At 37.0% G+C, this 144,179-nt stretch overlaps 1 pseudogene; it reads right to left on the reverse strand.

Moving 5' to 3' along the window:
- Window positions 1–22,258: 22,258 nt before the first annotated feature.
- LOC124089759 (ankyrin repeat domain-containing protein 12-like) lies at window positions 22,259–85,043 on the reverse strand (annotated as a pseudogene).
- Window positions 85,044–144,179: the final 59,136 nt, after the last annotated feature.

The following is a 144,179-nucleotide window of genomic DNA, read 5'->3' on the forward strand; positions in this document are numbered from 1 at the left end:
AGTTAGGGTTCAGGTGCTCATGGGATGGGGGGACTCACCAATCTGCAGGCCAGTGGTGGATGTCAGGAAGGTTATCAGAGGAGTGGACTACGACAGGAAGGGTTGGGCTCAGAGTTTGGGAAAGGGGTTCTGCCTTGAGCGACGGGGATCCCCGTCCCGGGTTTCGGCACCAATGTAAAGGACGATGGAAAAGCTCTGTAAACTCAACAAGCCAATACAACCGTTTACCTGTCTGATATTTTATTAGCAGGACCATAGCAGCCAGTTGCAAAAGCAAAGGGAGTTGAGAGAGAAAGAAGAGAGGGGGGAGAGAGAGAGGAGAGGGGGGAGAGAGAAGGGAGGGGGAGAGAGAGGGGAAGGGGGAGAGAGAGGGGAGGGGGAAGAGAGAGGAGAGAGAGGAGAGGGAGGAGAGAGAGTAAGAGTAAGAGAACAAACATGAACAGGGTATTGATATGTATGTGCTTAACACAGTATGAGGAGTAGCAAGGCAAGTGGGCTTTTACTTCTTCATTGGCTGAGAGTTCACGCCACTTCAGGGATTGGAGGTGTGCCATTCAAAGTCCGCGCCATTCACAGGGATTGGAGGTGATGGTTCCTGCGCCATTCAGTGCATCATGGACCTGAGCTCCCAGAAGAGAAGCACTGGGCACTATATTTACCAACACTATCCCCCTGGAGGCTTCCTCTCTATGCTTTCCCACTCTATGATCTTCCTTCAGACTACTCTGGTTTGGCTCAGGCAGGGCAAAGTTTCTTACTTTTGGTTTTGCCCCAGTTTTTTTTTTTTTTTTTTTAATATAATTTGTCTTAGTTTTTATTTATAGCTGGCTTAGAGGAAAGGATATTTCCTTAGCCTCAGGCAATTTTTCCATTTGAATAGACTTAATGGCTCTCTGAATACCTTTCAATAGTTCTTTGGGGGGCCATGGACTATGGCCCATGTAATCAAAAAGACAGATCTCTAATGCAGTTCAAGCCTTTTGTATATTCTTAAAGTATCTAGGTAATTCATTAGAAAGGCAAATTTTATGTAATTTCTTTCCAAATTTGCCCCATGTGTGTAAATTTGGTGAACCTTGGTCACAAAACCAAGGGAAAAATTCACCTACAACTTTTAAGAATTGTCCCAACTGAGTCTTTTTAATTTGCTTTCCCTTCTGATTAATTATTGTCTATAAATAGTCAAATACTATCAGTAGAAGTTAAATTCCCCATTATTAAAATTTTTAAAGCCCCTTTGCTCCAAAAACTGCCTGTACTTCCGTGACCACTTCCATGACCCTAGAAATGTCACAAACTCTGTATTTCTATAGCGGGCTCCCTAACTCAACCAAGTCAATTTACTTATGCCCCACTCCTGGGCACCACTTCTGCCATGAGACCAGCACTGGCTTAATTCAAGAAGGTTCAGTTCATAATTAATTGCTAGGGAGTTTTAAATTAAATCGACAAGACTCTCATTACCTTTAATACCAGCTCTTAGATGGCTTCTCCTAGCTCCCACCTCTAGCCACCTAATGTGGTGGCAAGTTTACAGAAGAGACTATCAAGAAAGAGAGAACCCACCAGGGAATGGGCTTTTATTGGGGAACAAAAACTTCTGGGGAAAATCTCATCCAATAAAGGTTAAGAAGGACAGGATCCCAAGGTCAGGGGTGAAGATTGGGTCTTCAGGGCAGTGGCCCAGGACACCTCTGCATAGACAAGCCTTCGGACCTGGAAAAGGGTGGGGAAGGCACTAACACAGTTGTGTCTAAGTGTCCCTCACCTGGCCAGGGAGGTAACTCAAATCGCGTGCAAGGATGGCCTCCCACATTTATGCTAGCCAGTTTGGCTTCTCTTCATGCACCTAAAAGTGGCCAGATCTGGTTTGTGCAAGAATGTGTATCAACCAGGGACTAGGGTCCTTGCCCAGGCCAGTGGAGTCCCAAGCCCTCCAAAGTGCAGTTTCATTGTAGCAGGGCTGAAGTTCCAATCTGGCATCTTCTCAAGTCACAAATATTCTTGCAGCTGTCAGTAAAAACTGAGCGCTCATGCTCTGCTCATGTTCAACTTGGTATAGGAATGAACCCCATAATCTCCCTGCACCCCACATTTCATATAATATTTTTTGTTGGAAGTTGGGTTTTTGCCCTGATAGAAAGAAAGAGAAAGCAAAGCCAGGTCCCCAGAGAGAATCCTGCCCCTCAGGCTAATTTTATTAAAAGGCCTGTGTTCCAGAGCTATATCAGAGAATTTACCTCCCATCACTGCCAGTAGTTCTTTAGAATGTGCATTGGCTATTCATGTGAATGTAAAAGTGTGTGTCCAGTGCTTCCCATGAATATTTTCTTATTATATCCACTTGTCAAATATTTGTATTTTGATAGAAGTTTTTAATATTATACTTAGATCTGTCCACATATCAATTAATTTTATGTGCTACATTTTTGTTATAAAGATGTGTTTGTGTTCCTCAAGGTGTTGTGATGACTTTCACTACCCTTGCTATGATGAAGGACCCAAGACTCACAAGTAGAATCTCATGTGTCCCTGAATGTATTTGCATATTTGTGTATATACCTATTAATGTAGTTATGTCTACTTCCAAATATACCCATACAAATATTTTTGCATGAGAACTAATAGGTGAATGCTTATCAGGTGTTCTATTTTTGGGAAGAAGATCATAAATGTATGATTGATGATCTTAAAGACATTCCCCAACACCCCAGGGCTCCTGGTTCAAAGTCTTCTGTCTGGACTATGACCTTGTGCCATGCAGAGTTCTCAACTTGAGCATATGAGATTTACGTCCCAATCATATTATGTATGTAACATCCCCCTCTCACAGCAGAGTTTTCCCTGAATTAGACACAGAGTCCATCAATCTACTTGAATAGGTGAGTCCACCACTCTTTCTTGGACCATGGATATTATGATGTAGGGCTAGAAGGGCTTTCTGAAGCACTCTGTTATTATTAGGCTTCTCAAAAAATTTAGAGAGTTCAAAGGCTCTTGGTTCACCAGGTACCTTGTATCAACAGCATCTTCAGGTATACAAGGCATTAAGGGTGTTCTTGATACATCTAGAAGTATCCAGATATGGATTCTTCAGGGGTGTAGCAGAATTTGTGGCCCTTGTTGGTTAAACAGACAGGACTCAACTTCTAGCCAGATGCCCTCTAACTCATGCACATTCACACTGCCATCAGTACAACCTGACATCTCAGTTGAAGTTGAACTCAAGTTATATTCCCTTCTCGACCCACCTTAGTTGCACCAATATCAGACTAACTAGAGTGGTCAACTACTGGGTTTCATCTTGATGGAAAGGTGTGCAAAACCATGCTGTCTCTCCAGAGACAATGATGCCTGTTGGGCAAGTTCACTGAAAATGCCCTGCCTTCAGGACTTGCAAAGCATAAAGCCTTTCTTGGGCTTTGCCAAAGAGACTCCCTTGGTGTTTCCATTACTGTTTCAGCCTATCATACATTGGAGGGGCCATTGACCCCTGACATGAATCGAGGATTAAATATATTTTAAATAAATTTTAAAAGCATATTTATATATAAATTTCATAAAATTGTATTGAACTTTTAAAAAATATTCATTTTTAGTTGTAGGTGAACACAGTACCTTTATTTTTTTAATATTTTTTATAATCTGTGAAGGAACAAACCCAGCACCTCCTGCATGCTAGGATAGTGCTCTACCACTGAGTCACAACCCCAGCCCATATTAGACTTCTTATTATTATAAAACACTCTAGACTTCTGAGTATAACTACATACCAAAAGAATGTTTTTCCTCATATGAATGTTATACATATTAATATGCCTGATGTATTCTCATGTATGTTACATAAATATATCCTTCTATGCATATATATGTAAACACATTTCAGATGGGGCTATTTTTGTGGAGGAAACTGCATTGGTCTCAGCCTAGCATTGAAGCTTCTCCCATGTAGCATTCTTAAAAAAGTCTTACTTACGTAAAATATCAAACACTTCATGCTGTACAGTAGGGTCAACATTTCCATTCACTTATAAAAATGGCTCTCAACTTATACATCAGCATTGTTAAAGCATCTCTTTTCATGAATTGAAAAGGGGATAGGCAAGGAGAGAATGTCCTGATGCAAACTACTTCCTTGTCCATGGAGATGTGCTGAAGGGGCCTTGAATAACTGAACAGCCCCAGATGTTCTCCTGTCCCTAGTTGCATGTGACATAAAGGGCCACAAGGGTCTTTTTCATGAACCCATCTGCACCTTCTTTCTGAGCCTGCCCAATTTGAAGGATTTAGAGCTGAGAAAAGGCTTGAACTTATAACTTAAAGTAACAGCTCTAAAGATGAGTTCTACTGGGGCAGTGGTGGAGACAGGGATCATCTAGCAGGTCCTCTGAATGTTTTTTTCAGCAAGAAGTGACAATGTCAGCAGGTGTAGTATAAAATGATCAGATTAGGGGTGGGTTTGTTAGCAACAAAAAGTAGGATATTGCTTCCTCAGGGTTTTGCAAATTCAGTGGACTATTTGAATAATGTAAAAATATTAGTTTTTGCCTTAAAGTCATCAGTAAAATACAGTAGAGATTAGTTCCATAAATACTTTCCATGTCACTCAGTTACAAAATTTTCAGATTGATGAGAAGTGTGATATGACATGTGTCATTGTCATTCAAGGACAATTTTGTTGAATTGAGCCAGGATGGTGACAACATATGATCCTATTCCGGAGACCCTGTATAGAGCCATGATGCCAGAGAACTAAAGCCACCTCACCTTAATGGGTGAGAGTCCTTCTCATGTAATTCCTTGTAGAGTACATTTGTTTTGTTACTTTTTTTTTTTTTAATTTTTTATTGTGGGTTGTTCAAAACATTACAAATTTCTTGACATATCATATTCCACACTTTGATTCTAGTGGGTTATGAACTCCCACCTTCACCCCATACACAGATTGCAGATTCACATCAGTTACACATCCATTGATTTACAAATTGCCATACTAGTGTCTGTTGTGCTCCGCTGCCTTTCCCATCATCCACCCTCCCCCCTCCCCACCTCTCCCCTCCCCTCCCCTCCCCTCCTCTCTCTCTACCCCCTCCACTGTATAACCCTGAGGGTCTCCTTCCATTACCGTGCAATTTACCTTCTCTCTCCCTTTCCCTCCCACCTCTCATCCCTGTTAAATGTTAATCTTCTTCTCCTGTTCTTCGTCCCTACTCTGTTCTTAGTTACTTTCCTTATATCAAAGAAGACATTTGGCATTTGTTTTTTAGGGATTGGCTAGCTTCACTTAGCATAATCTGCTCTAATGCCATCCATTTCCCTGTAAATTCTATGATTTTGTCATTTTTTAATGCAGAGTAATACTCCATTGTGTATAAATGCCACATTTTTTTTTATCCATTCATCTATTGAAGGGCATCTAGGTTGGTTTGTTTTGTTACTTTTTAAAAACAAATCACCTAAATCCAGGTGTAATTAATGGAAATTAAAATTCAGCAAGTTATGGGGTATAATTAAATGAATTTTGAAAATACATTTCTATGTACAGTACAGTCAATTACCACCACCAAATTCAGATATTGAAATACAGAGTATTTCTATCACTTGAAAATATTTTCTTGTAGCCCTTTGCACTAAATCCTCTCTTCCCAATTCTTTGTGAACAAACACTTCTCTGCTTTCTGTTTCCATACTTTTGCCTCATCTAAAACTTCATAAGAATTAATACACACTTTATGTATTCCATTTTTTATTGTTTTTTTTTTACATAGCATAATACTTTTGATACTTTTGAATATAATATGGATTGATTTATTTTTTATCAATGAATAGTGTTACATTGTGTGCTATATATTATCATTTGTTGAGGATTTTGGGGGTCTTTTCCAGTCTAGTACTATTATATATAATGCACTATAAACCTTTAATTATAGGTCTTTGTGTTGTTATGTTTTCATTTATCTTGTTTAGTAAGACCTAGAAAGATTTTACCATTCTTATGGCAAGTACTATTAACTTATGTTATGGTTTGAATCTGAGGTATCCTCCCAAAACTTCAAAGATGAGTGCAGGAATGTGTAGAGAAGAAATGAATAGATTATGTGAACTGTGACATAATCAGGGAATTAACCCATTTGCTGGATTAATCATTTGGATGAATTAGTGAGTGATAACCATAAGCAAGTGGGATATGGCTGGAGGAAGTAGGCCATTGGGACATGCTGCTAGTGATTTTATTTTGTTCCTGGCTTCTAAGTCTCTCTTGCTCTGCTTCTTGACTGCCATGAACTGAATAGCTTTCCTCTACCTTCTGCCATGATGTTCTTCCTCATCTTAAGCACAGAAGCATGGAGATCTGACCATGGCAGGACTTCTGAAACCATGTTACCAAAGTAAACTATTCCTCCTCCTTGTTATTCTTGTCAGGCTACAGGGACTAATAGATGACTATGACATGCCATTTCATGCCTCTTTGAAATAACGTTTTTGGTTGCTCCATATATTTCCTGACATTTTTTATTGTAATAGTTGAACATTATAATATTTTCAGAAGTTGTCTCTTGTGTTGTAATTTGCACTTCCCTGATGTCTGATAAGGATAAAGTTTCCTTTGCTGTTTCCGAATCAATTTATTTTATAAAAATGTTCTTCAGATCCTTAGCCCATCTGTTTTCCTGTGTCTTTTCTCTTTCTCTAATACCTCAGTTGAAAGTATTTTTTAAAAAATAAAATCTCAATAAAAGACTTTTTCTAAATATATGTTGTGATTAATGTAATTTTGGAGTTCTGATTGAGTACACTTGTTGAAGCTACAAAAAATAAAAGGAATTTCTTTAAATTAGTTTGGCCCTTGAGCTCAGATTAGCCATTTTTAATACCAAAATGCTTAAAAACATTCTGATATATTCTGATATAAGTTTTGGTTAATTGTTACCAGTATATTTGGAAATTTATGAAGAATGGGAAAGAAACCAAAACATAGATGCCAAAGTAGGTCACATTTTTAAAGAGTTATAATCTTCAGTCTTGTAATCTAATAATACTAATCACTATGATCTAGTAATACTAATCCGTATAAATTCGGAGTTGGAATGCCAAAAGTCAATCATTCATTTACATGTTGAGAAGCTTATAGTATTCCAATAAAGCAACATGATTTTTTAAAAGAGCAAGTTATATCAAATTAACCATATTTTTTTGTTGTTGTTTTAAAATATTATTAAATTAATCACATAATTCACAAAAAGTAAATCCATGTTTTGGAAAATTTATTTACAAATATATGATTGGCTTTTATATTTGATTAACACTGTATCTTTTGAGGGAAAAGAGTTTTACTTTTTAAAAAAGCAAAATTTATCATGTTTATCTTTTATATTCCAAGGCCTCCTCCTTTTAATATAATTTCTTTTACCAAGACCACTAAGATTTTTCTCTGATTTTTTTCTAGAATCCTTTAATTGATTTATGTTTTCTAGTTAGGTCTTTGACTTTTTGGTTAATCTCTATATTGTTTGAAGTCTGGGGTGTTTAATTTATTGCAGTTAAAGAACTAATATTAACAGCACCAATTGTTTTACCAAGTGTCCTTTCTTTCCCCCATTGAGTTGCCTTTAATACCATGTTGAACACCATATATTCATGGACTTATTTTTGAATGCTATGCTGCTGTATTGATCTTTGTATCTATCTTGATGCAAATAGGACATTATTTTGATTAATCTATCTATGTACTAATTTTGACATCAGGAAAGTCAAGGCCTCAAAATTTCTTTTTTTTTTTTTTTTTTTTTGCTATTTATTTAACTTAATTTATTTAAATGTATTGATATTTTATCCTTTACCTTGGTTACCTGACTTTTTACTTCTACCACATTATAAAGACTGCTTCAAATGTTTTGAGTATTAAATAGTATCATATTTAAGTTAAAATATTTTTGTGTGTTCTTTTGTAGTCTCTGTGTATTTTAATTTCTTTTTCTTTCTTTAACTGACCCAGGCTTAAGATGGAAAAATTAAATTCTTCACCATTTAGGTCATAGGTTGTAAGTAGCTGCTGTTTGTCAAATTGAGAATCTTTTTTCCCTCTTCTTTTGTACTATTGAATTTATGTCATTTCTTCCTCAAAATTTATAATAGAATTTACGACAGAAGCAATTTGTCAGTATTTTTTCCTCAAAATAACTTCATTGATATTTTACCTTTACTTTTTATAACCTAGTGCATTTTAATATATTGGCAGAGTTCTGGAACAATCAACAGTACCTAATTTTAGAATATTTTCATCACCCTTCAAAGAAACCCTGTGTGCATTAGCAGACATTTCCCAATGCTGCACCTAGAGTCCTTAACAAACATTAATAAATTTCTCCATAGTTTTGCCTATTTTAGAATCCCTGTAAATTGACCCATATCATCATTAGACTTTTATGTGTCAATTCTTTTAATTACCTTCAGGTTCCATTTTTATTGTGATATGTATCAGTACATGAACACAGTACATATATTCATGGCCAAATAATATTCAGTTATTTCTACATATTAGGTTTTGTTTGTCCATTTATCAACTGACAGACATTTGGGTTGTTTCTATTTTGACCATTATGAGAATTTCTCCTATGATGAATTTGTGTAAACATTTCAACTCTTCTAGATATATACTTAGAATGGAATTATTGAACAATGTGGTAATTTAAAAATTCTTTTTTATTTGTAGATGGAAATCATACCATTATACTTTTTATTTTTATGTTGTGCTTTGGACCAAACTCAGTGCCTCATATGTGTGAAGCAAGCAGTCTGCCACTGAGGCACAATCCAAGCCCAATATGGTAATTTTTAATGGCTTTTTCTGTTCAACATTTGAGCAACTGCCAAACCCCTTTCCAAAGTAGTGGTGCCATTTTCCAACTCTACCAGTAATAAATAAGGGCTTGAGTTTTTCCACATTCATGTTTACATTTTTTATTCTCTGACTTTTTAGTTTGGATGTAGTTGTAAATGTTATTTCCTTAATGACTAATGTTGAGCTTTTTTGTGCGTGCTTTGTATATTGTGTGCATTCCTTGAGAAATGTCTACTCACATCTTATTGGGTTATTTTCTTTTTGTTTTGACTTTTAAAATTATTTCTATAATCTGGTTATAAGTTTCTTATCAGATAAATTATTAAAAATATTCTCTGGATTGACTTTTCACTTTGATGATTGTGTTCTTTGAAGCACAGAAGGTTTTTTTTTTAAATATAATATCCACTTGACCCATTTTTCTTTTGTCATTAGTTTTGTAATATCCAAGAAAACGTTTGTTAACCTGAAGTCATGAAGGTTTATGTCTATATTTGCTTCTAAAAATTTTCTAATTGTCTACATGCTCAACATGTAGGTCTGTTACTCATTATGAGTTAACTTTTGTGCAACTTCATTCATTCACATGTGTGAACACACAAGTGTTCCAGCACTGTATATTGATAAAACCATACTTTCCTCACTAAATTATGACATTTATGTCCAAAATCATTTGTTCATAAATCTAAGCATTTACTTATGGGCCCTCAATTGTAACTCACTATTCTATGGTCTATACTTAGGCCCATACAACATTATCTTAATTACAATTGTTTTAAGTAGGTTTTGAAATTGGGAACTGTGAGCTCTGCACCTTTGCTCATTATCAGCTTTTCTGATGTGTTAGGCTGGGTTCTCTAGAGGAACAGACACAACAGGATGTAGGGTTATAAATAGGGAATTTATTAGATTGGCTAGCACAACCAGAAGCTGGATAGTCCACAATGGCCTTCTGCAAGCTGGAGAGCTGAAGTAACCAACTTGAAAATGGTTTTGTCTACTTGAGTTAAATAATAGCTGTACAGTCCAAGATGCTAAAGAATCAGAACTACAGGGATCAACCCCAGTCTGACACCAAAGTCCTCTGGAAATTCCCTGAAGAATGACTGGCAAAGTCCTCTTTGAAAGGTCCATCTGGTGCTGCTTCCTTGTTCTTCCTACTTTTATTCCACCCAAGTCTCCAGTTTAATGGACAGTGAGCCCACACTTAGGTAGGGTCTCTATTTTAGTTCACTATCCCACATGCCAATCATTCCTAGACATCCTCATTGACATACCCAGAAGCCTCTTAATCTTTGTATCTCTTAATCTAATCAAGTTGACAATTCTAATTAGCTATTTCATCTGGCTACCTTGCATTTACATATTGATTTTAGGAATGATTCATTTGTTTCTGTAAAATTACAGCAGGAAAGCTAGGATTTTGAATTTGGATTGGAAATGAATCCATACATCATTTTGGGGAGGACTGCTGTCTAACATTTTTCAAGCCATTTGTATCCTTTATTTTTTTTTTGTTCTATATGAGCCTTTTAATATAAAGAAAACAATATTAATGTTACAGTGTAAATGCCTTGTTGTCTATATTTCTTTAATTATTTATATGACTTCATCACTTTTAGCTACGTCATCAAGTGAAAAAACACATAGAATTGGTACTTTTTTTAAGAGAGAAAGAGAGAGAGAGAGAGAGAGAGAGAGAGAGAGAGAGAGAGAGAGAGAGAGACAGAGGTTTTTAATGTTTATTTTTTGGTTTTCGGTGGACACCACATCTTTATTTTATTTTTATGTGGTGCTGAGTATTGAACCCAGTGCCCCATGCATGCCAGGCAACGCTTTACTGCTTGAACCACATCCACAGCCTGGTACATTCTTTTAATGAATTGTCCTATGTTGCATTACAAATGTTTTTCTTGCTTTGCAAATCTTTATTTTCCTGAATTTTATTTTGACAGTATATGGTCTTTTTGTGCATATAACATTTTGTTTTTATGTTTTATATCTAACCTATCTATATCCTACATTCCTAGTAGTGTTCTGAGGAAAAAATATAGAGTTGTTTTCCTCTTTTTCTTTTTAATTAAATTTGACAACACTTATGTTTTATTTGAAATGTTTAAGACATTTATATTTCTGGTTGAATTTGCCAAATTTGCCTGCCATACTGCTATTTGCTTTCTATATTTTTAATCTCTTCTTTATTCTGTATTTTTTTGTCACTCCCATTGCTAAGATTAGTTATTTATTTTGAATGACTCCATTTTAATCTAAATTATTAATTTATTTTAGATATATGTCTTCCTTTTTAATATAACTTTATTTTATTAATTTATTTTTATGTGATACAGGATCAAATCCAAGGCCTTAAACATGGGAGGTGAACACTCTACCATTGAGCCATAACACCACCCCTCTCTTCATTTTTAAAAAAAACTGGTTGTAAAATATACATCTCTAGCTTATCACACTCACATTCTATTTTATCATTTCAGCCATACTGTGGGAATCTTCTAAGACCATCCTTTGAGCTATTATTTCCATTAACCTTATTAGTATATTTGATATAATCCTACCACATAAAATATCATTTACATTTTAAAAAATAAACATTTCTACATAGAGAAAAATGTGTTTCATATTTACCTGTTCAAGTACAATTCTCTTTATATCATTGTACACTTTTAATTCTAGTTACACATATTTGGTCATAATGAACAATGGCCCTAATGGGCTAAAATGAATCTGAATCTGATGTACCAACATAAGACAATTCCCAGTTTTGTGTACTTCAGTTAAATAAGAATGTGGCTGTGGAACCTCACTGTCACTTGTGTTACACTGATATTCTGACAAGTACTTGTCAAATTCCACATATTCCACAATAATGGACACTAACCACATTGTTTCAAAATGAAGAAGGTGAACTTTGTACTGAAATGGGAGAAAGTTTCTAATTCCTTATCTGCGAATTATGTGACTAATTGTCTCCTGGAACCTCCCTGACACTTTACCTTTGACAGATTCTGGAATTTTTTTTTCCAAATTATGCATTTTGGAGAGGTCCTGCCACATGTATTTTGCTGGTGCTTCTGTAAACCATTTTCAAGTTGCATATATGTGACCATAACGAGCTCTGGTATTTAAAGTGGTGACATCAAGAATGCAAAATTTGTACTTTAAAACTAGGCAATTCTCTATGACAAAGTGACAATTTCCAAGTCCCTTTGGATGAATTAAGTGAAGATGCTTCTGTGGAACAGCCCTACCATTTATTTGTATTGCTCTTGTAATCTGTTTTCAAATTGCTCATAAGCAATCATTATGAGCAATGGACCCAATCCACCAATATGAAGAGTGTAAAGATGGTATTGCAACATGAGAAAATTCCTAAGCCTCCTTTTTGAATGAAGCTTGAAAATTCCTCTGGAACTTCCCAGCCACCTGAAGTTCACTACTGCTCTTATGAGCCCTTTCAAAGTTGCATATTTGCAAAAGGAGCACTAGTTCTAAAGGGCCAAAATGGAGAATGTGAACCGGATACTGCCACAAAGGTCAGTTCCCAGTGCATTCCCAAATAAATAAGTTTGATTTTGCCTCTGGAATTTGCCTGACATTACTCCTTCCATGTTGCTCTTTCAAGATGTTTTCAAATTTGCAAGTATTTGAATATAGTGAGCAATAGAGATAATTGTCTAAAATAAAAAATGTGAAATGAAACTGTAGCAATGGACAATCCACAGTGGCACCTTAGAGAATTAAATTTGATCCTGCCTCGTAAACTTTTCTGCTAATATCATTTTACTCCTGCACCTACAAGCTGATTTCTTATTACATATATTTGGTCATCATGAACATGGACTCTATTGACCCATTTGAAGAATGTGGAACCAGTGCACAAATGGAGAAAATTCTCTAATCCCCTTTTGTGAATTAAGTCTGAAACTTCATAAGGAATCCCATTGCCACTAGCATAGTGCTATTGTTCCCATCATCCATTTTCAAGTTATACATTCAGCAATAATGAACACTGACCCTAAAGGGCCAATATGAAGAATATGAAACTTATGCTGTAATGATGAGCAGTTTCCTATGTCTTTCCTTTAAATTAAGTGAGAACTTACCTCTGGAATCACCTTACCGCTTGCATTTCACTGCTACACTTACAAGTCATTTTGAAAAATTTATTTATTTATTCTAATTTGTTATACATGACAGCAGAATGCATTCCAACTCATAGTACACTTATAGAGCACAAGTTTTCATTTATTTTGTTGTACACAAAGTAGAGTCACACCATTCATATCTTCATACATGTACTTGGGGTAGTAAGACATCTTTTTAATTGCACAGCTATGGCCATAATGAACACTGAAACTAATGGTCCAGAATGAAGAATGTCAACACAGTACAACAACCAGTATTAATTCCCAATGGCCTCTTTGTGAATTAACTTTGATACTGCCTATTGACACTCCCAACCAGTACTGCTTTACTCCTGCTCTAGCAAGATGTTTTCATATTGCCCATATTAAGCCATAATGAGCACTGGCCTTAATGATTCAATATGAAAAATGAGAACCTGGTACAATAAAGGGAGATAATTCTCTAAACACCCTTGTAAATGAAGTTTGAAACTTCTTCTGGAGACTACATGCCACTTGCATGTTAATGCTGCTTTTATAAGCAATTTTCAAGTTGCACATATTTGGGCATAATGACCATTCATGCTAATGGGCTAATATGAACAATTTGAATATGGTTCTTTACTAAGGGACAGTTTCTGATTCCCTTTGTGTAAGTTAAGTGAGAACCTACATCCCAAGTGGCCCTTCAACTTACATTTCATTGGGGCTACTATAAATTGTATTTAAATTGAATATATTTAGCCATAAAGAGCTCCAGCCTAATGGTCTGATATAAAGAATGTGCATTTTGTGCTCTAACAGTGAATATTTCCCAGTGCCCTTTATGTAAATAAAGTGAGATCATTCCTCTATATCTGCCTTCAGACATGATTTTGCGGTTTCCTCTTTAAATATTTTTTAAATTGCATATAATTTGCCAAGAAGAACACTGGCCCTAATGTGCTAATAAGAACAATGTTGTTGGGAGCCACAGCCAAAGGGGCCACAGCAAACTTTCAGCTGCCAGCAAACTTCCAGCTGCCAGCTGATGATTGGCTCACAGTGGCCCCAGCAAATTTCTAACTGTCAACTGATTGGCTCCTCATTGGGCTGTTTCCCTGCCATTTCAGACCATGGAGCTGCTCGTTGGGGGACTTTCTTTGGCTCCGCCCATGCGACCCAGCCAATCAGCCTCAAGAGCAGGAGGAGTGGGAGTGTTTGAGAGACTTCTGGGAAGCCAGTGGTGGCAGTTGGGCTCTGAAGGAATTCCTGAAGAGCTGTGGTGTGGCGTGTGTGTTCTAAAAATAAAGTTCGTTTCTGCTTGACAAGTGGCTCCTGAATTGTGCCCAGCCAGACTGAGGCATTTGGTGGCCCATATGGGGAAACGACTGAGGGTAAGTGATAAGGTCAACTGCTCACACCTGAGGGCAGGGCAATAGGATGGGTAGCCATTTTAAGATTCTTCTTTTGTTTTGATTCACTTTTGTTTTAAGTTGCCTGTCCCTGGAGATGTGTAAGGTGGAAGAAAACCTGCCCACATCTGAGTAACAGATAGGGAGAAAGGACAGATGGACATTTCAGGAGGATAGAAAGGCTGTTATAATGATGTTTTGTTGTTCCAATTTTGTTTCACTCTATTTCAGTTTTAATTTGGTGTTATCTTGTTGGGTTGTATTATAGTCTGAGTAGGAATATTCAAGTAAAAGAGAAGGTCTCTCAAGCTAGTCAGACAGAGAAAAAAATTCAAGTAAAAAAAGAAGGTCTCTCAAACTAGTCAGACAGAGGATGAAAGTTTAGAGCAGAAAAACCCATCAGGGAAAAAGTTACAACAGGAGACTGCTACTAACTCCTTTCTATCACCAGAGGACATAAGTGTCCAACCAACAGCGACACCTCCATATGCTGGGAGGCCCTTAACACCCACAGATGATAGATGGGATCCTGAGACAAGACCTCAAATATTAACATGTCCTGTATTTGAGCAGGCAGGAGGGCAGCGAATTCACCATGCTTTAGATTTCAAAACAGTGAAGCAGCTAAAAGAGGCTGTAACAACCTATGGTCCTCAAGCACTCTTCACTTTAAGCATGGTCGAATCCATTACCAACTTGATCATGATGCCAGCAGATTGGGCTACTATGTGAAAAGCTGTGCTAAATGGAGGACAATACCTGTTATGAAAGGTTGCTAATGAGGAATTTTGCATGGAGATGGCTAGGCAAAATGCAGCAGCTGGTTATCCTCAAAGAAATCTAGATAACTTTGTTAGGAAAAGGACCTTATGAGGGCCACTTGCAACAAATTGCATATGATCCTGCTATATATTTGTAAGTTGCTGCAGATTCAGTTACGGCATAGAAGACTTTACAAGGACATGCAGACTTACAAGGTCAATTATCTAAGGTAATATAAGGAGCTAATGAACCTTATGCTGAATTTGTAGATAGTATTTTTCAAACAGTTACCAGAGTTTTGGGGGATACAGAGCAAGCAATGCCACTGAGCAAGCAAACAGATGGTGTAAGGAGGCCATTAGACCATAGAAACATGGAGATTTAAATACATATATTAAATTATGTAGAGACATTAATGAACAAGGGAAAATCTTGGCAGCTGCAGTACAACAGGTTTTACATGCCAGGCCAAAAACATTCTACAATTGTGAACAAAGAGGACGTTTTAAAAGCAATTGCCCCATAGGAGGAGGGTTTAACAAAACTAGGTATCAAAGGAGTAGAATACAGGTATTTGCTGATGATGCCATAGAGGGAGACAATGGGCTGATGAATGCCGTTCTCAAACCACCATAAGGGTACTCCATTATCAAAAAACGAAAAAGGACCAGGTGTTTATCCACGATATCATGGAGAAAGGCATCAGGCTTTATTACCAAAAAATGGACAGGGGGGCCCAATGCTCTGGGGCCCAAGACCACAAATATACAGAGCATTGGAGGAACCCAGCAACCCCATCAGGGTAGTGCTCAGGACATATTGTCAATTGAATCCCTCACTAGACAAACCAGAGGAAGCACAGGATTGGACATCTGTGCCTCTGCCAGAACAGTACTAACTCCAGAGATGTGAGTTCAAATCATTCCCACAGGGGTAAAAGGACCTCTTCACAAAGGAACTTTAGGCTTATTATTGGGACACAGTTCTTCTACACTAAAAGGACTTATGATAAGTCCTGGGGTAATTGATCCCTATTATGAAGGTGAAATAAAAATTATAGCCAGTTCTCCAAAGGTTAGATCAGTAATTTCACCAGGATATAGAATAGCACAGTTACTAATAATACCCAGCCTACATGATAAATTTTCCATTCATAATGTAATAAGAGGTTCCAGGGGATTAGGCTCCACAGGTGTAGATTGGGCTATGCTTTCTTTAAATTTAGATTCTTGCCCCATGCTAAAACTAAATATTCAAGGACATGAATTTATTGGGCTACTGGATACAGTTGCAAACCTTAGCATCATCTCTCGTCAAGAATGGCCAAAACATTGGCCATTACAACAAGCCACTCAAATTCTTTGAGGCCTAGGAGTGGGCACTACTCCCCACAGAATTGCAATGGTATTAGATTGGAAGGATCCTGAAGGATATGAAGGAATTATACAGCCATAGGTATTGGATCATCTTCCAGTAAATTTATGGGGATGATATGTCCTAGATCAATTAGGACTAACATTAACAAATAACATCAATCCAAATGTGCCCACTATTATGGCTAGACAAGGTTTTAGGAAAGGAAGATTAGGAGAACAAGTACAACGTATAGTAGCACCAATACAAATAGATCAAGGAACAGTCAGACATGGATTGGATTTTCAGGAGGAGTCACTGAGACTATAAAAATTACTTGGAAATCAGAAAGACCAGTATGGGTTCCTCAGTGGCCCCTGACTAAAGAAAACATACAAGCAGCCCATGACCTGGTCAAACAACAATTAGCTGAAGGACATATAAACCTTGTGTATCTCCCCATAATACTCTAAATTTTGTCATCAAAATGAAATCTGGTAAATGGAGATTATTGCAAGATTTATGAGCCATTAATAATGAGATTGTTATTATGGGTCCTGCCCAATCAGGGATTCCTCAATTGTCTGATTTGCCAAAAACCTGGTATGTTTCAGTTATAGATATTAGAGTTTGTTTGTTTATTTTTTTCAATTCCAATTCATCCTGAGGATAGTCCACGTTTTGCATTTACTATCCCTGGACTCAATCATGACGGTCCTGATCAGAGATATGAATGGAAAGTACTCCCTCGAGGGATGGCTAACAACCCAACTATGTGTCAAATTTGTTAACAAAGTAATCCAGCCACATAGAAATAAAAATCCTGAACTACAAATATTTCACAATATGGATGATGTATTATTAGCACCCAAAGATTAAAACACATTGCTAGAATGTTATGCAACACTTACAAACTTATTAAAATATTATAATTTAGAGATAGCAATAGATAAAGTACAATTAAATTTTCCAATTAATTATTTAGGATTTCTATTATCCTCAACTATGGTCTGTCCACCAAAAATTCCAAGAAGTGTAGATCAACTCAAATCACTTAATGACTTTCAAAAGTTTTAGGAGACATAAATTGAATAAGGCCTTATCTAGGCAAACCAACAGGAGAGGTGGGACTTTTATTTGATATCCTAAGAGGTTCATCAGACCCAAATTCACACTGAATGTTAATGGCTGAAGCAAGAAAGGCATTAAAAATCATTGAAACATATATGGAGAATATGCATTTGGATAGAATTGATATAAGTTTGACTTTATTATTTATTGTACTACCAACAAAAATATTCCTACAGGAGTATTTTGGCAAGGATGTCCATTTTTATGGATACATTTATCTTATTCTCCTAACACTATTCTTACTAGGAATCCTGAGGCTGTAGGACAATTGATACTCAAAGTAATAAAAGCAGCAAAGGGAGTGTTTGGAATTTCTCCCAATAAAATTATTACTCCATGTACTATGGATCAAATTGATGAGTTAGCTAATGTGTTAAATACTTGGGCAATAATCATGTGCAAATCTAATGTTTCATTTGATAACAACTTACCATCTAATCCTTTATTGTCTTTTTGGTCATTAAGTCCTGTAATTTTTTCCAAAAATGACAAGAAAAACATCTATCATTAATGCTCCAAATATATTCACTGATGGGTCAAATAATGGTACAGCAGCAATAGTTACACCTGATCAAATTTTACATTTTTAGTACCCAAACAATCAGCTCAAAAAGTGGAGCTTAATGCAATATTACAAGATTTTGTGATGTTTAAAGATTCTGTATTTAATTTATTTTCCGATAGTCAGTATATAGTTAATGCTATAGTATCCCTTGAAGATGCTGGTACGATTTCCCCTTCCTCTACTGTTTTCTCTTTTCTTTCCAATATACAAAGTCTAATCTGGGACAGAATAGATCCATTCTTTATAGGACATATCAGGGCACATACAGGATTACCTGGAGCCCTTATTTGGGCAATGATGTAGCAGATAAAACTACACATGACATACCTATTTTCTCTACACTAGAAGAAGCTACAAATTTTCATAAAAAGTTCCATGTCAATGTTAATACTTTACAAAAACATTTTAAAATATCTAAGGAACAAGCTAGACATATAATAAAACAATGTCAATATTTTGTGACCTTTTTACAAGTTAATCTTGGAGTCAATCCTAGAGGACTGATACCTAACCATATTTGGCAGATGGATGTCACACACTTGCCAGAATTTGGAAAATTAAAATATTTGCATGTTACAGTTGATACTTCTTCTGGATTTTTGATGTGCTTCTTCATGCTGGAGAAAAAAGTAAAGATACTAAAGCTCATTGATTACAAAATTTTGCCACTGTGGGCGTTCCAAAACAGTTGAAACAGATAATGCCCCTGGTTACAGTTCTACCTCTTTTAAACAATTTTGCTCATCATTTGAAATTACTCATATAACAGGAATCCCATAGAATCCACAGGGAAAAGGCATGGTTGAAAGAGTACATGAAACTATTAAAATGTACTTATTAAAGCAAAAAGAGGGAATTGGGAAGGGGTATATATTCCCCAAAGATAAACTTAAAATAAACCTTTTTACTCTAAACTTTTAAAATTTGGATTCATCAGCACTTAGTGCTGCAGAAAGCATATGTGTCCAAAAATGTACATAAACCCAAGGTACTTTGGAAGGATATTCTAACAGGACAATGGAAAGGTCCTGACCCAGTGATTTTCTGGAGTCGGGAGTCTGTTTGTGTGTTTCCATAGGGAGAACAGCAGCCAATTTGGATTCCAGAGAGACTAACTAAAGGGATTTCTACAGAGCAAATGAAGATGACTTAGCTCAAATCCATAAAAGCTGATATCCAAAACTCCACTTTGGCTATCCTTATATCTGCGACAGAACCAGGATGCTTTTTTCAATATCTATTTTATTATTACCCTTTCCCATATCATGAAGTTCTATTTTGGATTCCAGAGAGATTAACTAAGGTTCTGACCCAGGGATTGTCTGGAGTTGGGGGGTCTGTTTGTGTGTTTCCACAGGGAAAACAACATCCGATTTGGATTCCAGAGAGATTAACTAAAGTGATTTCTACAGACCAGAAAAAGATGATTTGGCTCAAATCCATAACAGCTGATATCCAAAACTCCAGTTTGGCTATCCTTATACCTGCGACAGAACCAGGATGCTTTTTTCAATATCTATTTTATTATTACCCTTTCCCATATCATGAAGTTCTATTTTGTATTTTGAGCTCATACAGACCTAGGTTAATGTTTTGCTGATCAGTTGTATTTTTTGACTATAGAGTTTTTAAACATTGCAATGGAGATTTCACCTGTAAAATGTTATAAGTCCTTTACTATTATGTTATGTGTGTATGTATTATATTATGTGTGCACACTTGTATTTTATGTTGTATGTTTGTATGTACATATGTCCATATATCATATATAATGAGCACTCATGAAAAAATGGATCCAAATTTTTTTTTTATTCAAGTGATTTAAATGGTTTAATTTAAATAGGGTAAACATCTATTGAGGATTTTTTAAATATGTGAAAATAAAAGGAGGTTAACAGATCTGTTTGTTTACTTTCACCTTTCCTTTTCATTATATTTAATAATTCTGTTCAAGATAATGTAAATTTTTCAGAAAACTGTTTTCTTTTTGTGCCTTCTGGAATATTACATATTTTTTTCTTTAGCCATTATTGACAGAATTCCTATCTTCATCCCAGTGCTGATGAAGATAAAGATAAATACAATCTACAGCTTCTGCAATAGCTATGACTGAACTGCTTGCAGAACTTGCCTGGACTATGTATCACTTGTATGCATTGTGAATCACTTGTATGCATTGTGAACTATCTGTTGGTGCAGCAACTTGTGGTAGTGTTGGGGTATTTTTGCTGATGGTGTTATCAGTGGTACAATTTTTCCAAAAGGTGCCGTCAATTGGCTTGGTGTATCTTCCTGTCTTCTGCTTGTTATGGTCATTCAGCTAAAATGTGGGGTCCAACAGAGGTGAAGCAAAGAACTTCACCCCCCCACACACTGGTACAAATACCTATCTACAGGTGTGGCTGTATGCTGGACCGGTAGTCAATGACGAGTAAGATCCAATTGCAATGGTACCAACCTAAGACAGGAGGCTGATGCCTTGAGGTCAGCTTATCAGATGATGGGTAAGACCATATGGATTATTGGACAACCTAAGGCAGACAAGGTCCCTAAGCCACATGCTTGTTGTTTAAACAAAGAAGGGGAGATGTTAAGAGCCACAGCTGAAGGGGCCCCAGTGTAAGTTAATGCCCTTTGTGTAAGTTAAGTGAAAACCTACATCCCAAGTGGCCCTTCAACATGCATTTCACTGGGGCTCCTACAAATTGTTTTCAAATTGAATATATTTAGCCATAAAGAGCTCCAGCCTAATGGTCTGATATGAAGAATGTGCATATTGTGCTCTAACAGTGAATATTTCCCAGTGCCCTTTATGTAAATTAAGTGAGATTTTTCATCTATATCTGCCTTCAGACATGAGTTTTGTAGTTTCTCCTTTAAGTGTTTTTAAATTGCATATAATTTGCCAAGAAGAACACTGGCCTTAATGTGCTAATATGAAGAATGTAAACCTGTTACTGCAACAGGAGACAATTCTCTAAGGACCCTTTGTGAATTGTGTTTAAGATTTCCTATGTAACTACCATTGCAGTGGGACTACTCAAATTCTACAAATTGCACATGTAAGGCCATTTTCAAATTATACATGCATGGCCATAATAAACACTGGCCCTAATGGACAGAAATGAAGAATATGAACCACATACTGCAATAAGGGTCATTTTTTCAATATCCCCTTTGAGAATTAAATTTGATCCTACATTGGAACCTCTTGTAATTTAGTATGGTTTCACCTATAAGTATGGTTGCTCCTATAAGCTATTTTCACATTGCACATATTCAGTGTTTTAGTCATTTTTTTCACTTCTGTGACCAAAAGACCTAACAAGAAAAATTTTTCAGGAGGAAAAGTTTATTTGTCTGATAGAGTCTTATAGGTCTCAGTTCATAGATGGCAAACTCCATTGCTGTGCCCAAGGTAAGGCAGAACATCACAGTGGAGTTATCAGGAAGCAGAGAGACTAATCCTGTCTCACCAGCAACAAAACATGTGCTTTAAAGTCATTTTCCCAATGACCTACCTCTTCCATCCACACCATACCCCTCTGAAGTTACAATACAGTTAATTTCTATCAGGGAATTAATGTACTGATTAAGTTAAGACTGCCATACCCAATAATTTTACCTCTCAACTTTCTTGTATTTTTTTCATATTCAGCTTTTTAGAGACACCTCATGTCTAAACCATAACATTTGGCCAAAATGAGTACTTGCCATAATGGTCCAAGTTGAACAATCTGAATGTGGAGTTACAACAACAAGGGATAATTTCCATTTTAGTCAGCTTTTTCACTGCTATGACTAAAGGGTCTCACCAGAAGAATTTTAGGTGAGGAAAAGTTTATTTGTCTGATCATGGTTTCACAGGTTATAGGCCATAGGCAGCAAGCTCCATTCCTCTGTGTTCCAACGGAGGCAGGATCAACATGGCAGCAGAGTGGAAGAGGGAAGCAGCACCCTGGTGATCAGAAAGCAGAGAGAGAGAAAATCTCCACTCTCCCGATACAAAATATATACTCCATTGCCACTCCCACAATGAACCACTCCCTCCAACCACTTGAATTTCCACTCAGTAACCATAATTTATTTCTTCTGATACTGTTTGGAATTGTTTTGTATATTCACAAATGAACGATGGCATGCTACATCTTTGAACTTCTACAATAGATCCCCCCTCATTTATAACTATTTTAACATGTTCTAAAAAAGATGAACTGAGATGGGATGCTGCAAATATATTAGCATATTGTGGTTTAATCCATTCTGGCAGTTTAGCAAGGCTTTCCAATTCCCTTTAGTGAAGGCCTGGAGATTTGGCAATTGGCAAAAATGGTAACTGGGAAAATGATATTTGGGACTTGGAACCCTATAACATAAAGTCAGAGTCATATTCAACCAGAGGCCTTGGAATTTTCATGGTAGTATGGCAGGAATCTTCTGAATTAGCAACAGAAATCATGATACAGATCTAGAGCTGAGACGGGGCTTTTCACTTTCTAATCTAGGAGACCTATTTAAACTACTGTCTGAAACAAAAGATGAATTCCCTAAAGCAATTACATATTTTTTTTTTATGTCAACAGACTGTGATCTATGAGTTATAGTATCTTTAGACTGTTTCTCCTTGGTATAAGCATCAACCAGTTCTGAACACTTTGACCTAGTAAGCTCCTTGTTTTTCGATTCAACTAGGGCATGTTTTGCATTTTCTTTATCTTTCACTTTAACTTCTAAATAATTTTGATTTCTTAATTGTTTCTCTTCTTTTTGCTTAATTTTTTTCCTTATTTTTTTTTTTTTTTTGTGCCACTGTTCTATTTCTAGGTCTTTAAGGCTAAGCATTTGTTCAAAACTTGTCTGCATAAAATCATCATTCACTAACCTGTTTTCTTTAATAAGTTTTTTAAGAGAGAGGAAGAGAGAGAGAGAGAGAGAGAGAGAGAGAGAGAGAGAGAGAGAGAAAGAGAGTTTTAATATTTATTTTTTCGTTTTTTGGCAGAGACAACATCTTTGTTTTTGTATGTGGTGCTGAGGATTGACGCCTGGCTGCACACATGCCAGGCAAGCGTGCTACCGCTTGAGGCACATGCCCAGCCCCAAAACTCTTTTCTTTAGATTGGATATATTTTGATGCTCGAGAAGACTTATATTTAGACTTATCTGTTTCAGATTTTATTTTGAATAAACTATTTAGTTGATTTTTTTCTTTATGTTTGTCTCATTCTTTGTTTATATCTATCTATCTCTTTTTTATCTTATTATTTTCCATCTGGATTTTCGAAGGTTCATCTTTTGTTTTTTTCTTTGAGGGATGAAGTTTTCTCATGTTGTGCTTTACTACTACCGTCTACTGTACTTGACTTTTTCTCTCCCATTAAGTGTTTAGAATTAGCTGTATTTATACTTTCTTTGTCTATAGACTTTGCCTTTTTATCTACTTCCCTGTCTTTGTGTTTACTTCTGCCTTTTTCTGATTTAGTATACTCATTGTTATATGATTATTTATAACTTTTCTCCAAGTGTTTTTCTTTGCTTTCTGCTAAATGCCTCTTTTTCAGTTTTTTGAGAGAATGAATCTTTTTTTTTAAATAGATGGACACAACACAATGCCTTTATTTTTATGTGGTGCTGAGAATCGAACCCGGGTACCACCCATGCTGGGCAAGGGCTCTGCCGCTGAGCTACAAATCGCAGCCCCTGTCATGAGTTTTTTTTTTTTTTTTAGTAGTAGTACTATTCTTAATCTTCTCACCTTCTTTGTAGCATTTTTCTGTGTAATGTGATTATAGCTTGTTCCTTTCTTTTATTCTTTCAACACAGTCACTAAAATCTAATTTGTCTTTTTCTGACTTTTGCTCATATTTTATCTTCTTTTGTTTTTCAAATATTTTTCTTTCAGTGTTTTTAACATCTTACACTTTATTTGTAAATCCTTTCTCAGATTTCTTCTTACTTTTCTTCATGTGCTTTTCTTGTTTATCAATGTCCATTTCATTTTCTATGTTAGTCCTACTCATCCCTTATTTACACTTAATTGTGAAGAGCTGAATTATTTCTTTATCAGTAGGTTTTTTCTCTTTCTTCTTTTATATCTTTTATCTTGTTTTCCTTGAAAGATTTCTCACTTTTCTTCTTTAATCTTTTCCCTTTCTTTTTTAAAGTTCCTCTGTTTTGAGGTATGCTTTTCCTTTTTTGGTTTATCATCTTTTATGTTTTTTTTTCCAATTTTGATTTTTTTCTAATGATAAGAACTCATGCTCCATATTTAAAAACAGATCTTGAATGTCATCTCTTTTTTTAAAAAAAAATTCTCTTTCCAAAATTCTCTATCAAATTCTGCACTCCTCTGCATTTCCTTAGTGCCATCCTTATTTTTTAATATTTTCCATTTTCACCTTCAATTTCTTTTCTGTGTTTTTCTTTTCCCCCATCTTTGTTTAATTTTTTTTCCAGTATTTTACCCTCTTTATTCATTTTTTTTTCAGTGTGCAATCAGAATTCTCAAATGTTTGACTATGATCTTTATCCTTCATTTGGTATTTAATTTTTCACCAAATTCTAAGTAAAAATCTTTCTGATGTTTGCTTTTATCCTTATGCTCCTAAGATTTTACACAGCAACTCTCAGGCAAGAATTCAGATTCTATATTTTCATACCAAACAAGACTCAGACTATAATGACAATTCAGAGCTTCATGTTTTGGTATGTTCTTGGTTTAGTGGTGTTGACTATGTTTCACTCAATCCACAAGAATGTTTGGGAGATTTACCAGTGAAAATATGAAATAAATATAATGAGGTATCATCTTTTGGACTAAAAGATTTCCTGAAATTCACCTCTTCTCTGGTCTTTTCTTAAAAATCTAGTGCAGTGTAACTGTCAATTTTGTTACTGTGGAATTTAGGTTTTCCTCTTTTTCTTTATTTAGCTCTTGGTTTTCTTATTTTTGTTCTGTTTTTTTAAATTTTCTTTTGATTTTGCCTTTCTGCTTATATTCATATTCCTTTTGGTTTGTACATCAGAATTTGGTGTTTCAGGGATAGAACATGCAGTAGAAACCTGTTTGTTCTGAAAAACTTCATCAGTACTTTCAGTACTAAATACAACCCTAGACAACTTTTTTTTTTTTACTTTTAAGTGATTAAAATAGATTGTTTTGTAAATAAAGTACTCTAAAATAAATTAATTTGCAAATAAACTAATCTTTTCTGCTTCAGATTCATTTTCTTTTTGTTGTTCTTTCCTACGAATCTGTCTGTCATCAATCATTTTAATCTAATTTCTTCATCATCATGGTCTTTGAACTCATACCGATCTAGGGCAGATGGAAGAGGTAATTTAGTGGGAAGAATCTGTTCACTTTCACAGAGGAGAGAGTCCCCTTCTGTTTCAGATTCAATAAGATCATCAACACTAGACGGATTGACAGATTGAGCCTCTGTAGAATCTAGAATAAGAAAAGTAAAGTCTTGTTGGTCAAAGTACAATTATGAGAAAAATAAGATAGAGGGGGAAACATAGCTTATATAGTAAATATTTTAAATAACTCAGATAACACACTTTCAGATTTACATGAACATCATGCAATAAAAGTATGCAAGAACTTTGGTACAGTATTGTAGAACTGTTTATAGAGAATGTCCTTTATGATGTTTTCCTTTTGACCTTTCTACAAGTATATGTTAAATTCAAAATATATAAAAATGCATAAAAACCAGAGAACTCTGTACTCAGGGCAATTGTTAACTACCAAAATGATAAAAATAAAAATCTGCACACATCTTTTCTGGAGAAAGAACAATTAACTTATATAAACCTTTTGAATATGAAAAAGTAAGAACTATCAAAGGGTTTAAGTAAGTAGACAAGATAAATTATTTTGTGTGTGTCAAAGCACTTGTCAATAAAAATGTAAATGATCACATGATTCGAATGAAGAACAATATTTTATAAGTAAAGGTTAAGTTTCCTCCCAGTGCTGGTGATTGAACCCAGGGCCTTGTGTATGCAAGGTAAGCTCTACCACTGAACTACACATGCAGCCATAGGAAAATGGATTTAATCATACCAAAGACATGATTCTTGAGGAAAACAAATTGTGAAAAACTAAAAGAAATAACCTCCAGTTACATAATCAAGATTGTAATGGATAAATTAGATAGCTATATCATTTGAGAAGAGGTACTCTGTTCCTTAATTTGTTATCTACAATTTTGACAGTTACTAATAAACCATTTAGTTCAACAGGATAAATAGTGGGCTAAGATCTTATGTATCTTTAATTACTTGAGAGCTTAATTTTATGAAATTACATCTAGCCTATTGTATAAATATAGCCAAAGCCTTGCTAGATTCTATTTAATTATAATTTATTTAACAAAAAAGAATGACTGTCTTCCCAGGTTGGCATCTTTCTTACCTCAAATGTATTCATGGATTGAAACTGAAAAGAGAACTTAAGACTCATAAGGGAAAAGAAAACTGAGACCTCTGATAGTGGGAAGTTCCCTAAACTCATCACAATAATAATTAAACACTTAATTTACTGATATTTTGTGTATGTGTTCTGGGAATAGAACTGAGGGCCTCACACATGCCACTGAGCTGTATCTCTAGCTCCTGGCTTAATAGTTAACAATACACAAAATTACACCTTGTATATATTAAGCTTCCTGTAAGTAATCTAGTTTCTAAACATTCTCTTCAAAGGAAAATTCAAATTCTAGAAACATTTTTGAGTGAACATAAGGTACCAAGCACTGTATTAGGATCTCTGAGAGATCACAATATTTCTTTTGAGGACATAGTAACATTCTCACACATACCATTATAAAGTATCATTCAATGATGTGTTTACTCTCTATGTACTCATCTATATGGTATAAAAGATTTTGGAATTGGAACTCTGCATACATTTAAAATGCTATTTTCAGTCATCAATTGGTGCAATCATTCTGAAAAGCAGTTTGGAGATTCCTCAGAAAACTCTGAATGGAACCACCATATGACCAAGTTGGACCTGGAGACCATCATGCTAAGCGAAATAAGCCAATTGCAAAAAAAACAAAGGCCAAATTTTCTCTCTGGTAAGCAGATGCTAATGCACAACATGGAGAGCAGGTTTAGGGAAGTATAAGAAGTACTTTGTATTAGAAAAAGGAGAACAAAGGGAAGGGAGGAAAAATAGGAATATGAAAGACAGAAGCATGAATTAGACAAGGCTTTCCTGTGTTCATATATGAAGATATAACCAGTGTAACTCTACATTATGTGTAACCATAAGAATGGGAGGTTTTACTCAAAGTATGTATGATATGTCAAAATACATTTCACTGTCATGTATAACAAAAATAATTTAAAAATGCTATTTGCAGTCATTAAAATTGCAATATGCACTATGAAGTCATAGAACTTTGTCCAACTAATTTGAACATCTATTTAGGGGCTGTATTTATATTGGTCCTTGAGAAAATGAATCAAAGAATATATATGTGAACATCTTATTTATAATCTGATCTTGAGAACATTCCTCCCCTTGCAATTTTCAATATTTAGTTTTTCATGGTTTCTATTCACCTTATTTCTCACTAGATTATTAGCTTTTCTGGAAATTGTGTTCCCTTTTTATTGTTTCATAAAACACAACATAAAATGCTCTACTTTAGACTCAGTCTTGGGTAAGTATTTATCAAGCTCCACTAGGCTGAACGCTAGGTGCTGAGGGAAGGTAAAATGAAAAGATCACAGTCCTTGCCTCAAGAAGCAAGTGTACTTTTATGTGCAACAGCACAATAATTGGTAATATGGCAATAGATATTATGCTCTCAAGAATGAGCTGCTCAGGAGGAATGGAGAATGAATGAAGTTTTCTCAGAAGTAGTACTGAAATATGCACAGGAATTCCAGGTAAGATTTAAAGGCATGAAAACAACCATGATGTAAACAAGCAGCTGAAATCATAGCAGGTACCATTCCCCTCTTGCAATAGTTCGTGGACAATTTGACCCTTTTTTTTTTTTTTTTTTTTTTTTGCTATTTTAATAGCTGCATATTACAGTTAATATGTAATCACTTAAACTAATTCCTCTATTGAGGCTACATTTAGGTTGCTACCCATGACTTGATATAACAGATATTCAACAATGAAAAGAATTTTAGGGTATACTGTTACTTGGAAATAGCAGAATATCAATATTTGCAGGTATGTAGGAAAAAAGGAACAAGAGAAACATATTGAAATAGTATCTGCAGGAAACTACTTGGAAGGATTGTGACTTTTCTCCTTTAGGCTATTCTACATTTTCCACATTCCTAGCACAATAGATCTATCACTTTTATTATTAGGAAAAATATTTTTGAAAAACGCACAGCTATAAAATGGTCCCACTAACTTTTTTGATTATTGGTTTGGCTTTTTTTCCCATGTATATGTTCTTATTTTCCTGTTATGTCACTTTGTAATTCCCTCAGCTCTTTTCATCTGATCTTTTTATATCTATACATACCAAAACAGCTCAATTATAGAGTACATATGTCAAAATACTTCATTTAACATATCATAGTATTTGAATTTTTGAATATATGCATTAAAGTTTAAACAGAAATTCCCTTAAGGGACACATACATGTATACATGTACACACTGAGAGATACATTGTTTGCCTTTTATGTTCTTGATTCATCAATTGAATGCATGTTATTCAGTGTAAATATCCTGACTCCCTCCTTCTAATGGTTCTTTTAAAAATATATGCCCTGTTTTAAAGAAAAACTATAAATTCTAAAATTAACAAGTTAGAAATTTCCCTGGTTGAGTGAACTCAATCTGACTTGGAGTACCAAGTAACACTCTGACAGTTCCTATGCACCATCTGTGATGATCTTATACTGCTTGCAGAGGCAGAATCTGATCACCAGACTCTGAACATCAGCAAAGACCATCACCTCCATGATGCCCTTTCACTTGCGGAATAGGCTGAAATCCTTTTCCAACCTTAAATATTCCTCAATTTTTAAAATCTACTTTAACCAATGAGAAATATAGATGAACCCAGGTACTGGATTGTAGTGGAGCAGTAGTTTTTCAAACAAACAAACAAAAAATTGTCCTTCTCTTCTTAGTAAATGGCTGCTTAAGTGAGAAAATCATCTGTCTCCAAATCCTCAGATTCCTATAGTCAAAAATGGTCATGGTCATTATTATACTAAGTTACCATTTGGTCACACTTTTAAAAAGTCTCTAACACCTATTTAATCACTATATCTGAACTTGTACTTAAAATAGCTTATAAAGATACTTTTAACAAGAGGCTGGAGATATAGCTGGGTGGTAGAATGCTTGCCTAGCAGAGGTAAGGCCCTAAGTTAGCGTTATTTGTAAAAATAAATAAAGTAACAAAAAAAGGACCTTTAAAATTTTTTAATGTATATCATATATCAATTTACTCTCAACAATCCAATAATCATGTTTGGGAAACTAGGAAAGATAGTGAGAAATAATCAACTGTTATAATGTTTCATTAAAATTTTGTTAAACAATTTCTTTCCTATGAAAAATAATAATTAAGCTCCATTTATTACTTAGCAAATATACTTAAGTATATTTGAAAGTTGCTCTTTTATATCTTATGACAATTTTAGATACCTGTGAGTAAGGCTGGTGTCATTTAAAGAATGGATAATGTTATAGGAGTTCCCAATTATTCTTAGGCTTGACTGAATCTACCATGAATTTTCATAATTTCTTGCATATGAAAATCCAAATGTGACCAATTTGGGGAGATCACAATATACATAGTAAGTCTATCCCCTTGAAATCTCTCTAAAATAACAGGAAGAGAGGTTTTGATAGGATTTTGAAACCCTCTGCATTGTACATTACACATTTATAGGAATTTAATTTTTCTATTAACATTCACATACATTTCAGGAGGGTGTGATTTTGACACAAAACTAAATATACCATGATGCTAAAAGTACAGTAAAGTCCAAATCTCTACCTCCCATATTTCCTCTGACATTCAGCCAACCAAGTGTCTGGATTCCTTTCAACCACCTCAAATTCAAGATTAAAAACATTAACTCATTGTTTTCCTTCCACAACTACTTCCACTTGCTGCTTAAGCTAGTCTTCCCTACCTGAGAAATACAAACAAGAAAGTTACTCAAATTAAAAAATCCCAGAGGAAGTTTTTTTTTTTTTATTAAAATATTATTTTATTTATTTTATTTTTTTATTTTTCCAGAGTCATTTTCAACTGTCTCATTTCCTCAACTTCCAAATTCAACCACTCAGTTTTAATCTCTGTAATATCTTTGAAATCAATGTTTTCTTTATCCCCACTGCCACTGTTGCAGCTCAGGTTTTCACCAGTTCTTGCCTAGGTTAATAGTTGCCTTAAAACACAATGTGGCCAGCACATATTACATCTTGTCTTATTTGAGGGCTCCACAAGTTAGTATAAATCTTCCCAAGACTGCCACCTTTACTACTACTAAGTTGTAACTAAGAGCCCTGAGATAAGAGAAGAAATCAGCAATGCATCAGCCATAGAGTAAATGATGGCTGAAAACTATATAAAATTACATAATGAATAAATTTGTGTTTGATATTTTATGTTGTTCTGTATTCTAAACAAACAATATCTAATCTTTACAGTAGCTATTATAATTCCATTTTAATTTAAGAGACAAGTAACAGAACCATTATTGTACAAGCTCACCTATTATAGGATGTAACCCAGGGTATCTGACTTCATAGTATGTTCTACATTGCCCCCCATGTTTCATTACTTCTTTCTATACTAGGATAGTTTTTCATCTTCCTCAAATTTCAGTGCATATATATGGATTCTCAATCAGTTGCTTCTCATTATCTTTCATCTGCTTAATCATGATTAGGGAGACAGCCTGTTTAAAGATTTTATACTAAAGAAGGGTTGAATCCCCAGTATAAAACACTACAAAACAAAAAAGAGAATCAAGGGCTGAAGTTGTGGCTCATTGGTAGAGTGCTTACCAAGCATGTGTGAGGCACTGAGTTCAATTCTCAGCACTACATATAAATAAATAAGATAAAGCCCACTGACAAATTTTTAAAATTTAAAAAAAAAATAGAGAGTCAAGAAATCATCTAGGGGATAAATTAAGTGGAATGTGATAGATATCATTATTCAAAGTACATGTATGAAGACACAAATTGGTGTCAGCATACTTTATTTACAATCAGAGATATGAAAAAAATTGTGCTGTATATGTGTAATAAGAATTTTAATGCATTCCTCTGTCATTTATTTATTTTTTTAAAAAAATGAATAAAAATAAAAATGTAGGTTGAGATGAAAATATCAAATACAAATTCATTCACTATGTAATTCTGTGTTGTTTTCAGGTCACAACTACAACATTCATTCTAAACTCATTATTCTAAACTCAGTAATTAGAAGAGGTGGCCAACATTTCAGATATGTCATGATTTCCTTTGGAAGTACAGATACATTTGATTAGCTTCACAAGCTACCTTCAACTTCCACACAACCTGCCCTTTCACAAATTATAAACTGAAATGCCTATTTTCCTTAATTGAGCTTGTGAACTATCTACTACAGGGGTGGAGGGTAAATAAAGAGAGAAATAAAAGAGAAGGGGATAGTAAAAATGTAAGACTTTCATTTGCCAACTATAATATTGGCAAATTATATTAACACCCTGCCTAGGAAAAAAGGTCTATTAGAAAATTATGTAACATACACTTCTGCCAAACATAATGAATTATATGACAATTAAAAAAAAAAAAACTAAATCTAATCCCATAACTTTTCATATGTGTTTAACTTTGAACTAACTACTCGAGCTGACTCCAGGCACTTATTTCATTTATCACAAAGATAAAATGCAGGCAGTGGAAACCACCAGACATGATAAATGTAAGTAGATATGACCGTTTTCCCCATGGGATAAAGCAGTGAGGGGAAACAAGAAATAGAGTGAATCAAAAACATTAAATTGATATTCAATTTTCTATGTATTAGTTTTGGTGAAATTCACACATATACACAGATAGTTCCTCCCAGTGGTGGCCTCCTTTGTATATGCTAGGTAAGTGCTCTACCACTAAGCTATGCTCCTAGCTCCAATTTATATTTTTATATATGAAGTAGTAGTCAAACAACCACTTGTGTAAAATATCTTTTAGTATTCATTGAAAAGGAGAGAGTAGAAATGATAATGAAAAGAGAGAGATAAAGGGGTAGGGGGTAATAAAAATGTAAGACTTTCACTTGCCAACTACAATTTAATGCTAGTATATAATGATTTTACAAATATTTTTATAATTAAATAAAAACTTTTATTTAAAATTAGCCTTGGTAAAATGAACACTGTATTTATACAATTTCTATTAATTGTCTCACTTACCTGTCCATATTACATGCTCAGAATGCTTCTATTTAACAAGTTAATGCCAATAATAAATCTGTCAAGACCATAAAGCTACTATGTAACAAAGCAAACTCTCCAAAGCCAAGTTTCTCTGATATTGGTACACACAACCATCATCCTGCATGATTAACTGTACAAATGTCCACTAAAATGAGATTTCCATAAGCAGTCAAATATCTTCTATCTTAATTTCACAATATAGCATACTTATTATAATCAATTTACATGTAAAGTGCTTTGGGGAAAAGTCCTACAAATTAATCATACCCATCTGAGATTGAATTTCAAATATGAACTTGGTATTTGTTTATCATTATCTTGATTTTGAAATGTTCACAACTCAGATATAAATGAGTTGGTTTACCTGAATGCATATTTACATACAGACAAAAATAACTCATTCGTCACTATTAACAATTGTTAAAGGAAAATTCATGCCTTGAATACTTTAAGTAACTTAAACTAGGGAATCTGGATGAAAATTTCCATTTCTATAATGATAAACACAAATGAAATTTTAAGTTTGAGAATATTAAAGCTGAAAACACTATAATTACAACTATTTCCTTTTAAATAAATGTCTAATGTGATAGCTTATCACCATTTTTAAATATAATATGTATTAGCTGCTAATGCTCAGTCAAGTTTTCATGTATTCATGTATTAACTCATTGAACTATTACCATACTTCCACAAGGTATCTACTGTGATCCTTATTTTATAGATATGGAACCTGCACACACACAGGCTAACTGATTTGCTCAAGATCAAAGAATTGGGGATCAAACCTAGACAGTCCAGGAGTGCTAAAATATGAGCTCTTACAGTTAATATAGCTATTTTTAAAAAGCAGAGTGGGAAAATGCCCCAGTCCGGCTGGGCACAAAATACCGGGAGGTGAAGAGCCACTTGTAGGTTCAAACAGGAACTATGTTATTGCCCAAACCCAATGGGAACTCAATGGGAACTCCTCAGGAACTCCGCGAGAACTCAATGGGAACCTAACGGGAACTCCGCGAGAACTCAAAAGTAGCGGGCACCCGAGGTAGCAGGAGCTGCCTTATTGCCGAACAGCAGAATTTTATATACACAACTGAATACATAAATTGTTTCAATTTAGCATCCTCCAGTTACAGCAATCAGTCATTATCTTAATAATTATACACAACTTAATTATCATCATCTTAAAGGCTCACTGGTGTTACTTCTCAACCACTTCTCCTGGCAAAATGCCAGGCACCATCTTGACTTTGTTGTGGCTCGCAACACCTCCCCACTTCTGTTTAATTAAACAACAAGTATATGGCTTAGGAACAATGCCTGTTTTAGGTTGCCCAATACTACACATGGTCTTACCTGTCATTGGATGATCTGACCTCAAATTGTCAGCCTCCTGTCTTAGGTTGGTACCATTGCAATTGGATCTTCCCCATCTTTGACTACCAGCCCAACACATTCAGTCATACTTGTGGATAACGACCATCACAAGCAGAAGGGAGGAGGATACAAAATGCCACGACACCAAGCCAATTGATGACTCCTTTTGGAAAAAATGCACCAACGATGACACCATCAGCAAAGATACACTAGCACTACCACAATTCACTGCACCAACAGATAGTTCACAATGCATACAAGTGATACATAGTCCAGGCAAGTTCTGCAAGTAGTTCAAAGCAGAGGAATCCATTAATATGTACATTTCCTCCCAAAGTAAACTGACTCCTTGATTGAGAATCACTTGTTGAGTTACATTATTCATTGATGCATCAGTTTACACAGTTTGTTGTGATAGCTATCGCAGAAGCTGTATTTTGGTTTTATCTTTGTCATCATTGGCACTGGGATGAAGATAGGAATTCTGGCAATGATGGCCAAAAAAAAATTATGTAACATTCCAGCATGAACTAAAAAAAAGGAATTTTCTAAACAATTTAGTATCCTGAATAGAATTAGATATAATGAAAAGAAAAGGTGAAAGTAAACAAACATCTGTTAACCTCCCTTTTTGTTCACATTTTTAAAAAATCCTCAACAGCTGTTTATTCAATTTAAATTAAACCATTTAAATAACATGAATAAAAAAAATTGGATCCATTCTTTTCATGAGCTCTCCTCATATATGATATATGGCCATACGCACATACAGACATACAACACAAAACACAAGTGTGCACTCATAATACAATACATACAACACATAACATAATAGTAAAGGCCTTGTAGCTTTATACAGGTGAAATCTCCATTGCAATGTTTAAAAACTCCACATTAAAAAAAATAGAACTGATCAGAAAAACATTAACCTAGGTCTGTAGGAGCTCAAAAAATAAAATAGAACTTCATGATGTAGGAAAGGGCAATAATAAAATCGATATTGAGAAAAGCATCCTGGTTACCACCTGGGTTTCACTCTTCTTTAGATATCCCATCCTTCTTCCTGTAACTTGCATATGAGTCTCAAGGTATGCCCACAAGCAAGCCCCAAGGTTTTTATTGCATTTGAAATAGGCCTTAATGGTGTTCATTATTCATTAGCCTCCAGGTATGGGAGAACCACTGTCGCAGACATAAGGATAGCTAGAACTGAAGTTCTGGATATCAGCTTTTATGGATTTGAGCTAAGTCATCTTCATTTGGTCTGTAGAAATCCCTTTAGTTAGGCTCTCTGGAATCCAAATCGGCTGCTACTCTCCCTATGGAAACACACAAACAGACTCCCGACTAAAGAAAATCACTGGGTCAGTGGTAGGCCCCTGTCTTAGGTTGTCCAATACTGCATATGGTCCTTACCCATCATTGGATGAGCTGCCCTCCAGGTGGCAACCTCCTGTCTTAGTTTCGTACCACTGCAATTAGATCTTACCTGTCATTGTGTACTTTATAGCTCACCTGGCGACTATAAAACTTTTCCTTTGGCCTGTTAGGTTGTCCAGTACCGCATATGGTCCTTACCCGTCATCGGATAAGCTGACCTCAAGGTGTCAGCCTCCTGTCTTAGGTTGGTACCATTGCAATTGGATCTTATCCATCATTGGCCTCAGGAGATGATTGAGGGGAGGGACTTGCTATGGGTCTTCTGTTTGTGTGAGTCTCTGGTATTGTATCTGAACAGTCATGAGTTGAATTGATTCTATCCTACTTTTAATAAATTGAATGGCCTCATTAGCAATGCAGGGCCCAAAGGTAAAAAGTAGAAGCAGCAAGAGAATGGGCCCAAGGAAAAGTAAGTGGTAGGGCAACCACCCATATAGCCCCATCCAGAGGAAGTTGGCTTGTTATTCTTTTCTCCACTTCTAGAGGTCTTCTTGTAGCAGTTTTACTTTATTTTGGACTCTTCCAGATCAGTTGGCTTAAAAGCAGTACTCTTCCTGTAAGAAAAGACATAATCCTCCCTTCTCGGAAGTTAAGTGGTCAAGTCCCCTGCGATTTTGTAAAACCATTGCAGCCAGGGAGTCTAATTGTGCTTGGAGTTCCAAGATAGTACTTGCTACAGCTTGTAAGTCATCAATCAGTTGTTGGGATAGAGAGCCACAGCCGAAGGGGCCCCAGCCGAAGGGGCCCCAGCAAACTTCCAGCTGCCAGCAAACTTCCAGCTGCCGGCTGATGATTGGCTCACAGCGGCCGCAGCAACATCTAGCTGATTGGCTCCTCTGCGGTGATGCTCATTGGGCTGTTTCCTTGCCCTTTCAGACCACGGAGCTGCTCATTGGGGGACTTTTTGTCTCCGCCCATGTGACCCAGCCAATCGGCCTCAAGAGCAGGAGGATTGTGGGAGGTGGAGAGAGAGGCTTGGGTTGGGGAGAGAGGCTTGTGGAAAGCCAGTGGTGGCACTTGGGGCTCTGAGGGTTTTTCCTGAGAGGCTGTTTTGTTTGGCGTGTGTGGTTCTAAAAATAAAGTTAGTTTCTTTTGACAAGTGGCTCCTGATTGTGCCCAGCCAGACTGCGGCAATCTTATAAAAGTGGAAAGCGGTCCCTAACCCTGCTATGCTGGTTCCAGCCCCAGTAACTACTCCGAGGCTCAAGATCAGGGGTAAAGCTTGGATAGCTCTGTCAGTTTTTCCCCCAATGTGTTCTAATGCAGGGACAGGAAGGCTCTGATTATTATGAACAATTGTAACATCAGGCAACACAATGGCTGGAGCGCAGAGTCCAGTCCAACTTTGTGGGAGAAAGCTTAGAGCTTCTCCACCACACATGAAAACTGTACCATTAGGAGGGCAGAGTTGGGTACCATTGATGGTATTATTGTGTTGGCAGAAGGAGTAATGTATCTGGCCAACATCTATGTTACTTGAATTATCAGGAAAAGGATCAGATCTAAAACATGTGACTGGAGGAGAAAAAGGAGACAAATAGACTCCAGACCTCAGGGGCAGGAATAGGCAATAGGTCTCAGTCTGTAAGGAGTTAATAAGAATAGCAGTGGCCTGTAATGGACCTGGTTTTAAGCAAAGACAGCAATCCTCTGCTAAATTGGGATTTGTCGTATTAAGCAGCGAGAGAGTGGCTTGTAAGATAGATTGTGTTTCAGGGTCAATAAGTAATTCTCCCCAAATTGCTGGGAGAACTAGAGGGTGGTAAACGGGGGCACCCTGGAGTTCAATTATTTTTTCCATAGTTTTCTTCACCACGTAATCTCAGGCTAGGTCTTGTACCCCACCGCCATCTGACATTCCTATGTGCATTTGGAAAGTCCAGCAATAGGTCTTGGAAGGGGAGTCCTTTAGCCAGGGACATGGAATGGCTCTTATGTTGGAGTTTGGCTGGCCTGACCAGTATCTGGTTGATTTTCATTGGCATAAGCTTGCCTGATCATAGCAAGAGGCAGAGCCATAGATATAGTTCTTGAAGACCCCTGAGTGTGAGCAATCCTGTGGGCAATTTGGGGGATCATTTGTAGCTGGAGTAACAGAGGTAACCTTTGGTGCCTGCCAGCAAATATTGGATAAGGCCTCTAGGGGACATCCTGCCTGTTTTCCCTGTATGAGGGTAACTGCTATTCTTCCATTTGAACATGTCTTCAGAGTAGCATAGCAATTAGAGGGAGGAACAGATGGTAGGATAGCACAAGCTGTACAGGGGTTGCCCTGGATGCTTTGTAAAAGGGCTTTAACTTGATGTGGATCACCGAATCCAGTGTTGATCATCAGAACACTTCTAAGAAGCAGCAAAATTAATATTGTAAAATTCATCTTGGGTCCTGAAAAAGAGAAGAGAGAAGAATATCCTCAGAAAGCAGAGGGCCTTCTGGGTTTCCATTAGTCTCATTTGGTCCCCTGCTATGGGGGGACAATATTTGAGGTCCCTTGCAGGGACCCAAATAGGCTTTTGTTCAGTAGTGGGAAAAACACAGCCGAATCCTCGTCCAGCTGTAATAAGGGGATCTGGGCCCCTCCATTCCCCTGTAAGGGGATCCCTCCATTCCCCTGTAAGGGGATCCCTCCATCGGAGTTGGATCATTCGATATGGGACAGTTGTTGTCCAATGTTTTTGAAAAGGTGAGAAATGTTCACCTTTGGGCAAATTTAAAATATTGAGAGTAAACAGGGCCATATTCAGCTGATCATGGGGGGGAGTGTTCCCCTTTTTGTTTTATTAGTTGAGACTTTAGAAGATGATTATGTCTTTCCACAATTGCTCGTACCTGAGGATTATGAGGGATTCCAGTGATGTGGGCAATGTGCCATTGTTGAAGGAATTCCTTGAAGGTTTTGCTAATGAAGCATGGACCATTATCAGTTTTTACTTGATCCGGAAGGCCAAGAGTTGCAAAACATTGTAACAAATGATTTATGGCATGTTTAGCTTTTTTGCCTGCATGGGCAGTAGCCCAACATGCATGAGAGAAAGTGTCCACTGTTAGGAAGATATACTTTAGTTTTCCAAAAGAGGGAAAATGTGTGACATCACTTTGCCAGAGATTATTGGGTCTAAGACCTTGGGAATTTACCCCGCTGGTCTGGATTGGGGGACCTGCAAGAAGGGACGACATGATTTGAAGTCCTAATAATTTTCTTTAAATCTTTGATGGGAATTTGAGGGAACCAATAATGTAATCCCCTCCAATTAAGGTGAGTAAGCTGATGAAAAGAAGTGGCTTCCTGGAAAGAATAACAGTTGGAGGTGGAAGCCAATGAAACAGCGAGGGCATTTCCCCTATTTAAAAAGCCAGGTAGACACTGATGTCCCCTTAAGTGTTGGAAAAAAATAGGTTTTGTTCTTTGTTTTAGAAAGTTTCTGGCCTGAATCATTAGGGGGGTAATGGGATTATGATCGAGCTTAATATGGGTATCTATAAGGTTATTTAGTAGATTAACTACATAGAGGCTATTTGAAAACAAATTGAAAGAACCCTGGACCTCAGATAGAGCCACGTAGAGATCCTTAAATTGGGCGGACCCCTGTATCTCATGTGAGAGGGCAAGGGTTGGAGGAGCTTCACAATTTCCTGGGGGGAACAGAACTATGGAGTCTCCCTTTTTGCCTCCATCTGTGAAAATTGAAAGAAAGGTAGGACCGGCCTCAGAAAGAATAATCTTTGGCAGTTGCCACGCTATTTGACAAAAGGAACTCATCCATTTGTGGGGGCCATAGTGACAGTCTATCATCCCTGGGAAACCTTCTATGGCTAATGCCAACATAGCTTGTTTCTTTGTAGCCAAAAGAAGTCATTAATTCTAAAGGTAACAATGAGAGAATGGGGGTTCACATCCAAAGAGCCGAACAGAGAGATCTCGCCCCTTGATGACACAATTGGCCATTTGGCCTACCATAGAATATACTCGAGATGCCCCTCCCACCAAAAGATGGATCCAATGAATAGGGTCTCCCTTCTGGGCTAAAAGAGCAGTGAGAAGTGTTTCTCTTGCAAGAATATAGAGGACCAGGGGTATGGAAGGTTCATATGTTTTTAAAATAGCCTCATCAATAGCTAGTTGGATTTTGGGAAGAATTTCCTTATGTTTAGAGGTCAAGGTCACCACTATGGAAATATCAAGGCCTTTTAACAGGTAAAAGAGGAGTGAAAGTGTGGCGGTAGTAATAGGGATCCAAGGTCTCATCCAGTTGATCTCTCCAAGTAATTTTTGTAGTTGGGGAAGGGAATAGGTATCTTCGATGCATAGTTGTGGTTTTGTAGGAGATGCAACATCAAGGGTCAGGCATGTGCCTAAAATTTTAAAAGGGGCTACCTTTTGTACCTTATCAGGGGCAATTTTAAAGTTGTGGTCCTTTAAGAGGTGTGTGCACTTTTGATAAAAGTGCTCCAGTCATTGGGTATTAGTACTCCCAATTATAATGTCATATATATATATATATATATATATATATATATATATATATATATATATATATATATATATATCAACTTCTTTTGTAAGGTGGGACAGAAGTTTGGACATGTAGTCTTGACAAATTGGGGGGCTATTGGCCATACCTTGAGGCAATACAGTCCATTCGTAGCGTAAGTCAGGTCCCTTATAATTAAGGGAGGGAATGGAAAAGGCGAATTTTTCAGTGTCCTCAGGATGTAAGGGTATAGAAAAGAAACAATATTTGATATCTATGATCATCAAGTGGTAGTTATTTGGGATAGCAGGCACCCAGGGCACTCCCCATTGTGGGGTCCCAAAGGGTAGCATTCTCTCATTGATTTTCCTGAGATCATGAAGAAACCTCCATTTACCATTAGCCTTTTTATCACAAAAACAGGAGAGTTCCATGGGCTCACCGACCACTGGAGATGTCCTAATTGAAGTTGCTGTTCAACTAGATGATCTAACTGTTGGAGTTTTAGGGAAGGAAGTGGCCACCTCTCAACCCATACAGGGGGCCCCTGAATCCAATTTATCTTAAGGGCCCAAGGATAGGCAGTGGCCTTTAGGATTGGGGGTAGGGTCAAACGTTTGGTAGACCTTGTCTAATCTTCTCAAAAGTTAGGTCATCCCTATAATTAGGATGGCAATTTCGACATTGTTGGAACTGTTGCTGGTATTCCTCTTCTTGCAACACATCATAAAAAGCCTTATGATAAGTAGCAATATAGGCTTCTGCTTCTCCTAGGACATCTTGGCCCAAAAGATTGGCAGTTAACCCCAGAGCCACAAGGGAGTGGATTTCACCCATATTTCCATCAGGATCCACCCATGGCACCCAACCAGCAGTTTTTTGGAAGTGGGTAGTTCCACCAACGCCCAGTAAAGGCAGGCCAGCAACAAGTTTCCATTGTGGGGGAACTTGCTCTTTCCTATGGACTGTACTATCTGCTCTAGTGTCAATAAGGCATTTAAACGCTTTGCCCCCAATAGTGAGTGTAATTTTTGGTGGCACCCTGGGGAAAAGAGGGACAGTACAGTGAGTTTGTGTGGGGTGTTTCCCCTTGTTTAACGGGGCTTGGGGGCACCCCATTTGGAGTTCATAGGTCTACCCTGGTTGTCTGTTCTAGATTTACAATCTTTAGCCCAGTGAAGGCCCTTGTGGCATCTGGGGCAAGGAGTGGTGAGGGTAGAGAAAGGTGGAGTCCTGTCAAATCGTGCAGGCCTCCTGGTCTTCTTTGGGCATTCTCATTTAAAATGTCCCTCTTGACCACACCCAAAACAGGTGCGGCCTTTTCCAGGAAATGCTTGCTGAAGGGTGCAGACTAGAACCTCTGTGTCCTCCTTATGGGAGGCCTGTAGCATAGCTACCATAGTCTTGATTTGGTGAGAATGGGTTCCTATATCCTGGGTGGCTATGACCCACCATTCCAAGACTGATCCTTCAACCCTGCAGAAGCTAGTTTATGTTCCTGGTTCATTCCTTCCCATACCATCATTTTTATAAAGTGATCCTAATTTCCCCTGGTGGGAGTTTTCTTTTAAAATTTCCCTCTACCCTACTAATGAAGGATGAGAGGTCCTCGCTAGGCTTTTGATTAACCCCAGTGAGAGGGGATTCAGAGTGACCATCCTCAAGCTTCCTCCAGGCTGCCAAGCCAAGGGCTCGGATCTGATCCTTATTAAGAGGGTGAATGGCAGGTTGCTGGAGCCCAGACACATTTTGTTCTGTGGTCCCAGCGAGCATCCCCATAATAATGGGTATAGCAGGGTTGGCATGTTGGTTTCTTTCAGCCTGTTATTGACATTCCTCTTTATAATAAGTACATAATTTAATGTAAAGAGGTCCTGGAAGAACTGCTCGGGCCAAGGCCCTCCAGTCAGCGGCAGTGCACGGGTGATGTACAAGGCCTTGTAATATGGTCTCTGTCCATGGGGCATTGGGGCCATCCTCAAGGACAGCCTTTTTTAACTCCTTAGATCCTCTGGTTCCCCATGGGTACCAGGACGCAGGGCAATTGACTCCCGAGTTAATATTAACAGGAAATACTTGATATGGCTCTAGGCCAGGTGGTGCCTTAGGTTCCACCCTCCCCAAGTCAGGGTACAGTGGAGGAAGAGTGGAATGCAAATCACCAGGGGTACAGGTTGATGACTTGAAGGGATTCTGAGAAAACTCAGAACTAGGCAATGGAGGATAAAGAGGATTTTTCTGTCTAGGGGGCCATGGAGTGGCATCAAAAGAGTTTAGAGGTACTGTGTTTTGGCTTCCTTTGGGCTCCTTATTTTCCTTTTTGCTTTCCTGACTGGCTTCAGCTGAAGGTGTACAGTTAGGTCCCTCAAGGGGAGGAGATGTTGTTCTGGGTGCCTCCCATAGTTTTGGGCTCTTTGCCTCCAGTTTGGGACGTGGCCTAATGGGCCATCGAGGGAAACAACCCTTGAGAGCAGACAGGGTTGGATAAACTCCAAGAGGAGAAATTTCACCCTGATTAACCTGGGCTTTTCGGATCAGTTGTTCAACTCTGTCCCAGGTCTCCCAGTCAAATAAATTACTCTCTGGTAACCAGGGAGCGGCTTTAACTAAGTCTCCCAGGTCTTGCTTGCCTGAGTGTCAGAAATTTCGAGACCTCTACTCTTAAGGAGGACTCGGAGGGAAGGAAGGGAGGGATCATTTTTCGAAGAAGCCTGCCCCATTTTTGGTGGGGGTACACTCACCTTTTGCCCGATTGCTCATCAGTGAAGTTCCCTTCCTCACAAGGGGCACCAGCTGTCGGACCCACCCTCCGACAGAGGTTGAGGAGAATCACTAGATAAGCTAGTGAGTGTTTCCCGGCTGAGCAAGAGGGTAAGTGTTGCGACCTGGCCCACACCCAGCCTGGCAAAAATCACACTGAGTTGGGAGTTGAGTCAGCAGAGATGGCACAGCAACTAAGTTTATTGTGGAGAGAGAGGACTTATATAGAGAGAGGAGAAGGGGGCAGGGCAAAGGCAGGGGCCAATCAGAGATCGGAGAGTCCCCTAAGTTGGGGTAGCCTAGTCATCCCAGTTACAGAAACAAAGCCCCGTTAACCTAGTTACAGAAACAATACCCCATTAGGTATGTGTGCCCCTGTTGCTGGGAAGTTATTCTTTGTGTTTGCAGAAGCCATATCTTGGGGGCGTTCAGGCACATATACGGAAGCCATTTCTCAAGCTCTAACTGTCACTTACATGGAGAATCACAAAACCAGAATCACAAGTCTGGGGATTTCCCAACAGTGTTTTTTCTTCCTCTTTCCCCAGCAACTGCACTTCCGTGGTCAGCAGAGGTCCAAAGAGTGTATGCTCAGTCTTCTGAACATAAGATTCCTAAGCAGGTATTTTGACATATTGATAATAAAGGGATATATAAATCGGTGCTTGCTATTATTCAACAATTTCAGAATTGTTTATCTAGGAAGTTACTAACAACCTGGTATATAGATTCTAGGGTTATAAATGAACAGTGTTTTATGGAACTAAAACATCAAACCTGTATTACATCCTAACAAATACACTGAAAGTGATTAAAATATACCATTTGGAAAGGAACAAAAAGAAAGGGTATTTGCATTTTAACTTTACATAAAAAGTAGAGAAATCTTTAGTATGTCAATATGCAAACTACTCTATAAAATGCTCTATTGAGTCTAGAGTCTAATGATCAAATATGTTCACACACATAACACCCTAAGTAACCTCTTCCTATAATCCCTATAATTCTAATTACAGGTTTGCTTGGAGCTGGGTACCCAGGTGCACACCCGTAATCCCAGCGGCTCTAGGAGGCTGAGGCAGGAGGATCACAAGTTCAAAGCCAGCCTGAGAAAATTCAAGGTGCTAAGCAACTAAATGTGACCCCGTCTCTAAATGAAATACAAAATAGGGCTGGAGATATGGATCAATGGCTGAGTGCCCATGAGTTCAATCTTTGGCACCTTCCCCCCCAAAAAAAAAAGGTTTGCTATAATACTTCCTAAGGTGATCTTCTAGGAAGAAGATCTTATAAACAGAACTTACTTATAAACAGTTAACATCACATAAGCCACTCAGTTAAAAATTCTGGTATAATATGATTTAAATATTCAGGTTATTTTTGGACCTCTTGATACATTAAATGATACAATTTCCATATAAGCATGTGCTAATATTTGTATTTTCATAGTGTCTGAAATATGAAACTGAGGATGTTTCACAAATTATGACAATGTATTTGTGGTAAAATAGTATGATTTACTATTTTAACATGGACAAAATGAGGATTCAAAAATACTGGTTGTTCTGTATATTTTATGACACACAAATGCACTTAGTGAACACCAGTGGGTAATAATATATCACTGTTTTTGCAGGTCTCCTATCTCAAAACCAAAAACAAAATAAAAAACAGCTTATTTATTTATTATGATGAAACATTTTTTAAGTGAGGAAAGTTTATAGTAGCAGTTGCTTAAGAAACAAGGCCAGATTGTTGGCAAAGATCAGAAAAAGAAGAATAGCCCGTATGACAATCATTGGCATTTCATGTTTGTACAATGGACATTGTTTTAAAATAAGAAAACCAGTGTCTGGAAAAGTTGCTAACAAAACCTCTACTTTGGCAATTAGTAAGTATCAGAAATTATGGGGGGGGGCATTATATGACAGAGAGTTACCCAATTTTCCATTATCATAATTATGGTTTATGAGTGAGATCAGGCTCTCTAACTATGAATTCTCAGCATGGTAGCATAAGCAATTATTGGTAACAAACATTTTTATTAGATAGAATTTGCAATAGGAAGGTAATGTGGAATCCGACTATGGGAAAAGACTAAAGGGAAAATGACTACAGAATTATGCAAATTTAAAAGATCCGCACATTTTATACAAATAGGCTATATTAACCAGGGCATGTGTTCCTGTAACACCTTGATGTCTGATATACATGACATAAAACTACTGCTCCAAGTGTGGTCCATGGAGTGAGGTCATCTGTAATTTACTTATTACTGATCCCTCACAAAAGGGTGCTTGTGCTACAAGTAGAAATTAAGCATGTCATTAAGCACACTGTTCATTTTAGCTGACTATTCGTTTTAGCTGATATTTTTCCACAACACTTTTTTTTTCTTTTTTGATGAAGAAAGTACTATGTTGATTTACAGTTTGTCATGAGCTCCTTATCTTAAAGACTAGTAAAAACTAGATTATAGAATGGCTACTCTGAATAGAACTGACTATAAAGCACAATGCCTAATGGAACAAAACATTTGTGGAGTGCTATGCTATTTAGATAACATCCTTCCATTTACTCCAAATGTTTTAACTTTGCAGCACTCAAAGTGCATCTGTCACATAGACGACATAACATAGCAGATACATAACAATGCTGTAAGTCTATCCACTTATAAATATCAATGGGCAGTTAAAGTAATTCGTTTCTTTCTTTCTTTTTTTTTTTGTTGTTGTAAAAGGAAACAATATCTTTATTTATTTATTTTTATGTGGTGCCAAGAATTGAACCCAGTACCTCATGCATGCGAGACAAGTGCTCTACACCTGAGCTAAAACCCAAGGCCTTAAAGTAATTCTTGCTTAAATACTAGTAATTCTGAATTTAGAGTGAAAGAAGTTTGATAAAGTTAAGTCTAATAAGGACTTCCTTTAAACTAAACTTTCATTATTTTCATGAGTCATTTTTAGCAACCCCAAAATTTTTGTATGATACTTACTGATAATTTCTGCATCATTTCTTGAGGGGTTTGATTAGGCAAAAATTCAGGCATAGTCACCAGGTAAAAAGTAAATATTTGGAAGATCAACAGATAGCTGATGAGCACAGATAATCATTAAGATCAGTGAAAATCCAAAATGTTCTAAAATATGTGTTCTGCTTTAATTAAACACATAAGTTCAAATAAAATACATTTCTTGAGGGAAAATATTGTTATAGCACTTCTTTCTATGGAAATGTTTATAAAAGCTGTATGCTTTTCACAGTGCTACTTTTCTGAAAAGACCAAATTAAAAGGTCATAGGTACAATAAATAGAATAAATATGCCATGTAAAAATGTTCTAGGTTTTAATCTTATTTTCTTACTTTCTCATGGAAGAAAACGCAATTTTATTTTTATCTCTAAGGCAACAAATCCAAAATTTATTAAATTGTACTATGGACATTCTACAAGCAAATCTAATATTAAAAATATTTATTTATTTATTTTCATTTCTTACATGACAATAGTGGAATGTATTACAATCATAATTATCCATTCATCATTACACAAAATACATGTATAAAGATGTGAATTTGGTGTCAACATACCTTATATACAAACAGAGATATGATAAATTGTGGTATAAAGGTGTATTTAGAATTGTAATGCAAAAAAATAAACAAGAGAGCTCATGTATAATGGCATAATTTGATGTGAACATACTTTATATACAGAGTTCAAAAAATTGTGCTGTGAATGGAAAATGCAATTTCAGATAATATAATCCTGATTCCACATAACACAAAAAATGTTAACATTTATTTTCTTTCTTTTTAAGTTTAATGATAGCTACAAACTTTTAACAAATATAGCACTATTTTGGCCTCAAACTGTAAGTACTAATGGTTATGTACACACTATCTACAGCCCTGAGATATTCATAGTATGCTGGGAAAACTGCTGCAGATTCCAAGTAATACTATATTTCTGTCAATTTTACCTTACATTTTTGACAACTTCATGTTTTACATGTATTGGACAGTAACACTCAGTACTTAAGAAGGCAACATAATTTAATCTCAGGTTTGAATTATATGTCCTTTATTACTACAAAATTATCATCTTTCTGCCATGGATTCTTCCCTAACATTCTTATCTAATATTAAGTATGGTAATTCTTGCATTTTCAATTGCAAAAGCATTTGTAACTGATATTTATTCAATCACAATAGAATAAGTCATTATTATAATCTTCCCTATTTTAAACACAATTTTACAAAAAATTTAGTGTCATCTCTTCTAAAAGGTTTTAACTTGATACTTAAATTCTATTTTTTCTTATGTGATCTCATATCTATAGGGAATTCGATATCTATAGCTATTATTTAAATATCTCTATGAGGTAAATGCTCACTGCTGAATCTCTTATTTCTGAAAATCTTTATTCTATTTATCATAATTTGGCACAATCTGCCTATTCAGTTGGGAGTATATTTACAACTAAATTTTGTTCAGCAAGGCAATAAAGATGTACTATTCAGAAGGTAGGTTCTTTTAGTTGTCCTATCAGGTGAAAACTAAAGTTGTGTTGTAACATATAAAATAAAAAGTAGAAATTCTGTGCTTCCAATTGTAGATGATTTTCTATTGCTTTCTCAAGGGAGATGCAATTCAGTAAGACATCTAATTGTTTACAGTAATTCTTTAAGATTTTATGAGGATATGGCCATAGATTTAAAGAATTCTAATTTTATTAGGGAGGAGGAACTGGGGATTGAACTTAGGGATACTAGACCACTGTGCCATATCCCAGTCCCCTTTTGAATTTTATTTTGAGTCAGGGTCTCACTGAGTTGCTTAGTACCTCACTTTTGCTGAGGCTGGCTTTGAAATCTCCATCCTCATGTCTCAGCCTCCTGAGCTGCTTGGACTACAGATGTGCACCACAGTGCCTGGCTTAGAATTCTTTTTCATTGATCTTTTTCTTAAATATGACTGAACCTTTTCTGTTTATGCACAGATTTTCTTCAACAAAATTAAAAACAATGTTAAATTCTTTTGGATATTTCTTTTTTAAAACCATTTGTAAGGAGATTGCCCCTACCCTACAATAATATCCAGAGTGAAGGACTCATTAATGCCAGAAAAAGACAGGATTTCATTAGTGGGACCATCATACAGAAGACTGAAAAGACGTCATGGGAGCAGGTATGCATGGGGAGAACATCTACAATATGATTGAATGTAATAAAAGAATAGTTTAGTAATTTGTGGGAGAAAATAAAGAAAAAGGGTGAAAAGCACTATGATGCCTATCATAAAAGGTATGTTTAGCAAAAACCTAGATTACTAACTACATCATTCTTAGCTAAGATTCTGGTAAGAGCTGGCAAGAATTATTCTACAGTATTTAAACTTTATATATTAAAATATTAATCCAGAATGAGCCACTAAGTGCTAAACAATTGAATATAAATGATCTAAAAGCAACCAGTATAACTTTTATCATCATCAGACACAGGCATCTGTCATTTTTAGTGATAACTCCAATTCTTTTGTTTCTGCTACAACACTGGGCACTCCCCATGGTTATTAGCTTGAAATGGGTTTCCACCATGATGAAGCAACAGTTTCACTATCTTTAACATTATGTGGTAGGAAGATTTAGTCTCTTCAAAGTTAATATTATTTTGATCATTCTCTTGATAACATAGTGTTCTTCTCAGTGTTATTTCTACTCTGCATCCATTATTTGCATCCTATTCTATATCATTATTTTCTTCACCTCCATTTTCACTGAAACCTGCTTCCATATAATGATTGGCATCTACTAAAATAATCTTCCAACTTTAAATTTAAATAGGACCAATTTTATTGCTCAATTTCATTGTTTTCTTCCTGTTTTACTGTAAAATCAGCAAGTATTTAACTATCTATTAGTAAGTACTATCTTAGGTTTGGATAAATAGCAGCAAGCTTCATAGCCTCTTGATTTGTGCATTTTAGTAGAAATCACAAAGGAACTATTTCCCTTCTGTTTAAAGCTAATACTACTATGAATGTATTGATGTCCTAATTGTCCTTTCTTCCTTATCTCCCAGGAATCTCATCTGCCATTCACCCACAGGACTTACTTAGAATTAATGAAGCTTAAATTTCAAGGCCTTTAGCTTTTATAGGACCTTAAACTCCCTACATCTGATTTTGTATTCTTTACTTTATTTTTTTTTTCTCAAAAGGGACCTCTTATTCCCATCAACATATAAAAACTTCAGGAACCATAAAACCAGAATCTACCCAATTAGTCATCATTTCTTTTCTATTCATTTGTATACTATTCCTTTTGATATTTTTGAACCCCTTTTAGTTGGCTTCTATGTAGAAGACAATCTTTTCAGTTCATATCTATTCCACCTTAAAAAAATTATAGCAAGGAAGAAATAAAACATAGACAAAGAAAAAACTGAGTTCAAACCTATATTCCCAATCCTAGATGTTTGGGAGTCTGAGGCAACAGAATGGCAAATTTAAGGTCAACTTGGGAAACTAACCAAGATTTTGTGTCAAAGTAAAATAGTGATTGGTGGTGTATCTCAAGGGTAAAGAATTTACCTAAGATGTACAAGGACCTAGATTAGATCCTTAGTACCACAAAAAAGAAAAAATGAAAAGAAAGCAAGAAACAAACCAAAACAACAACAAAATCCAAAATTCACCCTAAGGCCATATTTTTTCCCTTCTAGCTGAATCTTTCTTTAGTCAAATTCCTGAAAAGATGTTTACCCTTGCAAAGTTCACTTTTAAAAATAGCTCTTAACTCTTCTACCTGCATGCATCAAGTCCTGTGAAGAACCTGTCCTGGTCTACTTTTTCAAGCTTTGATATACATCCCTTCTTAGGGTTCTCACCTACACTGACAGAATGTGATCATTATACAATGCACTCATTCATTTTCATTCTCTTGCTCTCTTAACTCTAAACCAAATATTCAAATGCTCATTGGATGTTTCAATATAAATCAACAAGTTTCAAATGAACTTCATTAAAATTTCTACCATTAACCTTTCCATTCTTAGCAACTGGCACTGAAAACTACCCATTAACCACAGAGTTGGAAAACTGTTATCAAGTGTGCCTCCTTACCATCTCTTCTTTTTTTTTTTGATCTTTTACTTCCACTGACATTGATGTGTTCTATGTGACACAAACCTACATTACAATTTATTAATATATATTTTCTCCTTATTCTATACTTCCTATCTTCACATGAACTTAGGTCTTAAATATATTTCTCTCTGTATGCTCAACACTTAACTAAGGTGTTTTTGTGTATTTAGAAAATATATCTTCTGAAAGAATCTTTAAACAAATAACACGAACAGATGAGTATTAACTACATTTTGCATTAAAAGAATGATTTAAAGATAGTATAAATCAAGAATTTGAAACAAATTATATAAGAATAAAGATTTGCAATGAATGAAATGAAAAAAAAATTTCTTAACTACTTTGTAGAAAATTTGAAATGTAAGATTGTATAAAGATAACAATTTACTTGTGAATCCAAAGGCTAATATTTTATTTATGTTTATTTTTATTTAATTACAAATATTTTAAAACATCAACTAGCTTTCCAAAGTTGCTACTGAAGGACGATTCTTCCTGATCCTTAGCTCCATCTGGGAAACACCTACCAAGGTAGAAGTGGTGAAGTCATCTGGCTATATAAGATTGGGGAGGGGCTATAAAGTAAAACAAACAAACAAAACAAAAAAACAAACAAAAAAAAAACTTTGATTCAATCATCTTGTTTGCAGTCCAAACAAGGAATTCCACAGGATAGTGGTGTAATCAATTCCTGAGCTTCAATTTCTCTGTAATTATGTGCCATAATGGCTTTGTTTCAATGTTCTTACCTCTCCTAAATCAGAGGTAGACAAATTATGGCCCATGGGTCCAACAGTTTTTATATTTTTAAAGATTTGTTAAAAGAGTAAAAAGGAAGAGTGGAAAAAAGATGCAAATTTTAAAATTTGCCCATTATAGTAAAAGTCAGACAACCCTTGTACTAGGTTAGCAACTGTATATATATATCTAATTTCCACCTTCTAAAATCTTGGTCTTCCATTTCTTCTCTTTATCCTTGTGTGTCCATATCTTTTAAAATCTCACTTAGGAAAGACATTTGAAAAGGTTAAATGAAGTTAAAAAGTCCTTTAATCATTATAAGTAACACTGTAGTGAACGTTTTAATGATGTAAAATATTTTGCATTTTATGGGTTTATTTTCTTAGAAAAGAGCCCTAGGATGAGAAACCAGCAAAAAGGATCTTTACATTGCTTCCTGTTCATCAGGAAGTGATTGATGAATATTGAGTACATGTCTATGATGAGTCAGATATAGATTCAAGCATGATGCACAAATTCTAAAAACCAATATTTTGCACATCATTTTCATATGCAGGTACTTATTCTAAAATGGACTTAAAGGAAATAAAAGTTATTATAATAGGCAACAAACTAGAAGTAGGTAAAAATGATAAGACAAAAAATGATACAAATCTAAAACAAATGGAACTAATGTTACTATAAAATTATGTATTGTGAAGTACAAATCACAAGTAATAGGTCAAGGAATAGGTTGTTTAGAAGTTAGGTTAATCTTCTCTTATTCTAAATAATTTAGACCTTGCTACAAAACAGCTATATTTTTTGCTTCTTCTACATTAGGAATGTTTTATGGATGGTTGAATTTATCATGGCTATCAATGAGTAAAAGAAATCCAGTTCTTTAGAGAGAGACTCGTAGGACCTAATGCATCTATATGCAGAAGTGAGAGATTTTGATTGCTCTTTATTCTCTATTCCCTATGCTCAAGTCAAAGAACAATAAAAACATAGTTTGTTGCTAGGAGGAAAAGCAAACATCTTTTGAAAACAGCATGCCAGTCTTGCTCAGAAAGAGTCTGGAAACAATGTTTCAATCTGTTTTAGTACATGAGCCAAAGGTCAGCTTCTACAAATATTTTACAGCTATGTGCATATTTAGAAACTTATACTGGTGTAAACAAATATGTCTCATTCACAAGACATAATTCTTTCAAATTACACTTGTAAATCAAGAAATATTTATATACCATGTTTAAAAGAAAGTTATTAATTTATGATGACTATCAATAATGCATTTTTTAAATTCTAAAATATGGTATTAGCGAGAAAACACATCTCTTCTGATAAATTCAGAGGAAAGCGCAATGCCTCCTATAATTTGTCAGGCCTTAAGAACTAAGCCTTTGCCCTTCTGCCTATCCTCAGTTATCTATCTATCCAGGTATCTATGCCAAATTTATTATTTCATTTGCAACACACATTTCCAGAATCAGTAACAGAAAACACCAAATGCCTGTCTGAATGGTACTCACAGACTAGCACAGGAACATGACAATAGATAAGTAAAGAGGAAGAAAAAAGTGCTATCCATAGGTATGTACAAATTGTTGATGCATCAGGAAGGAAAGAATGGTTCAATAGAACACAAGAGCAGTTTAGAGAAAATAGTAAGGATTACATTTTCCTATTATTAAAACTTAATGAGTAACATGGAAAATTATATTGTAAAATTATAAATGAGAAACATAGCATTTTTAATCTAAATTTTAGTTCCTAAAATATATGGGTATATTTAAAATAACATTACAGGTAAATTTTGAAAAAAAAAAGATAATCCCAAATCTGACTGTGAATTAGTAGTTAGAAAAAATAAGGGAAAATAAAATACACATAAGTTGGTCAAGCAATGAATGAAATATGACCAAGATCATACAACTAAGAACTAAGCTAAATTTTACTGTGACATAATCTATGATAGAATTACACATTATTGATTTCTTCTATCATACTTACATCTCTGTGTCCACTACTAACAGACTCATGGTGTGGCATGTCATCATATAATCCTTGTGTGTTAACATCTGGTCTAGCTGTTATAAGTGTCTTAGCAACACCATTATTTCGAACATTGCAAGCTTCGTTCAGTGGTGTCCAACCTAAAGTTAGAATAATAAATAATAATTAAACATACACCAGTTCAAGATATATACAAATTTATAAGAAACATTTACTACCATTACTGATTATGGATATGAAAAGTAAAAAAAAAAATAATTATTATAATAACAATTAAGTTACTATCATCAATTTTTAGTGACAGACTCTTTATTGTAGTGTAAACTAATACAGGATCTTATTTTGGTGGGCAATCTGCCATTACAATTTCAATTCTACTGAAACAGTCCCAAGTTACTCACAACTATGTTTTTATAATAGTGTTGACTATTGTACTATTATGCAGCTGTTAAAAATGAAGTAAATTTACCTATATGTACTGAGTGAATTTACCTGTAATTACAGGCAGGCTGCAGAATGGCAGATGGAATAATAATACTTTTTTTAAAGCCTATAAGAAAGTAAATGTTCATATTTACATATGATCATGAAAATGCAGTGAAAGAATAACCTACAAATTATTAATAACATTTCTGTGGAAGACAAAAAATGTAGAAGTGAAACAGTAGTGTAAGATGTGAAATTAAGGAGAATTTCTATATTATTCTCTGTCAACATCTATTATTTGAATTCTTCATAGTAAATATATATTAGCATATTATTTGAATATAGGTGAAAATATTGCCACTCTCTTACAATCGTCATGATCAGGTTAATGTTTCTCAAAGAATTATGAATGAATTAACTGCTTTGAAATATTATGTACTCAAATTTACTTTGGATAGAACTTAAATTTAATAAAGAATTATGGAGTTGGGGCTGGGGTGGTGGCTCAGCTGTAGAGCGCTCGCCTAGCCCATGTCAGGCCTTGAGTTTGATCCTTAGCACCACAAATAATTAAATAAAATAAATAAAGGCATTGTGTCCAAGTACAACTAAAAATAATTTTAAAAAATATACAGTAATGTCAACTAAAATATAAGTTTAATATGCAAAACTGTAATTATTGACAACTAATACAGCAGAACAAGGTTTTATGCACATACTCCAAAAGTTTTGTAAAAAAATATATTATCAGAACCCTTCCATTTCAGCAATTTTTTTTAAATGAATAACACTGTAACCAAGATCTATTTCAATATTAGTTCCCAAATATGAGTCTTGAGTTTAATCTTACCTGTAAAATCTTTCATGTTCACATTGGTCTCTAAATTTATTAATTCTTTGACTTATTTCACATCTCCTCAAATAGCTGCCATGTGTAAAGGAGATTCACTATGCTCATTTCTTTTGTTAGCTTTAACTTATTGACAAGATGAAGAACTGGGAGTTCTCTTTTGGGCTGTTATTATTTGCGATGGATAGTTTGGTGTGGACCTATAAGAAAGAATTTCACAAAAGTCCTTGGCTAAATACTGTATATACTTATTAAAAGGTTCTCAATGATAATGTGTCTATTTCTGAAACTTTCTAACATCACAAAACTTGACTTGAATGATACATTAATAACTTCACACAAATATATAGAGTAAAATTTCCTTTAGGAATATCAAAGATAAAAGTTGATTAGAAGCCTTTTATTCTGTCAATTTATAAAACTGGTTTAAAATGATAATAATAAGTATCAAGTATATACCTTAAATATATCTGCTTAATGAATAATTCAAAGAACTGGAAACAAACGGTATTTTTCCTGGGTACTTTATACTATTAGTCTAATAATACCTAGATAAAATTAAATTGAAGACCAGAGTTTATACCTCTGACCCCAAAACATTGGAGTTTTCTACTGATGATGTGTGCAAATTAAGTTAGAGATGATAGTAGTGTGAAAATAAAGCCAAAGATCTGAATTAAGGGCAAATGGAAAAAGTCTCATAGATATTAGACTCTGCTTTGATCCCCAACTTGTGACTTTTGTTCTCACTTTTATGTCAAAATCTGAAAAGTTAAACTAGAATATGCCCAAAGCTACACTCTCTCTTTTTAGAACCACAGGGAAGGAAGAATGGGGTAATGTTTTCTCAATTAAAGATATGACAATATTAATTAATTCTGAAATTTTATAGGTATTTAAAAGAGTTAATGCACCAAGAAAAAACAATCTTGGAAAATAATTTTCTATTATCATTCTTGCAAACTGACTTAGAGTTCTTAAAGCAATATCAATAAAAAATTAAAAATTTATACTTTGGATTTTAAAGTATGTTGTTCCCAGTAACATTTTCCTATGTATTTCTAGAATGTATTTCCATAAGAGTAAGAATTTCTTCTCTCTTATTCATCAACCTGTCTCTCAACTTTTTAGAAGACTTTGTTACATATTCTAATTCAAGAAAAAGTTGCTAAATGAATAAATTTTATTATACTCTTTATAGTAAAATGATTAAGACAGTTATCTTGTTGGTTTCCTTAAAAGCTAAAGGACTTAATTAATGGATAATCAAACCTAAACTCCAAGAACCTCTGTTTGTTGACACAGCTTATCAAGCTTTCTACTCCAGTTATGTACATATTAATAATCAAAACTGACAAGGAATTATCCTGAAATGAAAAGGGCCAATGGCACAACAATGGTATAGTATAATTTTATGTATAGTGGAAAAAAATAAAACAAAAAAATATATGTCTATATGTTTATGCCTAAAAAATTCCCTCGAAATATAGATAAGAGACTCTGAAGAATGGCGCCTCTCAAAGAGAGTTACTGGAGATATATATGACTTCTACCTTTTTTTTTTAAGTAATAATTCTTTAATATTCTAAGAACAAAATTTTATGGTGTAAGAAAGCCATTTTTCTTTTTACAAAATGAAAGTCTTTGTAATTCAACATTTTACAGAAACATTTCAAGTTGTAGCAGTATCTAATAATTTGGCCACTATTCTGCCCCAGTTAGTGGCACAAAAGTTTAGAAAATCCAAAATCACACTATTTGGAAAGGCACAAGGACCTACAATATTTGTAGGAATAAAAGATATTAGGTATGCTTATGCTTTTATTTAAATCAGGATATTAGAAACAGCAATAATTTAACCATAGTGTCCTCAGCTGTTTTTTTTTTTTTCCCCTTCAAAGGCAGCATAGGACAAGTTCACTTGAAAAACTTTCTTTTTCAATACATTTTAACAGTCTTAAATAAACATGCCTTAAATTTGACACCAAATTTTTTTCTAGATTCTTTTCCCATATCAGTCATAGAGAAGCATGAACTAATACAACTACCAATTTATCAGCAGGGTAGCAGTGGAATGAAAGCCTAGAAAATATTTTTGTAGAATCTGGGATAAATCTTCAGTAAGATAAAAGCATGATATTGCCATGAAGTTCCCATGTTGTTAACTTATTTCTAAATGATTCATTTTATTTAGCATTTATCTATTTATGCACAGTAAGGGTAAAAATTCCTACTCTTATTTTTTATTAATTTAAAAAAAAATGACAGTGGAATGCATTGCAATTCTTATTAAACATATACAGCACAATTTTTTTTAATATTTTTGGTTGGATATAAAGGATGTTGACACCAATTTGTGTCTTTATACTTGTACTTTGTATAATGATGTCTACCAAATTCCACCATCCTTGTAACCCCCTGCCCCCTCCTTTTCCCTCCTACCACTCCACCTTATCTGGAATTAATCTATTTCTCTATGCTCCCCCTCCCTACTCCACTATGAGTCAGAGAAAACATTTGCCATTTGTATTTTTGGGATTGGCTGACTTCACTTAGCTTTATTTTCTCCAATGCCATCCATTTACCTGCAAATGCCATGCTTTTATTCTCTTTGCCGAGCAAAATTCCATTGTGTATATATGCCACATTTTTTTTTTTGTCCATTCAACCACTGAAGGGCATCTAGGTTGGCTCCACAGTTTAGCTATTGTGAATTGTGGTGCTATAAACATTGATGTGGCTGTGTCCCTGTAGTATTCTGATGTTACATCCTTTGGGTATAGACTGAGGAGAAGGATAGCTGGGTCAAACTGTGGTTCCATTCCAAGATTTCCAAGGAATCTCCATATTGCTTTCCATATTAACTGCACCATTTTGGAGTCCCACCAGCAGTGTATGAATGTACCTTTTTCCCTACATTCTCACCAACACTTATTGTTGTTTGTCTTCATAAGAGCCACCATTCAGAAGGGAGTAAGATGATATCTTAGAGTAGTTTTGATTTGCATATCTCTAATTGCTAGAGATGATTAACATTTTTTTGTATATGTGTTGATTAATTATATATCCATTTCTGAGAAGTGTGTGTCCAGGGCCTTGGCTCATTTATTATTGGGTGTTGAAAGCCACAGCCGAAGGGGCCCCAGCAAACTTCCAGCTGCCAGAAAACTTCCAGCTGCCAGCTGATAATTGGCTCACAGAGGACCCAGCAAACTTCTAGCTGCCAACTGATTGACTCCTATGCAGTGATGCTCATTAGGCTGTTTCCCCACCCTTTCAGACCACGGAGCTGCTGATTGGGGGACTTTTTTTGGCTCCGCCCATGTGACCAAGCCAATCGGCCTCAAGAGCAGGAGGAGTGGGAGTGTTTGAGAGGCTTGTGGGAAGCCAGTGGTGGCAGTTTGGCTCTGAGAGAATTCCTGAAGAGCTCGTGTGATGTGGCCTGTGTGTTCTAAAAATAAAGTTCATTTCTGCTTGACAAGTGGCTCCAGAATTGTGCCCAGCCAGACTGCGGCATTTGGTGGTCCGCAAGGGGAACACTGAGGGTAAGTGATAAGGTAAACTGCTCGCCCCTGAGGGCAGGGCAATAGGATGGGTAGCCATTTTAAGACTCTTCTTTTGTTTTGCTTCACTTTTGTTTTATGTTGCCTGTCCCTGGAGATGTGTAAGATGGAAGAAAAACCACTCACATCTGAGGAACAGATAGAGAGAAAGGACGGATGGACATTTCAGGAGGATAGAAAGGCTATTATAATGATTTTTTGTTGTTTCAATTTTGTTTCACTCTGTTTCAGTTTTGTTTGGTGTTATCTTGTTAAGTTGTATTATAGTCATAGTAGAAATATTCAAGTAAAAGAGAAGGTCTTTAGAGCTAGTCAGACAGAGAAAAAAATTCAAGTAAAGAAGAAGACCTCTCAAACTAGTCAGACAGAGGAAAAAATTCAAGTAAAAAAGAGAAGATAAGTAAGAGTTAGTAAGACAGAGGAAGAAAGTTTATAGCAGAAGAACCTAGGAGAGGCCATAGAAGTGAAACAGCTCTGGACCAACAGGATTGAGAGGCGCCCAGGAGCCGCCTTACAGGGATTGCTGTTCACACATTGAGGGCAAATCTCAGCCCAGAGGGCACAGCTTTGCCTACGGGAATAGAAGAAAATGGATCTATAAGACCTAATTTTATTTCTTATTTTATTTTATTTTTTCTCTCCCTTTTTCCCTCTTTCTCGCCCCTTCCAAGTTTTATTGTTCTTTCCATTCTCCTCTATGCTATCTAACTCCCCCTCCTTCTTTCTTTTCAAGAGCACCTTCCTTCCCCTTCCCCCCAACTTTCATCCCAAGCATTACGTCCTCCATTTCGTGTAACTGTCTAAATGCAAACAGGTGAATGTTTCGAGGCTGTCTATAGTGCTCCTAAATACCTAGCTACTACCAACACCCTGATCCAATTGACGGTTAGTATCCCCCTTCAGTAGAGCAATCTTCTAAAGTAGCCAAGACATACTAACCCTTATACCTTCATAACACCTAACCTGAAGTCCTAAGAACAAAAAACAAATCACTATATGCATACAAAATCTGGAAGCCCTTTATAAATTGAATGAATCAGCTCTAAAGTACAATAAAGCCCAACATCTATAGGCATAATCTCCCACCACAAAGGAGAGACAACAGAGATAAACAAAGCCAAAACAAATGTATAGGAGAAAGCAGTTACAAAGCAGTCAAACAGAGCTGGAAAGTAACGTGAACAATATGAAAAAACCAGGGAAAAAAGGAGTACAGATAATGCAGGACAACTTAAATCTACAGGAGGACCTAGAAGCATCAGAAACATGGACAGGGAAAGAAATCAAGGCATACCTAACTCAGATGGAATGGAATTTTAGAGAAGACATGAGACAGCAAATCCAAGAATTGAAAGTATATTTTGAAAACCAACAAAACAAACAAATTCAAACTGCAAAGAACAAGATTTACCAAGAGATAGAGATCTTAAAAAAAAAAACAAACAGTGATTTTAGAAATGCAAGAAACCATAAACCAGATTAAAAATGCTAATGAGAATATTACAAATAGACTAGATCAAGTAGAAGTCAGAACATCAGATAATGAAGATAAAATTTATCAACTTGAAAAGAATATAGTCAATACTGAAAAGATGCTTAAATCTCATGAGCAATCTATCCAAGAGATATGGGATCTCATCAAAAAACCAAATTTGAGAGTCATTGGGATAGAAGAAGGCACAGAGTTTCAAGCCAAAGGAATGGACAACATACTGAATGAAATAATCCTAGAAAACTTCCCAGAGATGAAACATGGAATGGATTGCCAAATCCTGGAAGCCTACAGGACCCCAAACATCCAAAACTGTAATAGGCCAACTCCAAGACATATAATTATGAAGATAGCCAACATACAGAACAAGGAGAGAATATTAAAAGCTATGAGGGAAAGGAGGCAGATTACATTCAGGGGTAAACCAATTAGGTTAACGGCTGATTTTTCATCACAGACTTTGAAAGCGAGAAGATCCTGGAACAATGTATTTCAAATGCTGAAAAATAATGGATTCCAACCAAGAATACTGTATCCAGCAAAATTAAGCTTCAGATTTGACAATGAAATTAAAATCTTTCACGATAAACAAAAGCTAAAAGATTTCGCAGCCAGAAAACCAGCACTGCAAAGCATTTTGGGCAAAATTCTACAAGAAGAGGAATGGAAAAACAGTGCCCAAAACCAACAGCGGGAGGTATCTCAGTAAAGGGCGAGGAAAACAACCAAAAAGTAAAAACTAGCCAAACTAAAATAAATAAATAAATAAACATGACTGGAAGTACAAATCATATTTCAATTGTAACCTTAAATGTTAATGGACTAAACTCACCAATCAAGAGACACAGGCTGGTAACCTGGATCAAAAAAACAAATCCAACAATATGCTGCCTTCAGGAGACTCATATGATAGGAAAAGACATACACAGGCTGAAAGTGAAAGGTTGGGAAAAATCATATCACTCACATGGCCCTCGGAAGCAAGCAGGAGTGGCCATACACATATCGAATAAAATCAACTTCAAACCTAAGTTAATCAAAAGGGATAAAGAAGGACACTGTATCCTGTTAAAAGGAACTATTCACCAACAAGACATAGCAATTATCAATTTATATGCACCAAATAATGGTGCAGCAACGTTCATAAAACAAACTCTCCTCAAGTTCAAGAGTCAAATTGACCACAACACAATAATTATGGGTGACTTCAACACACCGCTCTCGCCATTAGACATATCCTCCAGACAAAAGCTGAATAAAGAAACTATAGAACTCAATGACACAATCAATAACCTAGACTTAACCAACATATATAGAATATATCAACCATCATCAAGTGCATACACGTTCTTCTCAGCAGCACATGGATCTTACTCAAAGATAGATCATATATTATGCCATAGGGCAACTCATAGTAAATATAAAGGAGTGGAGATAATACCATGCACCATATCTGATCATAATGGAATGAAACTGGAAATCAATGAAAAAAGAAGGAAGGAAAAATCCTGCATCACATGGAAAACAAACAATATGTTACTGAATGATCAATGGGTCACAGAAGACATAAAGGAGGAAATCAAAAAATTCTTAGAGATAAACGACAATTCACACACAACATACCAGAATCTGTGGGACACAATGAAAGCAGTTTTAAGAGGGAAATTCATTTCCTGGAGTTCATTCCTCAAAAAAAAGTAAAAACCAACAAATAAATGATCTCACACTACATCTCAAAACCCTAGAAAAGGAAGAGAAAAACAATAGCAAATATAGCAGAAGACAAGAAATAATACTAATAGGGCATTATGTAAAAATGTGGATGTGTAACCGATGTGATTCTGCAATCTGTATTTTGGGGTAAAATTGGGAGTTCATAACCAACTTGAATCTAATGTATGAAATATGGTATGTCAAGAGCTTTATAATGTTTTGAACAACCAATAAAAAAAAATAAAATAAAATAAAATCAGAACGGAAATCAACGAAATTGAAACAAAAAAAAAAACATTGAAAAAATTGATAAAACTAAAAGTTGTTTCTTTGAAAAAATAAATAAGATCGACAGAACCTTAGCCATGCTAACCAAGAGAAGAAGAGAGAAAACTCAAATCACTAACATACGGGATGAAAAAGGCAATATCACAACAGACACTACAGAAATACAGAAGATAATTAGAAAGTATTTTGAAACCCTATATTCTAATAAAATAGAAGACAGTGAAGACATCGATAAATTTCTTAAGTCATATGAGCTGCCCAGATTGAGTCAGGAAGACACACACAATTTAAACAGACCAATAACAAAGGAAGAAATAGAAGAAGCCATGAAAAGACTACCAACTAAGAAAAGCCCTGGACCAGATGGGTATACAGCGGAGTTTTACAAAACCTTCAAAGAAGAATTAATACCAATACTTTTCAAGCTATTTCAAGAAATAGAAAAAGAAGGAGCTCTTCCAAATTCATTCTATGAGGCCAACATCACCCTGATCCCGAAACCAGACAAAGACACTTCAAAGAAAGAAAACTACAGACCAATATCTCTAATGAACATAGATGCAAAATTCTCAATAAAATCCTGGTGAATCAAATACAAAAGCATATCAAAAAAATTGTGCACCATGATCAAGTAGGATTCATCCCTGGGATGCAAGGTTGGTTCAATATATGGAAATCAATAAATATTATTCACCACATCAATAGACTTAAAGATAAGAACCATATGATCATCTCGGTAGATGCAGAAAAAGCATTCGACAAAGTACAGCATCCTTTTATGTTCAAAACACCAGAAAAACTGGGGATAACAGGAACTTACCTCAACATTGTAAAAGCTATATATGCTAAAACTCAGGCTAGGATCATTCTAAATGGAGAAAAACTGAAGGCACTCCCGCTAACATCTGGAACAAGACAGGGATGCCCTCTCTCACCACTTCTATTTAATTTAGTCCGTGAAATACTAGCCAGAGCAATTAGACAGACAAAAGAAATTAAAGGCATAAAAATAGGAAAAGAAGAACTTAAAATATCACTATTTGCGGACAATATGATCCTATACTTAGAAGACCCAAAAGGGTCTACAAAGAAACTACTAGAACTAATAAATGAATTCAGCAAAGTGGCAGGATATAAAATCAACATGCATAAATCAAAGGCATTCCTGTATATCAGCAACAAAACTTCTGAAATGGAAATGAGGAAAACCACCCCATTCACAATATCCTCAAAAAATAAAATAAAATACTTGGGAATCAACCTAACAAAAGAGGTGAAAGATTTATACAATGAAAACTACAGAACCCTAAAGAGAGAGATGGAAGAAGATCTTAGAAGATGGAAAAATGCACCCTGTTCATGGATAGGCAGAACCAACATCATCAAAATGGCGATATTACCCAAAGTTCTCTACAGGTTCAACGCAATGCCAATCAAAATCCCAATGGCATTTCTGGTAGAAATAGATAAAGCTTTCATGAAATTCATATGGAAAAACAAAAGACCCAGAATAGCAAAAGCAATTCTAAGCAGGAAGTGTGAATCGGGAGATATAGCGATACCAGATTTCAAACTGTACTACAGAGCAATAGTAACAAAAACAGCATGGTACTGGTACCAAAACAGGCAGGTGGACCAATGGTACAGAATAGAGGACACAGAGACCAATCCACAAAATTCCAACCTTCTTATATTTGATAAAGGCGCTAAAAGCATGCAATGGAGAAAGTATAGCATCTTCAACAAATGGTGCTGGGAAAACTGGAAATCCATATGCAACAAAATGAAGCTGAACCCCTTTCTCTCGCCATGCACAGAAGTTAATTCAAAATGGATCAAGGAGCTAGATATCAAATCAGAGACTCTGCACCTGATAGAAGAAAAAGTTGGCTCTGATCTACACATTGTGGGGTCGGGTTCCAAATTCCTTAATAGGACGCCCATAGCCCACGAGTTAAATACAAGAATAAACAAATGGGACTTACTTAAACTAATTTTTTTTTTTCTCAGCAAGAGAAACAATAAGAAAGGTAAATAGGGAACCTACATCCTGGGAACAAATTTTTACTCCTCACACTTCAGATAGAGCCCTAATATCCAGAATATACAAAGAACTCAAAAAATTAAACAACACGATAACAAACAACCCTATCAACAAATGGGCCAAGGACCTGAACAGACACTTCTCAGAGGAGGACATACAATCTATCAATAAGTACATGAAAAAATGCTCACCATCTCTAGCAGTCAGAGAAATGCAAATCAAACCACCCTAAGATACCATCTCACTCCAGTAAGATTGGCAGCCATTATGAAGTCAAACAACAACAAGTGCTGGCGAGGATGTGGGGAAAAGGGTACACTTGTACATTGCTGGTGGAACTGCAAACTGGTGTGGCCAATATGGAAAGCAGTATGGAGATTCCTGGGAAAGCTGGGAATGGAACCACCATTTGACCCAGCTATCACCCTTCTCGGTCTATTCCCTGAGGACCTTAAAAGAGCATACTATAGGGATACTGCCACATCAATGATCATGTCAGCACAATTCACAATATCTAGACTTTGGAATTAACCTAGATGCCCTTCAATAGATTAATGGATTAAAAAACTGTGGCATTTATACACAATGGAGTATTACTCAGCACTAAAAAATGACAAAATCATGGATTTTGCAGGGAAATGGATGGCATTAGAGCAGATTATGCTAAGTGAAGCTAGCCAATCCTTAAAAAACAAATGCCAAATGTCTTCTTTGATATAAAGAGAGCAACTAAGATCAGAACAGGGAAGAAGAGCATGAGGAAAAGATTAACATTAAACAGAGACGAGTGGGGGGAGAGAAAGGGAGAGAGAAGGGAAACTATGGAAATGGAAGGAGACTCTCATTGTTACACAAAATTACATATAAGAGTTTGTGAGGGGAAAGGGGAAAAAAAAGGGAGAGAATTAAACAACATCAGGTGGGGTAGAGAGGGAAGATGAGAGGGAAGGGGAGGGGGGATAGTAGGGGATAGGAAAGGTAGCAGAATACAACAGTCATTAATATGGTATTATGTAAAAATGTGGATGTGTAACTGATGTGATTCTGCAACTTGTATTTGGGGTAAAAAATGGGAGTTCATAACCCACTTGAATCAAATGTATGGAAGATGATATGTCATGAGCTTTGTAATGTTTTGAACAACCAATAATATATATATATATATATATATATATATATATATATATATATATATATATATATATATATATATATATATATATATACTACAGTTACAGTAAAAAAAAATGGTATTGGCCAAAAATAGACATGTAGACCCATGGTACAAGACACAGAGACAAACCTATATAAATTCAGTTACCTACACAAAGGCACCAAAAACATACATTGGAGTAAAGATTGTCTCTTCAACAAATCGTGCTGGGAAACCTGGAAATCCATGAGTGACAAAAATGAAAATAAAACCCTATCTCAGCCTGCACCAACTCAACTCAAAATGGATCAAGGACCTAATAATTAGACAAGAGACCCTGTGCCTAATAGAAGAAAAAGTAGGCCCAAATATTCAAAAGGTTGGCTTAAGACTTGACTACCTTAATAATACTCCTAAAGCACAAGAAATAAAACCAACAACCAATAAATAGTAAGAATTCAAACTAAAATGCTTCTTCTCAACAACCAGTAATGTAAAGAGAGTGCATACAGAATGAGAGAAAATCTTTACCACACAGACATCAGATAGAGCACTAATCTCCAGGATATATAAACAACTCAAAAACCTTAACATCAAAAGAACAAATAAACCAATCAATAAGTAGGATAAAAAGCTAAACAGACATTTCACAGAATATATACAATTGTTCAACAAATGTATATAAAAAGTTCAACATCTTTAGCAATTAGAGAAATGCAAATCAAAACTACTTTAATTTCATGTCTTTTCAGTCAGAATGGCAATTATCAAGAATACAGGCAAAAATAAGTGTTGATGAGGATATATGAGAAAAGGTACACTCATACTCTGCTGGTGAGACTGCAAATTTGTGCAATTGCTATGGAAAGCTACATTAAGATTCCTTAGAAAACTTAGAATGGAACCATCATTCAAACCAGCTATCTGACGCCTCAGTTTATACCTAAAGGTTTGAAAGTCAGCATATTACAGTGATGCATACATATCAGTATTTATAGCAGATCAATTCACAGAACTAAAGTATGAAACCAAACTGTATGCCGTTCAACAGATGAATGGATAAAAAAATGTGGTAAATATACACAATGAAACATTACTCAACCTTAAAGGAGAATGAAATTATGGCATTTGCAGGTAAATGGATGGAGTTGGATAATATCATGCTAGGTGAAATAAGCCAACCCCCCCCAAAAAAAAAAAAAAAAACAAAGGCAGAATATTTTCTCGATAAACAGATGCTGATTCATAAATTAGGGAAAGGGGACTAGGAAAGATTGGAGGAACTTTGGAAAAAGGGAAGTGAAGGTAAAGAGGGCACATGGTGATGTAAACGATGGTGGAATGAGATGGACTACACACACACACACACACACACACACACACATCTCTGTGATTATACTACAAGTGTAAAAGAAAAAGGTTTCTGAATCTCTAGAAAAGCCAGTGCAACTTAAAAAGAACTAAACACATAATTTATTCATTGCTACAAGAAAGAATAGACTTTGAGGTTTAAAAATGTCATGACTGAGAGCAATTTCTAATTCAAACTAAAAAGCAATGAAATGCACAGAAGGAGATCTACTTACTACAGTTGAACACTAAAAAATTGAGTATTTACCAAAACTATGCTAGCACACGGTGTTTCAAAATTGTCAGAATATTTTCATAGTTTCTAGAGTTAAGATAATTTTAGTATTGATTATTAAAGATTGCTAGAAAGATATCAATAAGATACAATCTCTGCACAGCAAACCTGTAATCCCTGTGGCTCAGGATACTAAGGCAGGAGGATCACGAGTTTAAAGCCTGCCTCAGCAAAAGCAAGGTGCTAAGCAACTCAGTTAGACCCTATCTCTAATTTTTTAAAAGACAAAATAAGGCTGGGATATGGTTCAATGCTCAGTGGTTGAGTGCCCCTGTGTTCAATCCTCAGTACCTGCCTCCCCAAAAAAGTCTTTGCACATAAGCTCAAAATGGAACACTGACTTTCTAAAAGTAAAGCAAAAACATTTTTAAGAAAGTTTATTAACATTTCACACAAGAACAGAACACCTGTGGCAAATATATTGAAGCTGACATTAATTTAAAAAATACTAATTAATAGTTTTTAAGTTTAATTCAGGGCTAAAGCACAACCTGGAAACTTATTAGAAAGTAGTAATATTAGATAGTGGTTCTCACCTATTATGAATAATTTGAATTGACTGATTTCAAATTTTGAAATACAAAAATTCTATGAATAGCAATTAAGCAGTGAGCCTCTTTTTTATAATACACACTTCAATTCTTTCTGAATTTAAAATGCCTAAAGTTCTTTTGTGTGTTTAATCAGTTCACAAAAATAATTTTGTTCTAAATCTACTATATCCTAGTGGATACTTATTATCTGAGAAAAATTTCATCTTTTTAAGAGAGTAAAGAAGAATTTTTTTTGTCTTTCTGGTGAGAAACACATTTCCATGGCAGATGAATTTCTGCCCCTGAAATGATAAATCTAACATACAAATATTTCTCTATACATTGAGGTATCAAAAAGAGTGATACATATAAAAAGAAAAATCACAGTATGAAAATAAGTAATATTTTACCATAAAATAACAAATTATTTTACCTGTGTCTGAATTTCATTCTTCATTTTGTGATGGGATAATGGTAGAAGAAACATGGATGATTCCTCCTTCATCTCCTTGCTGACATCACTTTGGTCAATTTTTGGAGTTTTTCTGTAAGATGCAATCTTGTCTTTATTAAAAGATCAAGTATGAATAAAGTAATATCAACATTATATAAACACACTGTATTTCAAAACTACTCTTTAAGGAAATGTTCAAACATACAAAATTGGGTATTCCAAAACATCATTGTATTCAATATACTCATGACCCAGATTCAACATGTTTTCTAACTTCTTTCATATCCTCCTGCTTTTTGTTTAATAAAAGAGCTTTAAAATAATAATAAAATATCCTGAATATAACAAATATATCAAACTGAACTCAACATGTATCAAATTAATAAACATACAACACTGAAAACAGAATTCTGGACTGAATTAAATAGACTTGTGTTATAATACATATATTCTTGGCCTATTATATCCTTGAGTTCATCATATGTAGATTAAACCAACCTCAGGGAAAAAAAAATGAAGAGAAAATTACATCTCTATTAAACCTGCAAATTTTTGTCATTATTATCTAAACAATAGAATAATAACTATTTATATAGAACTTAATATTGTATTAAGTGTGATTAAATAATCATCAGGCAATTTAAAGCTAATGGAAATAATATATATAGGATATCTGTGTGGAGTCTTGGAACAAATCCCCTAAGATAAATGGCCACCCAATCATCTATACCAATTCTTAGGGGATGCTGGACTATCAGCATCACCTAGGAACTTATTAGAAATGGAAATTCTCTGGCTCTATCCCAGACTTACTGAATTATAATGGCTAGGGACAAGGATCAATTTTAATATTCCTCCCAGTTTGAGAATCACTGCTTTTAATCAATAAAGAAGTAAATATGGAGATCAAAGGACTAGAGGAAGGGTTCACACTTTCCAGCTGTCTCAGGGCTTGGGATTCAGCAAGATAGGTGATAGAATTCACTGAAATTCAAATCGGATAGTAAGAGATTACTTACAGAGACCCAGAATTTCAGGTGTTTTGGACAGAGGAAAAAAATGAGTACACTGGTGCCAAGTAGCCAGGAGCAGTGCTGCCATTTCACCACAGAGGAGAGGCATAACACAAAGTAGAGAAAAATACAGTGGAAAAATTTGGCATAAGGCAAACTATAGAACAGACTGAATTTAGCTGAACCAGAAGATTAACACAAGATGGTGTTTGAATAGTGCTCTATGTTTCTCAAGTGGCAAGTGAAGAGCTGCAGCATGGAGCCATCTTGAACAGGTCATGATGCAGCTTGTTACTGCAGAAGCCCAGGAAATTATAGCAAAGATTGCCATACCCTTGGGAAGGACCAACTGTGCTGCCTATGGTGTACCTAGCAGAATGCAATGGAAACAAGCACAGAGAAGACTATACCTAGGGTTATTCAGGTTAGTGATATAGAGGGGAATGCAAAATGCTTCCCTTTGAGTCTTGCTGGTCCAGAAACTTAATGGGCAAGCACAAATACACAGACTCTAAGCCTGGAAAGGCAGTGCATGTGTGGAAAGTGTAGTGATACTGTGATGGTTTGGTTATAAATAGATTTCTCAGGACATCCCTGAGATGGAGACGCCCAGAAGAGATCAGCATCCTCCTAGTCCTAGAGATGCCTTCACTCTCTCAGGAGCAGATACCATCCCAACAAATTTTACAAGGGTTATGATCAGAGCTAAAACTTAGCTGCTAGAACTTTCTATTTAGAACCCAGCATCAGCCCCACACAGGGAGGATATCAACCTAGTCTGTTCGCATGAAAAACTGCAACGGACAATACATTCTATCCTACTGGTAATCAGGGAAGCTGAAGGTTATTTCAACCCAGTTTGTGTTCCATGTAACTCCAGCTGGAAGCTTGACAAGCAACATTAAAAAACTAGCAAAGATTTAAAATTCCTCAGTTCTTGTTATAAGCAGTGCCAAGGCAAAGAAGAAATAGAAAGAAAAGCAGTCTGGCATAAGCAATGAACATCCATCCTTGTTGTTGACAGTTTTGACCATTTTGGTGGAAACAATCCTATTTTTTTCCCCTTTGGTTTTCTCACTGTGCTGATTGATTAGTTCATGAATAAACACACATACATATTCTTTTTTTTTAATTTTGTTTTACTTTTTCTTTCTTCTCTCTCTAATAGTCAAATTGTCTTGTTCTCTATTAGCCCCTACCATCTTTCTCTTTTTACATTTTTGGGTATGTCTTTTGCTCTCCTACCCCATTTTCTTTTTTCCTAATGAATTATAATTTTACTATATTTTAGACTTCTTTAGTTTATATAATTTCTGCCAAAACAGTTCACTTTATCACAATTATTGGTACTCTGGATGGTGGAGCTGATGTCTGCCATTTATTTTAATGCTAGACCTAGTTCTTCATCATTACTGCTATTGCTATTAATGGCACATCCTGCCATTCTTGTTGTTGTAGTAGTGTTATAGATGTCATAGGAGGCAAGAGATATTTATTTTAATGTTGCTTATTATTCACTTTGTGTGTGTGTGTGTGTGTGTGTGTGTGTGTGTGTAGTTAGCATTCTATATTGGCCCTATGAGTTCACAGGGTAGAGACATTCCTGGTGAACTAAATCCAGTTAAGAGACAGCACACCTTGCTCCACACACAAAATACCCTTGGCTCAAGCTTCAAAGTCCTTTAACACACAGAATAAATACAAAAGCCCCAAACCAGCAACCAGGTCACAAGTAAAAAAGGCTATAGGAAGGTGAGCTCAGATCCCACTAATGGAAATCTGTTTCTATAACAAAAATAGAGAGAGGCTACAACACTGCATCTCATACTGTTGCACAGCTGAATTACATCAGTAGGTCTGTACTTGTAAACTGAGAGCCACTGGAGGTTGAAACTCATACTTTAAGATAAGCACATGTGTCAATGCTAAAATATACCAAAATCACATGGCTTATCACAACAGATACTCAATAAAGGACCTCTTTGTATTAGAGGAAGAGGACTTCTTTTCAATAGATATACAAGTACACACACAAAATTTATAACCACCCAACTAAGAAATACTGAGGATGAAATTCCAGATGGTATCTATAAAAATTGATTATTGAAATGATTAATAATTTAAAAAACTATCTAAGGAGCAAATTAAGAGAGGAAACACAGGCAAAAGGCCATTTCTAAAGATAGCAAAACTCATGGAAATGAAATACATAATAAATCAAATAAATTTACCTGAAAGTATCACCAATAGCAAAGTAGCAGGATATAAGATCAATATACAACAATCAATACCTTTCCTATACACCAGTAATCAATCTGCTGAAGAAAAAATTAGACAAACAATTTCATTCACAATAGCCTAAAAATACGATCAAATACTTAGACATAAATCTCACTAAGGAAGTTAAAGACCTGTGTAAAGAAAAGTACAGAACACTGAGGAAGGAAACTAAAGAAGACCTTAGGAGATAAAAAGACCTCCCACGTATTCCTTAGGCAGAATTAATATTGTCAAAATGCATGTATGACCAAAAGCAACTGACAGATTCAATATGATTCCCATTAAATTACCACTGACATTGTCCACAGAACCCAGGAAAAGAGTCCTAAAATTCATATGAAAGAATATAAGACATAAAATAGCCAAAGAAATACTAATCAATAAGAGTGATGATATAGAGCCAGACACATCACCAGTTCAAAGCCAGCCTCAGCAAAATAGAGGTGCTAAGCAACTCAGTGAGACCCTGTGTCCCAATAAAATACAAAATAGCATTGGTAACTTGGCTCAGTGGTCAAGTGCCCCTGAATTCAATCCAGGTACCCTCCCACCTCAAAAAAAAAAGTGATGATAGAGGCATCACAATACATGATCTCAAATGATAGCACAAAGTGAGAGTAACAAAACCAGCATGATACTGGCATAAAAACAGACATGAAGACCAATGGATCAGAAAACACAAGAGACAAATCCACATCAATTCAGTCATCTGATCCTTGAAAAAAGTGCTTAAAAATTGTAGAAAAGTTTACCTTTGTAACAAATGGTACCAAGAAACTGGATATCCATTTGAAGAATGAAATGATGTACATTCCACTCATGCAGGACAAAGATGAACTCAGTGCTTCAAAGACCTGAGAATTAAACCAGAACACTGCAAGTGCTAGGAGAAAACATAGTGTCAACACTCCCAATATATAGATATAGGCATCAGATGGCTTAGTAAGACTCCTGACTCTCAAGGAACAAAACTGAGATTTCAGTAAGTGGGATAGCATGAATTAAAAAGCTTCTGCATAGCAAAGGAAACAAAGGCATGAGGAAAGAGCCTACAGAATGGGAGAAAATATCTTCTAGTCACTCTTGTTATAGGGGATTAATATCCATAACATAAACCAATCAATAATATATGGGCAAACAAGCTAAATTAACATATCTCAGAAGAAATACAAATGGCCAACAAATGCATGAGAAAAATGTCATCATCTTGCAGTCAGAGAAATGCAAATCAAAACCACACTGAGATTTCACTTCACCGCAGTTAGAATGGCAATCAACAGGAGTACAAATAACAATTATTGTTAAGAATGGGAAAAGGTATAGCTGTGCAGTGTTGGTACAATTGCAAATTGGTACAATCACTTTGGAAAGCAGTATGGAGAATCTTCAAAAGTCTAGGAGTGGGATCCACCCATGGGACCTAATATACCACTATCTGGTTCTTTATCCAAAAGAACTAAAATCAGCATACTATAGTGATACACACATAACAATGTTTATAGCAGCACAATTCATAATAGCCAAGTTTCAAACCAGACCACATGCCTATGAAGAGATGAACAGATAAAATGTGGTATACATACACAGAGTAGTTTTACTCAGCCATAAAGAGTGAAATTATGTAATTTGCTGGTAAATGGATGGACCTGGAGAACATCGCACTAAGTGAAATACTCCACACTCAGAAAACTGAGGGTAGAATATTTCCTCTTGTGGAGAAGCTAGAGAAAGAGAACCAATCTCAGAGAAATAGAAGGGAATCCAACAGAGTAGAGAAAGGCAATCTTGAAGATGGGAGGAGGGAAGGAGGGAAGAAGGACGATCTCTGCTTTCAGTCACTTTTAGGTATTTTTTTTTTTTTTACTAGATAGGCTATGTCCATGTGCCACTATACCACAGTGAATTCTGCTTATGTATATAATTTGTAAGTGCTAATTAAAATAATAACAACAATTAGAGGAGTATCAGTAGAGTAGAGCAAGCAGATGAGGGGAGGAGGAAAGGAATTAAGGGAGAGAAAGGAAACATACTAAAGAAAAAGGCTGATCAAATGATGTGCATGTACAAATATGGCATAATGAATTCCACTATTATAATTCACCATAAAAAGATTAAATATTAAAAATGAATGAAAGTCCTCATTAACCTTAGGACAGATATTTTATATTAGATATTAAACTAAGTTCAAAGACATGAGCAACACATGATTTTTAAAAATATTTGAACAAAAGTTTTAAGAAAAGTAAATATATTTGGATGGAAGAGACTACCACACTTGTTACATCAGAGAAACAAAAGTAAATTTCTAATTCAACTTGGAACAAGAAAATATATTGAATAAAAATTTTATGTACCGACCCACTCAGGTCAAGTATCGTGTTCTCCTGCTCTACAGCTAAAAACCACCATCCAAACAGTACAATGCATCTAAGCTATGAACACTCTGTTGTGAAAAGTAACCAAAAGATTATCAATAAAAGCAAAGGTTATCCTAAAAGAACAACAGAATAAACAAACTTGTGGCATTTTTAATGTGAAAATGAGAGAAGAGGAAAAAGGTATTACACTTAAATACAACTTCAGAGTGGATATTAAAGTTTCAAAACCATGTTGCTTTTTCTTCATACTACTTAAAAACTGAAGGCTGGAAAAACTGATAATTTTCTTAGAAAACCTGCATGAATAAAAACTGACTTATGAATTGAATAGAAATCCTGTACTCCAAAGTTTCATTTGTTAATGGCTTGGGTCCCCAATCAGCAATGTGCAGAGGTGGGACTTTTGGGAAGTGATTAACTATGACCTCAGCAATGGGTTTCTCCACTGATGGATCCACGACAGAACGGACTATTGGAAGGTGATGAAATTTGTGGTTGAAAGGAGTGGGGCCTTGAGAACATTCCCTTGGGGACTATATTGCTGCAGTATGGCTGGGCACAAAATCACGAGCCACTCAAGCAGGAACAAACTTTATTTCTGAAACTCCTGCCAATGCCATGCACACTCCTGGGAAATATACTGAACCGCACATGCAGCGTTCTCCCGGGCCACACTACACCACCAGGAAAATCCCTCATCTGGAAATCCCTCCTACCACATTTCCCCAACCAATGGGAACTCTCTGGGAGTCCCGCTAGAGCTCCAAAGTAGCAGGCCGAGGCAGACAGCAGGGGTCTAATAATATCAAATTGAATGCAGATCTTAACATAATCATATCATCTCAATGGCTTGCTGGTGTCACCTTTCAACCACAAATGCCATGCGTCATTCCTATTTGGCTATGGCTCTCAGCATCTTCTCCTCCTTTCTGTTTAATTAAGTAACAAGCAATGTGGCTTAGGGACCATGCCTGTTATTTTGTCCAATACAACATATGGTCCTTACCCATCATCGGATGAGCTGACCTCTAGGCGCCAGCCTCCTGTCTTAGGTTGGTACCACTGCAATTGGATCATACCCATCACTGACTACCGGTCCAGCATACAGCCATACTTGTGGATAGGCCTATGCACCAGTGGGAGGGTGAGGTTCATTGCCTCACCTCTGTTGGCCCCAAAATTTTAGACCATCACTAGTAGAAGGGAGGAGGATACAGAAATGCCATGATACCAAGCCAATTGACAGCTCCTTTGGAAAAAATATATCACTGGTGAAACCATCAGCAAATATATGCCAGCACTACCACAATTCATTGCACCAACAGATAGTTCACGATGCATACAAGTGATACATAGTCCAGGCAAGTTCTGTAAGCAGTTCAAAGTGGAGGAATCTATCAATATGTCCATTTCATCCCAAAATAAATAGACTCCTTGATTGAGCATTACTTGTTGAGTTATTATTCATTGATGTATCAGTTTATACAGTTTATTGTGATAGGTATCCAAGAAGCTGTAGTTTGGTTTTATCTTTGTCTTCACCGGCACTGGGATTAAGGCAGGAATTCTGACAATGATGGCTAAAAAAAAAATCATGTAACATTCCAGCAGGCACTAAGAAAACAATTTTCTGAACAATTTATATTATTCTGAACAGAATTATTAAATATAATACAAAGGAAAGGTGAAAGTAAACAAACAGATCTGTTAACCTCCTTATTTGTACACATATTAAACAATCCTCAACAGCTGTTTACCCAATTTAAATTAAACCAAAAATCACGTGAATAAAAAAAAATGCGGACCCATTTTTTCATGAGCACTCCTCATGTATGATATATGAACATACGCACACACAGACATACAACACGAAACAGAAGTGTGTACACATAACATACAACACGTAAGACAATAGTAAAGGCCTTGTAGCTTTACATAGGTAAATTCTCCATTGCAATGTTTAAAAACTCCACAGTCAAAAAATAAAACTGCTCAGAAAAATATTAACCTAGGTATGTATGAGCTCAAAAAATAAAATAGAACTTTATGATGTGGGAAAAAACAATAATAAAATAGATATTGAATACAGCATCCTGGTTAATCACTGTCATAGATGTAAGAATAGTGAAGATGTAGCTCTGGATATCAGCTGTTATGGATTTGAGTTAAATCATCTTCTTTTTGGTCTGTAGAAATCGCTTAGGTTAGTCTCTCTGGAATCCAAATCGGCTGCTGTTCTCCCTGTGGAAACACACAAACAGAACCCCGACTCCAGACAATCACTGGGTCAGGACCTTTCCATTGTCCTGTTAGAATATCCTTCCAAAGTACCTTAAGGCTTATGTACATTTTTTGGATACATATACCTTTCCACAGCACTAAGTCCTAATGAATCCAAATTGTAAAAGCTTCGAGTAAAAAGGGTTATTTTAAGTTTATCTTTGGGGGATATGTACCCCTTTCCAATTCCCGCTTTTTGCTTTAATAAGTAAATTTTAATAGTTTGATGAGCTCTTTCGACTATGCCTTGTCTCTGGGGATTGTATGGGATTCCTGCTTTGTGAATAATGCCAAATGATGTGCAAAATTGTTTAAAAGAGGTAGAGGTATAGCCAGGACCATTATCTGTTTTTAACTGTTTTGGAACGCCCACAGTGGCAAAATTTTGTAAGCAATGAGCTATAATATCTTTAGTTTTTTTTTTTTCTCCAGCATGAAGGGAGCCCATCAAAAATGCGGATGAAATAGCAACTGTAACATGCAAATATTTTAATTTTCCAAATCCTGGCAAGTGTGTGACGTACATCTTCCAAATATGGTTAGGTATCAATCCTCTGGGATGAATCCAAGATTAACTTGTGGTAAAAATGTCACACAATTTTGACATTGTTTTATTGTATGTCTGGCTTGCTCATTAGTTATTTCAAAGCACTTTTGTAAAGTATTAGCATTGACATGAAACCTTTTATGAAAATTTATAGCTTCTTCTATTGTGGAGAAAATATGTATGTCATGTGTAGATTTATCTGCTAAATCATTTCCCAAACTAAGGGCTCCAGGCAATCCTGTATGTGCCCTGATATGTCCTATAAAGAATGGATCTTTTCTGTCCCAGATTAGACTTTGTATAGTGGAAAACAAAGAGAAAACAGAAGAGGAAGGGGAAATCCTACCAGCATCTTCAAGGGATACTATAGCATTAACTACATAAAGACTATCAGAAAACAAATTAAATACAGAATCTTTAAACATCACAAAAGCTTGTAATACTGCATTAAGCCCTACCTTTTGAGCTGATTGTTTGGGTACTAAATATGTAAAAGTTTGATCAGGGGTAACTACTAATGCTGTACCATTATTTGACCCATCAGTGAATATATTTGGAGCATTCATGATAGGTGTTTTTCTTGTCATTTTTGGAAAAACTACAGGATGCAAGGACCAAAAAGACAAAGGATTAGATGGTAAGTGATTATCAAATGAAACATTAGATTTACACATGATTATTGCCCAAGTATTTAACTCATTAGCTAACTCATCAATTTGATCCATAGTATATGGAGTAATAATTTTATTGGGAGAAATTCCAAACACTCCCTTTGCTGTTTGTATTCCTTTGAGTATTAATTGTCCTACAGCCTTAGGACACCTAGTAAGAATAGTGTTAGGAGAATAAGATAAATGTATCCACAATAATGGACCTTCTTGCCAAAATACTCCTGTAGGAATATTTTTTTGTTGGTAGTACAATAAATAATAAAGTCAAACTTATATCAATTCTATCCAAATGCATATTCTCCATATATGTTTCAATGATTTTCAATGCCTTTCTTGCTTCAGGCGTTAACATTTGAGGTGAATTTGGATCTGATGGACCTTTTAGGATATCAAATAAAGGTTTCAACTCTCCTGTTGGTATGCCTAGATAAGGCCTTATCCAATTTATGTCTCCCAATAACTTTTGAAAGTCATTAAGTGATTTGAGTTGATCTACTCGTATTTGAATTTTTGGTGGACAGACCATGGTTGAGGATAAGAGAAATCTTAAATAATTAATTGGACGATTTAATTGTATTTTATCTATTGCTATCTCTAGATTATAATTTTTAAATAAGTTTGTAAGTGTGGCATAACATTCTAGCCATGTGTTTTTATCTTTATATGCCAGTAATACATCATCCATATAGTGAAATATTTGTAGTTCAGGATTTTGATTTCTAAGTGGCTGGATTGATTTGTTAACATAAATTTGACACATAGTTGGGCTGTTAGCCATCACTTGAGGGAGTACTTTCCATTCATATCTCTAATCAGGACCTTCATGATTCAGTGCAGGGATAGTAAATGCAAAACCTGGACTATCCTCAGGATGAATTGGAATTGAGAAAAAAAAAACAATCTTTAATATCTATAGCTAAAATGTACCAGGTTTTTGGCAAAGGAGACAATTGGGGAAGCCCCGATTGAGCAGGTCCCATAATAACCATCCCATTATTAATGGCTCTTAAATCTTGCAATAATCTCCATTTACCAGATTTCTTTTTAAGGAAAAAAATGGGAGTATTATGGGGAGATATGCAAGGTTGTATATGTCCCTCCACTAATTGTTGTTTGACCAGGTCATGGGCTGCTTGTATCTTTTCTTTAGTCAGGGGCCACTGAGGAACCCATACTTGTCTTTCTGGTTTCCAAGTAATTTTGATTGTCTCAGTGGCCCCTTCTGAAAACCAATCCATGCCTATTTATTCCTTGATCTATTTGAATTGGTGCTGCTATACCTTGTTCTTGTTCTCCTAATCTTTTTTTCTTTCCTAAAACCTTGTCTAGCCCTAGTAGTGGGTGCGTTAGGATTGATGTTATTTGTTAATGTCAAACCTAATTGATCTAGCATATCTCATCCCCATAAATTTAAAGGAAGATGATCCAATACATATGGCTGCATAGTTCCTTCATATCCTTAGGATCCTTCCAATCTAATACCATTGCACTTCTATGGGGATTAGTTGCCACTGCTATGCCTGGAAGCATTTGAGTGGCTTGTTGTAATGGCCAATGTTTTGGCCATTCTTGACGAGAGATGATGCTAAGGTCATCACCTGTGTCCAGTAGTCCATAAAATTCATGTCCTTGAATATTTAGTTTTAGCGTGGGGTGGGAATCTAAATTTAAAGACAGCATAGCCCAATCTACACCTGTGGAGCCTAATCACCTGGAACCTCTTTCTATAGTACAACTGGAAAATTTATCATGCAGGCTGGGTATTATTAATAACTGTGCTATTCTATCTCCTGGTGAAAATACTGATATACCTCTGGGAGAACTAGCTATAATTTTTATTTCACCTTCATAATTGGGATCAATTACCCCAGGACTTATCATAAGTCCTTTTAGTGTAGAAGAACTGTGTCCCAATAATAAGCCTACTGTTCCTTGGGGAAGAGGTTCTTTTACTCCTGTGGGAATGATTTGAACTCCTATCTCTGGAGTTGGTACTGCTCTGGTGGAGGCGCAGATGTCCAACCCTCTGCTCCCTCTGGTTTGTCTGATGAGGGATTTAATGGACAATGTGTCCTGGGCACTACCCTGATGGTGTTGCTGGGTTCCTCCATTGCCCCGTATATTTGTGGTTGTGGGCCCCGGAGCATTGGGCCACCCAGTCGGTTTTTTTGGCAATGGAGCCTGATGCCTTTCTCCACGATATCGTGGGTAAACACTTGGTCGTTGTCCGTTTTTTGATAATGGAGTACCCTCTATGGTGGTTTGAGAATGGCATTCATTAGTGCAATGTTTCCCTCTACAGCATCGTGGGCAAATACCCGGTATTCTATTCCTTTGATACCTAGCTTTGTTAAATCCTCCTCCTATGGGGCAACTCCTTTTAAAATGTCCTGTTAGTTCACAATTGTTGCATGTTTTTGGCCTGGCATCTAAAGCTTGTTGTACTGCAACTGCCAAGATTTGCCCTTGTTCATTAATGTCTCTACATAATTTAATATATGTGTTTAAATCTTCATGTCTCCATGGTCTAATGACCTTTCTGCAGCAACGTTTTGCTTGGTCATAAACCAGTTGTTTTATTAATGCATTGCTTGTTCTGTATCCCCCAAAATTCTGGCAGCTGTTTGAATAAGCCTATCTACAAATTCAGCATAAGGTTCATTAGGCCTCTGTATTACCTTACATAATTGACCTTGTAAATCTCCATGTCCTTGTAGTGTCTTCCATTCCCTAATTGCATCCTCAGCAATTTGTGCATATATAGCAGGATCATATTCAATTTGTTGCTGTTGACACTCATAAGGTCCTTTTTCTAACAACATATCTACATTTCTTTGAGGGTAACCAGCTGCTGCATTTCGCCTAGCTGTCTCTGTGCAAAACTCCTCATTGGCAACCTTCCATAACAAATATTGTCCTCCATTTAGTACAGATTTACACATCTTAGTCCAATCTGCTGGTGTCATGTCCAAGTTGATAATGGATTCAACCATGCTTACAGTGAAGGGTGCTTGTGGTCCATAGGTTGTTACAGCCTCCTTTAATTGCCTCACTGTTTTGAAATCTAAACCACGGTGAATTTATTGCCCTCCTGCCTGCTCAAGTACAGGTCATGCTAATCTTTGAGGTCCTGCCTCAGGATTCCATCTATCAACTACCGGGGTTGAGGGCCACTCAGCTGTCTCTATAGATGGAGCTTTTGTTTGAATTATGCCCTCTGGTGATAGAACGGAGTTAGTAGCAGCCTCCTCTTGTAGCTTCCCCCCTGATAGTTGTTTGTCCTGTAAGCTTTCTTCCTTTAAATTTTCTTCCTGTATCTGACTAGCTCAAGAGACCTTCTCTACCTTCTCTTTTGCTTGATCTACCATGTTTTCTACCATAGTCTGGACCTCTAACAATTTACTTAACACTCTTTCAGTTTGTTTTTTACTAATTTCTAATCTACTATAAAGATAACACTACCCAATAAGATAACATAAAACAAAACAGAAACAGAATGAAACAAAAACAGAGCAAAAAAATTGTTGTATCAATTTTCTCTTCCTCAGGGCCGAACAACTTCAAACCTTGAGCCAACCATTTTTCCCAGTTTGCCTGAGAAATTTCTAGGGATAGGCAGCTTGAACAAAAACAAAATAAATCAAAACAAGAACACATTGTTTTTTGAAATGGTCACGCATTCTCTCGCCTTCCCTCAGGGGCAAGCAATTTTACTTACCAATGAACTTCAGGCATCCCCCATATGGGCCACAAATAGCCAAGTAGGAATGACGCATGGCATTTGTGGTTGAAAGGTGATGCCAGCAAGCCATTGAAATGATATGATTATGTTAAGATATGCATTCAATTGGATATTAGACCCCTGATGTCCACCTCAGCCTGCTACTTTGGAGCTCTAGCGGGACTCCCAGAGAGTTCCCATTGGTTGGGGAAATGTGGTAGGAGGGATTTCTGGAGGAGGAATTTTCCTGGTGGTGTAGTGTGGCCCGGGAGAACGCTGCATGTGTGGTTCGGCATATTTCCCGGGAGTGTGCGTGGCATTGGCGGGAGTTTCAGAAATAAACTTTTTTCCTGCTTGAGTGGCTCCTGATTTTTTGGCCAGCCAGACTGCAGCACTATATCTTGTCCATGGCTTCTTCCTCTCTAGCTCTCTGCTTCCCAGTCACCATGAGGTAAGTGGATTTGCTCCACCATGCCTTTCAGTCATCATAATACTACACCTCACCATGGGCACAGAAGTAATGAAGCCAGCAGACCATGAACCAAAACCTCTGAAAACAGGAGCCAACATAAATCTTTCCTCCTTTGTCTTCTCAGGTATTTTGTCACAGTAATGGAGTGCTAACTAGGAACAGACTCAAATGCCAATGTTCTGGCTACTGTTATTTCTATTAGGTGTAATAAACTTTTCTTAGTCTCTCCCCAGGAATCCTGTGTCATCTGCCAGCATCCAGAAAATTGATCAGCTTGCAAGAGGTTAAAATCTCAGGTCTCTCATGGTTTTCAATAAGGTAAATTCTATTTTCATTTTCCTTACATGTATTTTGAAACTCTTCCACAATAAATGTGTATTATATTACCTGAATAATAAAATTTCTTTATAATCCTTGAATAGACAATCAAGGTCTTAACCATACTAATGATTAAAGGATAGAACTATTTTATTCAGAAGGTTAAAATTATTAATATTCTCTCATAGTAGGAAAACTCAGGTTTTAGATTATCACATGAAGCTTTTTGTTAGATTATCTTTTATTAGTTATAAATATTGATTAAGCTATGCCTAATTTAAATGCATTTAAGAAGATAAATTTTGGTACAAAAGCATGCATCAGCAGAAGAGTTTGTAAAGGCAATTGTATTTTACTTGCTAAGCCTGTCTATTTTATAATTCCTTGTATCCATCATCATAATCCTCATTGATTATGTTTGTAACAGACAGCTTCCGTTATGGTTTAGATCTAGAGTTTCCTCCAAAGCCTCATGGATTGAAGACTTCCCAAAAGCATTCACAATCAGACGTGGGATTTTTGGGAAATGATTGGATCCTGATGGCTCCGACCTCATCAAATGATGGAATCATTGATGGAATCATATTTTATGAAATAATCAGAAGGTGTTTGAAATTGCAGGTGGTGGCACGTAGTTGAAGAAATAAGGTCACTGGAAGTGTGACATGGCATATTTCTTCTTGCTAACACCTCCCTCCTCCTTGCTCTTCTCCTCCTCTTCTCTCTCCTCCTCCTTCTCCTCCTCTTCCTCCTCCTCCTCTTCCTCCTTCCCCCTTCCTTCTTCTTTATTCCTTTTCCTTCTTCTTTCTTCTTCCTCTCTCTTTGCTGGCTATTATGAGCTACTTACTCTGCCATGCCCTTGTGGCATGCAGTGCTACCTCAAATCAGGCCCAGAATGAATGAAATCAGCAACCACAGACTAAAAAAAATATGAAACTCTGAACCAGAATAAATCTTTCCTGTTCTAGGTTTATTTCCTCAGTTATTTATCAAGGTGATGGAAGATTGACTAGCATAGCTTCTATTTTATGTGGGTATAATTTTAGAATATGATATAGATCTTGCCCCAAATCTAGAATGTTCAATAGAAATTTTAGACAGGCATATAGTTAGAACAAGTAAGCCCAGTACCTTTCCACCTTCTTGATCAAGACATACCAGTCTATAAAGAATCAGTATCCACCCCTTTCACCACCCCATTTCCTAATTTGGTAAATCACCATCCTATCTAGAATTCTGGAGTAGTTTAGTCATTTATTTTATTGTAAAAATAATGCTCTTAAAATTTATTTTAATTTATTTTTTTACCTTATTGCCCATCTCAGAGATGGCTCCTCCTAGCTCCTGCCTCCAGCCACCTAATGCGGTGATGAGGTTAACATGAGATGCCAGGGAGAGAAAGAGAGAGAGAGAGAGAGAGGGAGAGAGAGAGAGAGAGAGAGAGAACATGCCAGGGATGGAGCTTTTATTGGGGAACAAAAAATTCAGGGGAAAATTCCATCCAAAGAAGGTCGAAGGGGGAAGCATTCCAAGGTCAGGGTCAGTGTTTGGTCTTCAGGTCAGTGGTCAGGCACACCCCCACACGGACGAGCCCTCGCACCTGAGACAGGGTGGGGAAGGCTCTGGCAAAGCTTGCTTGAGCACCTCTCACCCAGCCAGGGAGGTAACTCAAATCATGTGCAAGAATGGCTTCCCACATATCCACCCCCCATTTTTTCTTTTAAAAATCAGGCAATGATTTACTCTCTGAAGTTTTTGCACTCTCGCTCTGAAGACTCACCATCCTACAATTACAACACAAAAAAGAATTAACAGCAAAGACAACAATCCAATAATGTACCAGTCTGAGTGTTTAAGAATATTTCCAGGGTTAAATCCATTTAACTCCTTCAATATTTGATTAGCCAAAAAGAAGGATACAAAAAATCAGCTCTATTACTTTGAATATCTTGGATATGGTAATGAAGTTCCAAAAGATCTAAGCTATTATTATTATTTTGCCAAATACCTTAACATATTTTAATTAAAAAGTGATGCATAGTATTTTTTATTTTTAAATTATTTCTAATTAGTTATATATGATAGTAGAATGCATTTTGACACATTGTACACAAATGGAGCACAATTCCTCATTACTCTGACTGTATGTGGTGCAGAGTCACAACAGGAGTATAATCATACTTTTATATGGGGTAATAATGTCCATCTCATTTCACCATCCTTCTAATCCCCACATCTCCTCCTTTCCCCTCACTCTCCTCTGCCCAATGCAAAGTTTCTTCATTCTACCCTACTCACCTTTTATGGAATAGCATCCACTTATCAGAGAAAACATTCCACTTTTGGTTTGGGTGGGTTTGGATTATCTCACTTAGCATGATATTTTTCAGTTCCATCTGTTTACCTACAAATGCCATAATTTCAATCTTTAAGACTGAGTAATATTCCATTGTGTACATGTACCACATTTTCTTTGTCCATTCATCTGTTGAAGAGCATCTAGATTTATTCCATAGTATAGCTATTGTGAATTGAGCTGCTATAACATTGGTGTGGCTGTGTCACTGTAGTATGCTGAGTTTAAGTCTTTGGAAATAAACCAAGGAGTGGGATACCAGGGGTCAAATGGTGGTTCCATTCCAATTTTTCAGAGGCATCTCCATATTACTTACCAGAGTAGTTGCATCAATTTTCTGTCCCACCAGCAATGTATGAATGTAGCTTTTTCCCCACATCCTCGCCAACCCTTGTTATTGCTTGTGATACATGCTAATTTAAAAGATCTAAGAAAAAATAAACCATAAAAAATAGATAACCAAATTCAATATGTACACATATAGTTTAATTATCTTGCTATTGTCTGTCCAGATTTTTGGTTGATGTTAATGACTTGTTTATTAACATTCCTGGATATGTAGATTGATTTTTTTTAAAAAAAAATGGGTAGTTTTCAACCATTTTTTGAGTAATAGTTTCTGTTCCTGTTTGTCTCCCTCTTTCTGATAGTCCTAATAAGTACATGTTGAGGTACATAATGATGTCCTATGTTTCTCTGAAGTTCTATGTATTTTTTCACTTTCTCCCTTTTTTTCACATTGTATAATTTCTATCAATCTGTCTTCAAAAGTTTTGATTGTTTCTCCTAATTGTCTATTATGGTTTAGACATGAGGTATCCCCCGAAAAGCTCATGTGTGAGACATTGTAGGAATGTTTGAAAGTGAAATGGTTAGTTTATTAGAGCAGTAACCTAATCCATTTGATAGATTAATGATTTGAATGAATTAGTGATGTTAGAGTGTGGCTGGGAGAAGTAGGTCACACAGGGTGTACCCTTGGTATTGTATTATGGCTGAATCCTTGCACTCCAGCTCTCTCTGCTTCCTGGCTGTTGTGAACTGAGCAGCTTTTCTCTGCCTTGCCCTTCTCCACTCTGTCCTGCCACATTTACTGCCAGAGTAATGGAGTTGGCTAAGCATGGACTGAATCTATGCAACTATGAGCCAAAGTAAATTTTGAAGTTTTTCTTCTTAGAAGTTTTGGTCCTAATGACAAAAAGCTGAGTACCATATGGTGTAAATATGTTAGGCCCCTCTAGTGGATTTTTTAAAATTCTTGTCAATGAAGATACATATTTTTTTAGTAGTGCTGGATATTGAACCCAGGGCCTTGCACATGTTAAGCAAGCACTCTACCAAATGAGCTATGTCTCTAGCCCCTCTCTAGTGGATTTTAAAATTTACTGATCATACTTTTTCAATCACAGTATTTTCACTTGGCTCTTCCTTTGCTTCTTTATTGATTCTATTTGATGAGACAGTGTCTGCCTGCCATCCATTACTTCATAAAGCTGAGTTTGCCTCTGCTCTTGTTCATGTATATAATGGCTGCTTTGAAGTCCTTATCTACCAAATCTGACCTGGTCCTCCTCACTGGCAGTTTCTGCTGCTTGCCTTTTTTCATATATGCTACTATTTTGCATATATGCATTACTATTTCATTTTGATGTTGTTAAAAACTGGACACTTTACTCGGCTTTAAAGAAGAATGAAATTATGGCAGTTGCTGGTAAATGGATGGAGTTGGAGAAGATCATCCTAAGTGAAATAAGCTAATCCCACAAAACCAAAGGCCAAATATTTTTTTTTATATGATGATCTTAATTTATAATAGGGAGTGGGACACTAGGGAAGACTAGATTTAGCTTAGATTAGGTACAGGGCAGTGAAGGGAGGGGAGGGAAGAAGATAAGGGCATAGAAAGCATAGTAGAATGAAGCATACATTATTACCTTGTGTACATATATGACCACATGACCAATATGATTCTACAAGATGTATAATCAGAAAAATGAGAAATTGTACCCCATCTTTGTATACAAACTACATAAATGTGTTCTACTGTCATGTATTACTAATTTTAAAAATTAGAAAATTTTTAAAAAGATTGAACATTGTAGATTTTTTGGGTGCTAGCTTTGCATACTTACTGCCTTTCCCTTCTCTATACTTGTTGCTAATAGCTTGTTTGTTTTGTAGTGTGCCTAGGCCGACTTGTGAATCTGCTCTCTCCACAGTATGAAGCATTGTTAATGTGTGGTGGTAGTGGAGGGCAGCCTTGGCCATGTGCACAGTCATCCTGTGATGTTACTAGTTTTGTCAGGGTTCCTTCTCACTGTCAGTTTCCCTTATCTCCATTGTGCTGCTTGCTTCATTTGTTGTTATTCCCTCAACATGTTCCTTTTTTTTTTAGATTCACTAATTACTCACTGATTTCTCTATTATTTTCAACAATACTCTTCAGATAAATTCTTCAGCAGTCTGATCCAATTAAATTTGGGCAGGGGTAGTTTTAGAAGCCAGTTATCAATTGGATCTGACCCCAGGAGGGCTCTTTCCCTGTTTCCCTTTGCTGAAGCAACTATCCTGTGATTCAGTTTGTGAAGGAGATATTTTCTAGAACTCTTTGAGTGGACCATATCAAATCTCCCCAAAAGAGCACCAAAGTCTCTTTTCTTATAAACTACCCATTTTGTGAAAATTGTCTAAGCCACTAGTTGCTCAGTTGGAAGTGACACTAGTCTCTGATATTCTGTTTTCTTCTCCCCTGCAAGTGAGTTACACTGAAGGCTGCCAGAGCCCTCATAGTCTCAGTCTGCCATGCTGACAAGTCACACCTCCACCGAGTGGACCAAGGGGTAGAAGGAAGGCTCCAGCTCCTTGGTCACAGTCACAAGGCATTTAGCCCCTTAAATTTAGAGTTGGAGAGGATGAGAAAAGCTGGTGGGCTACCCATCCTATACCCATACAGCATCCTGTTTGTCATTAATGAAAACATGTGAAAACATGTGTCCTCTGAGCCATACCCACTTTGTGTGGAGCTTCCTTTAAGTTGCTCTGAGTGTTGGAATGGGGAAAGTGGGTGCAAGGTCTAGCTAAATGCAAGAGACTCTCATTGTTTACACTGATATTTAATTGATTTTCTTGAATAAATATTTTATAGACCCTTTATACAAGTTTTAGAAATTAAAAAAGGAAAAAAAAAAACAAACCAAAACCAAACATAAGACTATGTGTTTCTGTCAGCTTTTGCTTATTCCCATGAGGCTGGCCCATGGAATTTCTAGCAAGTTTCTGTGTATTTATCAGTCAGTAAACAAATTGGAGTCCTCAAAATAGAGTTGGGCATTCTGCTTTTAAGAAAATATTAGAAAACAAATTCAAAATATTCTGTGCATATTATTTCCTTTATAATATTAAACATTTTTAATTCACAATTTTTAATGTTTATTTTGCCATTCCACCCTAGGAAGGTACAACCAATACTCTAGGAGCCTATTAACTCTTCTTGCTACCACATCTTGCTACTTTTATTTTGCTTCTTTCCCTTTCTCTCTTTCTCTTCCACCTTCTACTCTCCCTTGCTTGTCCTTTCTTACCTTATTGCTTCCTTCTTTTCTTTTTTCTCTTTCCTTTCTTGGTTTCTCTTTTCTTTTTCCTTCCTTCTTTATTTCATCTTTCTCTCTCTCTCTCTCCATTTTATCTCTCTTCTTCTCTTCTCCACTTCACATCTCATCCTCTTCCTGATCATCATCTTCATCTCCTTTTCCTCCTCCTCCTTATCTATCTATCTATGTATCTATCTATCTGTCTGTCTCTTTTTTTTTCACAAAATTGTCAGGGATGGCCTTGAACTCCTGGATTCAAGTGATCCAACTCAACCTCCTAAATAGCTAGGATTATAGGTACATCCACTGTGCCTGGCTTTATGCTAACAGTTTTCCCTGCCAACCTATTCTCTTTGAAAAGAGAACAGGTGGAATAATAGCTTACCTGTATGATAATGCCATTTTTTTCTTCAGAGACCCTTTTCCATAGTCCCACTCTTTATGGGAAAAGCATTGCTCATGGTGACACAAGACTTGGCATGACATTCAGGATTCCTCACACATTACCCAAACCAATTACTTATCCTAAGATTGCCTTTCAAAGTCTTGCCTCTGTGTGGTGCTTTTGTGTTTTGCTAACACAAATTTCTACCTCCCTTCTGTTAGAGAATTATTGCTTGTGGATCTTTCCCAGAACCTCCAGCACAAACTTCTTGTATCTCCCTTATAGACTGCTCCTTCTTATGGGTATTTTCAAGGTAAATTTATTATAGGTTATAACCATCTATTTAGAAATTTCTTTAGATATTATTTGAGACAAATGCTCATTCTCCCATATTTCCTTTCTCCTTATTCTTATTAAATATGCACTATGTGCCAGCACACTCTAAGAGCTCATATATATTTTCCTCCCTGAGATGTAAGTATCATTTTTAGTACAGCATCCTGTTTGTCATTAATGAAACATGTGAAGAGTGTTTTATTCTTTATTAAGTTGAACTTGCTTATTACTAATACTTACTTACACCTTATTAAAAATAATACTAACACAGAGGTGACATGAGGATATCAAGCAGTGAATGGTCACTTCAAAAAATAGAATGAGAAAGGACACCATGGCATATGACATAGTGGGATATGGGTATGGCAGCTTCCTTTTATGAAATTTGAAAAAAAAACAACTGTTTTTCTTTACACAAAGAGAGAAAAGATTTAGAGATATATACCTTAAAAGAAAGATTTGTATCTATGAAATAACTATCAATAGATTCTGGCCCTAATTTACAAAGAAAAAGTGAGTAAGATTTTTTGCTTTCCAAAGGATCTCCTTAAAGAATATTTTTAGTTTGTTGTATTTCTGGCATTAATGGAAAGGGAAGGGCTGGTGAATCATGAAGCAGGGGTTAATTAATTATATCATGACTGCCATGTTTAGTGAAATCGAGCTAAAGTCTTTCAGAATAAATTTATTCATTAATTTGAACTCAATTTTCATTTTCTCTGATCCTGTTCTGGCCATATTTTAAGCCTACTGTATCATTTTCTTTGCACAATCTGAACATGAAAATATTGAAATAAGAGAAATGTTCATGATGGAGTAGTTTTCTATTTACTTTTGGGATGAAGATTTCTAAGTTTTATCATCTTTACTCTGTTATTTTGAGTCCATATATATTTTCAGTAACTAAATAAACTAATTGCAAAAGTGGCCAAGAATAAAGAAGATGAGCTATAAGATGCTCAGAGGTCATGCATTAGTCTGCTTGGACTTCCATGACAAAATAGTGTAAACTGTGTGACTGAAACAACAAGCATTTATTTTTCACAGTTCTGAAGGCTGCAAATCCAAGATCAAGGTACTGGAAGACTGGGTTTCATGTTAGACCTCTCATTGTTGCTTGCAGAGCAGCACTTATTGTGTCCTTGCTTGGCAGATAGATGGAGAGTGAGCTCTGGTTTCTCTTCCTTAAATAAATAAATAAATAAATAAATAAATAAATAAGGCCACTGATATCATCATGGCAGCCCAATCTTCAAGAACTTATCTATAACTAATTTCCTCCCAAAGTCCCCATTTGCAAATACCAAATCTGTAAGTGTAGGGCTCTAACAAATGAATCTGAGGGAAAATGAGTGCTCGGTATACATTTCCTATATGATCTGAAGTTAATAGTGGAGCCCTTTCCCCCATCTCTGCAGGCATGTGTATTCCTACATATCAGGGAAAGGGTTATCCTCTATACCCTGAGAATCTCTGTTCAGCAGTACTCTCAGAAAATATAGTCACATGGACCATGCAGGAATATCTATTATTTTTCATTCTCCCTCCCTCCCTCCATCTTTTTATATATCAGCTGTTTTGGAAACACAATTAACCTTTTTGATATTATATAATTTAATGGAAGAATCTCAGTAGGTTGCATGCAAGGACAATTCTTGGAATAAAACAAAAATATGATAGAGAATGCTTAATTATCTTTCACACATTAAACTGATTAGTGGCAGAGCCTCAACTAGCTAAAAAATAAAGTATGCTTAGGATATGGATCTATGATATTAAACATCTACATTATTTTTTGAGAAATCCTTCATGGACAATTCTGAATGAATGCTCAGTCATTTGTATAGTTGATGGTTTCTTGTATTCAATTCAATTGAAAGCGAGTTTATTTTCACTGTAACAATGTGGGCAATAATTTCACTAGAATGTAGCATTTGACTGAAACAAGTAAAATAAATTTTATATAAAGCATCACAAAGATGGGATGAAAGAAGGGGGAGGGAAAAAAGAAAGGGGTATAAGTCAATACTGATGAAGCCTCCATAGGAAAGCTCTGTTCTTAATAAGGGGTTTTTGTAAAGTGGAATGTAACTTCATTGTGTGTCTTGTTTTGGAATTATGTGTGGAGCTGGTGATGGTCTTCTTCCCTGTGCTTTGTGTGCTGGCACTACACATACAGGCAGCTGCAGTGAGAAGGCATAATAAATCAGATGCTGAGCTCATGGCAGGAGTTAGAAATTATTCAGGACTCTCATACAGGAACTTTGGCTAAGAATATCCAGGTGCTTCTGTGACCAATCACCAGGTAGAATAACTGCCTCAGCCTGCTAAAAAAAATGAGAGAATGTAAGGCTATCTCAGAATCTTGCCAGAATGACCTTGTGGTAGATGAAACCTGCAAAGAGACCTATTGATGAAACTCATGAGTGAAGGGATGGTTTTCAGCCACTTCTTCTCATACAAATTTTGAGAATATCAACTACTTCTTCCCTCATTCTAATAGAAGTAATTCTCATAAAATAATCTATGAAGACTATTATTTGTCAGTTTTTGTCTGTTATCATTGTAAGAACATTTAACATGAGACCTATCTTCCTAAAAAACTTTTAGTACACATTTTACCATCATTAACTATTGGCACAATGTTGTGTAGCATATCTCTTGATCTCCGCTGAAAATTCATGCCTATTAAACAGAAACTTGTATTTTCCCCATTCTTCTCCCCCAACTTCTGGCAACCACCATTATACTGTACATTTTTAAGTTTAGCCACTATTGAAACCTCCAAAAAGTGGTATCTTGCAGCACATGTCCTTCTATGTCCAGCTTATTTCACTTACATAATGTTCTCCTGGTTCATCTGTGTTACCACATATGGTAGGAATTTTTCCTTCTTTAGGATGAATAATATTTTATTGTAATCAAGTGTCACACTTTGTTTATTGATTCATTTGATTATAATCAGATCAATAATCAAAAGCCTCCTAACAAAGCAAAGCCCAGGACCAGTTTTCTTCACAGGCAAATTCTACCAAATATTTAACCAATCAGTACCAATAATTCTCAACTATGCCAAACAATTGAAAAAGGATGAATGTTTCTAAAGTTATTATATAAGACCAGCATTACCCTGATACTGAAGATTCACAAAGATTCTACAAGATAAGAAATGTAAACAGTCCCTGAGAAGTAGAGATGAAAAAAAAAAATTCCTCAAGAAAATACTAGCAAACTTAATTCAATAAATCATGAAAAGGTTTATACAACAAGAACCAAGTGGAATTTATTCTTTATGTGGAAAATTTAATGAATACACAACATTAACAGAATGGATAAGAACATAAACAACACGTGTGATCATCTCAGTAGCTATCAGAAACAATTGGAAAGCTTATTTTTGAGATGAACCTATTGTTTGTTCATATTAAGTGATTGTCACTGAACTCAAAATATTTTAGTCAGTTTGAGTTATATTTTCAAAAAGCAAAATGCACTTTCTTTAATTACAATATAAAAAAATCTTAATTAAGGGCTTGGGGTGTCACTCTGTGGTATAGTTATTGGCTAGTATGTGTAAGGCCTTAGGTTCTACCTATCTGCAGTCCTGCACACTGTGTTTGTTTGTGTATGTATATGTGCATGTGTGATATGCTTCCTTATTTCTATTTCCTTTAACAAGTTATCCAAAATTGCACATAGTACTGTAAACATAAATGTTTCCAATTTTATAATAGTCACTTAACTTTAAGTGTCTAAAAAGGAGAGAACATACTGATAGGCATATCACCATAGAGAATTACAAATTCAAGTGACTTGTGTAATTTCAACTATGTAGGACTTCTCTTTTAATTAATTCCTTTGAAATTAATGTCAAACAAGAAGAACCTTACATTAATCAGATGCTCTCAAACAGTGGTCCTAAGAAAGTGGAGTGCAGCTGTGAGAAGGCAGCATGTCTATCATTGTCCTTACCATTTTTCCTTATTGTTATCTAATTTCATAATCCACGTGTAAGCAGTATTACACCTACATAGTACAGTGAAAGAGTGAACTTTGTAAAATACATACTATATAAACTTGATTATTTGTAAAGCTAATATGTTTATAATTTGATGATTTCCAAATGCAGTTAGAAACAATTGAAATAAGAACATTAAGAAAGCAAACGAAGAAAACACTCAGATATTGTGAAAATTAGGCATTTGGAGTCCTGAGAATCTGAGAATTAAGAGGTCATATTTATAGATTGTTGAAACAATTCTCTCAATATTTTAAATTCACATCTCACTGCAATGTGAGTTTATGGACCCTTCCTAAGAGTTAGAAATTTTTCCCCATTAACTTCTCTGGAATGGCTATGTGACTGGCTTTGACCAAAAGGATGCTTGCAACAACTGATACCAGGGCTCAAGAGAATTTGGGATTTTTTTCTTCCCACCTTTTGAAATATAGTTTTTCTGATTTAGGAATCTTGGACCAGCCTCTTGAGGGGAAACATCCCATAGAATTGAGATGAGATCTTTGAATTGAGGCCACCCTGGAAGAGCCAGTCTCCAAGGGTAGAGTCACACGAATAATCACAAATAAGATAAGCAAAGAACTTTTCATCTGACTCTGTCCCAGAAAGCATTGTGAGCAAATAAAACTGCTATTTTCAGCCACTAAAAGTGGGAGAAAGGTGTTTCTTTTTCTTTATATATTTTCTTTTCTTTATTTGTTCTTTTTAGATATACATGACTGTAGAATGCATTTTCACACATAATAAATATATGCAGTATAACATTCTAATTAGGATCCCATTCTTGTGGTTGTACATGATGTAAATTTTCATTGGTTGTTTATTTGATAGAATGTTCCCTCTGATATGGGTGGTATTTTGTTCTGCAGTGATAAATAATACAATTATCCTAAATGCATGTTGCATTGTTAAGTCCAGTAAAAAAGACGAGAATTAGTAATAATGGCAATTTTCCCTTAAATTGGTGTTTAACTTGTTTTGTGTTTTTGATTAACTATTATATAGTTATGAAAGCTCATAATTATCAAGTTACAGTTGTTTTTAAATACAATATATCTGTTAGCCAATTCTGCTATATTGGCTTCCATTAACCTCTTGACCCTATTTCCAATAATATCTCTCATTTTAAATCTGGACTTCTGTCTACGCAGCCAGTGAAAGCCTCAAGGGTCTATTATTTCTTGGTTGTTGAATCTCCAGTTCCCAGCTTAGTGTCTTCCACATAGAGTATTCGGTGGGTGATTGTTCACTGCCTGGGTACATCTCTGTTGTGCTTCTGCCGAATTCCACATTAATCACTAACAGGTAATTCATCCTCTTGACTAGAGATCTAGAAAACTGCCTTATCTATGACAGGTATTCCATCCTTGCTTAAAGATTGATGGGTGTCTTCTTATTTTTCTAATCTCTTCAAGCAAAACTGGAAGAAAGTTATATGTAAAAATAAATTATTTTGTTTTAATAGGAGCTGGAAAAGTCAAGAATACATCTATAATTTTCAATAGGTTCTTGGCTCATACTTTAGCACGTTAAATGGAAGAGTGGCTGCCAACTGCTGGGAACATTTTGCAGTGAGAAGAGAGTCATCACTTTTGAGGACATTAATCTATTAAAACTTCTAATTTCTACACATGTTTTAAAGTGGTGTATGTATTACAAGTTCTGGCATAAGCAAAAACTCCCTGCCCTTCATTAAATAGACTGGCTGGCAGCTTGTTATTGATATATATCCATCTCCTTCATCCCTTACTAGAATAGGTAACTAAGAAGAGAACCTGGGTTGGTATAGTAGCACAGACTGGAATCTGGAGAAGATGAATCAAGTGGCCCTGGAGAGTAAAAATAAGCACAACCAAGCAGTAGGGAAGGACCATCAGAGCTCCAGGGTTCTGCAAACCATCTCCATTGGGTTTAGCAAATACCCACAATTTCACTATATTCCCTACAATATTCTTTAAACTTACAAAAGTACACTCTGTTTTGGAGAAAAAAATAACATTTTCTGATGGATGACATATTGCCAATTGAATTTTTAGGTGGATTAAGGTGTCAGTGATGGAGATTTTGTGAGGATCTGGAAGGAGATGTGCTATCTGGAGGATTACATGTTCTGGTAGACCCATTAAGATCTGGATCTCATACACATGAATCAGGCCAGTGACAGAGAAACCTGGAGACAGGCCACTCCTAACAATTGAAGTGTTCCTTTGACTGGCTCATTCTGACCCTGAGCATAAATGGAATACAAAAACTTTTCATGTAGATCATGAGACCTAGATGTCTGAAATAGGATTTAATGTCTGATCAATATCTTTATTTCAATATGTGCTGAGGGACTAAGTATTATATTCAAAGACATTTGGGAAGTCCACTTTGATGCTGAAAAGAGACTCAAGTTCCAAATCCACAGATGTTTCTTTTGGTTTGATATTACAAATAATCCTTATGAATATGAATTTATTTCTAGACTCTAAATCAAATTTGCCAATATGTATATTTGTTGGATAACACCACAGCATCCTGCAATGTCTAGTAAATATCTCTCCATTACTGAACTTTTATAATGCAGTAAGAAATCTGTCTTGAACCTAGAGCTGAGGCCTGTTGGGAGCCATCACTCACTTAGCAAACAGATATCCTGCTGTATTTTGTATGAAATTCCCATTTTATCAGGATAATTAGATATGTATCTTCCTTAAATCCAGACCTTGAGTCCATCTTTTAAACCAGATGAGTTTCCCCAGGGCACAGCAGCATCGCTTTGCTAGGGGTACCAATCTCTGTGAACAGAGATACAAACTATCATAACAACAATAAAGATGAACAGGTATGAACCCCTACTCCAAAGTCAGCTCTCCCAAATAGTTTCTGTGTGGTTGTAAAAAACTGAAAAGACAGTATTGCTGAAATTAGCATGTTGAAAAGTCAACTCCCATTGCAATTTACTGAATGAAGTGAAGTGTGATCCTGAAATCTAGTGTGGTGAGGTTTCTGATTTTTATTTCCAGACTAGTTACACAGTGATTTTTAGTCCTGTTTGGGCTTCCATTTTCCTGTCTAATCTAGTAGACAGTAGCAGACAGTGCTGTTTCCTCTTATTTTATTTTTATTCTTTCTCTGTCTCAACACTTTCAAAAAATGAGCATGTAAATAAATTTCTGCAGTTTCTGTATGTTGCTCTTTTATTTTGTTACATGTGGTCATCTTCTCATGACTGAATGAACCAGGCATGAAAAAAATAGAATTTATAAGACAGTGTTCACTCTCAAAAGTCACAAGGACAAATTTGCATCTCAGAGTCTACACTGCATGGTTCATTGTCTTCTTGCTGCACTCCCCTCATCTTTATGGGTGTTGAATACTTTTAAGCAAACTTAGTTTGCATAGGCTTCTGTTTTCAGGCATAGAGAGAGTTTGCAGCTCTCCTCCTCATGGTTCTATCAAGAAGCAGGCAAATGATTACTATTCTTTAAAAATACTAGTACTTTTATTTCATACTGTAACCTAATGACCATAATATGTTAGATTCAATTTTGTGTGTTCAGATACAATTAATTTTCATACAGTAAATATATCTACACAACCATCATGCAGATTAAGAAGCCAGATAATCATCATCCACAAAATATCCTTCATGAGCCCTTCCTCTTAAGGAATAAACTGTCTTGATTTTTAAAAGAATAGTCTTATTTAAAAAAAAATAGCTGATACAGTGATGCACACTTGTAATCCCAGTGGCTCAGGAGATTGAGACAGGAGGATCACAAGTTCAAAGCCAGGACCCCAGCAACTTAGTGAGGCCCTAAGAAATTTAGCAAGACCCTGTCTCTAAATAAAAAAATTAAAAGAGTTGGGGATGGGGCTCAGTGGTTAAGCACCCCTAAGATAAATCCCTAGTATCAATAATAAACAAATCAACAATAAAAACAAAAGAAAAACAACTTAATTGAGATATAATCCATATATCTATTCCTATATATATTACTTTTGCATTAATCAACAACTTTAGATCATTTTCATCCCCACATAATAATACCCTTATCCATTCTTTCTAACTCTAAAAATTTACTAGTCCACTTTGTGTCACTGTACATTTTCAATTTTCCTTTCCTATGTAAATGGAATCATACAGTGTTTATAGTGTCTCACGACTGGCTTCTTTCATTTAGCATGATTTTTTCAGGGTCCATTAGTATTGTATGATGTATCACTCCTGATCACAAGTAGTGGAAATGATTTAGATTTTTTTTCACATCCTCATCAACATTTGAGTTTCCACCCTGGGGGGCAAGGTGCAAGGAAAAGCCAGTCTGTCAGAAAATGGGAGGCTCCTGTTTCCCTTTTATTTTATCTCATTTTATATACAATGTGTCTTTTTTGGAAATACAAAAATCAAAAGAACTCCAAAAACTTTATCAGGATAGAGCTGTCACAAGTTTCAGAGCTGATGTCACTGTAACTTTGAGAGCTGAGGGCCAGTGACTTGACTTGACACTGGTCGGTAACTTCCAATGAATTATCTTAAGAATCTTGCATTAGGAGCTAAGACTCTTTGTCTACTCCTTTATTTGATGGCCCTGTCTATATTATTATGCCTTTTCTCCACTTTCTTTCTTGATTTTATAAATATAATGTACTCTGGGTAACATTTCTCAAACGTCCAGCCTAAAGAGTCATAAACTACACAAATTTCTTTCCCTTATAAATTGCCAAGTCTGTTATATTTCATTAAAGCAATAGAAAAGGGATTAAGACATACCCTTTGGCAATTTTCACTAAGTGTTACTAAATAATGAAGAGGTGGCCCCTCATCAAGCTCTGCCTGGTATCATAGTACAATTGAGACATACCCTCTGAAACTCCCTCCTCATGATACAGTTCACATGTAGGGCAGGGAACCCCTGTGGATTGCTCAGAAAATTCACTGAATCCAGTGAGAAGTACACACTATGGCCCTTCATCAAGAGCTTTGTAATCAGAAGACAAAGGAAAGGGTTTTTATAATAGCTTGGAAAGTCTGTAATACCTTCCTAGATACCTAAGAGATTTGTTAAGACAACACATATTTTACTAGTTACATTCAGTCTTTGTTCATGTTTTGTGTAAGGTACTTACACACATATTGCATGGAAGAAGAGGTATAAGAAGTCTTGACCCATCCCTACTGCTCTCCCCTCATAGAATTTATCTTTATTATCCCTTGACACAAATGTGTTCAGGCCCTCTTGGGTAGTGATACTGGTTTAAAAAAAGCTGTCTCTAACTTTTCCCTGAGTTTTCTGAATTGGCATCCACTTTAGAATATTCCTTGTCTATGAAATCAAAGTTTTTTTGTGAAGCCAAGATATAATGTATTTGGTGACTTTACTGCCCTCAAAATAGCAGTTCCATGTCTCATATGTATTTCCATAAATGTAAGAGGAAACATGAACTGATTTGTAGCTCAATTACTAACCCAAGATCTAAAAGCCAGATTCTCAGGACTATTTACTTGATGGTTGGGGATCTCTGTAAAATGCTATCCCAGTTGTGTCACTGTGTCAAGGCTGGTTACATTCAGTAACACCAACATATGGTTGGATGTTATGTAGGCTCCAAGCATTTGCAGCACATGCTGATTCTTCTTCTCAAACAGCTGTTTATCAGAGGAACTGAATGAAGCCAAAGCTCACGTAGGAAGGAAAGGTGATATTGGTTTACTAATTTTTTCTTCATAGTTTCATATTTCATGGGTTTCTGCAGTTAAAATTCATAGAGTTCTTTAAAAATATTTAAGACATCATTACAAAAGTGCAAGAACATTAATGTCATAACAATACTATCTTAGTTTGATTCTACTCATGCCTACAAGTCTTTGTTTCTCTTCTTCAATGCTTGGTTTGATGTAGGTTCTGAATAAAGACAAAATGATAGCTATAATAATCAAGTCAGTGAAGTAAGATATGATTTTTATTTGTACAAAGCACTTCCAAAGAATGAATCAGTTCATAAATATTCTTTTTGAAAATATTGATACTTAAATTAATGTTTGGAAGAAAAACTTCTAACCATTAAAAAACTGTTTTTTTTTTTTTTTTTTTTTTTTTTTTTTTATTACTGGTGCTAAAGATTTTGACACTTGTCCTAACTCTCTGGTTCAGCCTTTAGAAAAATTCAATAAAGATGTGGTTGAAAGAATTGTGAAGCTAGTTAAAATTGCAGATATTGGAATTCAGACTGATTATCAATGTTTCTTTTCTGCCTGTGGAGCTGTGGGCACGGTGCCTAAGGATCCCTGGAAGGGACTGCTATGAAGGCTGGTCCTACACATCTGTATCCCCTGAGTCAGTGAAGGATTTTTCTTTTCTTGAACATATTTTAGAGAATTGCTCTCATTCTGAAAATATAGCAAAATTGCTTTCTGGCCTCTTGATTTATTTTTTATTGGATGGTATGATTTCATATACTCATTTCTCCTATAAGATGAAAGTCATCTTGGAATGAGCTGTGATTTAAGAACTTTCTGTGTAGAAACAATTTTGACTTGATAAACATCAATGGCATGAGTCATGTCTTAGATAATCTACTTCAAATTTTCTGTTCAGTGTTTCCTTATGTAACCAACATTGAATCAACTAGGTAAGGAAGATTACTTTTAAGGATAGGAAACCACTTGTGGAAAATTCCATGCACATGCTATTCCAAATCTCCTTATGTACATTACACACACAGGTTAGTTTTAAACATCATTCTTTTATGATTGTCATTCTACTTCCTTTAATTATTTTATTATAAATTTAACTTAATTATTTTTACTTTTTAAATTGATTTAATTTTGATACCATGTATTGATCCCAAGATGCTTTAGTATTGAACCACATCCCTATTATTTTTTATTTTGTATGACAGAGTCTCACTATGTTACTAAGGGGCTTGCTATGTTTCTGAGACTGGCCTTGGACTTGTTAACCTCCTGATAAAGGCTCCTGAGTGACTGGATTACAAGTGTATGCCAGGCTGTCTGGCTCTACTTCTCTTTTAAATAAAATAATGTTCAAGCTGGGTGAGTGGTACAAGACTGTAATCCTATTAATCATAGTGAGTTAGGAGGCTGAGACCAAAGGATTCCAAGATTTGAGTTCAGCCTGACCATCTTAGCTCAAGTTTGAGTTCAGCCTTAAGCAAATTATCAAGATATATCTCAACATGAAATAAATAAAGTAGTTGGGAATGGAGCTCAGTGATAGATTGCCCCTGGTTCCATCTCTAGCACCAAATAATAGTGATGATGATGATGGTGATGATGTTGTTGTTAACATCCTCATATTGCCAGGATGCAGACACCAACATGAGAAGGCTGCTGCAATTTCCCTTTCCTAAAGGCCCTACCTTAACTGCATGAATATATTACAAGTATTATGTTTTTGGATTACATTAAAGTGCCAAAAAACTGAAGGAAACAGGACTTTGTCACTGACAAAATGACGTGGATAAATTGGTAGCATCATTTATACTATGATTTACAAAATTAGCATGATTGATACTTTGAGCTACGGTGTTTATGCATCAAAAATATCTTATTCTAAAACACTTACTCCAGTTCCCCCATAACACATTCATCACTAATTTCTGTCCCAAAACTGTCAATGCTGAGTCATCCAGAAAAAGAAACCCAAAAGGAAACTCTAAAGAGCCCAGAGCCCTCTCTGAATGTAATGTGATCTCTTTATGCTTCCATAATGGCATGTTGAGATGGAAGTACTGTGGCCCCCACAAAACAATTGGCTGGGTTGCATACATATGTTTTTGTTTTTGTTTTAATTCTGAAATACCAAATATTGTCACAGGTATGCTGAGCAAGCACTGTACCACTGAGCTTGTTGCACATATATCTATATTTAGGCACAGTCCTGAGGAGATAGACAGATACGCAGAAAAGAGCTAATGCAGTGCTTTCCTTTGTTTTTCAGCATGTGGAAATTTTGTAGATAATATTAAAAATATTTAAAACTTGATTATTAATTATTTAGCCACTCTTTCTATATCTTTATTTTTATTTCTTTGTAGAATTTTTGGGCAGTTATTGAGTTCCTTATTTTTCCTACATTTTTACTAAGATTGAATGACATTGATGCTTCTGAGAATGCACAATGGGTGCAAGAGCAGTGCCTATCCAGTTTGCACAGTTAACGACAGTGGAATGCTAGAATTTATAGATCCATTTTTATTCCTCCTAATAGCCCAGTTATTGGTATTAGCCTGTAAATTGCTGGTTACTTTTAGCATTAAACTTTTTCTACATTCAAGTCAAGATGGAACATCACATGAGGGAAGAAAAGAGAAAACTGGGGCAGAGAGAGAATAGTAAAACATGTGTGGGTAAAATGGAATGGCTTTCCAAATAAGAATATTATGGTTTGCATTTTATTTTCTCAGTTTATAATGCTCAGAGTATTTGCAAGATATTTTGTTTGCTTAAAATTCAGTTGCTCGAATGAGTATTTAAATATTTTACTTGGTTTGAAATATCAGTTATCAGAATGCTTTCATATTTATAGAAATCCAATTTTTAAATGATTTTGGGACATGGGTTTGACTGGAATTGGTGTTGGCTTGGATCTGGAATATCCCCCAAGGCTCATGTGCTAGGCAGCACAGCAATGTCTACATATTGGTATCTATATTAGTGGATTAAGCGATTGGATGGATTAATAGTTTGAATAGACGACTGGGTAGTAACTGTCAGGTGGGGCATGGCTGGAGGAAGTAAGTCACCAGGAGCTTGGCCTTGGAATTTTATCTGTCCCAAGTCCCTCTCTCACTTTCTGCTTCCCAGCTGCCTTGACCTGAGTAGCTTTCCTCCATCATGCTCTTCTTCCATAATGTTCTGGCCTACCTCAGACCCAAAATAAAGGGGCCAGCCAGCCATGGGCTGAGACCTCAGAAACCGAGCCAAAATAATTCTTTACTCGTCTAAGTTATTCTTGTAAGACACTCTGGTCATACTGGCACAAAGCTGACTAACACTATAAGACATGTGTGTGGTTGAGTAATGTATGTAAGGCACATCTGTGTATGTTTGTGTGTAGATGTGTGTTTGTATTCTTGTACATACATGTGTGCAAGCAGGTGTTTATTTACAAATATACATAAATGTTGACTAGTGAGTGTTTAGTGCATAGTGTGCATGTGTCAATATGTGTAGGTATATAGGTATATGTGGTTATATTTACATAAATATTTATATGTTATTTATATGAGAGAGGTGTGTATTATGTGCATATGATAGTATATGTATATAATATCATGTGTTGTGATTCTTTTTGTTCTGCAGCATGTACAATCAAAAGTCTCTAATATGAGGAATGTTATAGCTATCTACAGGATCCAAGAGTTCTTATTGGTTACATTTTAGACCATTATCATCTCAATTTTTCTTTATGGTATTGCAAAATAGAACACCAAAATATGAAATAAATGATCTGGCTTTTACATTTAATTAAAAATATTTTATTTGTTGATACAAATAGACAACATTTTTTTCTTATTTTTCCATCAGGCAAGTGATTTCAGAAAGGTAAATTTTCATTCTGAAGACTACACTAATTTGAATAGCATTAGTGATCAGGTTTGGACAAAATTTTTAATATATATGAGTTTCATTACTACTCTGACATGGTTTATTTTGTTGTTTGTGGTAGTAATGGTACTAATGATGTTAAGTGACATAATGACTGGAGATAATTTTTCAATTATCTGAAAACAGATTTAAGGAAAAAAATTATTTGTGCATAAGCTGGTGAGCTAAGAAAATGTCTTTATGTGTGTGATATCTTCCTTTTAGTGTAAAAGGAAGAATTAGATTTTTAACTCCAGGCCTAGTTATTTTGAATGGATAAAGCCTTCTAACTCATGTTTATAAGCCCAGAAATAATTAATTGCATCATCTTCATGTGTCCTGTCCATAACTTCCTTCTCAAATGCATACTTTGAATTAGAAAAGAAACCAATATGTGGAGCAGTGCAGAATTTTGTGAACACCATATATGAAATGCAGGAGAGGCAGGATTCTCTGCTTTCTGCCCCATGTTTACTACATCCTTTAATAGAAGGTCATCAGATTATAAGAAAAAAATTAAATGCCACTGTTTAATTAAATTTATAATATTTCTTCTGGAAGTATTAATATCATTATTTACTTAATGATTTCTGCTCTATTGTGTCTACCTTGTTAACTTTCAATTCATGATTTCTAAAATCTACTGTTTTATTCTTTGACCATTGGTTAATTTGATTTGTATTTTCTGATTTTTCAATATTATTTGACTTTATTCAAAATAATTTTTAACTTCTATTAAGACATCTCCTTACTTAGAAATGTAACTACATTTTCATAATTTTGAGGTTGTCCAGACATATTTATTTGTTAATTACATCATGATACAAGAATATACTTTGCTTGGTTTCTACTCTTAAAATTTTGTTATTTTTTGTTTAATTGTCCCAAATAATTCTGCCTTCATGATGAATGTTTGATATTTATTTGAAAATAATATGTTCTCCTGTTGTGTGGAGTTACTGGAGTGTATCATCAAACTTTTTATGGTGTCATTCAAATAGTCCACTAAACCACTTCCTTATTGATTTTTTTCTGTTTATTTGCTTTATCATTTATTAATGAGGAGTATTTACTTCTCCTATTGCTCTTTTCCTTTCAGATTTTCAGCTTTTAGTTGCTACATTTTATTTTATTGATTGATTGATTGATTGATTGATTGATTTTTGGTACTGGAGATTAAACTGAGGGGCACTCAACCACTGAAGCACAACCCCAGCCTTATTTTGTATTTTATTTAGAGAAAGCATAATACTGAGTTGTTTAGCATCTCACTGTTTCAGAGGCTTTCTTTGAACTTGCCAGACTCCATCTCAACCTTGCAAGCTGCTAGGATTAGAGGCATGTGCCAATGCACCCAATCATTTTAAAAGATTTTGTTGGGTGCATATATATTTATGTCTTCTTGTAGGACTGACTCCTTTACTATTATGAAAGGTGAGCCATCATGATTTTAAAAGGTCATAGTAAACTACTGTTTTTAAAATGATAAATTAACAAAATAATTCCTTTAAAAGTTTGTGGGATGTAGCAAGAAAGTACCTAAAGAGAAAAGCATAGCATTAAAGGTGGATGTTAATAAACAATGATGGCACATCAGGAGGTTAAGTTTCCTCCTTAGAATCTAGAGAAAGAAGATGGATTTGAATACAAAGCAAACTGAAGAGAGAGAAAAATAATAATTATGAATGAAATAAAAAACTGAAAAATAGAAGTAATCAATGTAATTAGAAAATTATTTTTTGAAAAAAATCAATAAAATCAATGAACCCATAGCAGGACTGAAAAAGAAGAGAAAGAGTACATATTACCAATAGCAGGATTAAAATAGGAACTATCAATAAATATCTAATCACTATTAAGTGGATAATAAACTAATACTAAAAGTCCCATACATACAAATTGGACAGATGACATAAAAATAAGAGAAGAAATAATTTCTTGTGATATACTAATAGAATTTCTGAATTTTTTTTCTAAAAAATAGAAATATTTTTATCAATTAAAAAATTGAATTTGTTGCCAAGCATACTGGCACAAACCTGTTATCTTAGATACTCAGGAGGCTGAGACAGGAGGACTACTTAAGCTCTAGAGTTCAAGACCAGGGCAGACAACACAGCAAAACTTTGTCTCAAAAGAATTGAATTTGTAAATAAAATATTTCAAAAATCCAAGTCACACCTTGTTGAACTGAATTCCATAAAATTAACATTCATTTCTGATAAACACTCTCAGTAAATTAGGAATAAAAGAGAATTTCCTTACACTAATATTTCATTATTTTTTTTTTGCAATGATAGGGATTAAACATAGGGCCTCCTATAAGGTAGGCAATTAGGCAATTTCCTTACCACTGATTTATATGCCCAGTCCTAAGATATTCTTAAAGTCTACATAGCTGATGGTGAGATTTTTTCCTCATGATTTATAGAATGATTTTTCCTGACAGGAAAGAGATACCCCATCCAATATTATATTGAAAATTTTTAAAAAATATTTATTTCTGTATTTTATTTTGTTTTTATCTGATGCTGAGGATTGCACCCAGTGCCCCATGCATGCTAGGCGGGCACTCTACCACTGACCCACAAACCCCAGCCCTATATTGAAAATTTGCTAGTACAATAAGACTAGACTAATAAATAAAATGCATTTATACATACTAGGAATCATGAAAAAATTGTATTTGCTGAAAAATGAATATATGAAAAATCCAAAAGACTCCCAAAATATGTAACAACTTATGAGATTAGCCATGTTTTTGTATCAAAGACCAATATACAAGGTCAATTATATTCTGATTCATGTGAAATGAACAGATGAAAAAATTAAATTAAGTGACTATCTAAAATAGAAGAAAAAATTAAGTACATTTATTTAAGAATATAAATGAAAGATCTACATGCTGAAAACTACAAGACACAGTGAAAGATGGGGAGACTAAAGGAAAAAAAGTAACACAAAATATCCTTGGATCCAAAATCTCAGTATAATATTAATGGTACTGTTATTCTCATTGAGAATAGATTCACTGCACAAACAATGAAAATCCCAGAAGGCTTAAAAATATGTTGGCAACTTTATTCTAAAACTTTGATGGAAAGTTAGAAGAATCAGAGCATCCAAACACACTTATGAAACAAAGAAGTTAGAAGGTATAAACTGCCTGATTACAAGGCTTACTAGGAATAGTATTTAATATAGAATGGTTTGGGTAAAGGCCAGACACATGGACCAATGGAATGAATAGAAAGCCCCAAAATAGATGCACACAAATATGTCCAGCTGACTTTTGACAAACATACAAAGGCAATTAGAAGGATGATGTAGTAATAATTGACTGTTTCTATGCAGGGAAATGAACCTAGATATGAATTACATACTTTTTACAAAAATCAACCCCAAATAAACTTAAATGTAAAATATAAAATGAAAAATTGCTAAAATTAAACCTAAGAGAAAATAAGTATGGCTTTGGATTTAGTGATGAGATTTTAGAAAAAAAAAATCAACACAAGCACAATCTCCAAAAGAAATATACTGAAAAAGTAGATTCTGTCAAATTTAAAAATGTTCACTTTGTTAAAGCACTGTTACAGGATACAAAAATTAAGTCAAACTGGGAGAAAACATTAGCAAGCCATGTATAACATAAAAGTTAGTATCCAGAATATATAGACAACACTTAAAACTCAATCATATAAAAAATAATCCAATTTGATGTGCAAAAATTTGAACATGAATATCTCAAAAGAAGATACACAAACATAAAAACATTTTGCGTACTATTATTTTTTAAAAAATGAAAGTTAGAATCTCATTAGAAATGAGTATATGTCTATTAAAATGAAAAAAATAAACATAAAAATATCTAATGCTATTGAGTATTTAGATCAACAAGGATTCTCCTTCAGCTGACTTGAAATGGCACCAATTGCCAAAGGTGACACAATCTGAGAGGAAATATATAATGTGATAGTCTATCACAATCTAACATAAAATATAAATATGAGTTCATACTAATATAAGACATTCAATGAGAAGAAGCAAATCATTCTCACTGAAGAATCTGAAATTATTTGTGTCAAAAGCATAGTAAATAGAAAATTTCCTTTAGAATATGATAGTCATAGTTGGTGAAATCCACTATTAATGAATATTTGCACGCTTCAAAGTATTGCTGAGCAGTTACTATATTGTTAGTTACTATAGTGGTATTAATGTATATCCACAAATTCACTGGTGTTCTACTTCCAGAAGGTGGGGTTTAATTGGCCTCCCCTTAAATGGCAGCATGGCTTCATGACTCAATTTCAATATATACAACACGGAAAGAGGAAAGTAACACTTTACAGTAGTTAAAAATAGCAGCCATGCTCTTGACTGTTGCTAGCCATCTATGAACTATCTGTGGGCTGCCACGCACTGAAGCCTATTGAATAGGAGAATTTAGTGTCTGGGAATGAACAGTGGACATTTTATTTAATTGACAGCTGTGACTTTTTATGAGCCCTATTCAAGCTCTGCCAAAGGTCCCACATAGCACTGGAGATGGGGTGACCTGCTGTAGCTACACAGCCCCTCTTAGATGGGAGTGATCTGCCAAGATGCCAATCAACCTGCTGACTGCAAGACATCATGATTCAAAACTATGCCCTTAAAAATCTTATCCTTGCCTTTGATGTACTCCCTTAAATAAGCCACTGGCATATCTTCTTTTGTCTAGCTCCAGCACCCATGTGGACTAAATCTATCAGGGGATCTGCTTTTAAAATATATATTTCTGACTCTTGGTCTTTTGTGTTTCATTAATATTCTAGACTATAAGTTTTCTTGTAGCTTACACCCTCCTTGGAAGGAAGAACCCCTTGGTGAGATGCTGACCATCACCCCATATTTGACCAAATATTTATGGTTAATTTCTTCAGTGATACATCCTCCACAAATGTTGTGATAAAAAGATCATCTCAGCTCTATACTCTTTATCCCCCAGATACTACATACAGCCATCTAAATTAGCTGATGGTACTCATCGAAAATCAAGGTCATGAAAAACAAAGGGCAGCTAAGAGATTGCCATAAATTATTGGAGATGAAGGGGTCATAATGACTACTGCAAAAAATGCCCCTCGTTTGCTGCTGTGAATAATGAAACTGAAACAAACCAGGAATGTAAAATAGTAAAATCCAAGTTAATTGTATAGTTTAGTTAATAAAATTCTACCAATAATATACTCCCTCTAGAATTATTCCTGGAATCAAAAAATATTTCAAATTAATTTTTCAAAATGGAATAAAGCAGGAAGGAGCTTAAGGAGTGAAAAATAGGAAAGTGGGTATGTTTATAGAAGTACAATTCACAATAGCTAATATGTGGAACCAACCTAGATGCACTTCAATAGATGAGTGGATAAAAAAGTTATATATATATATATATATATATATATATATATATATATATATATATATATATATATATATATATATATATATATATAATATCCCATTACTCATCAATAAAAGAGAATAAAATCATGGCATTTGCAGGTAAATGGATGGAGTTAGAGAAGATGATGCTAAGTGAAGTTAACCAATTCCCAAAAATCAAATGCTGAATGTTTTCTTTGATATAAGGTGGCTAATTCATAGTGGGATAGGTAGAAGAAGCATGGGAGGAATAGACAAACTCTAGATAAAACAGAGGGGTTGGAGGGGAAGGGAGTGAGCCTGGGGTTATTAATGATGGTGGAATACGTTGTAGCAAAGTACAGGTAAGAAGACAATAATTGGTGTGAATAAACTGTGTATACAACCAGAGATATGAAAATTTTGCTTTACATGTATAAAAATATGTAATAAGAATTAAAATGCATTATATATATATATATATATATATATATATATATATATATATATATATAATATATCATATATATATAATTTTTATTAAATTCGAAAAAAGGGAAAAAAGCAGGTAGGAGAATGAAGAATGAAAAATAAGGAGGTGGGCATGGTTCTGTTTTGGTTTTAGTAAGACATCCTGTGAAGTTCTTATGGTCATGACATCTGTCTGGCAGAGCAGAAGAAAATAAAGTCTGGGTCATGTAAATGTCCAAGTCAAAAGTCCAAGAAGAGATAAGCAGCAAATATAAAGAAACTGAGGTGAGACCATGACGTATTTAAGACACAACAGAGGAATAAACTGAGCAGGGGAAAGAAGAGTAAGGATGAGGTAAGAGGGAAGCGCTGAGGGAAAGGGTATATCCAATGTTTTAACTATGCTAAGCACTTTTGACATTACTATTTAAATGGGGATGATTTTTCATGTTTTAAGCAGAAGGTCAAATCTTGTCATATTACAGAAGAGACATGAATAGCTCAAGAAAAAGAGATTTGAAGGAAAGAGGATTTGATAAACCATTGCTGGCTTCAAGACAGAACACAGGAGAAGGAATGAGGGGGCATATAGGCTTCAGATACTGAAATTGGACCATGACTGAAAGTGAACAAAGAAGCAGAATCCCACTCTTGTCATAATAAGAAAAAAACTTTCTAGCAATCTCAATGATCTTGGATGTATATTTTACACTAAGACGTCCAGATAAGAGCTCAGGGAGACACCACTTTGAATACAGATTTGTGGTAATGAGGCAGAGAATACAGTTATGCTGAGAATTGTGTTAGTAAAGAGGTATTATATTGTGCCACTAAATTTGTGGTAATTTCTTCTAAAACAACAGAAATCTAAATATAGATGCCTTGATATTTCTTTTGCTCCAGAGCCAGATAAGTTTCAGAATCAGGGAATCTCTGCCTATCATGCCACATCCTGCAAAATGACCTAGGACCATGGGTAGATCTAGTATACCCAGAATCATCAGTGTGCTTGGAAAGTTGTGCTCAGCTTTATTGTGATGGATTGAGTAGGTGAGATCTTTTTGTTAGACTTCCTTGGTTAACCTTGAGCCTGTACCAATTTCAAACACATTTTAATCACAAATTGCCATTTATTTATTTTAAAACTATTATTTTCATAGGTTATGTAGAAACAATTCAATTAAACCACCAAAACCATTTATTTTCAAAGTTAAAAATGAAAAATGAGGTGCTATAAACAAAGCTGTTAAGAAATATTCTGGAAAGCATGCCCTAGAGGATGTACACTTATAGACAGAAATTATTTACTCATATGGGAAACATGGAGAAGAGGAGGAAGTGACCTAACATTTTGGAATTACTGAAAGAAAATAACCATCATAAAGGAAGAAGAAAGAAAGGCATCCAGGGATGAAGAGGAATTTCTGTTTGAGTTTGATTTTAATAAACTAATTCTTAGAAATGTATTAAGTTTCTTAAACAAAAAGAAATTCATAATAGAAGACATATTTGGACTTAAGAAAGAAAAGAATGCTGGGAGGAAAAAAAGGGATATATGACACAGATGATGCTTCTCATATGTTTTTAAAATCCTCTTTGACATGGTGAGAAATGTAGTTCCGACTCGGGGTAAGGGGGAACACGGGGTGGGGGGAGGGGGTGGCTCTGGATTCCTCGTGCCCCATGGTGAGCTGGGGGCTCAGGGACTGGCCATAGCCTCTGCCCTGCAGACCCCCTGGAAGTCCCACTATAACTATCCACTTGCTGGTGAAAGGAAAGTGACCACAACACTCAGAGCAATCAAAAGATCTTTGTTGCAGCAGTGCAACAAAGAGAAAAGAAAGAAGGAGAGAGAGAGAGAGAGAGAGAGAGAGAGAGAGAGAGAGAGAGAGAGAGAAAAGACAACAGGTGAAGAGGGAGAGAGCAAGAGCAACAGAGAGACAGAGGGAGTGTGCAAGAAAGACAAAGAGAGCAAGAGAGAGAGAGAGAGAGAGAGAGAGAGAGAGAGAGAGCAAGAGGGAGAGAGCAAGGGAGAGAGGGGCCTGGCAGGAGGGAGTTTGTATAGCCCAAATCTAATGGGGCCTCTGGGTCTTCAAGCTGCCTTGTTGGGCAATGGGGTGTTTAAGAGTTCAGCCTTGAGCGGGGTTGAATGTTCAGATATGAGGCAAACAGGTGATAAAGGACCAGATAGAGGAGGGTTTGAGTGTGTGGGCTATCTTGCAGCCAACATCTGTTCAGCCTGATCTGCACCCAACATTCCTCCCTTTTTGTTTTTCTAAGTGACACAGGGGACGGCATAAAGTCCTCTGGCTACTTCCTGCTTAATGGTGGGCGGTGATGGACCTAGAAGGGGGAGTGGAGGAATGTTCGGGGGACAGGTATGAGAACACCAGGGCAGCCAGAAATAACATTCAGTGGCTACAGACAACTACTGTGGTAGGGCTACAGTCCATAAAAATTCCTTGAAGACACAAGTCCTCGATGATCCAGTCCTGGATGGAGGAGATTCTTGGTATCAGCCACTGGTCCTGTAGCAGGGACTCTAGGAAGTAGTGGAGGTGGCTTGGTTGAATCCAGTAATGTTAAGGGTGACAGACTGATTACAGCCAGTGGAAGGCCAATCGCCTTGACCCATAAACTGAGAGTGGGTGGTGTCATCCTGGTGTCATGTTGCTTGGATGTAGAAGTGGTATCTGTGGTTTGAGATAAAAACTTGAGAGAGAATAATGATTAGTAAAATAAGAAGAGGGTTGGCGAGAAATTTTGAGTTTGGTGGGCATGGTGGAAGTCCAGGACTGGACATTTGGAACAAGTGCCTTTTTAAGGTGGGAGACATGGTACCAGGGGGAGTTTAGGTTTGAGGATTCCTTGTGAGGATACTGTAGAGCAGACAGAATAAGCAGAGTGGACATGCTGGAGAGTAGTTCTCATTCCTAGGAAGTGAAAGAGGGGTTGTGAAAACTGGAAAAAGGGGTTAGAGTGGGTTTTAGATGGGCACAGAGTGTCTGGAGCCAGAGGAGTTGATCATGAGTCCTAGGTCTCCATCTTGGGCATCAGGGCTGGTAGTCTTAAATAAGTAGTTGATTAACCAGGTTGTTGATGGATTTGTGTATCTGATTTTGCATGAAATTCTGTAGGCAATTTAATAGACATGGTCCTATTAGGAGAAACATAGAGAGGACTAATAGGGGTCCTGTGAAGAGGAGGAGCCAAGGCCATACTTGACTAAACATTCCCCATGGATCCTGTTGGCTTAGTTGCTGTCTCCTCTTTTCTAGCTGTTCTTGTCCTTTATTACACCCAGGAATGACTGTGTTTTGGCTTAACTGGTTTTGGTAGGTGTTTAAGATCAAGCTGGTCAAAATTGACTGTTGAGAGCCACAGCCAAAGGGGCCCCAGAAACTTCCAGCTGCCAGCAAACTTCCAGCTGCCGGCTGATGATTGGCTCACAGCGGCCCCAGCAACATCTAGCTGATTGGCTCCTCTGCGGTGATGCTCATTGGGCTGTTTCCCTGCCCTTTCAGACCACGGAGCTGCTCATTGGGGGACTTTTTTGGCTCCGCCCACGTGACCCAGCCAATCGGCCTCAAGAGCAGGAGGATTGTGGGAGGTGGGGAGAAGCTTGTGTGGGAGAGAGAGGCTTGTGGAAAGCCGGTGGTGGCAGTTGAGGCTCTGAGGGTTTTTCCTGAGAGGCTGTTTTGTTTGGCGTGTGTGTTTCTAAAAATAAAGTTAGTTTCTTTTGGCAAGTGGCTCCTGATTGTGCCCAGCCAGACTGCGGCATTTGGTGGCTCGCACGGGGAGTGACTGAGGGTAAGTGAAACTGCTCGCCCCTGAGGGCAGGGCGAGAGGATGGGTAGCCATTTTAAGATTCCTCTTTTATTTTGCTTCACTTTTGTTTTAAGTTGCCTGTCCCTGGAGATGAGTGAGACGGAAGAAAAACCGCTCACATCTGAGGAAAAACTATTTACGTCTGAGGAACAGATAGGGAGAAAGGACGGATGCACATGTCAGGAGGATAGAAAGGCTATAATGACTTTTTGTTGTTCCCTTTTTATTTCATTCTGTCTCGGTTTTGTTTGGTGTCATCTTGTTGGGTTGTATTATAGTAGAAATACGGGATCAGAAATTAGTAAAAAACAAACTGAAAGAGTGTTAAGTAAATTGTTAGAGGAAGGAGGCATCTCAGTAAAATCAAGAACAATCAGGGCATACGTTGATACAATAGAAAAATGTAGCCCATGGCTTTTCAAGGAGGAGTTGTTAAATATATCACAATGGAACCATCATGGTGAAGATTTAAAAAGAATAGAAAAGAAAAGCCCAGGGACTCTGCCAGATGGCACATTGCCATTGTGGACGTTCATATCTTGTTTGCTTAGTCCAAAGCCTTCAGTTCAGACAATGGTAGAGGAAGGAGAAGACTTAATGATTCAAGTAAAAGAGAAGGTCTCTCAAGTTAGTCAGACAGAGGAAAAGATTCAAGTAAAAGAGAAGGCCTCTCAAGCTAGTCAGACAGAGAAAGAAAGTGTAAAACAGAAAAAGCCATCAGGGGGAAAGTTACAACAGGAGACTGCTACTAACACCTTTCTATCACCAGAGGGTGTAAGTGTCCAACCAACAGCACCACCTCTACAGGAGACTGCTACTAACACCTTTCTATCACCAGAGGGTGTAAGTGTCCAACCAACAGCGCCACCTCCATATGCTGGGAGGCCCCCAACCCCCGCAGTTGATAGTTGGGATCCTGAGACAAGATCTCAAATATTAACATGCCCTGTATTTGAGGCAGGAGGGCAGCGATTTTACCAAGTTTTAAATTTCAAAACAGTGAAGCAGCTAAAAGAGGCTGTAACAACCTATGGTCCTCAAGCACCCTTCACTGTAAGCATGGTCGAATCCATTAACAACTTGAACATGACGCCAGCAGATTGGGCTAATATGTGTAAAGCTGTGCTAAATGGAGGACAATACCTGTTATGGAAGGTTGCCAATGAGGATTTTTGCAAGGAGACGGCTAGGCGAAATGCAGCAGCTGGTTATCCTCAGAGAAATCTAGATATGTTGTTAGGAAAGGGACCTTATGAGGATCAGCAGCAACAAATTGCATATGATCCTGGCGTATACGCACAAATTGCTGCAGATGCAATTAAGGCATGGAAGACTTTACAAGGACATGGAGGTTTACAAGGTCAATTATCTAAGGTAATACAAGGAGCTAATGAACCTTATGCTGAATTTGTAGATAGGCTTATTCAGACAGCTACCAGACTTTTTGGGAATACAGAACAAGCAATGCCATTACTAAAACACCTGGCTTATGAGCAAGCGAATCGTTGGTGCAGAGATATCATTAGACCATGGAAACATGAAGATTTAAACACATATATTAAATTATGTAGAGACATTAATGAACAAGAGCAAGTCGTGGCAGCTGCAGTAAAACAGGCTTTAGATGCCAGAGACATTAATGAACAAGGGCAAATTGTGGCAGCTGCAGTAAAACAGGCTTTAGATGCCAGGCCAAGAACATGCTACAATTGTGAACAAACAGGACATTTTAAAAGGAATTGCCCCATTGGAGGAGGGTTTAACAAAACTAGGTATCAAAGGAGTAGAATACCGGGTATTTGCCCACGATGCCGTAGAGGGAGACATTGGGCTAATGAATGCCGTTCTCAAACCACCATAGAGGGTACTCCATTATCAAAAAACGAACAAGGACCAGGTGTTTATCCACGATATCGTGGAGAAAGGCATCGGGCTCCATTGCCAAAAAATGGACAGGGGGGCCCAATGCTCTGGGGCCCCAAACCACAAATATATGGAGCACTGGAGGAACCCAGCAACCCCATCAGGGTAGTGCCCAGGACACATTGTCCATCAGATCCCTCATCAGACAAACCAGAGGGAGCGCAGGGTTGGACATATGTGCCTCCACCAGAGCAGTACTAACTCCAGAGATGGGAGTTCAAATCATTCCCACAGGGGTGAAAGGACCTCTTCCCAAAGGAACAGTAGGCTTATTATTGGGATGCAGCTCTTCTACTCTAAAAGGACTTATGATAAGTCCTGGGGTAATTGATCCCGATTATGAAGGTGAAATAAAAATTATAGCCAGTTCTCCAAAGGGTATATCAGTAATTTCACCAGGAAATAGAATAGCACAGTTACTAATAATACCCAGCCTACATGATAAATTTTCCAGTCGTACTGTAGAAAGAGGTTCCAAGGGATTAGGCTCCACAGGTGTAGATTGGGCTATGCTTTCTTTAAATTTAGATTCTCGCCCCATGCTAAAACTAAATATTCAAGGACATGAATTTAATGGGCTACTGGATACAGGTGCAGACCTTAGCATCATCTCTCGTCAAGAATGGCCAAAACATTGGCCATTACAACAAGCCACTCAAATGCTTCGAGGCCTAGGAGTGGTGACTAATCCCCATAGAAGTGCAATGGTATTAGATTGGAAGGATCCTGAAGGATGTGAAGGAACTATACAGCCATATGTATTGGATCATCTTCCTATAAATTTATGGGGACGAGATGTCCTAGATCAAATAGGTTTGACATTAACAAATAACATCAACCAAAATGCACCCACTATTATGACTAGACAAGGTTTTAGGAAAGGAGAAAGATTAGAAAAACAAGAACAAGGTATAGCAGCACTGATACAAATAGATCAAGGAACAGACAGACATGGGTTGGATTTTCAGAAAGGGCCACTGAGACAATAAAAATTACTTGGAAATCAGAAAGACCAGTATGGGTTCCTCAGTGGCCCCTGACTAAAGAAAAGATACAAGCAGCCCATGACCTGGTCACACAACAATTAGCAGAAGGACATATACAACCTTCTGTATCTCCCCATAATACTCCCATTTTTGTCATCAAAAAGAAATCTGGTAAATGGAGATTATTGCAAGATTTAAGAGCCATTAATAATGAGATGGTTATTATGGGACCTGCTCAATCAGGGATTCCTCAGTTGTCTGCTTTCCCAAAAACCTGGTATGTTTTAGTTATAGCTATTAAAGATTGTTTTTTTTTTTTTTCAATTCCAATTCATCCTGAGGATAGTCCACGTTTTGCATTTACTATCCCTGCACTGAATCATGAAGGTCCTGATCAGAGATATGAAAGGAAAGTACTCCCTCAAGGGATGGCTAACAGCCCAACTATGTGTCAAATTTATGTTAACAAAGTAATCCAGCCACTTAGAAATCAAAATCCTGAACTACAAATATTTCACTATATGGATGATGTATTATTAGCACACAAAGACAAAAACACATTGCTAGAATGTTATGCCACACTTACAAACTTATTAAAAAATTATAATCTAGAGATAGCAATAGATAAAGTACAATTAAATTTTCCAATTAATTATTTAGGAGTTCTCTTATCCTCAACCATGGTCCATCCACCAAAAATTCAAATACGAGTAGATCAACTCAAATCACTTAATGACTTTCAAAAGTTATTAGGAGACATAAATTGGATAAGGCCTTATCTAGGCATACCAACAGGAGAGTTGGGACCTTTATTTGATATCCTAAAAGGTCCATCAGATCCAAATTCACCCCGAATGTTAACGACTGAAGCAAGAAAGGCATTAAAAATCATTGAAACATATATGGAAAATATGCACTTGGATAGAATTGATATAAGTTTGCCTTTATTATTTACTGTACTACTAACAAAAAGTATTCCTACAGGAGTATTTTGGCAAGAAGGTCCATTATTGTGGATACATTTATCTTATTCTCCTAACACTATTCTTACTAGGTATCCTGAGGCTGTAGGACAATTAATACTCAAAGGAATAAAAGCAGCAAAGGGAGTGTTTGGAATTTCTCCCAATAAAATTATTACTCCATATACTATGAATCAAATTGATGAGTTAGCTAATGAGTTAAATACTTGGGCAATAATCATGTGCAAATCTAATGTTTCATTTGATAACCACTTACCATCTAATCCTTTATTGTCTTTTTGGTCATTGCCTCCTGTAATTTTTCCAAAAATTACAAGAAAAACACCTTTCATGAATGCTCCAAATATATTCACTGATGGGTCAAATAATGGTACAGCAGCAGTAGTTACCCCTGATCAAACTTTTACATTTTTAGTACCCAAACAATCAGCTCAAAATGTAGAGCTTAATGCAGTTTTACAAGCTTTTGTGATGTTTAAAGATTCTGTATTTAATTTATTTTCTGATAGTCAGTATGTAGTTAATGCTATAGTATCTCTTGAAGATGCTGGTAGGATTTCCCCTTCTTCTACTGTTTTCTCTTTTTGCTTTCCACTATACAAAGTCTAATCTGGGACAGAAAAGATCCACTCTTTATAGGACATATCAGGTCACATACAGGATTTCCTGGAGCCCTTAGTTTGGGCAATGATTTAGCAGATCAAACTACACATGACATACATATTTTCTCTACACTAGAAGAAGCTACAAATTTTCATAAAAAGTTCCATGTCAATGCTAATACTTTACAAAAGCGTTTTAAAATAACTAAGGAACAAGCTAGACAAATAATAAAACAATGTCAAAATTGTGTGACCTTTTTACCACAAGTTAATCTTGGAATCAATCCTAGAGGATTGATACCTAACCATATTTGGCAGATGGACGTCACACACTTGCCAGAATTTGGAAAATTAAAATATTTGCATGTTACAGTTGATACTTCTTCCGGATTTTTGATGGGCTCCCTTCATGCCGGAGAAAAAACTAAAGATGTTATAGCTCATTGCTTACAAAATTTTGCCACTGTGGGTGTTCCAAAACAGTTAAAAACAGATAATGCCCCTGGTTATACTTCTACCTCTTTTAAACAATTTTGCTCAACATTTGGCATTACTCATATAACAGGAATCCCATACAATCCACAGGGACAAGGCATAGTTGAAAGAGCTCATCAAACTATTAAAATGTACTTATTAAAGCAAAAAGAAGGAATTGGGAAGGGGTATATATTCCCCAAAGATAAACTTAAAATAAACCTTTTTACTCTAAACTTTTTAAATTTGGATTCATTAGGACTTAGTGCTGCGGAAAGGCATATGTGTCCAAAAAATGTACATAAGCCCATGGTATTTTGGAAGGATATTCTAACAGGACAATGGAAAGGTCCTGACCCAGTAATTGTCTGGAGTCGGGGGTCTGTTTGTGTGTTTCCACAGGGAGAACAGCAGCTGATTTGGATTCCAGAGAGATTAACCAAGGTCCTGACCCAGTGATTGTCTGGAGTCGGGGCTCTGTTTATGTGTTTCCACAGGGAGAACAGCAGCCGATTTGGATTCCAGAAAGATTAACTAAAGCAATTTCTACAGACCAAAAAGAAGATGATTTGGCTCAAATCCATAACAACTGATATCCAAAACTCCAGTTTGGCTATTCTTACATCTGCAACAGAACCAGGATGCTTTTTTCAATATCTATTTTATTATTGCCCTTTGCCATATCATGAAGTTCTATTTTGTTTTTTGAGCTCATACAGACCTAGGTTAATGTTTTGCTGATCAGTTCTATTTTTTGACTAGAATTTTTAAACATTGCAATGGAGATTTCACCTGTAAAAAGTTATAAGGCCTTTACTATAATGTTATGTGTTGTATGTATTATATTATGTGTGCACACTTGTGTTTTGTGTTATATGTTTGAATGTACGTATATCATATATCATATATGATGAGTGCTCATGATAAAATGGATCCAAATTTTTTTTTCAAGTGATTTATATGGTTTAATTTAAATTGGGTAAACAACTGTTGAGGATTGTTTTAATATGTAAACAAAAAAGAGGGTTAACAAATCTTTTTGTTTACTTTCACCTTTCCTTTTCATTATATTTAATAATTCTCTTAAAGATAATGTAAATTGTTAAGAAAATTGTTTTCTTTTAGTGCCTTCTGTAATGTTACATAATTTTTTCTTTAGCCATTATTGCCAGAATTCCTTTCTTCATCCCAGTGCTGGTGAAGTCAAAGATAAAACCAATCTACAGCTTCTACAATAGCCATCACTGAACTGCTTGCAGAACTTGCCTGGACACATTGTGAGCTCACCTGTGTGCATTGTGAACTATCTGTTGGTACAGTGAATTGTGGTAGTGCTGGAGTATTTTTGCTGATGGTGTCACCGGTGGTACAATTTTTCAAAGGAGCCCTCAATTGGCTTAATGTCATGGCATTTTGCATCCTCCTCTACTAGTGATGGTCTAAAATTTGGGGGCCAACAGAGGTGAGGCAAAGAACCTCACCCCCCCACAGGTGCAAAGGCCTATCCACAAGTATGGCTGTATGCTGGACCGGTAGTCAGTGACGGGTATGATCCAACTGCAGTGGTACCAACCTAAGACAGGAGGCTGATGCCTAGAGGTCAGTTCATCCGATGACGGGTAAAGACCATATGTTGAATTGGACTGCCTAACAGGCACGGTCCCTAAGCCACATGCTTGTTGTTTAAACAGAGAAGGGGAGATGTTGAGAGCCACAGCCAAAGGGGCCCCAGCAAACTTCCAGCTGCCAGCAAACTTCCAGCTGCCGGCTGATGATTGGCTCACAGCGGCCCCAGCAACATCTAGCTGATTGGCTCCTCTGCGGTGATGCTCATTGGGCTGTTTCCCTGCCCTTTCAGACCACGGAGCTGCTCATTGGGGGACTTTTTGGCTCCGCCCATGTGACCCAGCCAATCGTCCTCAAGAGCAGGAGGATTGTGGGAGGTGGGGAGAAGCTTGTGTGGGAGAGAGAGGCTTGTGGAAAGCCGGTGGTGGCAGTTGAGGCTCTGAGGGTTTTTCCTGAGAGGCTGTTTTGTTTGGCGTGTGTGGTTCTAAAAATAAAGTTAGTTTCTTTTGACAAGTGGCTCCTGATTGTGCCCAGCCAGACTGCGGCAATTGACTTTGTTTCTATCTATTGTTAAGAGTCAGCGAAGTTCCCATAGGGGTTGCTCGTGGGGGAACTTGAGAGCAGCTTCTTAGTTCTGCTAGTGCCATTTGTGCTAGATGGGTCCAGGTCTTGCTTGACCATGTGGCTTCTCTTGGAAGCATCAGGGATGTCTCCTGTCTCCAATGACCCTCCTATTCACAGCAAGTGCACTGATTGGCTTTTCATTCTCCAGTGGTCTCAATAATCTCCCTGATCAGGAGGTTATGTGGCCCGGAGTTGCAAAGCTCTTTAGAGAGCTCTGTTCCCTGGATTCAGACTGACTCAGAGGGCCAGAGCCAAATATTCGTTTTCTTGGCCATTTTAATTTAACTTTAAGTCTTAATCATAAACATCCAGCAAAGTCAGTTTCACCCTAAATTAAGAGTATTGGGCTTTATCTGAAGTCTGGCCTACTTTGGAGTCATTCTGACATGTAGTAAGGTGGGAAGCACAGCCTTATCTTAGGTAAGGCTAAGATTTATAAATCTTAGGTAAAGTTTTCTACTATTGAACTGATCTTTGTTTTTAAATATCATTTTATAAAGTTTATATATGCTGTTGCTTGATGTCACATGAATACTAAGTAATACAGTATATTACATTTAAATTGTACCCAGTGTATAGAACTTTATATTAATCTTATTGATAACAGGTCCAGTTATAGAACATTAAATGATATAAATAAATCTCCAATATGTTATTTTTATAAGCCTAAAATAACCATGCAAACTTTTGGAGAACACCAGCTTGATATAATTTTTTTAAAGCTTATATCTTAAAGACATATACCTGGAAAATAAGAACGCATATAATATAAAAAGAAGAGTAATAGTACCACAATTATTATTGATGTTTTTATATTAATCAAATTTAGCTTTTAAAGAAATAACATATTACAATATTGCAAAATAATAGTTGTTGTTTAACCATAGTTGTATAATGCTTAATTCCTTCAAGATTACTTGCTCAAAAAACTTACATATATAACCAAATTACATAGACCTTCTTTATCACTTACTCAAACCTATATAGCCAACGTACATAGACCTTCTTTATCACTTGCTTATATCCTCTTATTTACTTAATCATATTGACTCTCTTATCTAGAAAATATTTTCCTTCTATTAAATCCATACTTAGAAACTTCAAATTTCTCTTTCCTATCTGTTAACTCCTTCTTTATTCACACTTTGAAACAATCCTTGTAAATTTCTGAATTTAGGCAAATTATTTCATTTTAATAAGAGATATTTTGTTATTTTCAGCACACAATTAGTCACATCTTTTGACCATTTTATGAAAACATGAGCAATATTTAAGTGTATAGAATTATACTGTTGTAGGGACGGACAAGGCAAGGCACCTAAGATAACACTGAAGATAGGGAAATAGTTTTATTTGGTTGCAGCCAGATTCAGAAGGCACAGCTTCTGTTGTAATCAATTAATCCCCTAAACCCCAAGTTTAGGTTGTTTCAGAATATTGTACCCAACATGTAAGGGAAGGGGCTCAGAAGTTCAGTCTGCAGAAGTTCATAAAAAGCAGTTTTTGTGTGTTTGTGTGTGTGTGTGTGTTCTGGGAATGTTAACCCTTCCAAGGACACACCTGGGAAGGGGAGAGCTTTTTCTTCCCTTTCTCTCTTCTTCCCCCCACCCTCCCCACCCCTGCCAGCTCTTATCATGGAGCCCAGGTGGTAACTTCCTTATCTTAGAAATGTAGCCTTCTCTGTGAAGCCCCAGCTCAAGGCCAGAGGCCTGGTTTTACATGTTTTGTGAAAAACTAATAAGGGGGTGTCCAGTGCCTGGAGTGCTGATTTTTCCAGCCAGGGGCCAAGTAGAACAGGGCAACATGAAAATAAGAAGTTTATCTACATTAAACTTTTTTGTAGAGATTCTTTTGCTGAAAGTCCTAAAATCAGCCATGGTGAAGATTTCTGGAGAAGGTCAGTTATGACTTTTCGGTGGGCCTGGGTAAGAAGGGGAAGACAGGAAGGCGGGGCTGAGAGCAGCTCCATGGATCTGAGAATGAGGAAGGAGTGATGTAAAAGAAGAGAATTTTCCCTAGCAAGGAAAACTTGAGCAGTAGAACAGGTAGAGCAGAGGGGAGGATGAGAGTGAATATCTCAAAAAGCCTGTAAGGGACAATTCTTAGTAACCTATTTTCAGTGATGACAAAGCAACTTTAAAGGCCATTTTCACCAGATCTCTGATAGGGGTCCAAGAGCTCTCCTCAGCTTGTTTGAGCTTTGGGTTAGCTGGTGGGACCTGGTGTGGGTGCTGACAGAAGAAGAGAGGAGTGAGTGGGTGAAGGGATTCCTTCAGTACCTGCTAACTCAGAAAAGAGGCAATGGTTTGAGGAAAGGTGGTTGTTTGGGTTTTTGATCTAGTGAGTGGAGAGGAGAAGTCAGGTTGTTCAGATGGGGGAGACATTGGAGGGGCTGGGACAGAAGGTTGAGGGTGAGGACCTATTCGAGCCAGGCGATAGGGTGGAAATTCTTCAGTAGGGTCAAAAGTAGTGGATGAGTCCGGAGGAGGAGGAGATTGGGGATCAGTGGTTGTGGGTGTTGGTTTGCAAGCTAGAAAAATTTGCAGAGGTCTGCAAGAGGTGCAGAGAGCACAAGCAAGAAGAAAGCTTTGATATAGCAGCTTTTTACCCATTTTTTGAATGCTCACAGTAATTGTAGAGATCCCTTAGAATGGAGGGATCCAGGGACCCAAAAGGGGGACCATCTGCATTGGTTGTCTAAGGGAAAAGTGGGCGAGGCCTGGGTGCTTTCTTTGATCAATTTTTTGGGTTTGATGTCTGGTGTCAAGGAGAGGGTTTTGAGGTTATCCAAGAGGCATTGTAGGGGAAACTGATTTATTGGCAAAAGGGGCATCCCCACTAGAGCCAAAAATCAGGAGTGCCTTAGTGCCAGGTTCGAGCTGCATGGATTGTTTGTCACTGAATCCTGACAGTTGAAGCTCTTGTCCTGGATGGAGCCGGAGCTGTGGGAGACCTTGGCCAAGGCTTTTCGGGACCCCTCCTGGAGAGGCCGGATACTCCCAGGGCCAGAAAGAGGGGAAGGAGAGAGACAGGGGAAGAGAGAGGAAGGGGAGGGTAAGTGTCTCTCTGGCAGCCGAGTCTTGAAGATGTGAAGACTAGGATTTTAGGAGAGCCATGGAGACCGTGAAGGTCTGGGTGGGGTGAGATGTTCAGTTCTCTGTTGTGTCCCTGGAGGTTTCACAGTCCTTTGAGCGAGAACTACAAAGCCTATGGTGGTAAACTACCAGCTGGGAAGGGAAGGGAATAATTTTGAACCCAGGAGTCTATTCTACCCTAGGAAGGAGTCCCTGAGGGCCATCATAGCCTTAAAGACTGTGGTGGGGTGTTTTCCTCCCCGCAGGTGGGCAAAGAGTTTTGCCAGACAATCAACAGTCAAATCCTCTTAGGATTCCAGGAAGGGGAAACTCACCATTCGAAGGTCCATGGTGGATGGAGTTCTGGCGTTCGAGAAATAGGGTTCAGGCCATCCAGTAAGTGGCACTTCCAAAGGAAGAGGGACCCAAAAGTGGGTTTTAATCCTTTCCCGGGTTTCAGCACCAATGAAAGGAAAGTGACCACAACACTCAGAGCAACCAAAGATCTTTGTTGCAGCAGTGCAACAAAGAGAAAAGAAAGAAGGAGAGAGAGAGAGAGAGAGAGAGAGAGAGAGAGAGAGAGAAGACAAGAGATGAAGAGGGAGAGAGCAAGAGCAAGAGAGAGACAGAGAGAGTGTGCAAGAAAGACAAAGAGAGCAAGAGAGAGAGAGAGCAAGAGGGATAGAGCAAGGTAGAGAGGGGCCTGGCAGGAGGGAGTTTTTATAGCCCAAGTCTAATGGGGCCTCTGGGTCTGCAAGCTGCCTTGTTTGGCCAAGGGGGGGTTAAGTGGTCAGCCTTGAGTGGGGTTGAATGTTCAGACATGAGGCAAACAGGTTATAAAGGACCAGATAGAGGGGGGTTTGAGTGTGTGGGCTATCTTGCAGCCAACATCTGTTCAGCCTGCCCTACAGATAACACAGTTCAGCCTGCTATGCACCCAACAGCTGGTCCAGTCTGTGAAGAGCTGGTGAGCCTAACCCCCTAGTTAGATAACCTGATGGCCACAGTGACTGTTGGACCCCGCCTTAGAACTGTTGTCCCTATCCTTTCCTCTCAGCTGAAGAAAATGTTGGACACATGGTGCCTTTGTGTAGCAGGTGGCAGTAGTCCTCTTCTGGTGTGGAGAGAATGGTGGCCAGCCAAAGGCCACAGAAGCCAGCAGGGCCCTTGAGTTCCCAAGAAGGCAAGGGGGCTGTCCAAGAGTTAGGCCATGTTGTTAAGAGCCACAGCCCAGTCAGAATGATGCCTTGTATTTGCCAGAGGGAATGGTTGAAAGGTTGAGATGATGATTTTAATTAAGCTATATATAATTGCTGTGATGCTGGATTGACTGAATTGTATATTTGACCTTTACTGTTGGGCAATAGGGCGGCTCTTGCTGTCTCAGCGCCTGCTATATTGGAGTTCCTGGGACTTCTCATGGGGGTTCGGAGGGATTGGAGGGGGCCCGGTGAAGGGAGTGTGTTCCCTTATGGTGTGTGCAGTGCCGGTGAGAGTTGGGGAATAAAGAGTTGCTGTTTGAATCTACAAGGCTTTGGTTATTTGTGCCCAGCCAGATTGTGGCATTTGGTGTGAGACTGCAGCACCATGTGTTAAGTGGAGTTGCCTAGACTAGGGCACCCTCGCCCCCATGACAGCTCTGTGCTGCCTTCTCTAGACCTGAATCTTGTCCCCACAGGCAAACAATGGCCTTGAACTCCCTGGAACGTTAGCAGAAGCCTCAGACTGCAAGGGTTGCAAGGGTTAGTGGCCTGGGGTGATTCATGTTCCTGATACCTAAGACAGAAAAGCTAAGAGTAATGTACCAAATTTTAAATAACAACTTATATGGAATCCAATGCCTATATAGGAATTACTTAAATAAATCCCATTTTCAAAAGCAGAGAGGATAAAGAGACCTTAATTGACCCCTTTTCTTGAAGTGATAGAGCATCAATATCAGGTGACTCTGGTAAGTTGCATATGTAATGCTAATAAATTAAATACAGAATTAAGAGAATTATACAAAAGCTCAAAGATCAGTATATGTATTTAAGCAACCCATAAGAGGGATAGGAACAAGAAAGGAAAAATTCAGGAAACAATTAATAAAATAAGTTAACATAATTAATTCTTAACACATAAAATTACCATAAGCATAAAGCACATATGTTTATCAATGGAAAAAAGATTGTCCATGGGGGTAAAGAAAAATGATTCAAAAATACATTATTAACAGAAATTCCCTTGAAATACAGCAGCATAAATAGCTTGAAAGTAAAAGGATGAAAATGATATACTACCCAAACTTAAATTTCTTAACAAGAAGCATTGGCTTTGTTAGTGTTAATGTACACATAAGAGAAGAATTAATCACTAAAGATAAAGGGGGATATTACACAATGATAAAAGGACCAATCGACAAGAAAGACATGTGGTCATGCCTAAATATCTACATACTGGACAACATGACCTCGAAATGTAAGAAGCACAAACTGGTGGTAGAAATAGATTAGACTCCAATTCAATTCAGGTCTTCAATATCCCATCCTATCAAGCTTGTAGTCAGAAAAATAAGCAAGATTGTATAAGAGCTGAATAATAGTTAACCAACACTACTTGATATTAATGAAACAGTCCACCCAACAATAGAATTCACCATTTTGTAAAAATCCATGGTGAATTTACCAAGATGTGCAACATTCTATGTCATAAAATATACCGCAACAATTTTGAAAGAAATTTAAAAATGAAAAATGGATTTACAAACAATGTTGAAATCAAACTATAAATTAATGAATAAGATAATACAAAAATCTCAAAACACTTCAGGATTAAGCAACATCCATTTTACTAAGGTACAAGTAGAAGAGGAAGGCTCAAAGGAAGGATCAATTGGTCCTTTTATCATTATGTAATACGTGGAATTGAATGAAAATTAAAACATAGCACAAGAGAATGGGTGTACAATGCTAAACTGAGCCTAGTGTGACATTTGTAGCACTAATTGCTTACATTATGAAAGAATAAAAGTTTGAACCAATAGTCTCATTTTCTACCTATAGAATCTAGACAAAGAAGAGATACATGGAAACAAGCATAAGAAGAAAATAATAAATATAAGAGTGGAAATCAGGGCTGGGGATGTGGCTCAAGCGGTAGCGCACTCGCCTGGCATGCGTGCAGCCCGGGTTCGATCCTCAGCACCACATACAAACGAAGATGTTGTGTCCGCCAAAAACTAAAAAATAAATATTAAAATTAAAAAAAAAGAGTGGAAATCAGTGACATTAAAAAATCAGAAAAATGATTTAAAAAATAAAACAAGGAATAGATTCTTAAAATTAAAAAATGAAACTAGCAAATTGCTGGGAAGACTGAGAAGGATAAAATAGAAAAGATATTTGAAATAAATAAAAAATAAGAGAAAAAGAGATAGCGACCCTGGGGCCATTAAAACAAAAACTAGTGAATACTACATATTACATGCATCATTTCCTTGGCTTATAAGAAATGGAACAATTTCTCACAAACCACACATAATCAAATATGAGTCAATAGATATCCTGAAGCACTCTCTTTTATCATTATTAAAGAAGCAAAATTTATAATTACAGAACTATCTCCCCTACAATCTCTAGGCCAGATGGTTTCTCTGGAAGGTTTTATCAAACATTCAAAGAAGTAACACCAATATTCCACAATCTACAGCAAAAACTAGAAGAAGGTCAATACTCAAAGAATTCTTTAAAGAACCAATATTCCTCTGATAACAAAACCAGATAAAAATAAAACAAATGGGAAAAAAAGGAAATAGGGATCATGATGGCTCATGACATTTATTCTAGTTATTAGGAATTAAAAAAAAGATTTTAAAAAAGTATTTGCTATGTAAATTGATACAGAAAAACAGCATTGCACAAAGAAGTATATCATCTTCTCATGGTTAAAAAAATAAAAGACTTGGAAAACCTGAAATAGAATGAACTTCTCAAATTTTATCAGGTGCTTTAACTACATAAAGTGTCTAGGTAAATCATCCTTAACAGTTGAAGAGAGGATGTACTCATTCTCAGATGATGTCCATTTTCACTAGTGCTATTTCCACAAATTAGAAGAAATAAAACAGTCCTATTTTCAGATTACATGATTAACTATGGATCATCAGAGAGAATCTATAAAACTCTACCAGAAATAATAAATTGCTTCAGCAAGTTCACAGGATATATGATTTCCATTTCAAAACCCATCACATTTCTACATACCAACAATGAGTTCACAAAAACTGAAATTTAAAATATAAGACCTTGATAATTGCTCCAAAGAAAATAAAACAATAGTCATAAGTTTGTTAAAACTTGTACAGAATCTGTAAGATGGAAAAACAGTGTTCATGAAGTAGGTGGAAAGAAAAGATCTAAATAAATTCAGACAACCTTTCTCACAGTTTGGAGGAATCAAGAAAGTAAAGATGTTAGTTCTCTCCAAGATGATCTATGAAGTTAATGGGATTTATATCAAAATCGCAACAAAATTTTTATGAATAAAGAAAAGCTCTTAAACATATATGCAGAAAGACATCTCACCTACCTAAAACAATTATTGAAAAAGAGTAAACTACTTGAATCATCTTATGGGACAGTGAGGGTTTACATTATGGTTACTATAACAATCAGTGTGATATAGGTGAAGAACTCAGCAGATCAGTGAAACAAAATAAAAAAACTTTGGGTTGAATCCATGGAAATTTGCTCAATTCCTTTTTAACTAAGATACAATACTATTTGAAAAAAGGATAATCTTTTCAACACACAGTACTTAAGAAAAAAATAAAGGTTGAATTTTCTCAACCTACACTAATATCTTCACATTAATTAACTCAAAATGGATCACAGACTTGAATATAAAATGTAAGATTCTAAAGTATTTAGAAAAAATTACTTAGGAAAAAATGTTTGGAATCTAGAACTAGACAAAGAGTTCTTAGTTTGTATTTTACCAGTACCTTTAAATGAATTTCAATTTTCATTAATAGGTCAAAGTGTACCTTCACTTTTTCTTGAGAAGGAGGAAAAGTATCCAGTGTGCCCTTCAGGTTCTTCATGTTCACAGACAAATCACATATTGATCATTCAATTCAAAGCCATAGTGGATAATAGTACAGACATCGAGGGTTTTCCTGAGGGGCTAACTCTTTAGTCTCATGAAATTTGGATTTTCCATATACACAGGTAAAGAAATATAAGAGCTTGGCAGTTGCACACCACCAGGAGAGGTACGAAATTGAATAGCTTATGCAGTCTAGGCCTAAGATGGCTGTGATCAGGGATGCCCAGTATGAGTGACCTACAAGGGAGGTCTATGGAACAATGTCCAGTGTGATTCTATTCAAGTTAGACTTGTCTTCATGTTGTTCTAATAAGGATGAGGCCACAAGCAGAGTGTGTTTGGTCAGAGGAGCTAGAGAACCTAATGGGGGTATGATGGTAGAAAGATCTTCCAAATATTGATGAGGTAGCTCTTGAACACCAGCAGGCACTTGCATGAATACCTCACATGGAGTATCTTCATGTAGCAGTAGAGGAGAACTGTCCTTGTCCAAGAGCTTCCCTAGGAGACTTTAGGAGAAAAGAGGTACAAGCTACAGGTTTGGCAGGGGTGAAAACCTGTGGCCAATAGATCCTCCACTGCCTTTCACATTGGCCTCACCAAGCTCTTGATATTCCTAACACTAGAGCTTTGGTCATATTCCACTCTAACCTAGATTCTTCCTACTAGCTTCAGCCTTGAGCCTCGGGGAATCACATTACAGATCCTGATGGGAAGAACAGTATAGAGAACTGAAAAGTTCCTCACCTTTACAGAAGTAAAATTAGATTCTGAATTTCCATTAGATTCTTTAGGCGATTGCCCAAAGCTGGAAAAAAAAAAGATGATTTTGTGATAGAGAAGGGAAGATCCCAGATTTTACAGGATGGTAAGTGGAATGCCCCCTTGGGGAAGATCATGGGAGATGTGACTGGAGGCTAAGCCTCAGTGTCCAAGTCCAAATGACCAGTGAGAGTCATATAAAGGCTCTGGGAGGAGCCACATTTTATCACTTACAGGGTGTTTTACCTCCACCCACTTCCGTGATCCTCACAACTACCTTATAGGGGATAAATGATTGGTTACCTCAAGGAGAAATTGATCTTAACAAGATAAACAGCTTATCCAGAGGTGGACCTGAAAGTCCCACCTCCAATCTAGGCACTACTCCTCAAGTGCTGCCTACACCACCCTACTGGACATGAACCACTACTGGCCCACCACATTTTCTGAGCATGAAAACTGAGAAGTGCCTCTGATATGATGATTTCCTTCCCAGCATACTTCCTCTCAGGTCTCTGCAGCCAACATCCTCTGGGGCATGGCTCTGGACTGTAAAAGAAAGGGGACAACAAGCCACCTCTTGGTGGCAGGACCTTACCTTTCAGGGTGCCACACTTCTTCCTGCTCTTGTACAGCACCTTATTCACCTTCACATGCTTACAGACCATATACAAAAAGAGGCTGAAACCCAGTTCTCCCTATGCTCTTCTAGATCAGCTGTAGATATTCCATGTTTCTAAACAGCATGACTTCTACAATTAGCTAGTGGAAACCCTTTTATTAAGAGAATATTTTTAAAGTGGTAATATACTTCATTTTTTTCCTGTGGAAAGCACAAAAGGGGATTTTCTCAATAAACTACACCTTGAATATTCTTAGTCTTATCCTCAGCTAAAGAATGGAGTCATTTCCACAGGCTGTTCTCAGTTGCCAGGGAAGGTTCTGCTTCCTAAGGCCAGAGGTGACTCTGTGATGGAGGCCATCAGGCGCACATCAGCCCAATTTAGAAGAAAGCCTTGTTCCAGAGACACTTGCCAGGAGAAGGTGAAAGAGCAATGCTCAGAGTCTGTCTTTCTCCAGAGGTCCCCAGCACTCTCAGGAGTCCAGACCCCTCTATGTGGTCTGAGACCACATAGAAATACTAGTGCACACTCTCTTTCTGCCCTGCCCTGCCTGCCCCAGAATGACCCTCTATTCTGTCCTGAGATTTGTCTTTTGCAAAGTATGTCTACTTATTTTGAAAAAGTGGAAAGGAAATTAGACAAAAGTGAATTGATTTTGTTGTCCTTTGATATGACCTGAAGGTTTCTTACCTTTCTGAGTTGTTCTTTTTTCCTTGGTGGTGGGATGGATGGATTACCCTGTAGGTGGGGAACAAAAGGAGAAAGATCCCCAGTCCACATGCAAAGGCAAGGATTATATCCATGCCCAGGTGATGAAACTGGGTTCAGCAATGCAGCATTAATGCTATTTAGAGGTAAAAGAGAATTCTCCATCATCTGAATTTCACTGTGTCACTTGGACACATGAATCCTGAGAGTTCTCTTCAGAAATGAGGAGTGGGACTCAGCCCTATGTCACAGAGCTGTGCTCTCTCATCACACTGTAATCCTGCATAGGAGGAGGGGCAAGAAGAGAAGGCAGGACCATACCCCTGCCCCATCCTCCAGCCAGCATGTCCTCTGTCTTCCTGAGCTTCCTAGATCTTTACTTCCAACTCCACTTGCCCACCCTGTCAGAGGAGACCTCAGTCTATTCAATATTCTTTTCCCCTGGAACCCAGATGTTGCCTGCTTTCTTGTAAATCTCTGCTTTGAGCTCCATAATTTCAAGGTTTTGGAAATTCTTATTATGTCTGGAAATTTTATTTCTCTGGGAATATTACATTCAGGATCTCTTCTCTTAAAAATTTCAACTCTTCCATACAATATGTTCTTGCCTTGATCAACTATGCATAGAACTGAAATTTCTCTTATGCTTATTTAGTATTGCTAATTTTAAAAACAAGCTTTTCAAATTTATTTTACTATCTTCAACTAGAGGGTTTAGACAAAAGAATTGATACATGATTATTACAAATTTATAAGACTAAGTACAAAAATTGAAATAAACTTTCAAAAGATATATTTTTGTATCATTTTAATAGTTTGTTTTGTAAAAAAAGTGCAGGTTATACTTCAAGAGAATTTTGGGATTCATGTCTACACACACAGTATAAGGATGGCCTTAGCCTAAGCAACTCAATTTTAAAACTCCATATTAAAATAAAACTGAGTTCCTGCCAGACTAGCCTTCAGAGCCCTTCAATATTGTCATCAGGCATAGCCTAATAAGTCATTTTCCACAACCTTCATAAAACTCAGAGTGAAGTCACTGTCATTTGCCTCACCCTGATAAAAGTCACAAGAGAGAGATCAGGACAGAAACCACCATACCCTAGAATGTCCTAACCCTAGAAAGAAAGACATCACTAAGACATGCAGTAGCAGCTGATAGGGACTGAAAGGGCAAGCAGAAACCCCCAAATTTAATATAAATGATGTAACAAATGAACAGACATTCAGCTAATAGACACTGATGTCCCCAAGCTGGAGAGCCTGAGGAGGACATGTGGACTGACATCCCAACTCTTCTCATCATCTACCTGATCTTCTACATTGTCTTCACCACTCCCCAACTCTACAGCCACATCTTGACCCTGATGAGAACAGCAGCTTCTCTTTATGAACCTCTCCTCAACCAGCCTTCAGCTTCACCCAATGAGAAGCCTCCATAGATTCCTGACCTGATCACTGTGGGGTCTGAGTGAGTGTGCATCTGCTGGACTTAAGGACCAGGACTTGAGACTCAAGATCTGGCACTTGAACTTAGCAAGCAGAGGGAATGTCTGTCGATTAAGTATGTTTTTAGTGCTTAGAATTGACCTACACTTGTTTGTCTTGAATTGATTATATCTATTGCAGTGCCCAGCATTAAGAATTGTTATTTTCTTAAGAATTTTTAGAATGGCTGGAATTGTAGTTCAGAAGTAGAGCACTTGCCTAGCACATGCAAGGCCCTGGGTTCAAAAATCAGCACCACACAAAATTAAATAAAATAAAGTTATTGTGTCCAACTACAACTAATACAAAATATTGAAAACAAATGAACCTATAGTATGAAATTTTACTGAGTGATTTGAGTGAATAAAGCATTGAAAATGGCACTAGTGCATGTACATTCTTTATGTCTTCCCTCGACTGCATATGTCACACCTTTGCCTATCATGACATACACATGCACACATATCACACATACACAGAAACCCCCCAATATAATCCCCCACTCCCACACACCCTTTTACAAATACATCCAGTGTTCTCAAATCTAAGAATGTGTTGTGGCATGTTTGAAATAAATCACTGTGTAAGTCTTGAAGCAAGACAGTAGGCAAATCATCTCCTTGTAGAAGACCTTGTAGCAACCTTTGGCCCCTTGTAGAAGGTAGGGTGCAGTCTTATAGAAAAAAAAAAAAACACCAACCAACCAAACAAACAAAAACCGACTAGTGAGTCAAAACCATAGCAACTAAGGGAGTGGCTCAGAATGAACCAGTACAGGGCATAGTGGAAAAAAAATGAGAAATAAAAAGAGAACAATTACATTATATAAGAATAACAACAATATTTTCCAAGGCTGTGCATTTCTAAGCAGAGTATGCTAGAAATGAACTGGGTCTCTTTCTCCTTTTATTGCCCTGCCTCCAGGGTAATCCATCATTTCCACCACTACCCTTTGTGCAGTTGAAGGTGAATTAGAGTGAGTCAGTTGTATTTCTGCTGGTTCACCTTGCTCCCAAGTGCTTTTACTAAACACCCACATCATCATTTTTCCAACCTAAAAACTCAGTAATTTTGAGTTCAAGACTTGTCCTCAACAAAACAAAAAATGCAGGCCTCTATGCCATTTTGATGGTTGATTACTAAAATTATACAAAATAAAACATTTATCTCATCAGGAATTGGGGTATAGCTCAGTGCTAGGACATTTGTCTAATATGAGCTGTTTCCATCTGACTGTAAGTTCTGGTGCAGCAGGAAAGACAATCAGGCCAGTGACAGGGACACCCTCCAAAGTCCCCGCCAGAGACCTCCACAGAGCCACCAACAAAGACCAACACTGAGACTTCCAGAGACTTCCACAAAGCCCTCTTGGTGAGACCTCCAGACACCTACAAGACCTCCATAGACACTCCTACTTGGTTCCATTCCCATCATCACCAAAATATTTTGTTATCTGTTATGAGATGTTGGCAGAAATTTACTCATTTTTGAAGTTTTGTGATTCCTTAAATTGTGGGTCAGTACTCAAGCTCATGAAAAATTAGGAAATAATTTACAGATCCATAGGAAAGGATTCTTGAGCTTTGCATGTGGACACTAACACTTTTTCAGAAGAAAAATGACACTATTCAAATACACAAATATGTGGGCATTCCAAGGAGGTAGCTTCAGCTGAAGATTCCTTCCTGGGTTTCCACTTTGTGAAGCACTTTCAGATGCACTGCAAAAGACCTATTCTTGTGTGGTTGCACAGGCTCCTAAGAATGGATATGAGTTCTCTGTGGGAGGTCTGTCTTCTCAGTGTATTGTCTCTGTCTGAGTTTTATCTCCAAGTGTCTTTGAGAAATTGTTCTTGATGTGGTTCTGTGTTGGAAATCTCTGTGAGGATCTCATTTGAGTTCTATGAATATCTCTTAGTCAGAGGGCTTTTGGGGCCTTCTTTTTGAGCCTCTGTGGTGTTTTCAGTGAGAGTATCTATGGGGGTATCTTTGCGAATCTCTGAAGATCTTGTGGAGTCTCTGGAGGTCTCAGTGTGGATCTGTGAGGAGGTCTCGAGGCGGTCACTGTGGGATCTCCCTCTCAGTGACCTTTCATAAATTAGCAGGACCAGTAGTCACGGGATTTGCTCTTTGCTGTTTCAGGCTGATTTATCAATGTGGCCATCTGTAACACTCATCTTTTTAGGAGACCTAGGATGTGGGTCAGAAGAGGTCTTGGAACCCATACCCAAACTGGGCTCCTAGTCCCACATTCAGGGTCCTGACAGGTATGGAGACAGAACCTATAAGTGTATTCTCTTCCTTGGTGGCACTTCCTGACACAGGACTCTACACCGTGGAATAAATATGGCCACGATGGTGGAGTTCATTGCCCACCACACATAGGCTTGTAGAATAGTATGGAATGGCCCAGGGAAATGATCACTCCTCTCACTGTTTTACAGCCATGCTGGTTTTCTGTGTGGATGACCCCTGAAAGAGGAAACCTCTACTAGAAGAAGAGTGAGGCTCAGCAGAAATGAATATTTATCTCCTTCCAGTCTAGTCAGCTCACAAATTTTGGATAGGTTACTTTCTTTTATATATACATATTCTGTCAAACCATTTCTTCACCCATTTGTCTCTGGACAAGCAAATTCTAGAAGCCAGGAGAGAACTGCAATGAAACCCTATGCCATGACCTTGACCTTTTTACATACCCCACTTTGTCCATGGAAGCAGTACTAAGGCCAGGTACATGTGTCAAGGTCCCCAGGCTTAGTCACAGCCATAGTTCCCTAGTGCTGGGTACTCCACCAAATATCAGGTCATCTCTTCTGGAATATAAGAGGCAAAGATGGGCAAGAGTAGACTTACTAAATTACCTCTTAGGAATTTAACCTTCCTTGCTTGAAGGCTTTGCATTATTTCTATTGTGTATTAGAGCTAAAGGGCTTTTTCCAGGCCTGTAGTCTGGAAACCACAGTAGACAGGCTCTGGAATTGGTCCAGGCTGAACCAGTGAAGACCTCAGATAATTTGGTCTCCTCATGCTAGCCTGGAAGCTAGCATGGGAAGGCAGTGGGTTACTGTTCATGGAACTCCATGGCATCCAATTACGCTCTTCCTTCTGTTTTGGCTCCAAACATTAATTATTCTACACATTCCACTTTATATCTACCATCATGCACTACTATCAGTCAGATAGTGAATGCACAGTCCCTTCTGGAGAAGAAAAGAGGTGACCATGTGCAGGGGCCATGCAGCACTCAACAGCACTTTGTGGCCCCCGTCTAGATGCAGAGTTGCAAATCTATCTTGGCTGCTTCTCTTGAAAATGTTGGAATCAGATGTGGAGTTGAGTGACACTGCCATGTCATTAAGGCTGAGCTAACAGGGGTTGACAGTCCCATCTATATTCCAAACACTATCAGGGAGAGAAGGGGCTCCCACATCAAACACACTTCTTTCCCCACTAGAAAATCTAAGGAACAAGGTTTCCTAAATTTAAGACCAACACACTATCCCCCCCTCCAACATTCCCATGCCTACTTTGTCATATATGAAGCTACTGGACTCTGTCACTTTTATACACCCATTCCCAAAACTGTATACAGTTACAGAGAGAGGGAAAGCAAGAGAAAGTTTGATAGAGTCAGACTGTGGACTGGGATCTTCACAAGATTGCCTCATCCTGAGAGGGCTCAAGGCATTGTATTGTTTGTTTCTGTGATGACTGAATGAGAAACACTTTAGGCACAATGAGAGAATTTGAGATGAGGGTGGGTCCTCTGAATGTCCTGTCCCTTCCAGAAGCCACTCTGAGAAAGATCAAACACCAACCCCCTTCTTACCCCACAGGAAGACACACACAAAAAAATATCAATCTATCTGATGAGAAAAGGAAAAACAATTATTAGGAAGCAATTTAAATCCCAGAAGGGAAGAAGACATTAGTCTTTAGAGAAGGGGTTCACATGATGACAGTTTTTCTCCCCATGAATTCATTTTTTTCTGAAAGTTTTTTCACCAGGAAACTCATGGTAAACAAGACTTGGTTGACCATGCACATCACCATTTTGAAAAAAAAAAAAAAAAAAAAAAAACAAGTTGGGTAATGATGAAGGTGGCTTGAAGTGCTCACCCCAATTAGCATGAGTTGGAAGGGGGTGGCTGGAGGATCTACATTCCTAGGCTTGAAGGTCCAATTATGTTCTCTGGCCCACTTGTTCTTGGGGCTGTGGTCCTTGGTTTTGCTTGGGGACCAGAAGCAATGTCTATAAACATTTGTCTTCTCTCTGGGTAGGCAGAACACCTGGGTTGACAAGATTGTCTACTCAATAGCATCTGGGGTTCTTCTTTATGCCCATATAACTCCGTTGAAAAACTTCTATGTTGAAGTATCAGCTTGTCCATCAGGGTCTGTCCAACAAATCTCATGAGGGCCTGGGCTTCAACCACCCAAGTGTCCTTGGATATTTGGCTTGTGGCTGATTTCTGGGTATGGGTGGTAGCTGACAGGAGGTTGACTTTATTCAGGAAATTTTCCTTCCCTTTTCTTTTTTGATGATTGTTAAAAGACTGCACAAAGTCTTTCATTTTGATATTACAATTAGCTTATTGGAGGATTCTGTTCATTCTCTGGAAAGCAAGAAAAGGACTTGATTGAAGTAGTGTCTATTTCCTTGACTTTGTCAGAAGGGCTCAACCCACACTCTAGGGAACTTCCTTCCTCCTCTCTTGGTGTGGACTTCCAAAAGCTCTCTTGGCTCTAATTTAGACAAATTATTTCAATGTCATTCTTTCCAAGAACCTCAACATTTGTGACTTTGGATTCCTCCTGTTCCTGGATGCTCCCTGCCTTTTTTACATCATCACATAGAGCTTGGGCTTGTGAATCCTGAAAAAGCACTTTGATTTTGACAGGAACACCTGAGAATGTGAAATATCTGGGGGTGGAGAGCTCATTAGTGTGGCAATCTTGCAGGACTCCAGTGATCTGGTCTTGGTGTTGCTCCTCTGACTCAAACTCCACTTTGACCTGAAAACCACTACCTATCTTTGTTTTCAGGTTTTGGTCTCCTGGATCTTGTGAAATAGATATTCTAGACGGGGAGGGGCTTTTCATGATTCCCAGAGACCCTACATTCTTCAGATTCACATTGATGGTTTGGGAGTTTGCCATCACAGAGGCTTCCACTGTCACTTCCCATTCAGATGATTTCTTCTTCTCCAAATCTGTCTCCTTTGTCTTTGTAGCTGTTGATGATTGGGTCCCTACTTTGATTTCCAGCATTGTTGCACCAGGACATGGGTTTCCTGAGGCCACATCTTTAGTCTCTTTCTGGGTCTCATAACTGGCCAGATCCAGGCTTAGACTGAGCTCCAGGCTAGCTCTTCCAATACCTCTAAAAACTGTACTCTGTTGGGTCATGTCCAGATGACTATAGGTATTAGAAGGCATGTAGGCATTTGAAGTTATATGTCTGCCACCCAGTGGGTTTCCTTTCATGGTCTTCTGAACTTCTGCAGGTGAGAGTGCAGGAAGGGGGATCTGTAAAGTGGGAAATGAAATTTTTCTTATTACCCTCTTTCCCTGACCTTTCTGAGGAAGTTCTTCCAGGAGACTGCCAATTTTGACAATGTAAATGGCCCTGTAGTCACTGAAGGCTGAGGAGGAAAAAGCAGGCTGTGGAAGGTGTGAGGTTTTAGCCTCACCTAAGTTGTAATTAATGGGATTAAAAGCCTGGAGGGATGGACTACACCTGTGTCTCACCCGAGACCTCATAATATCTGTTTCTAGCTTCAGGTGAGTTCCAGGGTCAAGAAAGGAAAGCTGCTGAACAGTGTTTATATACGATTGCAGGTACTTGGAGGAGGCCAGATAGATGGGTTTTGTGTGCATGTAGGACTGTGGAAAAGCATAGTTGGTACCAAGCCAGGATCCACGCACACACAGAGGGATCATGCCCTCCTTGATCTGCACTGACTTTCTGCCCAGATGGTCTTGCAGGATTTTTTCCACAATTTTCTTGATTAGGCCTCTACATAAGTCACTTTCTGAAATACCCTTCCTGTGCCTCCTCAAGTAACTTTCTGAAACCTCCTTATTGTCATTCTGAATCTTCCCTGAGTTGCTTCCTGAGTTCCAGGAAAAATCTACTGGCTGCTTCTGTAATTCTGGTTCTAGGCCCTTGTTTGGGAAATCTAGTTTGAATGTTAAAGAGCCCATTGTAGGGAGTCTTTCAGTGTGCTAGTCTCCATCTTCTTCAGATCATGACCAGCAAGTGTTGACTGACTGGGCTGCTCCATCTTCTGCAGATCATTATCAGTAAGTGCTGACTGGATGGACTGTGAGGGGCCAGATTCATCATTTTTGTGGCACTGACTCTTCCCTGGAGATTGATGCTGAGGCTGCATCTGTTCCTGAGATGCAAGAAATCTACAGTGAGGGCCTAGCTGTGGTTGATCACTGATTAACTTTCCTTGAATATGTTGCTACAGTCTGTTCTCTAGCTCCCGGCTGGCACAATTCCCAGAAAGTATGGAGACACACTTGGAAATTTGGGAAGCCCAGCTTCCCTGTGGAAGGTTGAGAGCTGGCTGGTAAAGGTCTTCCAGAGTCTTTTGGATCTCAGAGAATAAGACGTTCCTTTGGTTCTGCAAGGGACATTCTGAATGTTGTTCTTCAGTTGGGAAGAAAGACTGTGCCTCCTTTTCAGATTTAGAACAAGTTGTTGTGCCAGACTTAATCTGGGATGAAGAAGGTGGTAGGTTTGGAAAAGTGAATGAAGTGCTAGACAGGGTCTGACCCTGAGCCACAGATGGGGACAAGTTTTGTGCCAAAAGTTGGGATTGGGCCTCCTCCAGGAAAAAAGGCTCCTCCTGAGATAGCAGTGGAGTTTCTTCATCTTGATGTTGAACTGAAAGTGATTCTGGACTATGTTGAATGCTACATGTTTACATTGTGCAGTAGAGGACTTCTTAGAAACCTAGGCAGTAGCCACCAAGGACTCACTGTGCAGAGAGGGCAGGCTTCAGAACAGCTGGCTGTATTTTTTCTTTAAAAGACCCCCCAAGACCTTGTGGTAAAAGAAATCCTGAGAATCATGAAGCTGTTCTGGTTTTTCTTTTGTGTTCCTGAATGTTTGTGCAGTGGTGTCTCTCTTGCTACCCATTAACTCCAACATGTTTCACAGAGAATACATGGTGTAATCTGGACTCATTTGTTTTAAAGAGGACCCATTTTTAATATTTTCCTTCCACACTTTTACTTCTGCTCTTTTGGTGATCGGCATTTCCAGGAGTGTCTGTACATCAGAGTTGATGAAAGAGAGGCCTCCAGACTCTACTTGCCATCGTGTGGGGTCTACGGAGATTGTGGGATCTGATGAATGGTGAAAAAGATGTTCTTGCTTGGATTTGCCATGTGCCCAGGTAGAGAAAAATAAGAGCTTGGCAGTTGCCCACCATCAGGAGAAGAACAAAATTGAATGCAGTCTAGGCTTGAGATGGCAGTGATCAGGGATGCCCGGTATGAGTGACATACAAGAGAGCTCTGTGGAACAATGTCCAGCGTGATTATATTCAAGTCAGACTTGTCTTCATGTTGTTCTAATAAGGATGAGGCCCCAGGCAGAGTGTGTTTGGTCAGAGACCTAATGGGGGTATGATGGTAGAAGGATCTTCTAAATGTTGATGAGGTAGCCCTTGAACTCCAGCAGGCTCTTGCATGAACACCTCACTTGCAACATCTTCATTTACCAGTAGAGAAGAACTGTCCTTGAACCAGAGCTTCCCTAGTAGACTACAGGAACCAAGAGGCACAAGTTAGAGCCAGGAGCAAGAAGGACCAAGAGGCTGGGCAGGGGTGAAAACTTTTAGCCTATAGACTCTCCAATGTCCCTACACTGTCTTCACCAATCTCTTCCTATTCCTACAACCAGGGCTTAAATCACATTCCACTACAACCTGCAGTACCCATACTAAGTCAGTCTTGAGCCTCAGGGTCACATTACAGATTCTGATGGGAAAATACTAGAGAACTGTAAAGCTCCTCACCTTTGCAGAAGTAAAATCAGATTCTGAATCTCCATCAGATTCTTCAGGAGATTGCCTAAGCCTGTAAATGAAAAATGAATTGTGGTAGAGAAGGGAGGATCCCAGATTTCACAGGATCTTAAGTGCAATGCCCTCTTGGGGTAGATCATGAGAGATGAGACTGGAGGCTAAGCCTCAGTGTCCTAGTCCACCAGGAGAGGAAAAAATTGAATAGCTTATGCAGTCTAGGCCTGACATGGCGGTGATCAGGAATGCACTTGTACAGCATGAGAGTCATATAAAGACTCTGGGAGAAGCCACATTTTATCATTTGCAGGTTGTTTTTACCTCCACTAACCCGCATGATCCTCACAACCACCTTATAGGGGAGAATGGATTGGTTACCTCAAAGAAAATTTGGCCTTAACAGAATGAAACAGCTTGACCACAAGCTGAATGTCCCACCTCCATATCTAGGCACTACTGCTCAAGTGCTGTCCTCACCACCCTAATGGACATCACCCACACTTCATCCACCACACCTTCTAAGCACAGAACCTGAGAAGTGTCTTTGGTATGAAGAGTTCCTTACCAACATCTTCCCTCTCAGGTCTCTGCAACCAACTTCATCTGGGGCGTGGCTCTGAACTCTTGGAGAAAGGAGACAACATGCCATCTCTGTAGTAAAAGCACAGGGTGTTACCTCTCAGAGTTCCACTCTTCTTCCTGCACTTGTACAGCACCTTCTTCATCTTCACATGCTGACAGAGAATATAGAAAAAGTGGCTGAAGCCCAGTTCTCCCTGTGCTCTTGTAGACTAGCTGCAGACATTTCATGTTTCTGAACAGCAGGACTTCTACAGTTAGCTAGTGGAAACCCTTTTATTCAGAGAATATTTTTAAAGTAGAAAAATGCTTCATTTTTCCTTTGGAAAGCACAAAAGGTGATTTTCTTAATAAATTATATTATGAAAGTTGTCATTCACTTATCTTCTGCTTAAGAATGGACTCATTTCCACAGGCTCTTCTCAGCTGCCAGGCAAAATTCTGCTTCCTAAGTCCAGAGGTGACCTGAGAGCCTGTGATGGAGGCCCTCAGACCCACTTCATCTCAAAACAGAGGAAAGGCATGTTCCAGAGATACTTACCAGCAGAAGGTGATGGAGCAATTTTCAGGATGTGACCTTTCCAGGGGTACAAAGCACTCTCAGGAGTCCAGATCTCTCTATGTGGTCTAAGACTTCCAGATAGGAGAAATCCTAGTGCACACATTCTCCTGCTCTGCCCTGCCTACCCCAGAATCCTTCTCTATTCTGTCCTGAAATTTCTTTTTTGTGAAGTGTGTTTACCTATTTCGGAAAAAGTGGAAAGAAAAGTAGAGAAAAGAGAATATTTTTTGTTGTTGTTGGGTGTGACCTGAGGATTTCTTACCTTCCAGAGTTTTTCTTTTTCTCTTGGTGGTGGGAAGGATGGATTATCGTGGAGGTGGGGAAATAAAAGGAGATATTTCTCCAGTCCACCCACAAAGGCAAGGATCATATCCATTGCCCAGGCTGTAAAGCGGGGGTTCAGCCATGTGGTGTCAATACTATTTAGAGTAAAGAGAGGATTCTCCATCATCTCAATTGCACCGTGTCACTTGGACAAATGAGTCCTGAAAGTCTCTTCAGCAATGGAAAGTAGGGCCCAGGCCTATGTCACAGAGCTGTGCTTTCTCATCGCAAAGGAATTCTATCATTTGGGGTAGGACAAGAAGAAAAGTGAGCACCACACCTCTGCCCCACCCTCCAGCCAGCATGTCCTCTACCCTCCTGGCCTTCTAGATCCTTCCTTCCAATTCCACTTGCTCACCCTGTCAGAGAAGATCTCAGTCAATTTAATACTCTTTTCTCCTGGAACATAGACATTCCCTCCTTCCTTGTAGGTTTCTGAGATCCATCAATTTCATACTGTTTGAAAATTCTTATTATCTCTGAAATTTTTATTTCTCCAGGATTATTACTTTCAGGATCTCTTCTCTTTGAAATTTCAACTCTTCCATACAAGATATTCTTGCCTTGTTCAATTCACCATAGAACTGAAATTTCTCTTATGCTTATTTAGTTATGCTAACTTTAAATAAAAGCTTTCCAATTTTATTTTACTATCTTCATCTAAAATGTTTAGACAAAAAAACCAACTGATACATTATTATTACAACCTTTCAAAACTAAGTATAAAAATTGAAATAAACCCTCAAGGGACATTTTTGTATGTTTCTAGTATTTTTGTTTGTAAAATCAGTGTAAGTTAAACTTCAAGAGAAATTTTGGGAACATGTCTACACAAACATTGTGAGGATGGTCTTAGCCTAAACAACTCCAATTAAAAACTATGTTAAAATACAACTGGAGTCCCTACCAGACAAGTTTACAAAGCCTTCTTATATTTTCATCAAGCATGGTGTTCTAAAATAAGTCACTTTCCACAACCCTGATAAGACTCAGAGTGAAGTCAGTGTCATTTTCCTGTGCCCTGATAAGAATCACAGGTGACATGTCAGGACAGAAACCACCAGACCAGATATCCTGACCCAGGAATGAAAGATGTCATTAAGAAACAGAGTCATATGTGATAGAGATTGAAAGGGCAAGCAGAAACCCCCAAATTTATTATAAATGTATAGCAAATGAAGAGACATTCAACCAACCCACACTGAAGCCCCCCTGCTGGAGAGCCTGATGAGGACATGTGGGCTGACATCCCAACTCTTTTCATTATCTACCTAATATTCTGCATCATTCTCACCAGTCTCCAACTCTACAGCCACATCTTGACCCTGATGAGAACAGCAAGTTCTTCTTATGACCATCTCCTCAACCACTCATCTGCTCCACCCATTATGAAGCCTCCATGGATTCCTGACCTGATCACTGGGGTCTGAGTGAGTGTGAATCTGCTGGAATTAAAACCCAAGACTTGAGACTCTAGATCTGACACTTGAGCTGATCAAGCAGAGGGAATGTCTCTAATAAGTCTGTCATGATTAAGTATGATTGAAGTGCTTAGAATTGAGTTGGAATTGATTAGGTCTATTAGAGTGCCCAGAATTAAAGATTGTTATTTTCTTGATTAAGAACCTATAGAAGGGCAAGTGTTGTGGCTCAGAGGTAGAGGGTTCAGCTAGCATGTTTGAGGCACTGGGTGAAATCCTCAGCATCACATAAAAATAAAATACAATAAAGGTATTGTATCCAAGAACAACTAAAATTAAATACTGAAAGAAAAAAATAACCTATAGAGTGAAATTGTATTGAGTGATTTGAGTGAATAAAGCATTGAAAATGGCATCAGTGTATGTACATTCTTTATTTCTCCCCTCAACCGCATGTGCCACACCTTTGCCCATCACCTCTCTCTCTCTCTCTCTCTCTCTCTCTCTCTCTCTCTCTCTCTCTCTCTCTCTCACACACACACACACACACACACACTCACACACATCAATATACCCATCTTCCCCCCACACTTTTACAAAGGGGAAGCATAGAAACAAGATGACTCTGTTTTATATCAAATTCAGTAAGTTTCCAGCCTTCATTTATATTTGTATTTTTTCTATCCCTTCTCTTTCTGAGGAAATATGTATAGAAGTAAAAGCTGTGGTATGCTCAGGGCTCAGGCTTTGGAAATAATTCCTCTGAGCATGGGTGCCATTAATAAACTCTTGATTCCATATCTCAGTGTCCTGACCCTCCTTTCTCACTAAAATTATGCCAAACGGTTAAAATTATTTCTATCAAAATGTTAGATGAAGGAATTAAAAGTAGTTTATATGTACTTTCTGAGAACAACTTGAAGAAGCAGTACTGTTATAGTACCTGCAGGCAGGCAATAAATTGAGATTCTACTATAACTATCAATGTGCACCTTGAGATTTGTCCCTAGGTGAACTATTATGATCCAAGAGTTCATTTCAGATCATGTGGGCAAGTTCTCAGTTTTTAGGCTTATGCGCCATTTGTACTGCTGTTCATTTTAAATGGGAAATGCCAATTGAAGTGCATTTCCACTGGAAGTTTCACTTAGTTATCAACTGAGCTTTAAAGAATTCACTTTCATTACAGTACAATTTCCACATTTTTCCTATGTGCACATAGGTGCATGTGCTCACTAAGTACAATATTATTTCTATTAAAAACCCCTGATAAAAGAGCCATACAATTGGATATGTCTGTATTTCCATAGCAATTTTAAGCTGAATTTTCGGAGGAGTTTCCCAGAAAAGGTTCCGACTAAGACACACAATTCGCATCTTTTCCACTAGTCTATGAAATGTAGCACTCGTCAAGGTTGAATATCTGCTTCGTGAAAGCAATTTAAAAAAGCAAGTATGAAACAGTATGTACAGGTAGCTTCTGCATGCAGGATGAAACTTAATTCATTTTATAGATCAATTGACTTCTATTACAATTGTACCTAATTGCTTAGCTTCATAAAATTTAAAATCAATACCCTATTTCCTGTAGGCTGTACAAAGTAAAGGTTTTTTTTTAACAAATTAAATAACTAAAAATTTGACTAAATATTAAAACTGTATACAAAAAAATGATTAAAATGTTGAGTCTCTCTTCCAAAAAAGTGGCAGTCTTTCCAGTATATCACACAATATTAAAAACAAACATCATTTTTAGAATGGGTTGCTAAATTATATTATTCGGTTAGCATAAAAATTCTTCAAACTAACAAAGTATATTTTTGTATGCTCCAGTTAAGTCCACCAATGAAACCTGATTGCAATATAGTCAACTATCTTTAATTGAATTCTCACTCTTATTAAACAAATTTGCAGAGTTTGTAAGGGATACATATTATTCTAAGACTAATAGGCTATTGTAGTGCTGTTGTCCAAGTCAATGAGTGTTTGTTCACAAAGGAAATGTGCTATTTTCTTTTGGCAGGGTTGAAATTACTACCAGCTTTTCCCATGACCTGAAAAATCAACTGGAAGGGTGAACCATCTTTAAAAATAAAGGCTTAAAGTAATGATATATTCTGTGTTAAATTTCAACCCCTCTGTAGGACTACCACAAAGTGAGATTTCAAAGGTATTTTTTTTTAATTTTGCTTTTGGTTTTGGTTTCTCCTTTGCATGGCTTTTGAGAAGATGAAAAAATATTTGTCTTTCCTCACTAGCATGCTTTTTCCATTTGGCAAATATTTATCACCCTCCATCGTGTATCTAGTAGAAAAGGCATGTTGACTTCTCTTAAGTACATTATTCTGTTAGCATAAAAGTCTTTAAACTAATATATTCCTTCATTTTCAAAGGAATATGTCATGACTTCTATAGTTCTGGTTAGTTAACTTTACCTCTCTCTTTGGATAGATAATTGCTAATGGAAATGTCAGCATAATAAATATGGTATACAAATGAAAACTAGCTTAAAAACAGATCGATTACAACAACTGAAACACACATGGATTTCAAATCAGGATTTTGAATAAAAATATCCTCTTTAAATCTGCCACATAGGAGTAGATGAAGATCCCACTTGTGAGGGTTCCTACAGGCTGAGAGCCAAAGTTCTTAAAATGCTCACACCACAGGAATGTAGGTTGAGTGGTCACAACCCCTCCAGCTGCCTGGCAGGATCCCGCACCTCCTTGCATAGAAAACACATTACAATTCCCCAAGTCTGGACTATCCTTCCCAATGCACCCCTCAAAGTGTGTGTTTCTTACTGTCTTTGTCTTCCTTCTTACTCTTGGAATGAACCCTTGATGACCTTGTCACAAATGATCCAGAACTGGTCTCTTCTATTTCTTGTAGAGGATCCTCAGGCTCTGAGCCACATCAAGATCATACTGGTACCCACAAAGGAAACCAATGCCTCAACTCTGAGGAAGCTAGAGTCAGGACATCATGTATCATTTGGTGTGACAGCATGACGTGGTACTACTGCTTGGCTGGGAGCTATTGATGGGCACTATTGAGTTCCATCCTTTCTAGTGTTCTACACTTGGAGGCAGCTCACAAATTTTTGTAAACCTCCCCCTCTAGCAGCCCCAGGGCCTATTAGCTTTGGGAGGCCATTCTGCCCACTGGAACTATTGCAGTTATGAGGCAGAGAGCCCTGAAGGAAGACTGAGATGAGCTGATATTTCACCCTGCAATACCCACTCTAACCTTGAGGGAAGCAGGGCTTCCATGATAATGGGGCTTGTCCTACCTGTCTCAGGAAGCAAGAAAACTGGAGTTGTGCTCCTGATCTGTCCACTCTATACCCTTGTGCTGATTATGTTTGTTGTCCTCAATAAAAATAACAATGACAAAACCTACCCAGGGCAGCCTGTTTTAAGTGAAGGACTGGGCTAACACTTTATGTGCAGTATTTTATTGAGCACTGATCAAATCCTAGGAAGTAGAGATAGAAGGAGCCAGAGCTCAGAGAGGTGGGGAAGCATCTGAGGCCACAGAACCAGGCTTGAGGGCATTTAGTGCTCTTTGCTGTGGCTAGTAGAGCTGACAGCTTAAAGGTAGCTCTCTCAGGAGCACTGTAACCTGGGTGTTTATAAGTCAAGTTTCAATTTTCATGAGGAACCACTGTTGCCTGGATCTTTCACTGCCGCCAAAGCCATTGTGGTCCCTAGCCCTGTCCTGGTTTGCGGGTGGCTGATGCTGAGCTAATAGAGAGGAATACTGTGCTCAGAAAGGATCCATATGGCCTAAAAGCTATGTTTGGTGGGTTGATTCTTTCATCTTCTATGGGTTAAGTGCAAGGAAGACTCCAGCAGCCACAATGGGCTATGCTCCCACTGTCAGAAAGGACAATGTTTAACTAAGCTTTGCTTGCCCTGATGCCTGACAGAGAATCCCCTAGGTCT

This window comes from Marmota monax, unplaced genomic scaffold (genome assembly GCF_021218885.2).
Source record: "Marmota monax isolate L192 unplaced genomic scaffold, Marmota_monax_Labrador192_F-V1.1 WCK01_AAM20220418_F8-fsc00318, whole genome shotgun sequence".
Taxonomy (NCBI): Eukaryota; Metazoa; Chordata; class Mammalia; order Rodentia; family Sciuridae; genus Marmota; species Marmota monax.